The sequence below is a fragment of the Schistocerca gregaria genome, chromosome 1 (genome assembly GCF_023897955.1).
Source record: "Schistocerca gregaria isolate iqSchGreg1 chromosome 1, iqSchGreg1.2, whole genome shotgun sequence".
NCBI lineage: Eukaryota > Metazoa > Arthropoda > Insecta > Orthoptera > Acrididae > Schistocerca > Schistocerca gregaria.
Window position 1 is genome coordinate 44,871,733 of NC_064920.1, and position 144,179 is coordinate 45,015,911.

Consider the following 144,179-nt stretch of genomic DNA (forward strand, 5'->3'; position numbering starts at 1 on the left):
CTATCAAAGTGTTGATGAAACACAGAAATTGCATCGGGATTGAACACAACAGTCACCATCCGCAATTTCCTCCATGGGAGTAATGTCTGAAACAGTCTACGCTTTGATCGTTCCCTGGAAGACCAGTAGCAGTTTCCGATGCACATCTCGTGGCATTCTGTAATTTGTGGACTATCAGAGTGTTGATGAAACACAGAAGCTGCATCGGGATTGAATACAACAATCCCCATGCGCACTTTCCTCCACGGGAGGTATGTCTCAAACAGTCTACGCTTTGATCGTTCCCTGGAAGACCAGTAGTAGTTTCCGATGCACATCTGGTGGTATTCTCTAATCTGTGGACTATCAGAGTGTTGATGAAACACAGAAATTGCATCGGGATTGAATACAACAGTCACCATCCACACTTTCCTCCATGGGAGTAATGTCTAAAACAGTCTACGCTGGGATCGATCCCAGGAAGACCAGTAGCTGTTTCCGATGCACATCTCGTGGCATTCTGTATTCTGTGGAGTATCAGAGTGTTGATGAAGCACAGAAATTGCATCGGGATTGAATACAACAGTCACCATGCGCACTTTCCTCCATGGGAGTAATTCTCAAACAGTCTACGCTTTGATAGTTCCCTGGAAGACCAGTAGTAGTTTCTGATGCTAATCTGGTGGCATTCTGTAATCTGTGGACTATCAGAGTGTTGATGAAACACAGAAATTGCATCGGGAATGAATACAACAGTCAACATGCACACTTTCCTCCACCGGAGGTATGTCTCTAACAGTCTACGCTTTGATCGTTCTATGGAAGACCAGTAGTAGTTTCCGATGCACATCTGGTGTCATTCTGTAATCTGTGGACTATCAGAGTGTTGATGAAACACAGAAATTGCATCGGGATTGAATACTACATTCACCATGGGCACTTTCCTCCATGGGAGTAATGTCTCAAACAGTCTACGCTTTGAACGTTCCCTGGAAGACCATTAGTAGTTTCCGATGCGCATCTGGGGGCATTCTGTAATCTGTGGAGTATCAGAGTGTTGATGAAACACAGAAATTGCATCGGGATTGAATAGAACAGTCACCATGCGCACTTTCCTCCATGGGAGTAACTCTCAAACAGTCTACGCTTTGATCGTTCCCTGGAAGACCAGTAGTAGTTTCCGATGCACATCTGGAGGTATTCTGTAATCTGTAGACTATGAGAGTGTTGATGAAACACAGAATTTGTATCGGGATTGAATACAACAGTCACCATGCGCACTTTCCTCCATGGGAATAATGTATCTAAGAGTTTTCTTTTTGATCGTTCCCTGGAAGACCAGTAGTAGTTTCCCATGCACATCTGGAGGCTTTCTGTAATCTGTGGACTATCAAAGTGTTGATGAAACACAGAAATTGCATCGGGATTGAACACAACAGTCACCATCCGCAATTTCCTCCATGGGAGTAATGTCTGAAACAGTCTACGCTTTGATCGTTCCCTGGAAGACCAGTAGCTGTTTCCGATGCACATCTCGTGGCATTCTGTAATTTGTGGACTATCAGAGTGTTGATGAAACACAGAAAATGCATCGGGATTGAATACAACAGTCACCATGCGCACTTTCCTCCATGGGAGTAATGTCTCTAACAGTCTACGCTTTTATCGTTCCCTGGAAGACCAGTAGTAGTTTCCGATGCACATCTGGAGGCTTTCCGTCATCTGTGGACTATCAGAGTGTTGATGAATCACAGAAATTGCATCGGGATTGAATACAACAGTCACCATGCGCACTTTCCTCCATGGGAGTAATATCTCTAACAGTCTACGCTTTGATCGTTCCCTGGAAGACCAGTAGTAGTTTCCTATGCACATCTGGAGGCTTTCCGTTATCTGTGGACTATCAGAGTGTTGATGAAACACAGAAATAGCATCGGGATTGAATACAACAGTCACCATGCGCACTTTACTTTATGGGAGCAATGTCTCAAACAGTCTACGCTTTCATCGTTCCCTGAAAGACCAGTAGTAGTTTCCAATGCAAATCCGGTGGCATTCTGTATTCTGAGGACAACCAGAGTGTTGATGAAACACAGAAATTTCATCGGGATTGAATACAACAGTCACCATCCGCACTTTCCTCCAAGGGAGTAATGTCTGAACAGTCTACGCTTGGATCGTTCCCAGGGAGACCAGTAGTAGTTTCCGATGCACATCTCGTGGCTTTCTGTAATCTGCGGACTATCAGAGGGTTGATGAAACAAAGAAAATGCATCGGGATTGAATACAAGATTAACCATGCGCACTTTCCTCCATGGGATTAATGTCTCAAGGAGTTTACGCTTTGATCGTACTCTGGAGGTCCAGTAGTAGTTTCCGATGCACATCTGGAGGCATTCTGTAATCTGTGGACTATCAGAGTGTTGATGAAACACAGATATTGCATCGAAATTGAATACAACTGTCACCATGTGCACTTTCTTCCATGGGAGTAATGTCTGAAACAGTCTACGCTTTGATCGTTCCCTGGAAGACCAGTAGTAGTTTCCGATGCACATCTGGAGGCATTCTGTAATCTGTGGACTATCAGAGTGTTGATGAAACACAGAAATTGCATCGGGATTGAATAGAACAGTCACCATGCGCACATTCTTCCATAAAAGTAATGTCTCAAAGAGTCTACCCTTTGATCCTTCCCTGGAAGACCAGTAGTAGTTTCCGATGCACATCTCGTGGCATTCTGTAATCTGTGGACTATCAGAGTGTTGATGAACACAGAAAATGCTTCGGGATTGAATACAACAGTCACCATGCGCACTTCCCTCCATGGGAGTAACTCTGAAACAGTCTACGCTTTGATCGTTCCCTGGAAGACCAGTAGTAGTTTCCGATGCACATCTGGTAGCATTCTGTTATCTGTGGACTATCAGAGTGTTGATGAAACACAGATATTTCATCCGGATTGAATACAACAGTCACCATGCGCACATTCCTCCACGGGAGGTATGTCTCAAACAGTTTACGCTCTGATCGTTCCCTGGAAGACCAGTAGTAGTTTCCGATGCACATCTGGAGGTATTCTGTAATCTGTAGACTATGAGAGTGTTGATGAAACACAGAATTTGCATCGGGATTGAATACAACAGTCACCATGCGCACTTTCCTCCATGGGAGTAACTCTCAAACAATCTACGCTTTGATCGTTCCCTGGAAGACCAGTAGTAGTTTCCAATGCACATCCGGTAGCATTCTGTAATCTGTGGACTATCAGAGTGTTGATGAAACACAGAAATTGCATCGGGATTGAATACAACAGTCACCATGCGCACTTTCCTCCATGGGAGTAATGGCCCAAACAATCTACGCTTTGATCGTTCCCTGGAAGACCAGTTTTAGCTTCCGATTAACATCTGGAGGCATTCTGTAATCTGTGGACAATCAGAGTGTTGATGAAACACAGAAATTGCATCGGGATTGAAGACAACAGCCACCATGCGCACTTTCCACCATGGGAGTTATGTCCCAAACAGTCTACGCTTTGATCGTTCCCTGGAAGACCAGTAGTTGTTTCCGATGCACATCGGGAGGCATTCTGTAATCTGTGGACTATCAGAGTGTTGATGAAACACAGAAATTGCATCGGGATTGAATACTACATTCACCATGCGCACTTTCCTCCATGGGAGTAATGTCTCAAACAGTCTACGCATTGATCGTTCCCTGGAAGACCATTAGTAGTTTCCGATGCACATCTGGAGGCATTCTGTAATCTTTGGAGTATCAGAGTGTTGATGAAACACAGAAATTGCATCGGGATTCAATACAACAGTCACCATGCGCACTATCCTCCATGGGAGTAATTCTCAAACAGTCTACGGTTTGATCGTTCCCTGGAAGACCAGTAGTAGTTTCCGATGCACATCTGGTGGCATTCTGTAATCTGTGGACTATCAGAGTGTTGATGAAACACAGAAACTGCATCGGGATTGAATACAACAATCACCATGCGCACTTTCCTCCTCTGGATGTATGTCTCAAACAGTCTACGCTTTGATCGCTCCCTGGAAGACCAGTAGTAGTTTCCGATGCACATCTGGCGGTATTCTCTAATCTGTGGACTATCAGAGTGTTGATGAAACACAGAAATTGGTTCGGGATTGAATACAACAATCACCATCCACACTTTCCTACATGGGAGTAATGTCTGAAACAGTCTACGCTTGGATCGATCCCAGGAAGACCAGTAGCAGTTTTCGATGCACATCTCGTGGCATTCTGTAATCTGTGGAGTATCAGAGTGTTGATGAAACACAGAAATTGCATCGGGATTGAATACAACAGTCACCATGCGCACTTTCGTCCATGGGAGTAATTCTCAAACAGTCTACGCTATGATCGTTCCCTGGAAGACCAGTAGTAGTTCATTAATACCAGTAGCAGTTTTCGATGCACATCTCGTGGCATTCTGTAATCTGTGGAGTATCAGAGTGTTGATGAAACACAGAAATTGCATCGGGATTGAATACAACAGTCACCATGCGCACTTTCCTCCATGGGAGTAATTCTCAACCAGTGTACGCTTTGATCGTTCCCTGGAAGACCAGTAGTAGTTTCCGATGGTAATCTGGTGGCAATCTGTAATCTGTGGTCTATCAGAGTGTTGATGAAACACAGAAATTGCATCGGGAATGAATACAACAGTCAACATGCACACTTTCCTCCACGGGATGTATGTCTCTAACAGTCTACGCTTTGATCGTTCCCTGGAAGACCAGTAGTAGTTTCCGATGCACATCTGGTGGCATTCTGTAATCTGTGGACTATCAGAGTGTTGATGAAACACAGAAATTGCATCGGGATTGAATACTACATTCACCATGCGCACTTTCCTCCATGGGAGTAATGTCTCAAACAGTCTACGCTTTGATCGTTCCCTGGAAGACCATTAGTAGTTTCCGATGCGCATCTGGAGGCATTCTGTAATCTGTGGAGTATCAGAGTGTTGATGAAACACAGAAATTGCATCGGGATTGAATAGAACAGTAACCATGCGCACTTTCCTCCATGGGAGTAATTCTCAAACAGTCTACGCTTTGATCTTTCCCTGGAAGACCAGTAGTAGTTTCCGATGCACATCTGGTGGCATTCTGTAATCTGTGGACCATCAGAGTGTTGATGAAACACAGAAATTGCATCGGGATTGAATACAACAATCACCATGCGCACTTTCCTCCACGTGAGGTATGTCTCAAACACTCTACGCTCTGATCGTTCCCTGGAAGACCAGTAGTAGTTTCCGATGAACATCTGGAGGTATTCTGTAATCTGTAGACTATGAGAGTGTTGATGAAACACAGAATTTGCATCGGGATTGAATACAACAGTCACCATGCGCACTCTCCTCCATGGGAGTAACTCTCAAACAATCTACGCTTTGATCGTTCCCTGGAAGACCAGTAGTAGTTTCCAATCCACATCTGGTAGCATTCTGTAATCTATGGACTATCAGAGTGTTGATGAAACACAGAAATTGCATCGGGATTCAACACAACAGTAACCATTTGCACTTTCCTCCATGGGAGTAATTCTCAAACAGTCTACGGTTTGATCGTTCCCTGGAAGACCAGTAGTAGTTTCAATTTCACATCTGGAGGCATTCTGTAGTCTGTGGACTATCAGAGTGTTGATGAAACGCAGAAATTGCATCGGGATAGAATGCAACAGTCACCATGCGCACTTTACTCCATTGGAGTAATGTCTCAAACAGTCTACGCTTTGATCGTTCCCTGGAAGACCAGTAGTAGTTTCCGATGCACATCTGGCGGTATTCTCTAATCTGTGGACTATCAGAGTGTTGATGAAACACAGAAATTCGATCGGGATTGAATACAACAGTCACCATCCACACTTTCCTCCATGGGAGTAATGTCTGAAACATTCTACGCTTGTATCGATCCCAGGAAGACCAGTAGCAGTTTTCGATGCACATCTCGTGGCATTCTGTAATCTGTGGAGTATCAGAGTGTTGATGAAACACAGAAATTGCATCGGGAATGAATACAACAGTCACCATGCACACTTTCCTCCATGGGAGTAATTCTCAACCAGTCTACGCTTTGATCGTTCCCTGGAAGACCAGTAGTAGTTTCCGATGGTAATCTGGTGGCATTCTGTAATCTGTGGACTATCAGAGTGTTGATGAAACACAGAAATTGCATCGGGAATGAATACAACAGTCAACATGCGCACTTGCCTCCACGGGAGGTATGTCTCTAACAGTCTAAACTTTGATCGTTCCCTAGAAGACCAGTAGTAGTTTCCGATGCACATCTGGTGGCATTCTGTAATCTGTGGACTATCAGAGTGTTGATGAAACACAGAAATTGCATCGGGATTGAATACTACATTCACCATGCGCACTTTCCTCCATGGGAGTAATGTCTCAAACAGTCTACGTTTTGATCGTTCCCTGGAAGACCATTAGTAGTTTCCGATGCGCATCTGGAGGCATTCTGTAATCTGTGGACTATCAGAGTGTTGATGAAACACAGAAATTGCATCGGGATTGAATACAACAGTAACCATGCGCACTTTCCTCCATGGGAGTAATTCTCAAACAGTCTACGCTTTGATCGTTCCCTGGAAGACCAGTAGTAGTTTCCGATGCACATCTGGTGGCAATCTGTAATCTGTGGACTATCAGAGTGTTGATGAAACACAGAAACTGCATCGGGATTGAATACAACAATCACCATGCGCACTTTCCTCCACGGGAGGTATGTCTCAAACAGTCTACGCTTTGATCATTCCCTGGAAGACCAGTAGTAGTTTCCGATGCACATCTGGTGGTATTCTCTAATCTGTGGACTATCAGAGTGTTGATGAAACACAGAAATTGCATCGGGATTGAATACAACAATCACCATGCGCACTTTCCTCCACGTGAGGTATGTCTCAAAGAGTCTACGCTTTGATCGTTCCCTGGAAGACCAGTAGTAGTTTCCGATGCACATCTGGTGGCATTCTGTAATCTGTGGACTATCAGAGTGTTGATGAAACACAGAAATTGCATCGGGATTCAATACAACAGTCACCATCCGCACTTTCCTCCATGGGAGTAATGTCTGAAACAGTATACGCTTGAATTGTTCCCAGGAAGACCAGTAGCAGTTTACAATGCACATCTCGTGGCATTCTGTAATCTGTGGAGTATCAGAGTGTTGATGAAACACAGAAATTGCATCGGGATTTAATACAACAGTCACCATGCGCACATTCTTCCATGGGAGTAATTCTCAAACAGTCAACGCTTTGATCGTTCCCTGGAAGACCAGTAGTAGTTTCCGTTGCACATCTGGTGGCATTCTGTAATCTGTGGACCATCAGAGTGTTGATGAAACACAGAAATTGCATCGGGATTGAATACAACAATCACCATGCGCACTTTCCTCCACGTGAGGTATGTCTCAAAGAGTCTACGCTTTGATCGTTCCCTGGAAGACCAGTAGTAGTTTCCGATGCACATCTGGTGGCATTCTGTAATCTGTGGACTATCAGAGTGTTGATGAAACACAGAAATTGCATCGGGATTCAATACAACAGTCACCATCCGCACTTTCCTCCATGGGAGTAATGTCTGAAACAGTATACGCTTGAATTGTTCCCAGGAAGACCAGTAGCAGTTTCCGATGCACATCTCGTGGCACTCTGTAATCTGTGGAGTATCAGAGTGTTGATGAAACACAGAAATTGCATCGGGATTGAATACTACAATCACCATGCGCACTTTCCTCCACGTGAGGTATGTCTCAAACAGTCTACGCTCTGATCGTTCCCTGGAAGACCAGTAGTAGTTTCCGATGCACATCTGGAGGTATTCTGTAATCTGTAGACTATGAGAGTGTTGATGAAACACAGAATTTGCATCGGGATTGAATACAACAGCCACCATGCGCACTTTCCTCCATGGGAGTAACTCTCAAACAATCTACGCTTTGATCGTTCCCTGGAAGACCAGTAGTAGTTTCCAATGCACATCTGGTAGCATTCTGTAATCTGTGGACTATCAGAGTGTTGATGAAACACAGAAATTGCATCGGGATTGAATACAACAGTCACCATGCGCACTTTCCTCCATGGGAGTAATGGCCCAAACAGTCTACGATTTGATCGTTCCCTGGAAGACCATTAGTAGTTTCCTATGCACATCTGGAGTCAATCTGTAATCTGTGGAGTATCAGAGTGTTGATGAAACACAGAAATTGCATCGGGATTCAATACAACAGTTACCATGCGCACTTTCCTCCATGGGAGTAATTCTCAAACAGTCTACGGTTTGATCGTTCCCTGGAAGACCAGTAGTAGTTTCCGATGCACATCTGGTGGCATTCTGTAATGTGTGGACTATCAGAGTGTTGATGAAACACAGAAACTGCATCGGGATTGAATACAACAATCACCATGCGCACTTTCCTCCACGGGATGTATGTCTCAAACAGTCTACGCTTTGATCGTTCCCTGGAAGACCAGTAGTAGTTTCTGATGCACATCTGGCGGTATTCTCTAATCTGTGGACTATCAGAGTGTTGATGAAACACAGAAATTGGATCGGGATTGAATACAACAGTCACCATCCACACTTTCCTCCATGGGAGTAATGTCTGAAACAGTCTACGCTTGGATCGATCCCAGGAAGACCAGTAGCAGTTTTCGATGCACATCTCGTGGCATTCTGTAATCTGTGGAGTATCAGAGTGTTGATGAAACACAGAAACTGCATCGGGATTGAATACAACAGTCACCATGCGCACTTTCCTCCATGGGAGTAATTCTCAACCAGTCTACGCGTTGATCGTTCCCTGGAAGACCAGTAGTAGTTTCCGATGGTAATCTGGTGGCATTCTGTAATCTGTGGACTATCAGAGTGTTGATGAAACACAGAAATTGCATCGGGAATGAATACAACAGTCAACATGCACACCTTCCTCCACGGGAGGTATGTCTCTAACAGTCTACGCTTTGATCGTTCCCTGGAAGACCAGTAGTAGTTTCCGATGCACATCTGGTGGCATTCTGTAATCTGTGGACTATCGGAGTGTTGATGAAACACAGAAATTGCATCGGGATTGAATACTACATTCACCATGCGCACTTTCCTCCATGGGAGTAATGTCTCAAACAGTCTACGCTTTGATCGTTCCCTGGAAGACCATTAGTAGTTTCCGATGCGCATCTGGAGGCATTCTGTAATCTGTGGAGTATCAGAGTGTTGATGAAACACAGAAATTGCATCGGGATTGAATACAACAGTAACCATGCGCACTTTCCTCCATGGGAGTAATTCTCAAACAGTCTACACTTTGATCGTTCCCTGGAAGACCAGTAGTAGTTTCCGATGCACATCTGGTGGCAATCTGTAATCTGTGGACTATCAGAGTGTTGATGAGACACGGATACTGCATCGGGATTGAATACAACAATCACCATGCGCACTTTCCTCCACGGGATGTATGTCTCAAACAGTCTACGCTTTGATCGTTCCCTGGAAGACCAGTAGTAGTTTCCGATGCACATCTGGCGGTATTCTCTAATCTGTGGACTATCAGAGTGTTGATGAAACACAGAAATTGCATCGGGATTGAATACAACAGTCACCATCCACACTTTCCTCCATGGGAGTAATGTCTGAAACAGTCTACGCTTGGATCGATCCCAGGAAGACCAGTAGCAGTTTTCGATGCACATCTCGTGGCATTCTGTAATCTGTGGAGTATCAGAGTGTTGATGAAACACAGAAATTGCATCGGGATTGAATACAACAGTCACCATGCGCACTTTCCTCCATGGGAGTAATTCTCAACAAGTCTACGCTTTGATCGTTCCCTGGAAGACCAGTAGTAGTTTCCGATGGTAATCTGGTGGCATTCTGTAATCTGTGGACCATCAGAGTGTTGATGAAACACAGAAATTGCATCGGGATTCAATACAACAATCACCATGCGCACTTACCTCCACGTGAGGTATGTCTCAAATAGTCTACGCTTTGATCGTTCCCTGGAAGACCAGTAGTAGTTTCCGATGCACATCTGGTGGCACTCTGTAATCTGTGGACTATCAGAGTGTTGATGAAACAAAGAAATTGCATCGCGATTCAATACAACAGTCACCATCCGCACTTTATTCCATGGGAGTAATGTCTGAAACAGTATACGCTTGAATTGTTCCCAGGAAGACCAGTAGCAGTTTCCGATGCACATCTCGTGGCACTCTGTAATCTGTGGAGTATCAGAGTGTTGATGAAACACAGAAATTGCATCGGGATTGAATACAACAGTCACCATGCGCACTTTCCTCCATGGGAGTAACTCTCAAACAGTCTACGCTTTGATCGTTCCCTGGAAGACCAGTAGTAGTTTCCGATGCACATCTGGAGGTATTCTGTAATCTGTAGACTATGAGAGTGTTGATGAAACACAGAATTTGGATCGGGATTGAATACAACAGTCACCATGCGCATTTTCCTCCATGGGAATAATGTATCTAACAGTTTTCGCTTTGATCGTTCCCTGGAAGACCAGTAGTATTTTCCGATGCACATCTGGAGGCTTTCTGTAATCTGTGGACTATCAGAGTGTTGATGAAACACAGAAATTGCATCGGGATTGAACACAACAGTCACCATCCGCACTTTCCTCCATGGGAGTAATGTCTGAAACAGTCTACGCATTGATCGTTCCCTGGAAGACCATTAGTAGTTTCCGATGCACATCTGTAGGTATTCTGTAATCTGTAGACTATGAGAGTGTTGATGAAACACAGAATTTGCATCGGGATTGAATACAACAGCCACCATGCGTACTTTCCTCCATGGGAGTAACTCTCAAACAATCTACGCTTTGATCGTTCCCTGGAAGACCAGTAGTAGTTTCCAATGCACATCTGGTAGCATTCTGTAATCTGTGGACTATCAGAGTGTTGATGAAACACAGAAATTGCATCGGGATTGAATACAACAGTCACCATGCGCACTTTCCTCCATGGGAGTAATGGCCCAAACAATCTACGCTTTGATCGTTCCCTGGAAGACCAGTTGTAGCTTCCGTTTAACATCTGGAGGCATTCTGTAATCTGTGGACAATCAGAGTGTTGATGAAACACAGAAATTGCATCGGGATTGAATACAACAGCCACCATGCGCACTCTCCACCATGGGAGTTATGTCCCAAACAGTCTACGCTTTGATCGTTCCCTGGAAGACCAGTAGTTGTTTCCGATGCACATCGGGAGGCATTCTGTAATCTGTGGACTATCAGAGTGTTGATGAAACACAGAAATTGCATCGGGATTGAATACTACATTCACCATGCGCACTTTCCTCCGTGGGAGTAATGTCTCAAACAGTCTACGCATTGATCGTTCCCTGGAAGACCATTAGTAGTTTCCGATGCACATCTGGAGGCAATCTGTAATCTGTGGAGTATCAGAGTGTTGATGAAACACAGAAATTGCATCGGGATTCAATACAACAGTCACCATGCGCACTTTCCTCCATGGGAGTAATTCTCAAACAGTCTACGGTTTGATCGTTCCCTGGAAGACCAGTAGTAGTTTCCGATGCACATCTGGTGGCATTCTGTAATCTGTGGACTATCAGAGTGTTGATGAAACACAGAAACTGCATCGGGATTGAATACAACAATCACCATGCGCACTTTCCTCCACGGGATGTATGTCTCAAACAGTCTACGCTTTGATCGTTCCCTGGAAGACCAGTAGTAGTTTCCGATGCACATCTGGCGGTATTCTCTAATCTGTGGACTATCAGAGTGTTGATGAAACACAGAAATTGCATCGGGATTGAATACAACAGTTACCATCCACACTTTCCTCCATGGGAGTAATGTCTGAAACAGTCTACGCTTGGATCGATCCCAGGAAGACCAGTAGCAGTTTTCGATGCACATCTCGTGGCACTCTGTAATCTGTGGAGTATCAGAGTGTTGATGAAACACAGAAATTGCATCGGGATTGAATACAACAGTCACCATGCGCACTTTCCTCCATGGGAGTAATTCTCAACCAGTCTACGCTTTGATCGTTCCCTGGAAGACCAGTAGTAGTTTCCGATGGTAATCTGGTGGGATTCTGTAATCTGTGGACCATCAGAGTGTTGATGAAACACAGAAATTGCATCGGGATTGAATACAACAATCACCATGCGCACTTACCTCCACGTGAGGTATGTCTCAAATAGTCTACGCTTTGATCGTTCCCTGGAAGACCAGTAGTAGTTTCCGATGCACATCTGGTGGCATTCTGTAATCTGTCGACTATCAGAGTGTTGATGAAACACAGAAATTGCATCGCGATTCAATACAACAGTCACCATCCGCACTTTATTCCATGGGAGTAATGTCTGAAACAGTATACGCTTGAATTGTTCCCAGGAAGACCAGTAGCAGTTTCCGATGCACATCTCGTGGCACTCTGTAATCTGTGGAGTATCAGAGTGTTGATGAAACACAGAATTTGCATCGGGATTGAATACAACAGCCACCATGCGTACTTTCCTCCATGGGAGTAACTCTCAAACAATCTACGCTTTGATCGTTCCCTGGAAGACCAGTAGTAGTTTCCAATGCACATCTGGTAGCATTCTGTAATCTGTGGACTATCAGAGTGTTGATGAAACACAGAAATTGCATCGGGATTGAATACAACAGTCAGCATGCGCACTTTCCTCCATGGGAGTAATGGCCCAAACAATCTACGCTTTGATCGTTCCCTGGAAGACCAGTTGTAGCTTCCGATTAACATCTGGAGGCATTCTGTAATCTGTGGACAATCAGAGTGTTGATGAAACACAGAAATTGCATCGGGATTGAATACAACAGCCACCATGCGCACTCTCCACCATGGGAGTTATGTCCCAAACAGTCTACGCTTTGATCGTTCCCTGGAAGACTAGTAGTTGTTTCCGATGCACATCGGGAGGCATTCTGTAATCTGTGGACTATCAGAGTGTTGATGAAACACAGAAATTGCATCGGGATTGAATACTACATTCACCATGCGCACTTTTCTCCATGGGAGTAATTCTCAAACAGTCTACGGTTTGATCGTTCCCTGGAAGACCAGTAGTAGTTTCCGATGCACATCTGATGGCATTCTGTAATCTGTGGACTATCAGAGTGTTGATGAAACACAGAAATTGCATCGGGATTGAACACAACAGTCACCATCCGCACTTTCCTCCATGGGAGTAATGTCTGAAACAGTCTACACTTTGATCGTTCCCTGGAAGACCAGTAGCAGTTTCCGATGCACATCTCGAGGCATTCTGTAATCTGTGGACTATCAGAGTGTTGATGAAACACAGAAAATGCTTCGGGATTGAATAAAACAGTCACCATGCGTACTTTCCTCCATGGGAGTAATGTCTCTAACAGTCTACGCTTTGATCGTTCCCTGGAAGACCAGTAGTAGTTTCCGATGCACATCTGGAGGTTTTCCGTCATCTGTGGACCATCAGAGTGTTGATGAAACACAGAAATTGCATCGGGAATGAATACAACAGTCACCATGCGCACTTTCCTCCATGGGAGTAATGTCTCTAACAGTCTACGCTTTGATCGTTCCCTGGAAGACCAGTAGTAGTTTCCCATGCACATCTGGAGGCTTTCCGTTATCTGTGGATTATCAGAGTGTTGATGAAACACAGAAATTGCATCGGGATTGAATACAACAGTCAAGATGCGCACTTTACTCTATGGGAGCAATGTCTCAAACAGTCTACGCTTTGATCGTTCCCTGAAAAACCAGTAGTAGTTTCCGATGCAAATCTGGTGGCATTCTGTAATCTGAGGACTACCAGAGTGTTGATGAAACACAGAAATTTCATCGGGATTGAATACAACAGTCACCATCCGCACTTTCCTCCATGGGAGTAATGTCTTAAACAGTCTACGCTTGGATCGTTCCCAGGAAGACCAGTAGTAGTTTCCGATGCACATCTCGTGGCATTCTCTAATCTGCGGACTATCAGAGTGTTGATGAAACACAGAAATTTCATCCGGATTGAATACAACAGTCACCACGCGCACTTTCCTCCATGGGAGTAATTCTCAAACAGTCTACGCTTTGATCGTTCCCTGGAAGACCAGTAGTAGTTTCCGATGCACATCTGGTGGCATTCTGTAATCTGTGGACTATCAGAGTGTTGATGAAACACAGAAAATGCATCGGGATTGAATACTACATTCACCATGCGCACTTTTCTCCATGGGAGTAATTCTCAAACAGTCTACGGTTTGATCGTTCCCTGGAAGACCAGTAGTAGTTTCCGATGCACATCGGGAGGCATTCTGTAATCTGTGGACTATCAGAGTGTTGATGAAACACAGAAATTGCATCGGGATTGAATACTACATTCACCATGCGCACTTTTCTCCATGGGAGTAATTCTCAAACAGTCTACGGTTTGATCGTTCCCTGGAAGACCAGTAGTAGTTTCCGATGCACATCTGATGGCATTCTGTAATCTGTGGACTATCAGAGTGTTGATGAAACACAGAAATTGCATCGGGATTGAACACAACAGTCACCATCCGCACTTTCCTCCATGGGAGTAATGTCTGAAACAGTCTACACTTTGATCGTTCCCTGGAAGACCAGTAGCAGTTTCCGATGCACATCTCGTGGCATTCTGTAATCTGTGGACTATCAGAGTGTTGATGAAACACAGAAAATGCTTCGGGATTGAATAAAACAGTCACCATGCGTACTTTCCTCCATGGGAGTAATGTCTCTAACAGTCTACGCTTTGATCGTTCCCTGGAAGACCAGTAGTAGTTTCCGATGCACATCTGGAGGTTTTCCGTCATCTGTGGACCATCACAGTGTTGATGAAACACAGAAATTGCATCGGGAATGAATACAACAGTCACCATGCGCACTTTCCTCCATGGGAGTAATGTCTCTAACAGTCTACGCTTTGATCGTTCCCTGGAAGACCAGTAGTAGTTTCCCATGCACATCTGGAGGCTTTCCGTTATCTGTGGATTATCAGAGTGTTGATGAAACACAGAAATTGCATCGGGATTGAATACAACAGTCAAGATGCGCACTTTACTCTATGGGAGCAATGTCTCAAACAGTCTACGCTTTGATCGTTCCCTGAAAGACCAGTAGTAGTTTCCGATGCAAATCTGGTGGCATTCTGTAATCTGAGGACTACCAGAGTGTTGATGAAACACAGAAATTTCATCGGGATTGAATACAACAGTCACCATCCGCACTTTCCTCCATGGGAGTAATGTCTGAAACAGTCTACGCTTGGATCGTTCCCAGGAAGACCAGTAGTAGTTTCCGATGCACATCTCGTGGCATTCTCTAATCTGCGGACTATCAGAGTGTTGATGAAACACAGAAATTTCATCCGGATTGAATACAACAGTCACCACGCGCACTTTCCTCCATGGGAGTAATTCTCAAACAGTCTACGCTTTGATCGTTCCCTGGAAGACCAGTAGTAGTTTCCGATGCACATCTGGTGGCATTCTGTAATCTGTGGACTATCAGAGTGTTGATGAAACACAGAAAATGCATCGGGATTGAATACAACAGTCACCATGCGCACTTTCCTCCAAGGGAGGAATGTCTCAAACAGTCTACGTTTTGATCGTTCCCTGGAAGACCAGTAGTAGTTTCCGATGCACATCTGGTGGCATTCTGTAATCTGTGGACTATCAGAGTGTTGATGAAACACAGATATTGCATCGGGATTGAATACAACAGTCACCATCTGCACTTCCCCCATGGGAGTAATGTCTGAAACAGTCTACGCTTGGATCGTTCCCAGGAAGACCAGTAGTAGTTTCCGATGCACATCTCGTGGCATTCTCTAATCTGCGGACTATCAGAGTGTTGATGAAACACAGAAATTTCATCCGGATTGAATACAACAGTCACGACGCGCACTTTCCTCCATGGGAGTAATTCTCAAACAGTCTACGCTTTGATCGTTCCCTGGAAGACCAGTAGTAGTTTCCGATGCACATCTGGTGGCATTCTGTAATCTGTGGACTATCAGAGTGTTGATGAAACACAGAAAATGCATCGGGATTGAATACAACAGTCACCATGCGCACTTTCCTCCAAGGGAGGAATGTCTCAAACAGTCTACGTTTTGATCGTTCCCTGGAAGACCAGTAGTAGTTTCCGATGCACATCTGGTGGCATTCTGTAATCTGTGGACTATCAGAGTGTTGATGAAACACAGATATTGCATCGGGATTGAATACAACAGTCACCATCTGCACTTCCCCCATGGGAGTAATGTCTGAAACAGTCTACGCTTGGATCGTTCCCAGGAAGACCAGTAGTAGTTTCCGATGCACATCTCGTGGCATTCTGTAATCTGTGGACTATCAGAGTGTTGATGAAACACAGAAAATGCATCGGGATTGAATACAACAGTCACCATGCGCACTTCCCTCTATGGGAGTAACTCTCAAACAGTCTACGCTTTGATCGTTCCCTGGAAGACCAGTAGTAGTTTCCGATGCACATCTGGTGGCAATCTGTAATCTGTGGACTGTCAGAGTGTTGATGAAACACAGAAACTGCATCGGGATTGAATACAACAATCACCATGCGCACTTTCCTCCACGGGAGGTATGTCTCAAACAGTCTACGCTTTGATCATTCCCTGGAAGACCAGTAGTAGTTTCCGATGCACATCTGGTGGTATTCTCTAATCTGTGGACTATCAGAGTGTTGATGAAACACAGAAATTGCATTGGGATTGAATACAACAGTCACCATCCGCACTTTCCTCCATGGGAGTAATGTCTGAAACAGTCTACGGTTGGATTGTTCCCAGGAAGACCAGTAGTAGTTTACAATGCACATCTCGTGTCATTCTGTAATCTGTGGAGTATCAGAGTGTTGATGAAACACAGAAATTTCATCCGGATTGAATACAACAGTCACCACGCGCACTTTCCTCCATGGGAGTAATTCTCAAACAGTCTACGCTTTGATCGTTCCCTGGAAGACCAGTAGTAGTTTCCGATGCACATCTGGTGGCATTCTGTAATCTGTGGACTATCAGAGTGTTGATGAAACACAGAAAATGCATCGGGATTGAATACAACAGTCACCATGCGCACTTTCCTCCAAGGGAGGAATGTCTCAAACAGTCTACGTTTTGATCGTTCCCTGGAAGACCAGTAGTAGTTTCCGATGCACATCTGGTGGCATTCTGTAATCTGTGGACTATCAGAGTGTTGATGAAACACAGATATTGCATCGGGATTGAATACAACAGTCACCATCTGCACTTCCCCCATGGGAGTAATGTCTGAAACAGTCTACGCTTGGATCGTTCCCAGGAAGACCAGTAGTAGTTTCCGATGCACATCTCGTGGCATTCTGTAATCTGTGGACTATCAGAGTGTTGATGAAACACAGAAAATGCATCGGGATTGAATACAACAGTCACCATGCGCACTTCCCTCTATGGGAGTAACTCTCAAACAGTCTACGCTTTGATCGTTCCCTGGAAGACCAGTAGTAGTTTCCGATGCACATCTGGTGGCAATCTGTAATCTGTGGACTGTCAGAGTGTTGATGAAACACAGAAACTGCATCGGGATTGAATACAACAATCACCATGCGCACTTTCCTCCACGGGAGGTATGTCTCAAACAGTCTACGCTTTGATCATTCCCTGGAAGACCAGTAGTAGTTTCCGATGCACATCTGGTGGTATTCTCTAATCTGTGGACTATCAGAGTGTTGATGAAACACAGAAATTGCATTGGGATTGAATACAACAGTCACCATCCGCACTTTCCTCCATGGGAGTAATGTCTGAAACAGTCTACGGTTGGATTGTTCCCAGGAAGACCAGTAGTAGTTTACAATGCACATCTCGTGGCATTCTGTAATCTGTGGAGTATCAGAGTGTTGATGAAACACAGAAATTGCATCGGGATTGAATACAACAGTCACCATGCGCACATTCTTCCATGGGAGTAATTCATAACAGGCTACGCTTTGATCGTTCCCTGGAAGACCAGTAGTAGTTTCCGATGCACATCTGGTGGCATTCTGTAATCTGTGGACCATCAGAGTGTTGATGAAACACAGAAATTGCATCGGGATTGAATACAACAATCACCATGCGCACTTTCCTCCACGTGAGGTATGTCTCAAAGAGTCTACGCTTTGATCGTTCCCTGGAAGACCAGTAGTAGTTTCCGATGCACATCTGGTGGCATTCTGTAATCTGTGGACTATCAGAGTGTTGATGAAACACAGAAATTGCATCGGGATTCAATACAACAGTCACCATCCGCACTTTCCTCCATGGGAGTAATGTCTGAAACAGTATACGCTTGAATTGTTCCCAGGAAGACCAGTAGCAGTTTCCGATGCACATCTCGTGGCACTCTGTAATCTGTGGAGTATCAGAGTGTTGATGAAACACAGAAATTGCATCGGGATTGAATACAACAATCACCATGCGCACTTTCCTGCGTGGGAGTAATGTCTCAAACAGTCTACGCATTGATCGTTCCCTGGAAGACCAGTAGTAGTTTCCAATGCACATCTGGTAGCATTCTGTAATCTGTGGACTATCAGAGTGTTGATGAAACACAGAAATTGCATCGGGATTGAATACAACAGTCACCATGCGCACTTTCCTCCATGGGAGTAATGGCCCAAACAATCTACGCTTTGATCGTTCCCTGGAAGACCAGTTGTAGCTTCCGATTAACATCTGGAGGCATTCTGTAATCTGTGGACAATCAGAGTGTTGATGAAACACAGAAATTGCATCGGGATTGAATACAACAGCCACCATGCGCACTCTCCACCATGGGAGTTATGTCCCAAACAGTCTACCCTTTGATCGTTCATTGGAAGACCAGTAGTTGTTTCCGATGCACATCGGGAGGCATTCTGTAATCTGTGGAGTATCAGAGTGTTGATGAAACACAGAAATTGCATCGGGATTGAATACAACAATCACCATGCGCACTTTCCTGCGTGGGAGTAATGTCTCAAACAGTCTACGCATTGATCGTTCCCTGGAAGACCATTAGTAGTTTCCGATGCACATCTGGAGGCAATCTGTAATCTGTGGAGTATCAGAGTGTTGATGAAACACAGAAATTGCATCGGGATTCAATACAACAGTCACCATGCGCACTTTCCTCCATGGGAGTAATTCTCAAACAGTCTACGGTTTGATCGTTCCCTGGAAGACCAGTAGTAGTTTCCGATGCACATCTGGTGGCATTCTGTAATCTGTGGACTATCAGAGTGTTGATGAAACACAGAAACTGCATCGGGATTGAATACAACAATCACCATGCGCACTTTCCTCCACGGGATGTATGTCTCAAACAGTCTACGCTTTGATCGTTCCCTGGAAGACCAGTAGTAGTTTCCGATGCACATCTGGCGGTATTCTCTAATCTGTGGACTATCAGAGTGTTGATGAAACACAGAAATTGGATCGGGATTGAATACAACAGTCACCATCCACACTTTCCTCCATGGGAGTAATGTCTGAAACAGTCTACGCTTGGATCGATCCCAGGAAGACCAGTAGCAGTTTTCGATGCACATCTCGTGGCACTCTGTAATCTGTGGAGTATCAGAGTGTTGATGAAACACAGAAATTGCATCGGGATTGAATACAACAGTCACCATGCGCACTTTCCTCCATGGGAGTAATTCTCAACCAGTCTACGCTTTGATCGTTCCCTGGAAGACCAGTAGTAGTTTCCGATGGTAATCTGGTGGCATTCTGTAATCTGTGGACTATCAGAGTGTTGATGAAACACAGAAATTGCATCGGGAATGAATACAACAGTCAACATGCACACCTTCCTCCATGGGAGGTATGTCTCTAACAGTCTACGCTTTGATCGTTCCCTGGAAGACCAGTAGTAGTTTCCGATGCACATCTGGTGGCATTCTGTAATCTGTGGACTATCGGAGTGTTGATGAAACACAGAAATTGCATCGGGATTGAATACTACATTCACAATGCGCACTTTCCTCCATGGGAGTAATGTCTCAAACAGTCTACGCTTTGATCGTTCCCTGGAAGACCATTAGTAGTTTCCGATGCGCATCTGGAGGCATTCTGTAATCTGTGGACTATCGGAGTGTTGATGAAACACAGAAATTGCATCGGGATTGAATACTACATTCACCATGCGCACTTTCCTCCATGGGAGTAATGTCTCAAACAGTCTACGCTTTGATCGTTCCCTGGAAGACCATTAGTAGTTTCCGATGCGCAATTGGAGGCATTCTGTAATCTGTGGAGTATCAGAGTGTTGATGAAACACAGAAATTGCATCGGGATTGAATACAACAGTAACCATGCGCACTTTCCTCCATGGGAGTAATTCTCAAACAGTCTACGCTTTGATCGTTCCCTGGAAGACCAGTAGTAGTTTCCGATGCACATCTGGTGGCAATCTGTAATCTGTGGACTATCAGAGTGTTGATGAAACACAGAAACTGCATCGGGATTGAATACAACAATCACCATGCGCACTTTCCTCCACGGGATGTATGTATCAAACAGTCTACGCTTTCATCGTTCCCTGGAAGACCAGTAGTAGTTTCCGATGCACATCTGGCGGTATTCTCTAATCTGTGGACTATCAGAGTGTTGATGAAACACAGAAATTTCATCGGGAATGAATACAACAGTCACCATCCACACTTTCCTCAATGGGAGTAATGTCTGAAACAGTCTACGCTTGGATCGATCCCAGGAAGACCAGTAGCAGTTTTCGATGCACATCTCGTGGCATTCTGTAATCTGTGGAGTATCAGAGTGTTGATGAAACACAGAAATTGCATCGGGATTGAATACAACAGTCACCATGCGCACTTTCCTCCATGGGAGTAATTCTCAACCAGTCTACGCTTTGATCGTTCCCTGGAAGACCAGTAGCAGTTTCCCATGGTAATCTGGTGGCATTCTGTAATCTGTGGACCATCAGAGTGTTGATGAAACACAGAAATTGCAACGGGATTGAATACAACAATCACCATGCGCACTTACCTCCACGTGAGGTATGTCTCAAACAGTCTACGCTTTGATCGTTCCCTGGAAGACCAGTAGCAGTTTCCCATGGTAATCTGGTGGCATTCTGTAATCTGTGGAAAATCAGAGTGTTGTTGAAACACAGAAATTGCATCGGGATTCAATACAACAGTCACCATCCGCACTTTCCTCCATGGGAGTAATGTCTGAAACAGTATACGCTTGAATTGTTCCCAGGAAGACCAGTAGCAGTTTCCGATGCACATCTCGTGGCACTCTGTAATCTGTGGAGTATCAGAGTGTTGATGAAACACAGAAATTGCATCGGGATTGAATACAACAGTCACCATGCGCACTTTCCTCCATGGGAGTAACTCTCAAACAGTCTACGCTTTGATCTTTCCCTGGAAGACCAGTAGTAGTTTCCGATGCACATCTGGAGGTATTCTGTAATCTGTAGACTATGAGGGTGTTGATGAAACACAGAATTTGCATCGGGATTGAATACAACAGTCACCATGCGCACTTTCCTCCATGGGAATAATGTATCTATCAGTTTTCGCTTTGATCGTTCCCTGGAAGACCAGTAGTATTTTCCGATGGACATCTGGAGGCTTTCTGTAATCTGTGGACTATCAGAGTGTTGATGAAACACAGAAATTGCATCGGGATTGAACACAACAGTCACCATCCGCACTTTCCTCCATGGGAATAATGTCTGAAACAGTCTACGCTTTGATCGTTCCCTGGAAGACCAGTAGCAGTTTCCGATGCACATCTCGTGGCATTCTGTAATCTGTGGACTATCAGAGTGTTGATGAAACACAGAAACTGCATCGGGATTGAATAAAACAGTCACCATGCGCACTTTCCTCCATGGGAGTAATGTCTCTAACAGTCTACGCTTTGATCGTTCCCTGGAAGACCAGTAGTAGTTCCCGATGCACAACTGGAGGTTTTCCGTCATCTGTGGACTATCAGAGTGTTGATGAAACACAGAAATTGCATCGGGATTGAATACAACAGTCACCATGCGCACTTTCCTCCATGGGAGTAATGTCTCTAACAGTCTACGCTTTGATCGTTCCCTGGAAGACCAGTAGTAGTTTCCCATGCACATCTGGAGGCTTTCCGTTATCTGTGGATTATCAGAGTGTTGATGAAACACAGAAATTGCATCGGGATTGAATACAACAGTCAAGATGCGCACTTTACTTTTAGGGAGCAATGTCTCAAACAGTCTACGCTTTGATCGTTCCCTGAGAGACCAGTAGTAGTTTCCGATGCAAATCTGGTGGCATTCTGTAATCTGAGGACTACCAGAGTGTTGATGAAACACAGAAATTTCATAGGGATTGAATACAACAGTCACCACCCGCACTTTCCTCCATGGGAGTAATGTCTGAAACAGTCTGCGCTTGGATCGTTCCCAGGAAGACCAGTAGTAGTTTCCGATGCACATCTCGTGGCATTCTGTAATCTGCGGACTATCAGAGTGTTGATGAAACACAGAAATTTCATCCGGATTGAATACAACAGTCACCATGCGCACTTTCCTCCACGGGAGGTATGTCTCAAACAGTCTACGTTTTGATCGTTCCCTGGAAGACCAGTAGTAGTTTCCGATGCACATCTGGTGGCATTCTGTAATCTGTGGACTATCAGAGTGTTGATGAAACACAGAAAATGCATCGGGATTGAATACAACAGTCACCATGCGCACTTTCCTCCAAGGGAGGAATGTCTCAAACAGTCTACGTTTTGATCGTTCCCTGGAAGACCAGTAGTAGTTTCCGATGCACATCTGGTGGCATTCTGTAATCTGTGGACTATCAGAGTGTTGATGAAACACAGATATTGCATCGGGATTGAATACAACAGTCACCATCTGCACTTCCCCCATGGGAGTAATGTCTGAAACAGTCTACGCTTGGATCGTTCCCAGGAAGACCAGTAGTAGTTTCCGATGCACATCTCGTGGCATTCTGTAATCTGTGGACTATCAGAGTGTTGATGAAACACAGAAAATGCATCGGGATTGAATACAACAGTCACCATGCGCACTTCCCTCTATGGGAGTAACTCTCAAACAGTCTACGCTTTGATCGTTCCCTGGAAGACCAGTAGTAGTTTCCGATGCACATCTGGTGGCAATCTGTAATCTGTGGACTATCAGAGTGTTGATGAAACACAGAAACTGCATCGGGATTGAATACAACAATCACCATGCGCACTTTCCTCCACGGGAGGTATGTCTCAAACAGTCTACGCTTTGATCATTCCCTGGAAGACCAGTAGTAGTTTCCGATGCACATCTGGTGGTATTCTCTAATCTGTGGACTATCAGAGTGTTGATGAAACACAGAAATTGCATTGGGATTGAATACAACAGTCACCATCCGCACTTTCCTCCATGGGAGTAATGTCTGAAACAGTCTACGGTTGGATTGTTCCCAGGAAGACCAGTAGTAGTTTACAATGCACATCTCGTGGCATTCTGTAATCTGTGGAGTATCAGAGTGTTGATGAAACACAGAAATTACATCGGGATTGAATACAACAGTCACCATGCGCACATTCTTCCATGGGAGTAATTCATAACAGGCTACGCTTTGATCGTTCCCTGGAAGACCAGTAGTAGTTTCCGATGCACATCTGGTGGCATTCTGTAATCTGTGGACCATCAGAGTGTTGTTGAAACACAGAAATTGCGTCGGGATTGAATACAACAATCACCATGCGCACTTTCCTCCACGTGAGGTATGTCTCAAAGAGTCTACGCTTTGATCGTTCCCTGGAAGACCAGTAGTAGTTTCCGATGCACATCTGGTGGCATTCTGTAATCTGTGGACTATCAGAGTGTTGATGAAACACAGAAATTGCATCGGGATTCAATACAACAGTCACCATCCGCACTTTCCTCCATGGGAGTAATGTCTGAAACAGTATACGCTTGAATTGTTCCCAGGAAGACCAGTAGCAGTTTCCGATGCACATCTCGTGGCACTCTGTAATCTGTGGAGTATCAGAGTGTTGATGAAACACAGAAATTGCATCGGGATTGAATACAACAATCACCATGCGCACTTTCCTGCGTGGGAGTAATGTCTCAAACAGTCTACGCATTGATCGTTCCCTGGAAGACCAGTAGTAGTTTCCAATGCACATCTGGTAGCATTCTGTAATCTGTGGACTATCAGGGTGTTGATGAAACACAGAAATTGCATCGGGATTGAATACAACAGTCACCATGCGCACTTTCCTCCATGGGAGTAATGGCCCAAACAATCTACGCTTTGATCGTTCCCTGGAAGACCAGTTGTAGCTTCCGATTAACATCTGGAGGCATTCTGTAATCTGTGGACAATCAGAGTGTTGATGAAACACAGAAATTGCATCGGGATTGAATACAACAGCCACCATGCGCACTCTCCACCATGGGAGTTATGTCCCAAACAGTCTACGCTTTGATCGTTCCCTGGAAGACCAGTAGTTGTTTCCGATGCACATCGGGAGGCATTCTGTAATCTGTGGACTATCAGAGTGTTGATGAAACACAGAAATTGCATCGGGATTGAATACTACATTCACCATGCGCACTTTCCTCCGTGGGAGTAATGTCTCAAACAGTCTACGCATTGATCGTTCCCTGGAAGACCATTAGTAGTTTCCGATGCACATCTGGAGGCAATCTGTAATCTGTGGAATATCAGAGTGTTGATGAAACACAGAAATTGCATCGGGATTCAATACAACAGTCACCATGCGCACTTTCCTCCATGGGAGTAATTCTCAAACAGTCTACGGTTTGATCGTTCCCTGGAAGACCAGTAGTAGTTTCCGATGCACATCTGGCGGTATTCTCTAATCTGTGGACTATCAGAGTGTTGATGAAACACAGAAATTGGATCGGGATTGAATACAACAGTCACCATCCACACATTCCTCCATGGGAGTAATGTCTGAAACAGTCTACGCTTGGATCGATCCCAGGAAGACCAGTAGCAGTTTTCGATGCACATCTCGTGGCACTCTGTAATCTGTGGAGTATCAGAGTGTTGATGAAACACAGAAATTGCATCGGGATTGAATACAACAGTCACCATGCGCACTTTCCTCCATGGGAGTAATTCTCAACCAGTCTACGCTTTGATCGTTCCCTGGAAGACCAGTAGTAGTTTCCGATGCACATCTGGCGGTATTCTCTAATCTGTGGACTATCAGAGTGTTGATGAAACACAGAAATTGGATCGGGATTGAATACAACAGTCACCATCCACACATTCCTCCATGGGAGTAATGTCTGAAACAGTCTACGCTTGGATCGATCCCAGGAAGACCAGCAGCAGTTTTCGATGCACATCTCGTGGCACTCTGTAATCTGTGGAGTATCAGAGTGTTGATGAAACACAGAAATTGCATCGGGATTGAATACAACAGTCACCATGCGCACTTTCCTCCATGGGAGTAATTCTCAACCAGTCTACGCTTTGATCGTTCCCTGGAAGACCAGTAGTAGTTTCCGATGGTAATCTGGTGGCATTCTGTAATCTGTGGACTATCAGAGTGTTGATGAAACACAGAAATTGCATCGGGAATGAATACAACAGTCAACATGCACACCTTCCTCCATGGGAGGTATGTCTCTAACAGTCTACGCTTTGATCGTTCCCTGGAAGACCAGTAGTAGTTTCCGATGCACATCTGGTGGCATTCTGTAATCTGTGGACTATCGGAGTGTTGATGAAACACAGAAATTGCATCGGGATTGAATACTACATTCACAATGCGCACTTTCCTCCATGGGAGTAATGTCTCAAACAGTCTACGCTTTGATCGTTCCCTGGAAGACCATTAGTAGTTTCAGATGCGCATCTGGAGGCATTCTGTAATCTGTGGACTATCGGAGTGTTGATGAAACACAGAAATTGCATCGGGATTGAATACTACATTCACCATGCGCACTTTCCTCCATGGGAGTAATGTCTCAAACAGTCTACGCTTTGATCGTTCCCTGGAAGACCATTAGTAGTTTCCGATGCGCAATTGGAGGCATTCTGTAATCTGTGCAGTATCAGAGTGTTGATGAAACACAGAAATTGCATCGGGATTGAATACAACAGTAACCATGCGCACTTTCCTCCATGGGAGTAATTCTCAAACAGTCTACGCTTTGATCGTTCCCTGGAAGACCAGTAGTAGTTTCCGATGCACATCTGGTGGCAATCTGTAATCTGTGGACTATCAGAGTGTTGATGAAACACAGAAACTGCATCGGGATTGAATACAACAATCACCATGCGCACTTTCCTCCACGGGATGTATGTATCAAACAGTCTACGCTTTCATCGTTCCCTGGAAGACCAGTAGTAGTTTCCGATGCACATCTGGCGGTATTCTCTAATCTGTGGACTATCAGAGTGTTGATGAAACACAGAAATTGCATCGGGATTGAATACAACAGTCACCATCCACACTTTCCTCAATGGGAGTAATGTCTGAAACAGTCTACGCTTGGATCGATCCCAGGAAGACCAGTAGCAGTTTTCGATGCACATCTCGTGGCATTCTGTAATCTGTGGAGTATCGGAGTGTTGATGAAACACAGAAATTGGATCGGGATTGAATACAACAGTAACCATGCGCACTTTCCTCCATGGGAGTAATTCTCAACCAGTCTACGCTTTGATCGTTCCCTGGAAGACCAGTAGCAGTTTCCCATGGTAATCTGGTGGCATTCTGTAATCTGTGGACCATCAGAGTGTTGATGAAACACAGAAATTGCATCGGGATTGAATACAACAATCACCATGCGCACTTACCTCCACGTGAGGTATGTCTCAAACAGTCTACGCTTTGATCGTTCCCTGGAAGACCAGTAGCAGTTTCCCATGGTAATCTGGTGGCATTCTGTAATCTGTGGACCATCAGAGTGTTGTTGAAACACAGAAATTGCATCGGGATTCAATACAACAGTCACCATCCGCACTTTCCTCCATGGGAGTAATGTCTGAAACAGTATACGCTTGAATTGTTCCCAGGAAGACCAGTAGCAGTTTCCGATGCACATCTCGTGGCACTCTGTAATCTGTGGAGTATCAGAGTGTTGATGAAACACAGAAATTGCATAGGGATTGAATACAACAGTCACCATGCGCACTTTCCTCCATGGGAGTAACTCTCAAACAGTCTACGCTTTGATCTTTCCCTGGAAGACCAGTAGTAGTTTCCGATGCACATCTGGAGGTATTCTGTAATCTGTAGACTATGAGGGTGTTGATGAAACACAGAATTTGCATCGGGATTGAATACAACGGTCACCATCCGCACTTTCCTCCATGGGAATAATGTATCTATCAGTTTTCGATTTGATCGTTCCCTGGAAGACCAGTAGTATTTTCCGATGGACATCTGGAGGCTTTCTGTAATCTGTGGACTATCAGAGTGTTGATGAAACACAGAAATTGCATCGGGATTGAACACAACAGTCACCATCCGCACTTTCCTCCATGGGAATAATGTCTGAAACAGTCTACGCTTTGATCGTTCCCGGGAAGACCAGTAGCAGTTTCCGATGCACATCTCGTGGCATTCTGTAATCTGTGGACTATCAGAGTGTTGATGAAACACAGAAAATGCATCGGGATTGAATAAAACAGTCACCATGCGCACTTTCCTCCATGGGAGTAATGTCTCTAACAGTCTACGCTTTGATCGTTCCCTGGAAGACCAGTAGTAGTTCCCGATGCACAACTGGAGGTTTTCCGTCATCTGTGGACTATCAGAGTGTTGATGAAACACAGAAATTGCATCGGGATTGAATACAACAGTCACCATGCGCACTTTCCTCCATGGGAGTAATGTCTCTAACAGTCTACGCTTTGATCGTTCCCTGGAAGACCAGTAGTAGTTTCCCATGCACATCTGGAGGCTTTCCGTTATCTGTGGATTATCAGAGTGTTGATGAAACACAGAAATTGCATCGGGATTGAATACAACAGTCAAGATGCGCACTTTACTTTATGGGAGCAATGTCTCAAACAGTCTACGCTTTGATCGTTCCCTGAGAGACCAGTAGTAGTTTCCGATGCAAATCTGGTGGCATTCTGTAATCTGAGGACTACCAGAGTGTTGATGAAACACAGAAATTTCATAGGGATTGAATACAACAGTCACCACCCGCACTTTCCTCCATGGGAGTAATGTCTGAAACAGTCTGCGCTTGGATCGTTCCCAGGAAGACCAGTAGTAGTTTCCGATGCACATCTCGTGGCATTCTGTAATCTGCGGACTATCAGAGTGTTGATGAAACACAGAAATTTCATCCGGATTGAATACAACAGTCACCATGCGCACTTTCCTCCACGGGAGGTATGTCTCAAACAGTCTACGTTTTGAACGTTCCCTGGAAGACCAGTAGTAGTTTCCGATGCACATCTGGTGGCATTCTGTAATCTGTGGACTATCAGAGTGTTGATGAAACACTGAAATTGCATCGGGATTGAATACAACAGTCACCATCTGCACTTCCCCCATGGGAGTAGTGTCTGAAACAGTCTACGCTTGGATCGTTCCCAGGAAGACCAGTAGTAGTTTCCGATGCACATCTCGTGGCATTCTGTAATCTGTGGACTATCAGAGTGTTGATGAAACACAGAAAATGCATCGGGATTGAATACAACAGTCACCATGCGCACTTCCCTCCATGGGAGTAACTCTCACACAGTCTACGCTTTGATCGTTCCCTGGAAGACCAGTAGTAGTTTCCGATGCATATCTGGAAGTATTCTGTAATCTGTAGACTATGAGAGTGTTGATGAAACACAGAATTTGAATCGGGATTGAATACAACAGTCACCATGCGCACTTTCCTACATTGGAGTAACTCTCAAACAATCTACGCTTTGATCGTTCCCTGGAAGACCAGTAGTAGTTTCCAATGCACATCTGGTAGCATTCTGTAATCTGTAGACTATCAGAGTGTCGATGAAACACAGAAATTTCATCCGGATTGAATACAACAGTCACCATGCGCACTTTCCTCCACGGGAGTAATGTCTCAAACATTCTACGCCTTTGATCGTTCCCTGGAACACCAGTAGTAGTTTGCGATGCACATATGGTGGCATTCTGTAATGCGTAGACTATCAGAGTGTTGATGAAACACAGTAATTGCATCGGGATTGATACAACAGTCACCATGCGCACTTTCCTCCATGGGAGTAATGTCTCTAACAGTCTACGCTTTGATCGTTCCCTGGAAGACCATTAGTATTTTTGGATGCACATCTGGAGGCTTTCTGTAATCTGTGGACTATCAGAGTGTTGATGAAACACAGAAATTCCATCGGGATTGAATACAACAGTCTCCATGCGCAGTTTCCTCCATGGGAGTAATGTCTCAAACAGTCTACGCTTTGATAGTTCCCTGGTTGACCAGTAGTAGGTTCCGATGCACATCTGGATGCTTCCCGAAATCTGTTTACTAAAAGAGTGTTGATGAAACACAGAAATTGCATCGGGATTGAATACAACAGTCACCATGCGCACTTTCCTCCATGGGAGTAATGGCCCAAACATTCTACGCTTTGATCATTCCCTGGAAGACCAGTAGTAGTTTCCGATGCACATCTGGTGGTATTCTCTAATCTGTGGACTATCAGAGTGTTGATGAAACACAGAAATTGCATTGGGATTGAATACAACAGTCACCATCCGCACTTTCCTCCATGGGAGTAATGTCTGAAACAGTCTACGGTTGGATTGTTCCCAGGAAGACCAGTAGCAGTTTACAATGCACATCTCGTGGCATTCTGTAATCTGTAGAGTATAAGAGTGTTGATGAAACACAGAAATTGCATTGGGATTGAATACAACAGTCACCATGCGCACATTCCTCCATGGGAGTAATTCTCAAACAGTCTACGCTTTGATCGTTCCCTGGAAGACCAGTAGTAGTTTCCGATGCACATCTGGTGGCATTCTGTAATCTGTGGACCATCAGAGTGTTGATGAAACACAGAAATTGCATCGGGATTGAATACAACAATCACAATGCGCACTTACCTCCACGTGAGGTATGTCTCAATCAATCTACGCTTTGATCGTTCCCTGGAAGACCAGTAGTAGTTTCCGATGCACATCTGGTGGCATTCTGTAATCTGTGGACTATCAGAGTGTTGATGAAACACAGAAATTGCATCGGGATTCAATACAACAGTCACCATCCGCACTTTCCTCCATGGGAGTAATGTCTGAAACAGTATACGCTTGAATTGTTCCCAGGAAGACCAGTAGCAGTTTCCGATGCACATCTGGTGGCACTCTGTAATCTGTGGAGTATCAGAGTGTTGATGAAACACAGAAATTGCATCGGGATTGAATACAACAATCACCATGCGCACTTTCCTCCACGTGAGGTATGTCTCAAACAGTCTACGCTCTGATCGTTCCCTGGAAGACCAGTAGTAGTTTCCGATGCACATCTGGAGGTATTCTGTAATCTGTAGACTATGAGAGTGTTGATGAAACACAGAATTTGCATCGGGATTGAATACAACAGTCACCATGCGCACTTTCCTCCATGGGAGTAACTCTCAAACAATCTACGCTTTGATCGTTCCCTGGAAGATCAGTAGTAGTTTCCAATGCACATCTGGTAGCATTCTGTAATCTGTGGACTATCAGAGTGTTGATGAAACACAGAATTTGCATCGGGATTGAATACAACAGTCACCATGCGCACTCTCCACCATGGGAGTTATGTCCCAAACAGTCTACGCTTTGATCGTTAACTGGAAGACCAGTAGTTGTTTCCGATGCACATCGGGAGGCATTCTGTAATCTGTGGACTATCAGAGTGTTGATGAAACACAGAAATTGCTTCGGGATTGAATACTACATTCACCATGCGCACTTTCCTCCATGGGAGTAATGTCTCAAACAGTCTACGCTTTGATCGTTCCCTGGAAGACCATTAGTAGTTTCCGATGCACATCTGGAGGCATTCTGTAATCTGTGGAGTATCAGAGTGTTGATGAAACACAGAAATTGCATCGGGATTCAATACAACAGTCACCATGCGCACTTTCCTCCACGGGAGTAATTCTCAAACAGTCTACGGTTTGATCGTTCCCTGGAAGACCAGTAGTAGTTTCCGATGCACATCTGGTGGCATTCTGTAATCTGTGGACTATCAGAGTGTTGATGAAACACAGAAACTGCATCGGGATTGAATACAACAATCACCATGCGCACTTTCCTCCACGGGATGTATGTCTCAAACAGTCTACGCTTTGATCGTTCCCTGGAAGACCAGTAGTAGTTTCCGATGCACATCTGGCGGTATTCTCTGATCTGTGGACTATCAGTGTGTTGATGAAACACAGAAATTGGATCGGGATTGAATACAACAGTCACCATCCACACTTTCCTCCATGGGAGTAATGTCTGAAACAGTCTACGCTTGGATCGATCCCAGGAAGACCAGTAGCAGTTTTCGATGCACATCTCGTGGCATTCTGTAATCTGTGGAGTATCAGAGTGTTGATGAAACACAGAAATTGCATCGGGATTGAAAACTACATTCACCATGCGCACTTTCCTCCATGGGAGTAATTCTCAAACAGTCTACGCTTTGATCGTTCCCTGGAAGACCAGTAGTAGTTTCCGATGCACATCTGGTGGCAATCTGTAATCTGTGGACTATCAGAGTGTTGATGAAACACAGAAACTGCTTCGGGATTGAATACAACAATCACCATGCGCACTTTCCACCACGGGAGGTATGTCTCTAACAGTCTACGCTTTGATCATTCCCTGGAAGACCAGTAGTAGTTTCCGATGCACATCTGGTGGCATTCTGTAAATTGTGGACTATCAGAGTGTTGATGAAACACAGAAATTGCATCGGGATTGAATACTACATTCACCATGCGCACTTTCCTCCATGGGAGTAATGTCTCAAACAGTCTACGCTTTGATCGTTCCCTGGAAGACCATTAGTAGTTTCCGATGTGCATCTGGAGGCATTCTGTAATCTGTGGAGTATCAGAGTGTTGATGAAACACAGAAATTGCATCGGGTTTGAATACAACAGTAACCATGCGCACTTTCCTCCATGGGAGTAATTCTCAAACAGTCTACGCTTTGATCGTTCCCTGGAAGACCAGTAGTAGTTTCCGATGCACATCTGGTGGCAATCTGTAATCTGTGGACTATCAGAGTGTTGATGAAACACAGAAACTGCATCGGGATTGAATACAACAATCACCATGCGCACTTTCCACCACGGGAGGTATGTCTCAAACAGTCTACGCTTTGATCATTCCCTGGAAGACCAGTAGTAGTTTCCGATGCACATCTGGTGGTATTCTCTAATCTGTGGACTATCAGAGTGTTGATGAAACACAGAAATTGCATTGGGATTGAATACAACAGTCACCATCCGCACTTTCCTCCATGGGAGTAATGTCTGAAACAGTCTACGGTTGGATTGTTCCCAGGAGGACCAGTAGCAGTTTACAATGCACATCTCGTAGCATTCTGTAATCTGTGGAGTATCAGAGTGTTGATGAAACACAGAAATTGCATCGGGATTGAATACAACAGTCACTATGCGCACATTCCTCCATGGGAGTAATTCTCAAACAGACTACGCTTTGATCGTTCCCTGGAAGACCAGTAGTAGTTTCCGATGCACATCTGGTGGCATTCTGTAATCTGTGGACCATCAGAGAGTGATGAAACACAGAAATTGCATCGTGATTGAATACAGCAATCACCATGCGCACTTTCCTCCACGTGAGGTATGTCTCAAACAGTCTACGCTTTGATCGTTCCCTGGAAGACCAGTAGCAGTTTCCGATACACATCTCGTGTCACTCTGTAATCAGTGGAGTATCAGAGTGTTGATGAAACACAGAAATTGCATCGGGATTGAATACAACAGTCACCATGCGCACTTTCCTCCATGGGAACAATGTATCTAACAATTTTCGCTTTGATCGTTCTCTGGAAGACCAGTAGTATTTTCCGATGCACATCTGGAGGCTTTCTGTAATCTGTGGACTATCAGAGTATTGATGAAACACAGAAATTGCATCGGGATTGAACACAACAGTCACCATCCGCACTTTCCTCCATGGGAGTAATGTCTGAAACCGTCTACGCTTTGATCGTTTCCTGGAAGACCAGTAGCAGTTTCCGATGCACATCTCGTGGCATTCTGTAGTCTGTGGACTATCAGAGTGTTGATGAAACACAGAAAATGCATCGGGATTGAATACAACAGTCACCATGCGCACTTTCCTCCATGGGAGTAATGTATCTAACAGTCTACGCTTTGATCGTTCCCTGGAAGACCAGTAGTAGTTTCCGATGCACATCTGGAGGTTTTCCGTCATCTGTGGACTATCAGAGTGTTGATGAAACACAGAAATTGCATCGGGATTGAATACAACAGTCACCATGCGCACTTTCCTCCATGGTAGTAATGTCTCTAACATTCTACGCTTTGATCGTTCCCTGGAAGACCAGTAGTAGTTTCCCATGCACATCTGGAGGCTTTCCGTTATCTGTGGATTATCAGAGTGTTGATGAAACACAGAAATAGCATCGGGATTGAATACAACAGTCAAGATGCGCACTTTACTTTATGGGAGCAATGTCTCAAACAGTCTACGCTTTTATCGTTCCCTGAAAGACCAGTAGTAGTTTCCGATGCAAATCTGGTGGCATTCTGTAATCTGAGGACTACCAGAGTGTTGATGAAACACAGAAATTTCATTGGGATTGAATACAACAGTCACCATCCGCATTTTCCTCCATGGGAGTAATGTCTGAAACAGTCTACGCTTGGATCGTTCCCAGGGAGACCAGTAGTAGTTTCCGATGCACATCTCGTGGCATTCTGTAATCTGCGGACTATCAGAGTGTTGATGAAACACAGAAATTTCATCCGGATTGAATACAACAGTCACCATGCGCACTTTTCTCCATGGGAGTAATTCTCAAACAGTCTACGCTTTGATAGTTCCCTGGAAGACCAGTAGTAGTTTCCGATGCACATCTGGTGGCATTCTGTAATCTGTGGACTATCAGAGTGTTGATGAAACACAGAAATTGCATCGGGATTGAATACAACAATCACCATGCGCACTTTCCTCCACGGGAGGTATGTCTTAAACAGTCTACGTTTTGATCGTTCCCTGGAAGACCAGTAGTAGCTTCCGATGCACATCTGGTGGCATTCTGTAATCTCTGGACTATCAGAGTGTTGATGAAACACAGAAATTGCATCGGGATTGAATACAACAGTCACCATCTGCACTTCCCCCATAGGAGTAATGTCTGAAACAGTCTATGCTTGGATCGTTCCCAGGAAGACCAGTAGTAGTTTCCGATGCACATCTCGTGGCATTCTGTAATCTGTGGACTATCAGAGTGTTGATGAAACACAGAATTTACATCGGGATTGAATACAACAGTCACCATCCGCACTCTCCTCCATGGGAGTAATGTCTGAAACAGTCTACGCTTGGATCGTTCCCAGGAAGACCAGTAGCAGTTTCCGATGCACATCTCGTGGCATTCTGTAATCTGTGGAGTATCAGAGTGTTGATGAAACACAGAAAATGCATCGGGATTGAATACAACAGTCACCATGCGCACTTTCCTCCACGGGAGGTATGTCTCAAACAGTCTACGCTTTGATCGATCCCTGGAAGACCAGTAGTAGTTTCCGATGCACATCTGGAAGTATTCTGTAATCTGTAGACTATGAGATTGTTGATGAAACACAGAATTTGAATCGGGATTGAATACAACAGTCACCATGCGCACTTTCCTCCATTGGAGTAACTCTCAAACAATCTACGCTTTGATCGTTCCCTGGAAGACCAGTAGTAGTTTCCAATGCACATCTGGTAGCATTCTGTAATCTGTAGGCTATCAGAGTGTTGATGAAACACAGAAATTTCATCCGGATTGAATACAACAGTCACCATGCGCACTTTACTCCAAGGGAGTAATGTCTCAAACAATCTACGCCTTTGATCGTTCCCTGGAAGACCAGCAGTAGTTTGCGATGCACATATGGTGGCATTCTGTAATGCGTAGACTATCAGAGTGTTGATGAAACACAGTAATTGCATCGGGATTGATACAACAGTCACCATGCGCACTTTCCTCCATGGGATTAATGTCTTTAACAGTCTACGCTTTGATCGTTCCCTGGAAGACCAGTAGTATTTTCCGACGCACATCTGGAGGCTTTCTGTAATCTGTGGACTATCAGAGTGTTGATGAAACACAGAAATTCCATCGGGATTGAATACAACAGTCTCTATGCGCAGTTTCCTCCATGGGAGTAATGTCTCAAACAGTCTACGCTTTGATAGTTCCCTGGATGACCAGTAGTAGTTTCCGATGCACATCTGGATGCTTTCCGAAATCTGTTTACTAAAAGAGTGTTCATGAAACACAGAAATTGCATCGGGATTGAATACAACAGTCACCATGCGCACTTTCCTCCATCGGAGTAATGGCCCAAAGAGTCTACGCTTTGATCGTTCCCTGGAAGACCAGTAGTAGCTTCCGATTAACATCTGGAGGCATTCTGTAATCTGCAGACTATCAGAGTGTTGATGAGACACAGAAATTGCATCGGGATTGAAGACAACAGCCACCATGCGCACTTTCCACCATAGGAGTAATGTCCCAAAGAGTCTACGCTTTGATCGTTCCCTGGAAGACCAGTAGTTCTTTACGATGCACATCGGGAGGCATTCTGTAATCTGTGGACTATCAGAGTGTTGATGAAACACAGAAACTGCATCGGGATTGAATACAACAATCACCATGCGCACTTTCCTCCACGGGAGGTATGTCTCAAACAGACTACGCTTTGATCGTTCCCTGGAAGACCAGAAGTAGTTTCCGATGCACAACTGGTGGTATTCTCTAATCTGTGGACTATCAGAGTGTTGATGAAACACAGAAATTGCATCGGGATTGAATACAACAGTCACCATCAACACTTTCCTCCATGGGAGTAATGTCTCAAACAGTCTACGCTTTGATCGTTCCCTGGAATACCATTAGTAGTTTCCGATGCACATCTGGAGGCATTCTGTAATCTGTGGAGTATCAGAGTGTTGATGAAACACAGAAAATGCATCGGGATTGAATACAACAGTCACCATGCGCACTTTCCTCCATGGGAGTAATTCTCAAACAGTCTACGCTTTGATTGTTCCCTGGAAGACCAGTAGTAGTTTCCGATGCACATCTGGTGGCATTCTGTAATCTGTGGACTATCAGAGTTTTGATGAAACACAGAAACTGCATCGGGATTGAATACAACAACCACCATGCGCACTTTCCTCCACGGTAGGTATGTCTCAAACAGACTACGCTTTGATCGTTCCCTGGAAGACCTGTAGTAGTTTCCGATGCACAACTGGTGGTATTCTCTAATCTGTGGAGTATCAGAGTGTTGATGAAACACAGAAATTGCATCGTGATTGAATACAACATTCACCATGCGCTCTTTCCTACCATGGGAGTAATTTTCACACAGTCTACGCTTTGATCGTTCCCTGGAAGACCAGTAGTAGTGTCCGATGCTAATCTGGTGGCATTCTGTAATCCGTGGACTATCAGAGTGTTGATGAAACACAGAAATTGCATCGGGAATGAATACAACAGTCAACATGCACACTTTCCTCCACGGGAGGTATGTCTCTAACAGTCTACGATTTGATCGTTCCGTGGAAGACCAGTAGTAGTTTCCGATGCATATCTGGTGGCATTCTGTAATCTGTGGACTATCAGAGTGTTGATGAAACACAGAAACTGCATCGGGATTGAATACAACAATCACCATGCGCACTTTCCTCCACGGGAGGTATGTCTCAAACAGTCTACGCTTTGATCATTCCCTGGAAGACCAGTAGTAGTTTCCGATGCACATCTGGTGGTATTCTCTAATCTGTGGACTATCAGACTGTTGATGAATCACAGATATTGCATCGGGATTAAGTACAACAGTCACCATCCGCACTTTCCTCCATGGGAGTAATGTCTGAAACAGTCTACGGTTGGATTGTTCCCAGGAAGACCAGTAGCAGTTTCCGATGCACATCTCGTGGCATTCTCTAATCTGTGGAGTATCAGAGTGTTGATGAAACACAGAAATTACATCGGGATTGAATACAACAGTCACCATACGCACTTTCCTCCATGGGAGTAATTCTCAAACTGTCTACGCTTTGATCGTTGCCTGGAAGACCAGTAGTAGTTTCCGATGCACATCAGGTGGTATTCTGTAATCTGTGGACTATCAGAGTGTTGATGAAACACAGAAATTGCATCGGGATTGAATACAACAATCACCATGCACACTTTCCTCCACGGGAGTTATGTCTCAAACAGTCTACGCTTTGATCGTTCCCTGGAAGACCAGTAGTAGTTTCCGATGAACATCTGGTGGCATTCTGTAATCTGTGGACTATCAGAATGTTGATGAAACACAGAAATTGCATCGGGATTCAATACAACAGTCACCATCCGCACTTTCCTCCATGGGAGTAATGTCTGAAACAGTCTACGCTTGGATTGTTCCCAGGAAGACCAGTAGCAGTTTCCGATGCACATCTCGTGGCATTCTGTAATCTGTGGAGTATCAGAGTGTTGATGAAACACAGAAATTGCATCGGGATTGAATACAACAGTCACCATGCGCACTTTCCTCCATGGGAGTAACTCTCAAACAGTCTACGCTTTGTTCGTTCCGTGGAAGACCAGTAGTAGTTTCCGATGCACATCTGGAGGTATTCTGTAATCTGTAGACTATGAGAGTGTTGATGAAACACAGAATTTGGATCGGGATTGAATACAACAGTCACCATGCGCACTTTCCTCCATGGGAATAATGTATCTAACAGTTTTCGCTTTGATCGTTCCCTGGAAGACCAGTAGTAGTTTCCTATGCACATCTGGAGGCTTTCTGTAATCTGTGGATTATCAGAGTGTTGATGAAACACAGAAATTGCATCGGGATTGAATACAACAGTCAACATGCGCACATTCTTCCACGGGATGTATGTCTCTAACAGTCTAAGCTTTGATCGTTCCCTTGAAGACCAGTAGTTGTTTCCGATGCACATCTGGTGGCATTCTGTAATCTGTGGACTATCAGAGTGTTGATGAAACACAGAAATTGCTTCGGGATTGAACACAACAGTCACCATCCGCACTTTCCTCCATGGGAGTAATGTCTGGAACAGTCTACGCTTTTATCGTTCCCTGGAACACCAGTAGTAGTTTCCGATGCACATCTGGTAGCATTCTGTAATCTGTGGACAATCAGAGTGTTGATGAAACAAAGAAATTTCATCCGGATTGAATACAACAGTCACCATGCGCACATTCCTGCACGGGAGGTATGTCTCAAACAGTCTACGCTTTGATCGTTCCCTGGAAGACCAGTAGTTGTTTCCGATGCACATCTGGAAGTATTCTGTAATCTGTAGACTATGAGAGTGTTGATGAAACACAGAATTTGAATCGGGATTGAATACAAGAGTCACCATGCGCACTTTCCTCCATATGAGTAACTCTCAAACAATCTACGCTTTGATCGTTCCCTGGAAGACCAGTAGTAGTTTCCAATGCACATCTGGTAGCATTCAGTAATCTGTAGACTATCAGAGTGTTAATGAAACACAGAAATTTCATCCGGATTGAATACAACAGTCACCATGCGCACTTTCCTCCACGGGAGTAATGTCTCAAACAATCTACGCCTTTGATCGTTCCCTGGAAGACCAGTAGTAGTTTGCGATGCACAATGGTGGCATTCTGTAATGCGTAGACTATCAGAGTGTTGATGAAACACAGTAATTGCATCGGGATTGATACAACAGTCAAAATGCGCACTTTCCTCCATGGGAGTAATGTCTCTAACAGTCTACGCTTTGATCGTTCCCTGGAAGACCAGTAGTATTTTCCGATGCACATCTGGAGGCTTTCTGTAATCTGTGGACTATCAGAGTGTTGATGAAACACAGAAATTCCATCGGGATTGAATACAACAGTCTCCATGCGCTGTTTCCTCCATGGGAGTAATGTCTCAAACAGTCTACGCTTTGATAGTTCCCTGAATGACCAGTAGTAGTTTCCGATGCACATCTGGATGCTTTCCGAAATCTGTTTACTAAAAGAGTGTTGATGAAACACAGAAATTGCATCGGGATTGAATACAACAGTCACCATGCGCACTTTCCTCCATGGGAGTAATGGCCCAAACAGTCTACGCTTTGATCGTTCCCTGGAAGACCAGTAGTAGCTTCCGATTAACATCTGGAGGCATTCTGTAATCTGCAGACTATCAGAGCGTTGATGAGACACAGAAATTGCATCGGGATTGAAGACAACAACCACCATGCGCACTTTCCACCATAGGAGTAATGTCCCAAAGAGTCTACGCTTTGATCGTTCCCTGGAAGACCAGTAGTTCTTTACGATGCACATCGGGAGGCATTCTGTAATCTGTGGACTATCAGAGGGTTGATGAAAAACAGAAATTGCATCGGGATAGAATACTATATTCACCATGCACACTTTCCTTCATGGGAGTTATGTCTCAAACAGTCTACGCTTTGATCGTTCCCTGGAAGACCATTAGTAGTTTCCGATGCACATCTGGAGGCATTCTGAAATCTGTGGAGTATCAGAGTGTTGATGAAACACAGAAATTGCATCGGGATTGAATACAACAGTCACCATGCGCACTTTCCTCCATGGGAGTAATTCTCAAACAGTCTACGCTTTGATTGTTCCCTGGAAGACCAGTAGTAGTTTCCGATGCACATCTGGTGGCATTCTGTAATCTGCGAACTATCAGAGTGTTGATGAAACACAGAAACTGCATCGGGATTGAATACAACAATCACCATGCGCACTTTCCTCCACGGGAGGTATGTCTCAAACAGACTACGCTTTGATCGTTCCCTGGAAGACCAGTAGTAGTTTCCGATGCACAACTGGTGGTATTCTCTAATCTGTGGACTATCAGAGTTTTGATGAAACACAGAAATTGCATCGGGATTGAATACAACAGTCACCATCAACACTTTCCTCCATGGGAGTAATGTCTGAAACAGTCTACGCTTGGATCGATCCCAGGAAGACCAGTAGCAGTTTCCGATGCACATCTCGTGGCATTCTGTAATCTGTGGAGTATCAGAGTGTTGATGAAACACAGAAATTGCATCGGGATTGAATACAACAGTCACCATGCGCATTTTCCTCCATGGGAGTAACTCTCAAACAGTCTACGCTTTGATCGTTCCGTGGAAGACCAGTAGTAGTTTCCGATGCACATCTGGAGGTATTCTGTAATCTGTAGACTATGAGAGTGTTGATGAAACACAGAATTTGGATCGGGATTGAATACAACAGTCACCATGCGCACATTCCTCCATGGGAATAATGTATCTAACAGTTTTCGCTTTGATCGTTCCCTGGAAGACCATTAGTAGTTTCCGATGCACATCTGGAGGCTTTCTGTAATCTGTGGATTATCAGAGTGTTGATGAAACACAGAAATTGCATCGGGATTGAATACAACAGTCAACATGCGCACATTCCTCCACGGGATGTATGTCTCTAACAGTCTATGTTTTGATCGTTCCCTTGAAGACCAGTAGTTGTTTCCGATGCACATCTGGTGGCATTCTGTAATCTGTGGACTATCAGAGTGTTGATGAAACACAGAAACTGCATCGGGATTGAACACAACAGTCACCATCCGCACTTTCCTCCATGGGAGTAATGTCTGAAACAGTCTACGCTTTTATCGTTCCCTGGAACACCAGTAGTAGTTTCCGATGCACATCTGGTAGCATTCTGTAATCTGTGGACTATCAGAGTGTTGATGAATCAAAGAAATTTCATCCGGATTGAATACAACAGTCACCATGCGCACATTCCTGCACGGGAGGTATGTCTCAAACAGTCTACGCTTTGATCGTTCCCTGGAAGACCAGTAGTAGTTTCCGATGCACATCTGGAAGTATTCTGTAATCTGTAGACTATGAGAGTGTTGATGAAACACAGAATTTGAATCGGGATTGAATACAAGAGTCACCATGCGCACTTTCCTCCATATGAGTAACTCTCAAACAATCTACGCTTTGATCGTTCCCTGGAAGACCAGTAGTAGTTTCCAATGCACATCTGGTAGCATTCAGTAATCTGTAGACTATCAGAGTGTTGATGAAACACAGAAATTTTATCCGGATTGAATACAACAGTCACCATGCGCACTTTCCTCCACGGGAGTAATGTCTCAAACAATCTACGCCTTTGATCGTTCCCTGGAAGACCAGTAGTAGTTTGCGATGCACATATGGTGGCATTCTGTAATGCGTAGACTATCAGAGTGTTGATGAAACACAGTAATTGCATCGGGATTGATACAACAGTCACCATGCGCACTTTTCTCCATGGGAGTAATGTCTCTAACAGTCTACGCTTTGATCGTTCCCTGGAAGACCAGTAGTATTTTCCGATGCACGTCTGGAGGCTTTCTGTAATCTGTGGACTATCAGAGTGTTGATGAAACACAGAAATTCCATCGGGATTGAATACAACCGTCTCCATGCGCAGTTTCCTCCATGGGAGTAATGTCTCAAACAGTCTACGCTTTGATAGTTCCCTGAATGACCAGTAGTAGTTTCCGATGCACATCTGGATGCTTTCCGAAATCTGTTTACTAAAAGAGTGTTGATGAAACACAGAAATTGCATCGGGATTGAACACAACAGTCACCATGCGCACTTGCCTCCATGGGAGTAATGGCCCAAACAGTCTACGCTTTGATCGTTCCCTGGAAGACCAGTAGTAGCTTCCGATTAACATCTGGAGGCATTCTGTAATCTGCAGACTATCAGAGTGTTGATGAGACACAGAAATTGCATCGGGATTGAAGACAACAACCACCATGCGCACTTTCCACCATAGGAGTAATGTCCCAAAGAGTCTACGCTTTGATAGTTCCCTGGAAGACCAGTAGTTCTTTACGATGCACATCGGGAGGCATTCTGTAATCTGTGGACTATCAGAGGGTTGATGAAAAACAGAAATTGCATCGGGATTGAATACTATATTCACCATGCACACTTTCCTCCATGGGAGTTATGTCTCAAACAGTCTACGCTTTGATCGTTCCCTGGAAGACCATTAGTAGTTTCAGATGCACATCTGGAGGCATTCTGTAATCTGTGGAGTATCAGAGTGTTGATGAAACACAGAAATTGCATCGGGATTGAATACAACAGTCACCATGCGCACTTTCCTCCATGGGAGTAATTCTCAAACAGTCTACGCTTTGATTGTTCCCTGGAAGACCAGTAGTAGTTTCCGATGCACATCTGGCGGCATTCTGTAATCTGCGGACTATCAGAGTGTTGATGAAACACAGAAACTGCATCGGGATTGAATACAACAATCACCATGCGCACTTTCCTCCACGGGAGGTATGTCTCAAACAGACTACGCTTTGATCGTTCCCTGGAAGACCAGTAGTAGTTTCCGATGCACAACTGGTGGTATTCTCTAATCTGTGGACTATCAGAGTGTTGATGAAACACAGAAATTGCATCGGGATTGAATACAACAGTCACCATCAACACTTTCCTCCATGGGAGTAATGTCTGAAACAGTCTACGCTTGGATCGATCCCAGGAAGACCAGTAGCAGTTTCCGATGCACATCTCGTGGCATTCTGTAATCTGTGGAGTATCAGAGTGTTGATGAAACACAGAAATTGCATCGGGATTGAATACAACAGTCACCATGCGCACTTTCCTCCATGGGAGTAATTCTCACACAGTCTACGCTTTGATCGTTCCCTGGAAGGCCAGTAGTAGTTTCCGATGCTAATCTGGTGGCATTCTGTAATCTGTGGACTATCAGAGTGTTGATGAAACACAGAAATTGCATCGGGAATGAATACAACAGTCAACATGCACACTTTCCTCCACAGGAGGTATGTCTCTAACAGTCTACGCTTTGATCGCTCCCTGGAAGACCAGTAGTAGTTTCCGATGCACATCTGGTGGCATTTTGTAATCTGTGGACTATCAGGGCGTTGATGAAACACAGAAATTGCATCAGGATTGAATACTACATTCACCATGCGCACTTTCTTCCATGGGAGTAATGTCTCAAACATTCTACGCTTTGATCGTTCCCTGGATGACCATTAGTACTTTCCGATGCGCATCTGGAGGCATTCTGTAATCTGTGGAGTATCAGAGTGTTGATGAAACACAGAAATTGCATCGGGATTGAATACAACAGTCAACATGCGCAATTTCCTCCATGGGAGTAATTCTCAAACAGTCTACGCTTTGATCGTTCCGTGGACGACCAGTATTAGTTTCCGATGCACATCTGGAGGCATTCTGTAACCTGTGGAGTATCAGAGTGTTGATGAAACACAGAAATTGCATCGGGATTGAATACAACAGTCACCATGCGCACTTTCCTCCATGGGAGTAATTCTCAAACAGTCTACGCTTTGATTGTTCCCTGGAAGACCAGTAGTAGTTTCCGATGCACATCTGGTGGCATTCTGTAATCTGTGGACTATCAGAGTGTTGATGAAACACAGAAACTGCATCGGGATTGAATACAAAAATCACCATGCGCACTTTCCTCCACGGGAGGTATGTCTCAAACAGACTACGCTTTGATCGTTCCCTGGAAGACCAGTAGTAGTTTCCGATGCACAACTGGTGGTATTCTCTAATCTGTGGAGTATCAGAGTGTTGATGAAACACAGAAATTACATCGGGATTGAATACAACAGTCACCATGCGCTCTTTCCTACCATGGGAGTAATTTTCACACAGTGTACGCTTTGATCGTACCCTGGAAGACCAGTAGTAGTTTCCGATGCTAATCTGGTGGCATTCTGTAATCTGTGGACTATCAGAGTGTTGATGAAACACAGAAACTGCATCGGGATTGAATACAACAATCACCATGCGCACTTTCCTCCACGGGAGGTATGTCTCAAACAGACTACGCCTTGATCGCTCCCTGGAAGACAAGTAGTAGTTTCAGATGCACATCTGGTGGCATTCTGTAATCTGTGGACTATCAGAGCGTTGATGAAACACAGAAATTGCATCGGGATTGAATACTACATTCACCATGCGCACTTTCTTCCATGGGAGTAATGTCTCAAACAGTCTACGTTTTGATCGTTCCCTGGAAGACCATTAGTACTTTCCGATGCGCACCTGGAGGCATTCTGTAATCTGTGGAGTATCAGAGTGTTGATGAAACACAGAAATTGCATCGGGATTGAATACAACAGTCACCATGCGCACTTTCCTCCATGGGAGTAATTCTCAAACAGTCTACGCTTTGATCGTTCCGTGGAAGACCAGTAGTAGTTTCCGATGCACATCTGGTGGCATTCTGTAATCTGTGGACTATCAGAGTGTTGATGAAACACAGAAACTGCATCGGGATTGAATACAACAATCACCATGCGCACTTTCCTCCATGGGAGGTATGTCTCAAACAGTCTACGCTTTGATCATTCCCTGGAAGACCAGTAGTAGTTTCCGATGCACATCTGGTGGTATTCTCTAATCTGTGGACTATCAGACTGTTGATAAAACACAGAAATTGCATCGGGATTGAATACAACAGTCATCATCCGCACTTTCCTCCATGGGAGTAATGTCTGAAACAGTCTACGGTTGGATTGTTCCCAGGAAGACCAGTAGCAGTTTCCGATGCACATCTCGTGGCATTCTCTAATATGTGGAGTATCAGAGTGTTGATGAAACACAGAAATTGCATCGGGATTGAATACAACAGTCACCATACGCACTTTCCTCCATGGGAGTAACTCTCAAACAGTGTACGCTTTGATCGTTCCGTGGAAGACCAGTAGTAGTTTCCGATGCACATCTGGAGGTATTCTGTAATCTGTAGACTATGAGAGTGTTGATGAAACACAGAATTTGCATCGGGATTGAATACAACAGTCACCATGCGCACGTTCCTCCATGGGAATAATGTATCTAACAGTTTTCGCTTTGATCGTTCCCTGGAAGACCAGTAGTAGTTTCCGATGCACATCTGGAGGCTTTCTGTAATCTGTGGACTATCAGAGTGTTGATGAAACACAGAAATTGCATCGGGATTGAATACAACAGTCAACATGCGCACATTCCTCCACGGGATGTATGTCTTTAACAGTCTATGCTTTGATCGTACCCTTGAAGACCAGTAGTAGTTTCCGATGCACATCTGGTGGCATTCTGTAATCTGTGGACTATCAGAGTGTTGATGAAACACAGAAATTGCATCGGGATTGAAAACAACAGTCACCATCCGCACTTTCCTCCATGGGAGTAATGTCTGAAACAGTCTACGCTTTTATCGTTCCCTGGAACACCAGTAGCAGTTTCCGATGCACATCTCGTGGCATTCTGTAATCTGTGGACTATCAGAGTGTTGATGAAACACGGAAAATGCATCGGGATTGAATACAACAGTCACCATGCGCACTTTCCTCCATGGGAGAAATGTCTCAAAGAGTTTACGCTTTGATCGTAACCTGGTAGACCAGTAGTAGTTTAATATGCACATCTGGAGGCATTCTGTAATCTGTGGACTATTAGAGTGTTGATGAAACACAGAAATTGCATCGGGATTGAATACAACAGTCACCATGCGTACATTCATCCATAAAAGTAATGTCTCAAAGAGTCTACGCTTTGATCGTTAGCTGGAAGACCAGTAGTAGTTTCCGATGCACATCTTGATTCATTCTGTAATATGTGGACTATCAGAGTGTTGATGAAACACAGAAATTGCATCGGGATTGATTACAACAGTCACCATGCGCACTTTCCTCCACAGGAGGTATGTCTCAAACAGTCTACGCTTTGATCATTCCCTGGAAGACCAGTAGTAGTTCCCGATGCACATCTGGTGGTATTCTCTAATCTGTGGACTATCAGACTGTTGATGAAACACAGAAATTGCATCGGGATTGAATATAACAGTCACCATCCGCACTTTCCTCCATGGGAGTAATGTCTGAAACAGTCTACGGTTGGATTGTTCCCAGGAAGACCAGTAGTAGTTTCCGATGCACATCTTGATTCATTCTGTAATATGTGGACTATCAGAGTGTTGATGAAACACAGAAATTGCATCGGGATTGATTACAACAGTCAACATGCGCACTTTTCTCCACGGGAGGTATGTCTCAAACAGTCTACGCTTTGATCATTCCCTGGAAGACCAGTAGTAGTTTCCGATGCACATCTGGTGGTATTCTCTAATCTGTGGACTATCAGACTGTTGATGAAACACAGAAATTGCATCGGGATTGAATACAACAGTCACCATACGCACTTTCCTCCATGAGAGTAATTCTCAAACTGTCTACGCTTTGATCGTAGCCTGGAAGACCAGTACTAGTTTCCGATGCACATCTGGTGGTATTCTGTAATCTGTGGACTATCAGAGTGTTGATGAAACACAGAAATTGCATCGGGATTGAATACAACAATCACCATGCGCACTTTCCTCCACGGGAGGTATGTCTCAAACAGTCTACGCTTTGATCGTTCCCTGGAAGACCAGTAGTAGTTTCCGATGCACATCTGGTGGCATTCTGTAATCTGTGGACTATCAGAGTGTTAATGAAACACAGAAATTGCATCGGGATTCATTACAACAGTCACCATCAGCACTTTCCTCCATGGGAGTAATGTCTGTAACAGTCTACGCTTGGATTGATCCTAGGAAGAACAGTAGCAGTTTCCGATGCACATCTCGTGGCATTCTGTAATCTGTGGAGTATCAGAGGGTTGATGAAACACAGAAATTGCATCGGGATTGAATACAACAGTCACCATGCGCACTTTCCTCCATGGGAGTAACTCTCAAACAGTCTACGCTTTGATCGTTCCGTGGAAGACCAGTAGTAGTTTCCGATGCACATCTGGAAGTTTCTGTAATCTGTAGACTATGAGAGTGTTGATGAAACACAGAATTTGGATCGGGATTGAATACAACAGTCACCATGCGCACTTTCCTCCATGGGAATAATGTATCTAACAGTCTACGCTTTGATCAATCATTGAAAGACCAGTAGTAGTTTCGGATGCACATCTGGAGGCTTTCCGTTATCTGTGGACTATCAGAGTGTTGATGAAACACAGAAATAGCATCGGGATTGAATACAACAGTCACCATGCGCACTTTACTTTATGGGAGCAATGTCTCAAACAGTCTACGCTTTGATCGTACCCTGAAAGACCAGTAGTAGTTTCCGATGCAAATCTGATGGCATTCTGTAATCTGAGAACTACCAGAGTGTTGATGAAACACAGAAATTTCATCGGGATTGAATACAACATTCACCATGCGCACTTTCCTCTTTGGGATTAATGTCTCAAGGAGTTTACGCTTTGATCGTACTCTGGAAGTCCAGTAGTAGTTTCCGATGCACATCTGGAGGCATTCCGTAATCTGTGGACTATCAGATTGTTGATGAAACACAGAAATTGCATCGAAATTGAATACAACAGTCACCATGTGCACTTTCTTCCATAAAAGTAATGTCTCAAAGAGTCTACGCTTTGATCGTTCCCTGGAAGACCAGTAGTAGTTTCCGATGCACATCTGGTAGCATTCTGTAATCTGTGTACTATCAGAGTGTTGATGAAACACAGAAATTGCATCGGGATTGAATAAACAGTCGCCATCCGCACTTACCTCCATGGGAGTAATTCTCAAACAGTCTACGCTTTGATCGTTGCCTGGAAGACCAGTAGTAGTTACCGATGAATATCTGGATGCATTCTGTAATCTGTGGACTATCAGAGTGTTGATGAAACACAGAAATTGCATCGGGATCGAACACAACAGTCACCATCCGCACTTTCCTCCATGGGAGTAATGTCTCAAATATTCTACGCTTTGATTGTTAGCTGGAAGACCAGTAGTAGTTTCCGATGCACATCTTGAAACATTCTGTAATATGTGGACTATCAGAGTGTTGATGAAACACAGAAATTGCTTCGGGATTGAATACAACAGCCACCATGCGCACTTTACTCCACAGGAGTAATGTCTCAAACTATCTACGCTTTTGATCGTTCCCTGGAAGACCAGTACTTGTTTCCGATGCACATCTGGTGGCATTCTGTAATGTGTAGACTATCAGAGTGTTGATGAAACACAGTAATTGCATCGGGATTGAATACAACAGTCACCATGCCCACTTTCCTCCATGGGAGTAATGTCTCTAACAGTCTACGCTTTGATCGTTCCCTGGAAGACCAGTAGTAGTTTCCGATGAACATTTGGGGGCCATGTGTAATCTGTGGACTATCAGAGGGTTGATGAAACACAGAAACTGCATCGGGATTGAATACAACAGTCACCATGCGCACTTACCTCCATGGGAGTAATGTCCCAAACAGTCTATGATTTGATCGTTCCCTGGAAGACCAGTAGTAGTTTCCGATGAACATCTGGGGGCATTGTGAAATCTGTGGACTATGAGAGGGTTGATGAAAGACACAAACTGCATCGGGATTGAATACAACAACCACCATGCGCACTTTACTCCATGGGAGTAATGTCAGTAACAGTCTACGCTTTGATCGTTCCCTGGAAGACCAGTAGTAGCTTCCGATGCACATCTGGAGGCTTTCCGTTATCTGTGGACTATCAGAGTGTTGATGAAACACAGAAATAGCATCGGGATTGAATACAACTGTCACCATGCGCACTTTCCTTTATGGGAGTAATGTCTCAAACAGTCTACGCTTTGATTGTTCCCTGAAAGACCAGTAGTAGTTTCCGATGCGAATCTGGGGGCATTCTGTAATCTGTGGACTACCAGAGTGTTGATGAAACACAGAAATTGCATCGGGATTGAATACAACAGTCACCATACGCACTTTCCTCCATGGGAGTAACTCTCAAACAGTGTACGCTTTGATCGTTCCGTGGAAGACCAGTAGTAGTTTCCGATGCACATCTGGAGGTATTCTGTAATCTGTAGACTATGAGAGTGTTGATGAAACACAGAATTTGCATCGGGATTGAATACAACAGTCACCATGCGCACGTTCCTCCATGGGAATAATGTATCTAACAGTTTTCGCTTTGATCGTTCCCTGGAAGACCAGTAGTAGTTTCCGATGCACATCTGGAGGCTTTCTGTAATCTGTGGACTATCAGAGTGTTGATGAAACACAGAAATTGCATCGGGATTGAATACAACAGTCAACATGCGCACATTCCTCCACGGGATGTATGTCTTTAACAGTCTATGCTTTGATCGTACCCTTGAAGACCAGTAGTAGTTTCCGATGCACATCTGGTGGCATTCTGTAATCTGTGGACTATCAGAGTGTTGATGAAACACAGAAATTGCATCGGGATTGAAAACAACAGTCACCATCCGCACTTTCCTCCATGGGAGTAATGTCTGAAACAGTCTACGCTTTTATCGTTCCCTGGAACACCAGTAGCAGTTTCCGATGCACATCTCGTGGCATTCTGTAATCTGTGGACTATCAGAGTGTTGATGAAACACGGAAAATGCATCGGGATTGAATACAACAGTCACCATGCGCACTTTCCTCCATGGGAGAAATGTCTCAAAGAGTTTACGCTTTGATCGTAACCTGGTAGACCAGTAGTAGTTTAATATGCACATCTGGAGGCATTCTGTAATCTGTGGACTATTAGAGTGTTGATGAAACACAGAAATTGCATCGGGATTGAATACAACAGTCACCATGCGTACATTCATCCATAAAAGTAATGTCTCAAAGAGTCTACGCTTTGATCGTTAGCTGGAAGACCAGTAGTAGTTTCCGATGCACATCTTGATTCATTCTGTAATATGTGGACTATCAGAGTGTTGATGAAACACAGAAATTGCATCGGGATTGATTACAACAGTCACCATGCGCACTTTCCTCCACAGGAGGTATGTCTCAAACAGTCTACGCTTTGATCATTCCCTGGAAGACCAGTAGTAGTTCCCGATGCACATCTGGTGGTATTCTCTAATCTGTGGACTATCAGACTGTTGATGAAACACAGAAATTGCATCGGGATTGAATATAACAGTCACCATCCGCACTTTCCTCCATGGGAGTAATGTCTGAAACAGTCTACGGTTGGATTGTTCCCAGGAAGACCAGTAGTAGTTTCCGATGCACATCTTGATTCATTCTGTAATATGTGGACTATCAGAGTGTTGATGAAACACAGAAATTGCATCGGGATTGATTACAACAGTCAACATGCGCACTTTTCTCCACGGGAGGTATGTCTCAAACAGTCTACGCTTTGATCATTCCCTGGAAGACCAGTAGTAGTTTCCGATGCACATCTGGTGGTATTCTCTAATCTGTGGACTATCAGACTGTTGATGAAACACAGAAATTGCATCGGGATTGAATACAACAGTCACCATACGCACTTTCCTCCATGAGAGTAATTCTCAAACTGTCTACGCTTTGATCGTAGCCTGGAAGACCAGTACTAGTTTCCGATGCACATCTGGTGGTATTCTGTAATCTGTGGACTATCAGAGTGTTGATGAAACACAGAAATTGCATCGGGATTGAATACAACAATCACCATGCGCACTTTCCTCCACGGGAGGTATGTCTCAAACAGTCTACGCTTTGATCGTTCCCTGGAAGACCAGTAGTAGTTTCCGATGCACATCTGGTGGCATTCTGTAATCTGTGGACTATCAGAGTGTTAATGAAACACAGAAATTGCATCGGGATTCATTACAACAGTCACCATCAGCACTTTCCTCCATGGGAGTAATGTCTGTAACAGTCTACGCTTGGATTGATCCTAGGAAGAACAGTAGCAGTTTCCGATGCACATCTCGTGGCATTCTGTAATCTGTGGAGTATCAGAGGGTTGATGAAACACAGAAATTGCATCGGGATTGAATACAACAGTCACCATGCGCACTTTCCTCCATGGGAGTAACTCTCAAACAGTCTACGCTTTGATCGTTCCGTGGAAGACCAGTAGTAGTTTCCGATGCACATCTGGAAGTTTCTGTAATCTGTAGACTATGAGAGTGTTGATGAAACACAGAATTTGGATCGGGATTGAATACAACAGTCACCATGCGCACTTTCCTCCATGGGAATAATGTATCTAACAGTCTACGCTTTGATCAATCATTGAAAGACCAGTAGTAGTTTCGGATGCACATCTGGAGGCTTTCCGTTATCTGTGGACTATCAGAGTGTTGATGAAACACAGAAATAGCATCGGGATTGAATACAACAGTCACCATGCGCACTTTACTTTATGGGAGCAATGTCTCAAACAGTCTACGCTTTGATCGTACCCTGAAAGACCAGTAGTAGTTTCCGATGCAAATCTGATGGCATTCTGTAATCTGAGAACTACCAGAGTGTTGATGAAACACAGAAATTTCATCGGGATTGAATACAACATTCACCATGCGCACTTTCCTCTTTGGGATTAATGTCTCAAGGAGTTTACGCTTTGATCGTACTCTGGAAGTCCAGTAGTAGTTTCCGATGCACATCTGGAGGCATTCCGTAATCTGTGGACTATCAGATTGTTGATGAAACACAGAAATTGCATCGAAATTGAATACAACAGTCACCATGTGCACTTTCTTCCATAAAAGTAATGTCTCAAAGAGTCTACGCTTTGATCGTTCCCTGGAAGACCAGTAGTAGTTTCCGATGCACATCTGGTAGCATTCTGTAATCTGTGTACTATCAGAGTGTTGATGAAACACAGAAATTGCATCGGGATTGAATAAACAGTCGCCATCCGCACTTACCTCCATGGGAGTAATTCTCAAACAGTCTACGCTTTGATCGTTGCCTGGAAGACCAGTAGTAGTTACCGATGAATATCTGGATGCATTCTGTAATCTGTGGACTATCAGAGTGTTGATGAAACACAGAAATTGCATCGGGATCGAACACAACAGTCACCATCCGCACTTTCCTCCATGGGAGTAATGTCTCAAATATTCTACGCTTTGATTGTTAGCTGGAAGACCAGTAGTAGTTTCCGATGCACATCTTGAAACATTCTGTAATATGTGGACTATCAGAGTGTTGATGAAACACAGAAATTGCTTCGGGATTGAATACAACAGCCACCATGCGCACTTTACTCCACAGGAGTAATGTCTCAAACTATCTACGCTTTTGATCGTTCCCTGGAAGACCAGTACTTGTTTCCGATGCACATCTGGTGGCATTCTGTAATGTGTAGACTATCAGAGTGTTGATGAAACACAGTAATTGCATCGGGATTGAATACAACAGTCACCATGCCCACTTTCCTCCATGGGAGTAATGTCTCTAACAGTCTACGCTTTGATCGTTCCCTGGAAGACCAGTAGTAGTTTCCGATGAACATTTGGGGGCCATGTGTAATCTGTGGACTATCAGAGGGTTGATGAAACACAGAAACTGCATCGGGATTGAATACAACAGTCACCATGCGCACTTACCTCCATGGGAGTAATGTCCCAAACAGTCTATGATTTGATCGTTCCCTGGAAGACCAGTAGTAGTTTCCGATGAACATCTGGGGGCATTGTGAAATCTGTGGACTATGAGAGGGTTGATGAAAGACACAAACTGCATCGGGATTGAATACAACAACCACCATGCGCACTTTACTCCATGGGAGTAATGTCAGTAACAGTCTACGCTTTGATCGTTCCCTGGAAGACCAGTAGTAGCTTCCGATGCACATCTGGAGGCTTTCCGTTATCTGTGGACTATCAGAGTGTTGATGAAACACAGAAATAGCATCGGGATTGAATACAACTGTCACCATGCGCACTTTCCTTTATGGGAGTAATGTCTCAAACAGTCTACGCTTTGATTGTTCCCTGAAAGACCAGTAGTAGTTTCCGATGCGAATCTGGGGGCATTCTGTAATCTGTGGACTACCAGAGTGTTGATGAAACACAGAAATTGCATCGGGATTGAATACAACAGTCACCATCCGCTCTTTCCTCCATGGGAGTAATGTCTGAAACAGTCTACGCTTGGATCGTTCCCAGGAAGACCAGTAGTAGTTTCCGATGCACATCTGAAGGCATTCTGTTATCTGTGGAGTATCAGAGTGTTGATGAAACACAGAAACTTCATCGGGATTGAATACAACAGTCACCATCCGCACTTTCCTCAATGGGAGTAATGTCTCAAACAGTCTACGCTTTGATCGTTCCCTGAAAGACCAGTAGTTGTTTCCGATGCACATCTGGAGGCATTCTGTAATCTGTGGACTATCAGAGTGTTGATGAAACACAGAAACTGCATCGGGATTGAATACAACAATCACCATGCGCACTTTCCTCCATGGGAGGTATGTCTCAAACAGTCTACGCTATGATCATTCCCTGGAAGACCAGTAGTAGTTTCCGATGCACATCTGGTGGTATTCTCTAATCTGTAAACTATCAGACTGTTGATAAAACACAGAAATTGCATCGGGATTGAATACAACAGTCACCATCCGCACTTTCCTCCATGGGAGTAATGTCTGAAACAGTCTACGCTTGGATTGTTCCCAGGAAGACCAGTAGCAGTTTCCGATGCACATCTCGTGGCATTCTCTAATATGTGGAGTATCAGAGTGTTGATGAAACACAGAAATTGCATCGGGATTGAATACAACAGTCACCATACGCACTTTCCTCCATGGGAGTAACTCTCAAACAGTCTACGCTTTGATCGTTCCGTGGAAGACCAGTAGTAGTTTCCGATGCACATCTGGAGGTATTCTGTAATCTGTAGACTATGAGAGTGTTGATGAAACACAGAATTTGCATCGGGATTGAATACAACAGTCACCATGCGCACTTTCCTCCATGGGAATAATGTATCTAACAGTTTTCGCTTTGATCGTTCCCTGGAAGACCAGTAGTAGTTTCCGATGCACATCTGGAGGCTTTCTGTAATCTGTGGACTATCAGAGTGTTGATGAAACACAGAAATTGCATCGGGATTGAATACAACAGTCAACATGCGCACATTCCTCCACGGGATGTATGTCTCTAACAGTCTATGCTTTGATCGTACCCTTGAAGACCAGTAGTAGTTTCCGATGCACATCTGGTGGCATTCTGTAATCTGTGGACTATCAGAGTGTTGATGAAACACAGAAATTGCATCGGGATTTAAAACAACAGTCACCATCCGCACTTTCCTCCATGGGAGTAATGTCTGAAACAGTCTACGCTTTTATCGTTCCCTGGAACACCAGTAGCAGTTTCCGATGCACATCTCGTGGCATTCTGTAATCTGTGGACTATCAGAGTGTTGATGAAACACGGAAAATGCATCGGGATTGAATACAACAATCACCATGCGCACTTTCCTCCACGGGAGGTATGTCTCAAACAGACTACGCCTTGATCGCTCCCTGGAAGACAAGTAGTAGTTTCAGATGCACATCTGGTGGCATTCTGTAATCTGTGGACTATCAGAGCGTTGATGAAACACAGAAATTGCATCGGGATTGAATACTACATTCACCATGCGCACTTTCTTCCATGGGAGTAATGTCTCAAACAGTCTACGTTTTGATCGTTCCCTGGAAGACCATTAGTACTTTCCGATGCGCACCTGGAGGCATTCTGTAATCTGTGGAGTATCAGAGTGTTGATGAAACACAGAAATTGCATCGGGATTGAATACAACAGTCACCATGCGCACTTTCCTCCATGGGAGTAATTCTCAAACAGTCTACGCTTTGATCGTTCCGTGGAAGACCAGTAGTAGTTTCCGATGCACATCTGGTGGCATTCTGTAATCTGTGGACTATCAGAGTGTTGATGAAACACAGAAACTGCATCGGGATTGAATACAACAATCACCATGCGCACTTTCCTCCATGGGAGGTATGTCTCAAACAGTCTACGCTTTGATCATTCCCTGGAAGACCAGTAGTAGTTTCCGATGCACATCTGGTGGTATTCTCTAATCTGTGGACTATCAGACTGTTGATAAAACACAGAAATTGCATCGGGATTGAATACAACAGTCACCATCCGCACTTTCCTCCATGGGAGTAATGTCTGAAACAGTCTACGGTTTGATTGTTCCCAGGAAGACCAGTAGCAGTTTCCGATGCACATCTCGTGGCATTCTCTAATATGTGGAGTATCAGAGTGTTGATGAAACACAGAAATTGCATCGGGATTGAATACAACAGTCACCATACGCACTTTCCTCCATGGGAGTAACTCTCAAACAGTCTACGCTTTGATCGTTCCGTGGAAGACCAGTAGTAGTTTCCGATGCACATCTGGAGGTATTCTGTAATCTGTAGACTATGAGAGTGTTGATGAAACACAGAATTTGCATCGGGATTGAATACAACAGTCACCATGCGCACGTTCCTCCATGGGAATAATGTATCTAACAGTTTTCGCTTTGATCGTTCCCTGGAAGACCAGTAGTAGTTTCCGATGCACATCTGGAGGCTTTCTGTAATCTGTGGACTATCAGAGTGTTGATGAAACACAGAAATTGCATCGGGATTGAATACAACAGTCAACATGCGCACATTCCTCCACGGGATGTATGTCTTTAACAGTCTATGCTTTGATCGTACCCTTGAATACCAGTAGTAGTTTCCGATGCACATCTGGTGGCATTCTGTAATCTGTGGACTATCAGAGTGTTGATGAAACATAGAAATTGCATCGGGATTGAAAACAACAGTCACCATCCGCACTTTCCTCCATGGGAGTAATGTCTGAAACAGTCTACGCTTTTATCGTTCCCTGGAACACCAGTAGCAGTTTCCGATGCACATCTCGTGGCATTCTGTAATCTGTGGACTATCAGAGTGTTGATGAAACACGGAAAATGCATCGGGATTGAATACAACAGTCACCATGCGCACTTTCCTCCATGGGAGAAATGTCTCAAAGAGTTTACGCTTTGATCGTAACCTGGTAGACCAGTAGTAGTTTAATATGCACATCTGGAGGCATTCTGTAATCTGTGGACTATTAGAGTGTTGATGAAACACAGAAATTGCATCGGGATTGAATACAACAGTCACCATGCGTACATTCATCCATAAAAGTAATGTCTCAAAGAGTCTACGCTTTGATCGTTAGCTGGAAGACCAGTAGTAGTTTCCGATGCACATCTTGATTCATTCTGTAATATGTGGACTATCAGAGTGTTGATGAAACACAGAAATTGCATCGGGATTGATTACAACAGTCACCATGCGCACTTTCCCCCACAGGAGGTATGTCTCAAACAGTCTACGCTTTGATCATTCCCTGGAAGACCAGTAGTAGTTTCCGATGCACATCTGGTGGTATTCTCTAATCTGTGGACTATCAGACTGTTGATGAAACACAGAAATTGCATCGGGATTGAATACAACAGTCACCATCCGCACTTTATTCCATGGGAGTAATGTCTGAAACAGTCTACGGTTGGATTGTTCCCAGGAAGACCAGTAGTAGTTTCCGATGCACATCTCGTGGCATTCTGTAATCTGTGGAGTATCAGAGTGTTGATGAAACACAGAAATTGCATCGGGATTGATTACAACAGTCACCATGCGCACTTTCCTCCACGGGAGGTATGTCTCAAACAGTCTACGCTTTGATCATTCCCTGGAAGACCAGTAGTAGTTTCCGATGCACATCTGGTGGTATTCTCTAATCTGTGGACTATCAGACTGTTGATGAAACACAGAAATTGCATCGGGATTGAATACAACAGTCACCATACGCACTTTCCTCCATGAGAGTAATTCTCAAACTGTCTACGCTTTGATCGTAGCCTGGAAGACCAGTACTAGTTTCCGATGCACATCTGGTGGTATTCTGTAATCTGTGGACTATCAGAGTGTTGATGAAACACAGAAATTGCATCGGGATTGAATACAACAATCACCATGCGCACTTTCCTCCACGGGAGGTATGTCTCAAACAGTCTACGCTTTGATCGTTCCCTGGAAGACCAGTAGTAGTTTCCGATGCACATCTGGTGGCATTCTGTAATCTGTGGACTATCAGAGTGTTGATGAAACACAGAAATTGCATCGGGATTCATTACAACAGTCACCATCAGCACTTTCCTCCATGGGAGTGATGTCTGTAACAGTCTACGCTTGGATTGTTCCTAGGAAGACCAGTAGCAGTTTCCGATGCACATCTCGTGGCATTCTGTAATCTGTGGAGTATCAGAGTGTTGATGAAACACAGAAATTGCATCGGGATTGAATACAACAGTCACCATGCGCACTTTCCTCCATGGGAGTAACTCTCAAACAGTCTACGCTTTGATCGTTCCGTGGAAGACCAGTAGTAGTTTCCGATGCACATCTGGAAGTTTCTGTAATCTGTAGACTATGAGAGTGTTGAAGAAACACAGAATTTGCATCGGGATTGAATACAACAGTCACCATGCGCACTTTCCTCCATGGGAATAATGTATCTAACAGTCTACGCTTTGATCAATCATTGGAAGACCAGTAGTAGTTTCGGATGCACATCTGGAGGCTTTCCGTTATCTGTGGACTATCAGAGTGTTGATGAAACACCGAAATAGCATCGGGATTGAATACAACTGTCACCATGCGCACTTTACTTTATGGGAGCAATGTCTCAAACAGTCTACGCTTTGATCGTTCCCTGAAAGACCAGTAGTAGTTTCCGATGCAAATCTGATGGCATTCTGTAATCTGAGAACTACCAGAGTGTTGATGAAACACAGAAATTTCATCGGGATTGAATACATCAACCACCATCCGCACTTTCCTCCATGGGAGTAATGTCTGAGACAGTCTACGCTTGGATCGTTCCCAGGAAGACCAGTAGTAGTTTCCGATGCACATCTCGTGGCAATCTGTAATCTGTGGACTATCAGAGTGTTGATGAAACACAGAAAATGCATCGGGATTGAATACAACATTCACCATGCGCACTTTCCTCTTTGGGATTAATGTCTCAAGGAGTTTACGCTTTGATCGTACTCTGGAAGTCCAGTAGTAGTTTCCGATGCACATCTGGAGGCATTCCGTAATCTGTGGACTATCAGATTGTTGATGAAACACAGAAATTGCATCGAAATTGAATACAACAGTCACCATGTGCACTTTCTTCCATAAAAGTAATGTCTCCAAGAGTCTACGCTTTGATCGTTCCCTGGAAGACCAGTAGTAGTTTCCGATGCACATCTGGTAGCATTCTGTAATCTGTGTACTATCAGAGTGTTGATGAAACACAGAAATTGCATCGGGATTGAATAAACAGTCGCCATCCGCACTTACCTCCATGGGAGTAATTCTCAAACAGTCTACGCTTTGATCGTTGCCTGGAAGACCAGTAGTAGTTACCGATGAATATCTGGATGCATTCTGTAATCTGTGGACTATCAGAGTGTTGATGAAACACAGAAATTGCATCGGGATCGAACACAACAGTCACCATCCGCACTTTCCTCCATGGGAGTAATGTCTCAAATATTCTACGCTTTGATTGTTAGCTGGAAGACCAGTAGTAGTTTCCGATGCACATCTTGAAACGTTCTGTAATATGTGGACTATCAGAGTGTTGATGAAACACAGAAATTGCTTCGGGATTGAATACAACAGCCACCATGCGCACTTTACTCCACAGGAGTAATGTCTCAAACTATCTACGCTTTTGATCGTTCCCTGGAAGACCAGTACTTGTTTCCGATGCACATCTGGTGGCATTCTGTAATGTGTAGACTATCAGAGTGTTGATGAAACACAGTAATTGCATCGGGATTGAATACAACAGTCACCATGCCCACTTTCCTCCATGGGAGTAATGTCTCTAACAGTCTACGCTTTGATCGTTCCCTGGAAGACCAGTAGTAGTTTCCGATGAACATTTGGGGGCATTGTGTAATCTGTGGACTATCAGAGGGTTGATGAAACACAGAAACTGCATCGGGATTGAATACAACAGTCACCATGCGCACTTACCTCCATGGGAGTAATGTCCCAAACAGTCTATGATTTGATCGTTCCCTGGAAGACCAGTAGTAGTTTCCGATGAACATCTGGGGGCATTGTGAAATCTGTGGACTATGAGAGGGTTGATGAAAGACACAAACTGCATCGGGATTGAATACAACAATCACCATGCGCACTTTACTCCATGGGAGTAATGTCAGTAACAGTCTACGCTTTGATCGTTCCCTGGAAGACCAGTAGTAGCTTCCGATGCACATCTGGAGGCTTTCCGTTATCTGTGGACTATCAGAGTGTTGATGAAACACAGAAATAGCATCGGGATTGAATGCAACAGTCACCATGCGCACTTTCCTTTATGGGAGTAATGTCTCAAACAGTCTACGCTTTGATTGTTCCCTGAAAGACCGGTAGGAGTTTCCGATGCGAATCTGGGGACATTCTGTAATCTGTGGACTACCAGAGTGTTGATGAAACACAGAAATTGCATCGCGATTGAATACAACAGACACCATCCGCTCTTTCCTCCATGGGAGTAATGTCTGAAACAGTCTACGCTTGGATCGTTCCCAGGAAGACCAGTAGTAGTTTCCGATGCACATCTGAAGGCATTCTGTAATCTGTGGAGTATCAGAGTGTTGATGAAACACAGAAACTTCATCGGGATTGAATACAACAGTCACCATCCGCACTTTCCTCAATGAGAGTAATGTCTCAAACAGTCTACGCTTTGATCGTTCCCTGAAAGACCAGTAGTTGTTTCCGATGCACATCTGGAGGCATTCTGTAATCTGTGGACTATCAGAGTGTTGATGAAACACAGAAACTGCATCGGGATTGAATACAACAATCACCATGCGCACTTTCCTCCATGGGAGGTATGTCTCAAACAGTCTACGCTTTGATCATTCCCTGGAAGACCAGTAGTAGTTTCCGATGCACATCTGGTGGTATTCTCTAATCTGTAAACTATCAGACTGTTGATAAAACACAGAAATTGCATCGGGATTGAATACAACAGTCACCATCCGCACTTTCCTCCATGGGAGTAATGTCTGAAACAGTCTACGCTTGGATTGTTCCCAGGAAGACCAGTAGCAGTTTCCGATGCACATCTCGTGGCATTCTCTAATATGTGGAGTATCAGAGTGTTGATGAAACACAGAAATTGCATCGGGATTGAATACAACAGTCACCATACGCATTTTCCTCCATGGGAGTATCTCTCAAACAGTCTACGCTTTGATCGTTCCGTGGAAGATCAGTAGTAGTTTCCGATGCACATCTGGAGGTATTCTGTAATCTGTAGACTATGAGAGTGTTGATGAAACACAGAATTTGCATCGGGATTGAATACAACAGTCACCATGCGCACTTTCCTCCATGGGAATAATGTATCTAACAGTTTTCGCTTTGATCGTTCCCTGGAAGACCAGTAGTAGTTTCCGATGCACATCTGGAGGCTTTCTGTAATCTGTGGACTATCAGAGTGTTGATGAAACACAGAAATTGCATCGGGATTGAATACAACAGTCAACATGCGCACATTCCTCCACGGGATGTATTTCTCTAACAGTCTATGCTTTGATCGTACCCTTGAAGACCAGTAGTAGTTTCCGATGCACATCTGGTGGCATTCTGTAATCTGTGGACTATCAGAGTGTTGATGAAACACAGAAATTGCATCGGGATTGAAAACAACAGTCACCATCCGCACTTTCCTCCATGGGAGTAATGTCTGAAACAGTCTACGCTTTTATCGTTCCCTGGAACACCAGTAGCAGTTTCCGATGCACATCTCGTGGCATTCTGTAATCTGTGGACTATCAGAGTGTTGATGAAACACGGAAAATGCATCGGGATTGAATACAACAGTCACCATGCGCACTTTCCTCCATGGGAGAAATGTCTCAAAGAGTTTACGCTTTGATCGTAACCTGGTAGACCAGTAATAGTTTAATATGCACATCTGGAGGCATTCTGTAATCTGTGGACTATTAGAGTGTTGATGAAACACAGAAATTGCATCGGGATTGAATACAACAGTCACCATGCGTACATTCATCCATAAAAGTAATGTCTCAAAGAGTCTACGCTTTGATCGTTAGCTGGAAGACCAGTAGTAGTTTCCGATGCACATCTTGATTCATTCTGTAATATGTGGACTATCAGAGTGTTGATGAAACACAGAAATTGCATCGGGATTGATTACAACAGTCACCAGGCGCACTTTCCTCCACGGGAGGTATGTCTCAAACAGTCTACGCTTTGATCATTCCCTGGAAGACCAGTAGTAGTTTCCGATGCACATCTGGTGGTATTCTCTAATCTGTGGCCTATCAGACTGTTGATGAAACACAGAAATTGCATCGGGATTGAATACAACAGTCACCATACGCACTTTCCTCCATGAGAGTAATTCTCAAACTGTCTACGCTTTGATCGTAGCCTGGAAGACCAGTATTGTTTCCGATGCACATCTGGTGGTATTCTGTAATCTGTGGACTATCAGAGTGTTGATGAAACACAGAAATTGCATCGGGATTGAATACAACAATCACCATGCGCACTTTCCTCCACGGGAGGTATGTCTCAAACAGTCTACGCTTTGATCGTTCCCTGGAAGACCAGTAGTAGTTTCCGATGCACATCTGGTGGCATTCTGTAATCTGTGGACTATCAGAGTGTTGATGAAACACAGAAATTGCATCAAAATTCAATACAACAGTCACCATCAGCACTTTCCTCCATGGGAGTAATGTCTGTAACAGTCTACGCTTGGATTGTTCCCAGGAAGACCAGTAGCAGTTTCCGATGCACATCTCGTGGCATTCTGTAATCTGTGGAGTATCAGAGTGTTGATGAAACACAGAAATTGCATCGGGGTTGAATACAACAGTCACCATGCGCACTTTACTTTATGGGAGCAATGTCTCAAACAGTCTACGCTTTGATAGTTCCCTGAAAGACCAGTAGTAGTTTCCGATGCAAATCTGATGGCATTCTGTAATCTGAGAACTACCAGAGTGTTGATGAAACACAGAAATTTCATCGGGATTGAATACATCAACCACCATCCGCACTTTCTCCATGGGAGTAATGTCTGAGACAGTCTACGCTTGGATCGTTCCCAGGAAGACCAGTAGTAGTTTCCGATGCACATCTCGTGGCAATCTGTAATCTGTGGACTATCAGAGTGTTGATGAAACACAGAAAATGCATCGGGATGGAATACAACATTCACCATGCGCACTTTCCTCTTTGGGATTAATGTCTCAAGGAGTTTACGCTTTGATCGTACTCTGGAAGTCCAGTAGTAGTTTCCGATGCACATCTGGAGGCATTCCGTAATCTTTGGACTATCAGATTGTTGATGAAACACAGAAATTGCATCGAAATTGAATACAACAGTCACCATGTGCACTTTCTTCCATAAAAGTAATGTCTCAAAGAGTCTACGCTTTGATCGTTCCCTGGAAGACCAGTAGTAGTTTCCGATGCACATCTGGTAGCATTCTGTAATCTGTGTACTATCAGAGTGTTGATGAAACACAGAAATTGCATCGGGATTGAATAAACAGTCGCCATCCGCACTTACCTCCATGGGAGTAATTCTCAAACAGTCTACGCTTTGATCGTTGCCTGGAAGACCAGTAGTAGTTACCGATGAATATCTGGATGCATTCTGTAATCTGTGGACTATCAGAGTGTTGATGAAACACAGAAATTGCATCGGGATCGAACACAACAGTCACCATCCGCACTTTCCTCCATGGGAGTAATGTCTCAAACATTCTACGCTTTGATTGTTAGCTGGAAGACCAGTAGTAGTTTCCGATGCACATCTTGAAACATTCTGTAATATGTGGACTATCAGAGTGTTGATGAAACACAGAAATTGCATCGGGATTGAATACAACAGCCACCATGCGCACCTTACTCCACAGGAGTAATGTCTCAAACTATCTACACTTTTGATCGTTCCCTGGAAGACCAGTACTTGTTTCCGATGCACATCTGGTGGCATTCTGTAATGTGTAGACTATCAGAGTGTTGATGAAACACAGTAATTGCATCGGGATTGAATACAACAGTCACCATGCCCACTTTCCTCCATGGGAGTAATGTCTCTAACAGTCTACGCTTTGATCGTTCCCTGGAAGACCAGTAGTAGTTTCCGATGAACATCTGGCGGCATTGTGAAATCTGTGGACTATCAGAGGGTTGATGAAACACAGAAACTGCATCGGGATTGAATACAACAGTCACCATGCGCACTTACCTCCATGGGAGTAATGTCCCAAACAGTCTATGATTTCATCGTTCCCTGGAAGACCAGTAGTAGTTTCCGATGAACATCTGGGGGCATTGTGAAATCTGTGGACTATGAGAGGGTTGATGAAAGACACAAACTGCATCGGGATTGAATACAACAATCACCATGCGCACTTTACTCCATGGGAGTAATGTCAGTAACAGTCTACGCTTTGATCGTTCCCTGGAAGACCTGTAGTAGCTTCCGATGCACATCTGGAGGCTTTCCGTTATCTGTGGACTATCAGAGTGTTGATGAAACACAGAAATAGCATCGGGATTGAATACAACAGTCACCATGCGCACTTTCCTTTATGGGAGTAATGTCTCAAACAGTCTACGCTTTGATTGTTCCCTGAAAGACCAGTAGTAGTTTCCGATGCGAATCTGGTGGCATTCTGTAATCTGTGGACTACCAGAGTGTTGATGAAACACAGAAATTGCATCGGGATTGAATACAACAGTCACCATCCGCTCTTTCCTCCATGGGAGTAATGTCTGAAACAGTCTACGCTTGGATCGTTCCCAGGAAGACCAGTATTAGTTTCCGATGCACATCTGGAGGCATTCTGTTATCTGTGGAGTATCAGAGTGTTGATGAAACACAGAAACTTCATCGGGATTGAATACAACAGTCACCATCCGCACTTTCCTCAATGGGAGTAATGTCTCAAACAGTCTACGCTTTGATCGTTCCCTGAAAGACCAGTAGTTGTTTCCGATGCACATCTGGAGGCATTCTGTAATCTGTGGACTATCAGAGTGTTGATGAAACACAGAAATTGCATCGGGATTGAACACAACAGTCACCTTCTGCAGTTGCCTCCATGGGAGTAATGTCTGAAACAGTCTAAGCTTTGATCGTTCCCTGGAAGACCAGTAGCAGTTTCCCTAGCACATCTCGTGGCATTCTGTAATCTGTGGACTATCAGAGTGTTGATGAAACACAGAAAATGCATCGGGATTGAATACAACAGTTACCATGCGCACTTTTTTCCATGACAGTGTTGTCTGAAACAGTCTACACTTTGATCGTTCCCTGGAAGACCAGTAGTTGTTTCCGATGCACATCTGGAGGCATTCTGTAATCTGTGGACTATCAGAGTGTTGATGAATCACAGAAATTCCATCGGGAATGAATAGAACAGTCACCATGCGCACTTTCCTCCATGGGAGTAATGTCTCAAACAGTCTACGCTTTGATCGTTCCCTGGAAGACCAGTTGTAGTTTCCGATGCACATCTGGAGGCATTCTGTAATCTGTGGACTATCAGAGTGCTGACGAAACACAGAAATTGCATCGAAATCGAATACAACAGTCACCATGCGCACTTTTTTCCATGACAGTGTTGTCTGAAACAGTCTACACTTTGATCGTTCCCTGGAAGACCAGTAGTAGTTTCCGATGCACATCTGGAGGCATTCTGTAATCTGTGGACTATCAGAGTGTTGATGAAACACAGAAATTGCATCGGGATTGAACACAACAGTCACCTTCCGCACTTGCCTCCATGGGAGTAATTTCTGAAACAGTCTAAGCTTTGATCGTTCCCTGGAAGACCAGTAGCAGTTTCCGTAGCACATCTCGTGGCATTCTGTAATCTGTGGACTATCAGAGTGTTGATGAAACACAGAAAATGCATCGGGATTGAATACAACAGTTACCATGCGCACTTTCCTCCATGGGAGAAATGTCTCAAAGAGTTTACGCTTTGATCGTTCCCTGGAAGACCAGTAGTAGTTTAGGATGCACATCTGGAGGCATTCTGTAATCTGTGGACTATTAGAGTGTTGATGAAACACAGAAATTGCAATTAGATTGAATACTACAGTCACCATGCGCACTTTTCTCCATGGGAGTAATGTCTCAAACAGTCTACGCTTTGATCGTTGCCTGGAAGACCAGTAGTAGTTTCCGATGAATATCTGGATGCATTATGTAATCTGTGGCCTATCAGAGTGTTGATGAAACACAGAAATTGCATCGGGATCGAACACAACAGTCACCATCCGCACTTTCCTCCATGGGAGTAATGTCTCAAATATTCTACGTTTTGATTGTTAGCTGGAAGACCAGTAGTAGTTTCCGATGCACATCTTGAAACATTCTGTAATATGTGGACTATCAGAGTGTTGATGAAACACAGAAATTGCATCGGGATTGAATACAACAGCCACCATGCGCACTTTACCCCACAGGAGTAATGTCTCCAACTATCTACGCTTTTGATCGTTCCCTGGAAGACCAGTACTTGTTTCCGATGCACATCTGGTGGCATTCTGTAATGTGTAGACTATCAGAGTGTTGATGAAACACAGTAATTGCATCGGGATTGAATACAACAGTCACCATGCCCACTTTCCTCCATGGGAGTAATGTCTCTAACAGTCTACGCTTTGATCGTTCCCTGGAAGACCAGTAGTAGTTTCCGATGAACATCTGGGGGCATTGTGAAATCTGTGGACTATCAGAGGGTTGATGAAACACAGAAACTGCATCGGGATTGAATACAACAGTCACCATGCGCACTTACCTAAATGGGAGTAATGTCCCAAACAGCCTATGATTTCATCGTTCCCTGGAAGACCAGTAGCAGTTTCCGATGAACATCTGGGGGCATTGTGAAATCTGTGGACTATGAGAGGGTTGATGAAAGACACAAACTGCATCGGGATTGAATACAACAATCACCATGCGCACTTTACTCCATGGGAGTAATGTCAGTAACAGTCTACGCTTTGATCGTTCCCTGGAAGACCAGTAGTAGCTTCCGATGCACATCTGGAGGCTTTCCGGTATCTGTGGACTATCAGAGTGTTGATGAAACGCAGAAATAGCATCGGGATTGAATACAACAGTCACCATGCGCACTCTCCTTTATGGGAGTAATGTCTCAAACATTCTACGCTTTGATCGTTCCCTGAAAGACCAGTAGTAGTTTCCGATGCGAATCTGGTGGCATTCTGTAATCTGTGGACTACCAGAGTGTTGATGAAACACAGAAATTGCATCGGGATTGAATACAACAGTCACCATCCGCTCTTTCCTCCATGGGAGTAATGTCTGAAACAGTCTACGCTTGGATCGTTCCCAGGAAGCCCAGTAGTAGTTTCCGATGCACATCTGGAGGCATTCTGTAATCTGTGGAGTATCAGAGTGTTGATGAAACACAGAAACTTCATCGGGATTGAATACAACAGTCACCATCCGCACTTTCCTCAATGGGAGTAATGTCTCAAACAGTCTACGCTTTGATCGTTCCCTGAAAGACCAGTAGTTGTTTCCGATGCACATCTGGAGGCATTCTGTAATCTGTGGACTATCGGAGTGTTGATGAAACACAGAAATTCCATCGGGAATGAATAGAACAGTCACCATGCGCACTTTCCTCCATGGGAGTAATGTCTCAAACAGTCTACGCTTTGATCGTTCCCTGGAAGACCAGTAGTAGTTTCCGATGCACATCTGGAGGCATTCTGTAATCTGTGGACTATCAGAGTGCTGACGAAACACAGAAATTGCATCGAAATCGAATACAACAGTCACCATGCGCACTTTTTTCCATGACAGTGTTGTCTGAAACAGTCTACACTTTGATCGTTCCCTGGAAGACCAGTAGTTGTTTCCGATGCACATCTGGAGGCATTCTGTAATCTGTGGGCTATCAGAGTGTTGATGAATCACAGAAATTCCATCGGGAATGAATAGAACAGTCACCATGCGCACTTTCCTCCATGGGAGTAATGTCTCAAACAGTCTACGCTTTGATCGTTCCCTGGAAGACCAGTAGTAGTTTCCGATGCACATCTGGAGGCATTCTGTAATCTGTGGACTATCAGAGTGCTGACGAAACACAGAAATTGCATCGAAATCGAATACAACAGTCACCATGCGCACTTTTTTCCATGACAGTGTTGTCTGAAACAGTCTACACTTTGATCGTTCCCTGGAAGACCAGTAGTTGTTTCCGATGCACATCTGGAGGCATTCTGTAATCTGTGGGCTATCAGAGTGTTGATGAATCACAGAAATTCCATCGGGAATGAATAGAACAGTCACCATGCGCACTTTCCTCCATGGGAGTAATGTCTCAAACAGTCTACGCTATGATCATTCCCTGGAAGACCAGTAGTAGTTTCCGATGCACATCTGGTGGTATTCTCTAATCTGTAAACTATCAGACTGTTGATAAAACACAGAAATTGCATTGGGATTGAATACAACAGTCACCATCCGCACTTTCCTCCATGGGAGTAATGTCTGAAACAGTCTACGGTTGGATTGTTCCCAGGAAGACCAGTAGTAGTTTACAATGCACATCTCGTGGCATTCTGTAATCTGTGGAGTATCAGAGTGTTGATGAAACACAGAAATTGCATCGGGATTGAACACAACAGTCACCTTCCGCACTTGCCTCCATGGGAGTAATGTCTGAAACAGTCTAAGCTTTGATCGTTCCCTGGAAGACCAGTAGCAGTTTCCGTAGCACATCTCGTGGCATTCTGTAATCTGTGGACTATCAGAGTGTTGATGAAACACAGAAAATGCATCGGGATTGAATACAACAGTTACCATGCGCACTTTCCTCCATGGGAGAAATGTCTCAAAGAGTTTACGCTTTGATCGTTGCCTGGAAGACCAGTAGTAGTTTAGGATGCACATCTGGAGGCATTCTGTAATCTGTGGACTATTAGAGTGTTGATGAAACACAGAAATTGCAATTGGATTGAATACTACAGTCACCATGCGCACTTTTCTCCATGGGAGTAATGTCTCAAACAGTCTACGCTTTGATCGTTAGCTGGAAGACCAGTAGTAGTTTCCGATGGAGAGCTTGAAACATTCTGTAATATGTGGACTATCAAAGTGTTGATGAAACACAGAAATTGCATCGGGATTGAATACAACAGTCACCACGCGCACTTTACTCCACGGGAGTAATGTCTCAAACTATCTACGATTTGATCGTTCCCTGGAAGACCAGTAGTAGTTTCCGATGAACATCTGGAGGCATTCTGAAATCTGTGGACTATCAGAGGGTTGATGAAACACAGAAACTGCATCGGGATAGAATACAACAGTCACCATGCGCACTTTCCTCCATGGGAGTAATGTCATTAACAGTCTACACTTTGATAGTTCCCTGGAAGACCAGTAGTAGTTTCCGATGCACATCTGGAGGCTTTCCGTTATCTGTGGACTATCAGAGTGTTGATGAAACACAGAAATAGCATCGGGATTGAATACAACAGTCACTATGCGCATTTTTCTTTATGGTAGTAATGTCTCAAACAGTCAACGCCTTGATCGTTCCCTGAAAGACCAGTAGTAGTTTCCGATGCACGTCTGGTGGCATTCTGTAATCTGTGGACTACCAGAGTGTTGATGAAACACAGAAATTGCATCGGGATTGAATACAACAGTCACCATCCGCACTTTCCTCCATGGGAGTAATGTCTGAAACAGTCTACGCTTGGATCGTTCCCTAGAAGACCAGTAGCAGTTTCCGATGCACATCTCGTGGCATTCTGTAATCTGTGGACTATCAGAGTGTTGATGAAACACAGAAAATGCATCGGGATTGAATACAACAGTCACCATGCGCACTTGCCTCCATGGGAGAAATGTCTCAAAGAGTTTACGCTTTGATCGTTCCCTCGAAGACCAGTAGTAGTTTAGGATGCACATCTGGAGGCATTCTGTAATCTGCGGACTATTAGAGTGTTGATGAAACACAGCAATTGCATCGGGAGTGAATACAACAGTCACCATGCGCACTTTACTCCACGGGAGTAATGTCTCAAATTATCTACGCTTTTGATCGTTCCCTGGAAGACCAGTACTTGTTTCCGATGCACATCTGGTGGCATTCTGTAATGTGTAGACTATCAGAGTGTTGATAAAACAGAGTAATTGCATCGGGGTTGAATACAATTGTCACCATGCGCACTTTCCTCCCTGGGAGTAATGTCGCTAACAGTCTACGCTTTGATCGTTCCCTGGAAGACCAGTAGTGGTTTCCGATGCACATCTGGAGGCTTTCCGTTATCTGTGGACTATCAGAGTGTTGATGAAACACAGAAATTGCATCGGGATTGAATACAACAGTCACCATTCGCACTTTCCTCCATGGGAGTAATGTCCCAAACAGTCTATGCTTTGATCGTTCCCTGGAAGACCAGTAGAAGATTCCGATGAACATCTGGAGACATTCTGAAATCTGTGAACTATCAGAGGGTTGATGAAACACAGAAACTGCTTCGGGATTGAATACAACAGTCACCATGCGCACTTTCTTCCATGCGAGTAATGTCTGAAACAGTCTACGTTTTGATCGTTCCCTGGAAGACCAGTAGTAGTTTCCGATGCACATCTGGAGGCATTCTGTAATCTGTGGACAATCAGAGTGTTGATGAAACACAGAAATTGCATCGAAATTTATTACAACAGTCACCATGCGCACTTTCTTCCATGGGAGTAATGTCTCAAAGAGTCTACGATTTGATCGTTCCCTGGAAGACCAGTAGTAGTTTCCGATGCACATCTGGAGGCATTCTGTAATCTGTGGACTATCAGAGTGCTGACGAAACACAGAAATTGCATCGAAATCGAATACAACAGTCACCATGCGCACTTTTTTCCATGACATTGTTGTCTGAAACAGTCTACACTTTGATCGTTCCCTGGAAGACCAGTAGTAGTTTCCGATGCACATCTGGTGGCATTCTGTAATCTGTGGACTATCAGAGTGTTGATGAAACACAGAAATTGCATCGGGATTGAACACAACAGTCACCTTCCGCACTTGCCTCCATGGGAGAAATGTCTCAAAGAGTTTACGCTTTTATCGTTCCCTCGAAGACCAGTAGTAGTTTATAATGCATATCTGGAGGCATTCTGTAATCTGCGGACTATTAGAGTGTTGATGAAACACAGCAATTGCATCGGGATTGAATACACCAGTCACCATGCGCACTCTCCTCCATGGGAGTAATGTCTCTAACAGTCTACGATTTGATCGTTCCCTGGAAGACCAGTAGTAGTTTCCGATGCACATCTGGAGGCTTTCCGTCATTTGTGGACTATCAGAGTGTTGATGAAACACAGAAATTGCATCGGAATTGAATACAACAGTCACCATGCGCACTTTCCTCCATGGGAGTAATGTCCCAAACAGTCTATGCTTTGATCGTTCCTTGGAAGACCAGTAGTAGTTTCCGATGAACATCTGGAGGCATTCTGAAATCTGTGGACTATCAGAGGGTTGATGAAACACAGAAACTGCATCGGGAAAGAATACAACAGTCACCATGCGCACTTTCCTCCATGGGAGTAATGTCATTAACAGTCTACACTTCGATAGTTCCCTGGAAGACCAGAAGTAGTTTCCGATGCACATCTGGAGGCATTCTGTATTCTGTGGACTATCATAGTGTTGATGAATCACAGAAATTGCATCGGGATTGAAAACAACAGTCACCATGCGCACTTTCCTCCATGGGAGTAGTGTCTCAAACAGTGTACGCTTTGATCGCTCCCTGGAAGACCAGTAGTACTTTTCGATGCACATCTCGTGGCATTCTGTAATCTGTGGAGTATCAGAGTGTTGATGAAACACAGAAATTGCATCGGGATTGAATACAACAGTCACCATGCGCACTTTCCTCCATGGGAGTAATTCTCAACCAGTCTACGCTTTGATCGTTCCCTGGAAGACCAGTAGTAGTTTCCGATGGTATTCTGGTGGCATTCTGTAATCTGTGGACTACCAGAGTGTTGATGAAACACAGAGATTGAATCGGGATTGAATACAACAGTCACCATCCGCACTTTCCTTCATGGGAGTAATGTCTGAAACAGTCTACGCTTGGATCGTTCCCTAGAAGACCAGTAGCAGTTTCCGATGCACATCTCGTGGCATTCTGTAATCTGTGGACTATCAGAGTGTTGATGAAACACAGAAAATGCATCGGGATTGAATACAACAGTCACCATGCGCATTTTCCTCCATTTGAGAAATGTCTCAAAGAGTTTACGCTTTGATCGTTCCCTCGAAGACCAGTAGTAGTTTAGGATGCATATCTGGAGGCATTCTGTAATCTGCGGACTATTAGAGTGTTGATGAAACACAGCAATTGCATCGGGATTGAATACAACAGTCACCATGCGCTCATTCATCCATAAAAGTAATGTCTCAAAGAGTCTACGCTTTGATCGTTCCCTGGAAGACCAGTAGTAGTTTCCGATGAACATCTGGATGCATTCTGTAATCTGTGGACTATCAGAGTGTTGATGAAACACAGAGATTTCAATTGGATTGAATACTACAGTCACCATGCGCACTTTCCTCCATGGGAGTAATGTCTCAAACAGTCTACGCTTTGATCGTTAGCTGGAAGACCAGTAGTAGATTCCGATGCACATCTTGAAACATTCTGTAATATGTGAACAATCAGAGTGTTGATGAAACACAGAAATTGCATCGGGATTGAATACAACAGTCACCATGCGCAGTTTACTCCACAGGAGTAATGTCTCAAACTATCTACGCTTTTGATCGTTCCCTGGAAGACCAGTACTTGTTTCCGATGCACATCTGGTGGCATTCTGTAATGTGTAGACTATCAGAGTGTTGATGAAACAGAGTAATTGCATCGGGGTTGAATACAATTGTCACCATGCGCACTTTCCTCCATGGGAGTAATGTCGCTAACAGTCTACGCTTTGATCGTTCCCTGGAAGACCAGTAGTGGTTTCCGATGCACATCTGGAGGCTTTCCGTCATCTGTGGACTATCAGAGTGTTGATGAAACACAGAAATTGCATCGGGATTGAATACAACAGTCACCATGCGCACTTTCCTCCATGGGAGTAATGTCCCAAACAGTCTATGCTTTGATCGTTCCCTGGAAGACCAGCAGTAGTTTCCGATGAACATCTGGAGACATTCTGAAATCTGTGGACTATCAGAGGGTTGATGAAACAGAGAAACTGCTTCGGGATTGAATACAACAGTCACCAAGCGCACTTTCTTCCATGCGAGTAATGTCTGAAACAGTCTACGTTTTGATCGTTCCCTGGAAGACCAGTAGTAGTTTCCGATGCACATCTGGAGTCATTCTGTAATCTGTGTAGTGTTAGAGTGTTGATGAAACACAGAAACTTCATCGGGATTGAATACAACAGTCACCATCCGCACTTTCCTCAATGGGAGTAATGTCTCAAACAGTCTACGCTTTGATCGTTCCCTGAAAGACCAGTAGTAGTTTCCGATGCACATCTGGAGGCATTCTGTAATCTGTGGACTATCAGAGTGTTGATGAAACACAGAAATTCCATCGGGATTGAATAGAACAGTCACCATGCGCACTTTCCTCCATGGGAGTAATGTCTCAAACAGTCAACGCTTTGATCGTTCCCTGAAAGACCAGTAGTAGTTTCCGATGCACATCTGGTGGCATTCTGTAATCTGTGGAGTACCTGAGTGTTGATGAAACACAGAAATTGCATCGGGATTAAATACAACAGTCACCATCCGCACTTTCCTCCATGGGAGTAATGTGTGAAACAGTCTACGCTTTGATCGTTCCCTGGAAGACCAGTAGCAGTTTCCGATGCACATCTAGTGGCATTCTGCAATCTGTAGACTATCAGAGTGTTGATGAAACACAGAAAATGCATCGGGATTGAATACAACAGTCACCATGCGCACTTTCCTCCATGGGAGAAACGTCTCAAAGAGTTTACGCTTTGATCGTTCCCTCGAAAACCAGTAGTAGTTTAGGATGCACATCTGGAGGCATTCTGTAATCTGTGGACAATTAGAGTGTTGATGAAACACAGAAATTGCATCAGGATTGAATACAACAGTCACCATGCGCACATTCATCCATAAAAGTAATGTCTCAAAGAGTCTACGATTTGATCGTTCCCTGGAAGACCAGTAGTAGTTTCCGATGAACATCTGGATGCATTCTGTAATCTGTGGACTATCAGAGTGTTGATGAAACACAGAAATTGCAATTGGATTGAATATTACAGTCATCATGCGCACTTTCCTCCATGGGAGTAATGTCTCAAACAGTCTACGCTTTGATCGTTAGCTGGAAGACCAGTAGTAGTTTACGATGCACATCTTGAAACATTCTGTAATATGTGGACTATCAGAGTGTTGATGAAACACAGAAATTGCATCGGGATTGAATACAACGGTCACCATGCGCAGTTTACTCCACAGGAGTAATGTCTCAAACTATCTACGCTTTTGATCGTTCCCTGGAAGACCAGTACTTGTTTCCGATGCACATCTGGTGGCATTCTGTAATGTGTAGACTATCAGAGTGTTGATGAAACAGAGTAATTGCATCGGGGTTGAATACAATTGTCACCATGCGCACTTTCCTCCATGGGAGTAATGTCGCTAACAGTCTACGCTTTGATCGTTCCCTGGAAGACCAGTAGTGGTTTCCGATGCACATCTGGAGGCTTTCCGTCATCTGTGGACTATCAGAGTGTTGATGAAACACAGAAATTGCATCGGGATTGAATACAACAGTCACCATGCGCACTTTCCTCCATGGGAGTAATGTCCCAAACAGTCTATGCTTTGATCGTTCCCTGGAAGACCAGCAGTAGTTTCCGATGAACATCTGGAGACATTCTGAAATCTGTGGACTATCAGAGGGTTGATGAAACAGAGAAACTGCTTCGGGATTGAATACAACAGTCACCATGCGCACTTTCTTCCATGCGAGTAATGTCTGAAACAGTCTACGTTTTGATCGTTCCCTGGAAGACCAGTAGTAGTTTCCGATGCACATCTGGAGTCATTCTGTAATCTGTGTAGTGTTAGAGTGTTGATGAAACACAGAAACTTCATCGGGATTGAATACAACAGTCACCATCCGCACTTTCCTCAATGGGAGTAATGTCTCAAACAGTCTACGCTTTGATCGTTCCCTGAAAGACCAGTAGTAGTTTCCGATGCACATCTGGAGGCATTCTGTAATCTGTGGACTATCAGAGTGTTGATGAAACACAGAAATTCCATCGGGATTGAATAGAACAGTCACCATGCGCACTTTCCTCCATGGGAGTAATGTCTCAAACAGTCAACGCTTTGATCGTTCCCTGAAAGACCAGTAGTAGTTTCCGATGCACATCTGGTGGCATTCTGTAATCTGTGGAGTACCTGAGTGTTGATGAAACACAGAAATTGCATCGGGATTAAATACAACAGTCACCATCCGCACATTCCTCCATGGGAGTAATGTGTGAAACAGTCTACGCTTTGATCGTTCCCTGGAAGACCAGTAGCAGTTTCCGATGCACATCTAGTGGCATTCTGTAATCTGTAGACTATCAGAGGGTTGATGAAACACAGGAACTGCATCGGGATTTAATACAACACTCACCATTCGCACTTTCTGCCATGGGAGTAATGTCTGAAACAGTCTACGCTTTGATCGTTCCCTGGAAGACCAGTAGTAGTTTCCGATGCACATCTGGAGGCATTCTGTAATCTGTGGACTATCAGAGTGTTGATAAAACCCAGAAATTGCATCGAAATTGAATACAACAGTCACTATGCGCACTTTCTTCCACGGGAGTAATGTCTGAAACAGTCTACGCTTGGATCGTTCCCAGGAAGACCAGTAGTAGTTTCCGATGCACATCTCGTGGCATTCTGTAATCTGTGGACTATCAGAGTGTTGATGAAACACAGAAAATGCATCGGGATTGAATACAACAGTCACCATGCGCACTTTCCTTCATGGAAGCAATGGCTCAAACAGTCTACGCTTTGATCGTTCCCTAGAAGTCCAGTAGTAGTTTCTGATGCACATCTGGAGGGACTCTGTAATCTGTGGACTATCAGAGTGTTGATGAAACACAGAAATTGCATCGAAATTGAATACAACAGTCACCATGCGCACTTTCTTCCATGGGAGTAATGTCTGAAACAGTCTACGATTTGATCGTTCCCTGAAAGACCAGTAGTAGTTTCCGATGCACATCTGGAGGCATTCTGTAATCTGTGGACTATCAGAGTGTTGATGAAACACAGAAATTCCATCGGGATTGAATAGAACAGTCACCATGCGCAATTTCCTCCATGGGAGTAATGTCTCAAACAGTCAACCCTTTGATCGTTCCCTGAAAGACCAGTAGTAGTTTCCGATGCACATCTGGTGGCATTCTGTAATCTGTGGAGTACCTGAGTGTTGATGAAACACAGAAATTGCATCGGTATTAAATACAACAGTCACCATCCGCACTTTCCTCCATGGGAGTAATGTGTGAAACAGTCTACGCTTTGATCGTTCCCTGGAAGACCAGTAGCAGTTTCCGATGCACATCTAGTGGCATTCTGTAATCTGTAGACTATCAGAGTGTTGATGAAGCACAGAAAATGCATCGGGATTGAATACAACAGTCACCATGCGCACTTTCCTCCATGGGAGAAATGTCTCAAACAGTTTACGCTTTGATCGTTCCCTCGAAAACCAGTAGTAGTTTAGGATGCACATCTGGAGGCATTCTGTAATCTGTGGACAATTAGAGTGTTGATGAAACACAGAAATTGCATCAGGATTGAATACAACAGTCACCATGCGCACATTCATCCATAAAAGTAATGTCTCAAAGAGTCTACGCTTTGATCGTTCCCTGGAAGACCAGTAGTAGTTTCCGATGAACATCTGGATGCATTCTGTAATCTGTGGACTATCAGAGTGTTGATGAAACACAGAAATTGCAATTGGATTGAATATTACAGTCATCATGCGCACTTTCCTCCATGGGAGTAATGTCTCAAACAGTCTACGCTTTGATCGTTAGCTGGAAGACCAGTAGTAGTTTACGATGCACATCTTGAAACATTCTGTAATATGTGGACTATCAGAGTGTTGATGAAACACAGAAATTGCATCGGGATTGAATACAACAGTCACCATGCGTACTTTACTCCACGGGAGTAATGTCTCAAACTATCTACGCTTTTGATCGTTCCCTGGAAGACCAGTACCTGTTTCCGATGCACATCTGGTGGCATTCTGTAATGTGTAGAATATCAGAGTGTTGATGAAACACAGTAATTGCATCGGGATTGAATACAACAGTTACCATGCGCACTTTCCTCCATGGGAGTATGGTCTCTAACAGTCTACGCTTTGATCGTTCCCTGGAAGACCAGTAGTAGTTTCCGATGCACATCTGGAGGCTTTCCGTCATCTGTGGACTATCAGAGTGTTGATGAAACACAGAAATTGCATCGGGATTGAATACAACAGTCACCATGCGCACTTTCCTCCATGGGAGTAATGTCCCAGACAGTCTATGCTTCGATCGTTCCCTGGAAGACCAGTAGTAGTTTCCGATGAACATCTGGAGGCATTCTGAAATCTGTGGACTAACAGAGGGTTGATGAAACACAGGAACTGCATCGGGATTTAATACAACACTCACCATTCGCACTTTCTTCCATGGGAGTAATGTCTGAAACAGTCTACGCTTTGATCGTTCCCTGGAAGACCAGTAGTAGTTTCCGATGCACATCTGGAGGCATTCTGTAATCTGTGGACTATCAGAGTGTTGATAAAACCCAGAAATTGCATCGAAATTGAATACAACAGTCACTATGCGCACTTTCTTCCACGGGAGTAATGTCTGAAACAGTCTACGCTTGGATCGTTCCCAGGAAGACCAGTAGTAGTTTCCGATGCACATCTCGTGGCATTCTGTAATCTGTGGACTATCAGAGTGTTGATGAAACACAGAAAATGCATCGGGATTGAATACAACAGTCACCATGCGCACTTTCCTTCATGGAAGCAATGGCTCAAACAGTCTACGCTTTGATCGTTCCCTAGAAGTCCAGTAGTAGTTTCTGATGCACATCTGGAGGCACTCTGTAATCTGTGGACTATCAGAGTGTTGATGAAACACAGAAATTGCATCGAAATTGAATACAACAGTCACCATGCGCACTTTCTTCCATGGGAGTAATGTCTGAAACAGTCTACGATTTGATCGTTCCCTGGAAGACCAGTTGTAGTTTCCGATGCACATCTGGAGGCTTTCCGAAATCTGTGGACTATCAGAGTGTTGATGAAACACAGAAATTGCATCGAAATTGAATACAACAGTCACCATGCGCACTTTCTTCCACAGGAGTAATGTCTGAAACAGTCTACGCTTGGATCGTTCCCAGGAAGACCTGTAGTAGTTTCCGATGCACATCTCGTGGCATTCTGTAATCTGTGGACTATCAGAGTGTTGATGAAACACATAAAATGCATCGGGATTGAATACAACAGTCACCATGCACACTTTTCTCCATGGCAGTAATGTTTCAAAGAGTTTACGATTTGATCGTTCCCTGGAAGACCAGTAGCAGTTTCCGATGCACATCTGGAGGCATTCTGTAATCTGTGGACTATCAGAGGGTTGATGAAACAGAGAAACTGCTTCGGGATTGAATACAACAGTCACCATGCGCACTTTCTTCCATGCGAGTAATGTCTGAAACAGTCTACGTTTTGATCGTTCCCTGGAAGACCAGTAGTAGTTTCCGATGCACATCTGGAGTCATTCTGTAATCTGTGTAGTGTTAGAGTGTTGATGAAACACAGAAACTTCATCGGGATTGAATACAACAGTCACCATCCGCACTTTCCTCAATGGGAGTAATGTCTCAAACAGTCTACGCTTTGATCGTTCCCTGAAAGACCAGTAGTAGTTTCCGATGCACATCTGGAGGCATTCTGTAATCTGTGGACTATCAGAGTGTTGATGAAACACAGAAATTCCATCGGGATTGAATAGAACAGTCACCATGCGCACTTTCCTCCATGGGAGTAATGTCTCAAACAGTCAACGCTTTGATCGTTCCCTGAAAGACCAGTAGTAGTTTCCGATGCACATCTGGTGGCATTCTGTAATCTGTGGAGTACCTGAGTGTTGATGAAACACAGAAATTGCATCGGGATTAAATACAACAGTCACCATCCGCACATTCCTCCATGGGAGTAATGTGTGAAACAGTCTACGCTTTGATCGTTCCCTGGAAGACCAGTAGCAGTTTCCGATGCACATCTAGTGGCATTCTGTAATCTGTAGACTATCAGAGGGTTGATGAAACACAGGAACTGCATCGGGATTTAATACAACACTCACCATTCGCACTTTCTGCCATGGGAGTAAGGTCTGAAACAGTCTACGCTTTGATCGTTCCCTGGAAGACCAGTAGTAGTTTCCGATGCACATCTGGAGGCATTCTGTAATCTGTGGACTATCAGAGTGTTGATAAAACCCAGAAATTGCATCGAAATTGAATACAACAGTCACTATGCGCACTTTCTTCCACGGGAGTAATGTCTGAAACAGTCTACGCTTGGATCGTTCCCAGGAAGACCAGTAGTAGTTTCCGATGCACATCTCGTGGCATTCTGTAATCTGTGGACTATCAGAGTGTTGATGAAACACAGAAAATGCATCGGGATTGAATACAACAGTCACCATGCGCACTTTCCTTCATGGAAGCAATGGCTCAAACAGTCTACGCTTTGATCGTTCCCTAGAAGTCCAGTAGTAGTTTCTGATGCACATCTGGAGGCACTCTGTAATCTGTGGACTATCAGAGTGTTGATGAAACACAGAAATTGCATCGAAATTGAATACAACAGTCACCATGCGCACTTTCTTCCATGGGAGTAATGTCTGAAACAGTCTACGATTTGATCGTTCCCTGAAAGACCAGTAGTAGTTTCCGATGCACATCTGGAGGCATTCTGTAATCTGTGGACTATCAGAGTGTTGATGAAACACAGAAATTCCATCGGGATTGAATAGAACAGTCACCATGCGCACTTTCCTCCATGGGAGTAATGTCTCAAACAGTCAACCCTTTGATCGTTCCCTGAAAGACCAGTAGTAGTTTCCGATGCACATCTGGTGGCATTCTGTAATCTGTGGAGTACCTGAGTGTTGATGAAACACAGAAATTGCATCGGTATTAAATACAACAGTCACCATCCGCACTTTCCTCCATGGGAGTAATGTGTGAAACAGTCTACGCTTTGATCGTTCCCTGGAAGACCAGTAGCAGTTTCCGATGCACATCTAGTGGCATTCTGTAATCTGTAGACTATCAGAGTGTTGATGAAGCACAGAAAATGCATCGGGATTGAATACAACAGTCACCATACGCACTTTCCTCCATGGGAGAAATGTCTCAAACAGTTTACGCTTTGATCGTTCCCTCGAAAACCAGTAGTAGTTTAGGATGCACATCTGGAGGCATTCTGTAATCTGTGGACAATTAGAGTGTTGATGAAACACAGAAATTGCATCAGGATTGAATACAACAGTCACCATGCGCACATTCATCCATAAAAGTAATGTCTCAAAGAGTCTACGCTTTGATCGTTCCCTGGAAGACCAGTAGTAGTTTCCGATGAACATCTGGATGCATTCTGTAATCTGTGGACTATCAGAGTGTTGATGAAACACAGAAATTGCAATTGGATTGAATATTACAGTCATCATGCGCACTTTCCTCCATGGGAGTAATGTCTAAAACAGTCTACGCTTTGATCGTTAGCTGGAAGACCAGTAGTAGTTTACGATGCACATCTTGAAACATTCTGTAATATGTGGACTATCAGAGTGTTGATGAAACACAGAAATTGCATCGGGATTGAATACAACAGTCACCATGCGTACTTTACTCCACGGGAGTAATGTCTCAAACTATCTACGCTTTTGATCGTTCCCTGGAAGACCAGTACCTGTTTCCGATGCACATCTGGTGGCATTCTGTAATGTGTAGAATATCAGAGTGTTGATGAAACACAGTAATTGCATCGGGATTGAATACAACAGTTACCATGCGCACTTTCCTCCATGGGAGTATGGTCTCTAACAGTCTACGCTTTGATCGTTCCCTGGAAGACCAGTAGTAGTTTCCGATGCACATCTGGAGGCTTTCCGTCATCTGTGGACTATCAGAGTGTTGATGAAACACAGAAATTGCATCGGGATTGAATACAACAGTCACCATGCGCACTTTCCTCCATGGGAGTAATGTCCCAAACAGTCTATGCTTCGATCGTTCCCAGGAAGACCAGTAGTAGTTTCCGATGAACATCTGGAGGCATTCTGAAATCTGTGGACTAACAGAGGGTTGATGAAACACAGGAACTGCATCGGGATTTAATACAACACTCACCATTCGCACTTTCTTCCATGGGAGTAATGTCTGAAACAGTCTACGCTTTGATCGTTCCCTGGAAGACCAGTAGTAGTTTCCGATGCACATCTGGAGGCATTCTGTAATCTGTGGACTATCAGAGTGTTGATAAAACCCAGAAATTGCATCGAAATTGAATACAACAGTCACTATGCGCACTTTCTTCCACGGGAGTAATGTCTGAAACAGTCTACGCTTGGATCGTTCCCAGGAAGACCAGTAGTAGTTTCCGATGCACATCTCGTGGCATTCTGTAATCTGTGGACTATCAGAGTGTTGATGAAACACAGAAAATGCATCGGGATTGAATACAACAGTCACCATGCGCACTTTCCTTCATGGAAGCAATGGCTCAAACAGTCTACGCTTTGATCGTTCCCTAGAAGTCCAGTAGTAGTTTCTGATGCACATCTGGAGGCACTCTGTAATCTGTGGACTATCAGAGTGTTGATGAAACACAGAAATTGCATCGAAATTGAATACAACAGTCACCATGCGCACTTTCTTCCATGGGAGTAATGTCTGAAACAGTCTACGATTTGATCGTTCCCTGGAAGACCAGTTGTAGTTTCCGATGCACATCTGGAGGCTTTCCGAAATCAGTGGACTATCAGAGTGTTGATGAAACACAGAAATTGCATCGAAATTGAATACAACAGTCACCATGCGCACTTTCTTCCACAGGAGTAATGTCTGAAACAGTCTACGCTTGGATCGTTCCCAGGAAGACCTGTAGTAGTTTCCGATGCACATCTCGTGGCATTCTGTAATCTGTGGACTATCAGAGTGTTGATGAAACACAGAAAATGCATCGGGATTGAATACAACAGTCACCATGCACACTTTTCTCCATGGCAGTAATGTTTCAAAGAGTTTACGATTTGATCGTTCCCTGGAAGACCAGTAGCAGTTTCCGATGCACATCTGGAGGCATTCTGTAATCTGTGGACTATCAGTGTGTTGATGAAACACAGAAATTGCATCGGGATTGAATACAACAGTCACCATGAGCACATTCCTTCATAAAAGTAGTATCTCAAACAGTCTACGCTTTGATCGTTCCCTGGAAGACCAGTAGTAGTTTCCGATGCACATCTGGAGGCATTCTGTAATCTGTGGACTATCAGAGGGTTGATGAAACACAGAAATTGCATCGGTATTGAATACAACAGTTACCATGCGCACTTTCCTCCATGGGAGTAATGTCTCTAACAGTCCACGGTTTGATCGTTCCCTGGAAGACCAGTAGTAGTTTCCGATGCACATCTGGAGGCATTCTGTAACCTGTGGACTATCAGAGTGTTGATGAAACACAGAAATTGCATCGGGATTGAATACAACAGTCACCATGCGCACTTTTCTCCATGGCAGTAATGTTTCAAAGAGTTTACGCTTTGATCGTTCCCTGGAAGACCAGTAGCAGTTTCCGATGCACATCTGGTGGCATTCTGTAATCTGTGGAGTATCAGAGTGTTTATGAAACACAGAAATTGCATCGGTATTGAATACAACAGTTACCATGCGCACTTTCCTCCATGGGAGAAATGTCTCAAACAGTTTCCGATTTGATCGTTCCCTGGAAGACCAGTAGTAGTTTCAATTTCACATCTGGAGGCATTCTGTAGTCTGTGGACTATCAGAGTGTTGATGAAACACAGAAATTGCATCGGGATAGAATACAACAGTCACCATGCGCACATTCCTCCATGGGAGTAATGTCCCAAACAGTCTACGCTTTGATCGTTCCCTGGAAGACCAGTAGTAGTTTCCGATTAACATTTGGAGGCATTCTGTAATCTGTGGACTATCAGAGTGTTGATGAAACACAGAAATTGCATCGGGATTGAATACAACAGTCACCATGCGCACTTTTCTCCATGGCAGTAATGTGTCAAAGAGTTTACGCTTTGACCGTTCCCTGGAAGACCAGTAGCAGTTTCCGATGCAAATCTGGAGGCATTCTGTAATCTGTGGACTATCGAGGATTTGATGAAACACAGAAATTGCATCGGTATTGAATACAACAGTCACCATGAGTACATTCCTTCATAAAAGTAATGTTTCAAACAGTCTACGCTTTGATCGTACCCTGGAAGACCAGTAGTAGTTTCCGATGCACATCTGGAGGCATTCTGTAATCTTTGGACTATCAGAGTGTTGATGAAACACAGAAATTGCATCGGTATTGAATACAACAGTCACCATGCGCACTTTCCTCCATGGGAGTAATGTCTCAAACAGTCTACGCTTTGATCGTTCCCTGGAAGACCAGTAGTAGTTTCCCATGCACATCTGGAGGCATTCTGTAATCTGTGGAGTATCAGAGAGTTGATGAAACACAGAAATTGCATCGGGATTGAACACAACAGTTACCACGCGCACTTTCCTCCATGGGGGTAATGCCTCTAACAGGCAACGCTTTGATCGTTCCCTGGAAGACCAGTTGTAGTTTCCGATGCACATCTGGAGGCATTCTGTTTTCTGTGGACTATCAGAATGTTGATGAAACACAGAAATTGCATCGGGATTGAATACAACAGTCACCCTGCGCACTTTCCTCCATGGGAGTAATGTCCCAAACAGTCTACGCTTTGATCGTTCCCTGGAAGACCAGTAGCAGTTTCCGATTAACATCTGGAGGCATTCTGTAATCTGTGGAGTATCAGAGTGTTGATGAAACACAGAATTTGCATGGGGATTGAATACAACAGTATCCATGCGCACTTTCCTCCATGGGAGAAATGTCTCAAACAATCTACGCTTTGATCGTTCCCTGGAAGACGACTAGTAGTTTCAATTTCACATCTGGGGGCATTCTGTAGTCTGTGGACTATCAGAGTGATGATGAAACACAGAAATTGCATCGGGATTGAATAGAACAGTCACCATGCGCACTTTATACATGGGAGTAATGTCTCTAACAGTCTAGGCATTGATTGATCCCTGGAAGACCAGTAGTAGTTTCCGATTAACATTTGGAGGCATTCTGTAATCTGTGGACTATCAGAGTGTTGATGAAACACAGAAATTGCATCGGGATTGAATACAACAGTCACCATGCGTACTTTTCTCCATGGCAGTAATGTGTCAAAGAGTTTACGCTTTGACCGTTCCCTGGAAGACCAGTAGCAGTTTCCGATGCACATCTGGAGGCATTCTGTAATCTGTGGACTATCAGTGTGTTGATGAAACACAGAAATTGCATCGGTATTGAATACAACAGTCACCATGAGCACAACCCTTCATAAAAGTAACGTCTCAAACAGTCTACGCTTTGATCGTACCCTGGAAGACCATTAGTAGTTTCCGATGCACATCTGGAGGCATTCTGTAATCTGTGGACTATCAGAGTGTTGATGAAACACAGAAATTGCATCGGTATTGAATACAACAGTCACCATCCGCACTTTCCTCCATGGGAGTAATGTCTCAAACAGTCTACGCTTTGATCGTTCCCTGGAAGACCAGTAGTAGTTTCCCATGCACATCTGGAGGCATTCTGTAATCTGTGGAGTATCAGAGAGTTGATGAAACACAGAAATTGCATCGGGATTGAATACAACAGTTACCATGCGCACTTTCCTCCATGGGAGTATTGTCTCTAACAGTCTACGCTTTGATCGTTCCCTGGAAGACCAGTAGTAGTTTCCGATGCACATGTGGAGGCTTTCTGTAATCTGTGGACTATCAGACTGTTGAAGAAACACAGAAATTTCATCGGGATTGAATACAACAGTTACCATGCGCACTTTCCTCCGAGGGAGTAATGTCTCAAAGAGTTTACGGTTTGATCGTTCCCTGAAAGACCAGTAGTAGGCTCCGATGCACATCTGGAGGCATTCTGTAATCTGTGGACTATCAGAGTGTTGATGAAACACAGAAATTACATCGGGATTGAATACAACAGTCACCATGCGCACTTTCCTCCATGGGAGTAATGTCCCAAATAGTCTACGCTTTGATCGTTTCCTGGAAAACCAGTAGCAGTTTCCGATTAACATCTGGAGGCATTCTGTAATCTGTGACTATCAGAGTGTTGATGAAACACAGAAATTGCATCGGGATTGAATACAACAGTCACCATGCGTACTTTCCTCCATGGGAGTAATGTCTCAAACAGTCTACGCTTTGATCGTTCCCTGGAAGACCAGTAGTAGTTTCAATTTCACATCTGGAGGCATTCTGTAGTCTGTGGACTATCAGAGTGTTGATGAAACACAGAAATTGCATGGGGATTCAATACAACTGTCACCATGCGCACTTTACTCCATGGGAGTAATGTCTCTAACAGTCTACGCTTTGATCGATCCCTGGAAGACCAGTAGTAGTTTCCGATGCACATCTGGAGGCTTTCCGTAATCTGTGGACTATGAGAGTGCTGATGAAACACAGAAATTGCATCGGGATTGAATACAACAGGCACCATGCGCACTTTTCTCCATGGCAGTAATGTTTCAAAGAGTTTACGCTTTGATCGTTCCCTGGAAGACCAGTAGCAGTTTCCGATGCACATCTGGAGGCATTCTGTAATCTGTGGACTATCAGAGTGTTGATGAAACACAGAAATTGCATCGGTATTGAATAAAACAGTCACCATGAGCACATTCCTTCATGAAAGTAATGTCTCAAACAGTCTACGCTTTGATCGTTCCCTGGAAGACCAGTAGTAGTTCCCGATGCACATCTGGAGGCATTCTGTAATCTGTGGACTATCAGAGTGTTGATGAAACACAGAAATTGCATCGGTATTGAATACAACAATCACCATCCGCACTTTCCTCCATGGGAGTAATGTCTCAAACAGTCTACGCTTTGATCGTTCCCTGGAAGACCAGTAGTAGTTTCCCATGCACATCTGGAGGCATTCTGTAATCTGTGGAGTATCAGAGAGTTGATGAAACACAGAAATTGCATCGGGATTGAATACAACAGTCACCATGCGCACTTTCCTCCATGGGAGTAATGTCTCAAACAGTCTACGCTTTGATCGTTCCCTGGAAGACAAGTAGTAGTTTCCCATGCACATCTGGAGGCATTCTGTAATCTGTGGACTATCAGAGTGTTGATGAAACACAGAAATTGCATCGGTATTGAATACAACAATCACCATCCGCACTTTCCTCCATGGGAGTAATGTCTCTAACAGTCTACGCTTTGATCGATCCCTGGAAGACCAGTAGTAGTTTCCGATGCACATCTGGAGGCTTTCCGTAATCTGTGGACTATCAGAGTGCTGATGAAACACAGAAATTGCATCGGGATTGAATACAACAGTCACCATGCGCACTTTCCTCCATGGGAGTAATGTCCCAAACAGTCTACGCTTTGATCGTTCGGTGGAAGACCAGTAGTAGTTTCCGATTAATATCTGGAGGCATTCTGTAATCTGTGGACTATCAGAGTGTTGATGAAACACAGAAATTGCATCGGGATTGAATACAACAGGCACCATGCGCACTTTTCTCCATGGCAGTAATGTTTCAAAGAGTTTACGCTTTGATCGTTCCCTGGAAGACCAGTAGCAGTTTCCGATGCACATCTGGAGGCATTCTGTAATCTGTGGACTATCAGAGTGTTGATGAAACACAGAAATTGCATCGGTATTGAATAAAACAGTCACCATGCGCACTTTCCTCCATGGGAGTAATGTCCCAAACAGTCTACGCTTTGATCGTTCGGTGGAAGACCAGTAGTAGTTTCCGATTAACATCTGGAGGCATTCTGTAATCTGTGGACTATCAGAGTGTTGATGAAACACAGAAATTGCATCGGGATTGAATACAACAGGCACCATGCGCACTTTTCTCCATGGCAGTAATGTTTCAAAGAGTTTACGCTTTGATCGTTCCCTGGAAGACCAGTAGCAGTTTCCGATGCACATCTGGAGGCATTCTGTAATCTGTGGACTATCAGTGTGTTGATGAAACACAGAAATTGCATCGGTATTGAATAAAACAGTCACCATGAGCACATTCCTTCATGAAAGTAATGTCTCAAACAGTCTACGCTTTGATCGTTCCCTGGAAGACCAGTAGTAGTTCCCGATGCACATCTGGAGGCATTCTGTAATCTGTGGACTATCAGAGTGTTGATGAAACACAGAAATTGCATCGGTATTGAATACAACAATCACCATCCGCACTTTCCTCCATGGGAGTAATGTCTCAAACAGTCTACGCTTTGATCGTTCCCTGGAAGACCAGTAGTAGTTTCCGATGCACATCTGGAGGCATTCTGTAATCTGTGGAGTATCAGAGAGTTGATGAAACACAGAAATTGCATCGGGATTGAATACAACAGTTACCATGCGCACTTTCCTCCATGGGAGGATTGTCTCTAACAGTCTACGCTTTGATTGTTCCCTGGAAGACCAGTAGTAGTTTCCGATGCACATGTGGAGGCTTTCTGTAATCTGTGGACTATCAGACTGTTGAAGAAACACAGAAATTTCATCGGGATTGAATACAACAGTTACCATGCGCACTTTCCTCCGAGGGAGTAATGTCTCAAAGAGTTTACGGTTTAATCGTTCCCTGAAAGACCAGTAGTAGGCTCCGATGCACATCTGGAGGCATTCTGTAATCTGTGGACTATCAGAGTGTTGATGAAACACAGAAATTACATCGGGATTGAATACAACAGTCACCATGCGCACTTTCCTCCATTGGAGTAATGTCCCAAATAGTCTACGCTTTGATCGTTTCCTGGAAAACCAGTAGCAGTTTCCGATTAACATCTGGAGGCATTCTGTAATCTGTGACTATCAGAGTGTTGATGAAACACAGAAATTGCATCGGGATTGAATACAACAGTCACCATGCGTACTTTCCTCCATGGGAGTAATGTCTCAAACAGTCTACGCTTTGATCGTTCCCTGGAAGACCAGTAGTAGTTTCAATTTCACATCTGGAGGCATTCTGTAGTCTGTGGACTATCAGAGTGTTGATGAAACACAGAAATTGCATGGGGATTCAATACAACTGTCACCATGCGCACTTTACTCCATGGGAGTAATGTCTCTAACAGTCTACGCTTTGATCGATCCCTGGATGACCAGTAGTAGTTTCCGATGCACATCTGGAGGCTTTCCGTAATCTGTGGACTATCAGAGTGCTGATGAAACACAGAAATTGCATCGGGATTGAATACAACAGTCACCATGCGCACTTAGCTCCATGGGAGTAATGTCCCAAACAGTCTACGCTTTGATCGTTCGCGGGAAGACCAGTAGTAGTTTCCGATTGACATCTGGAGGCATTCTGTAATCTGTGGACTATCAGAGTGTTGATGAAACACAGAAATTGCATCGGGATTGAATACAACAGGCACCATGCGCACTTTTCTCCATGGCAGTAATGTTTCAAAGAGTTTACGCTTTGATCGTTCCCTGGAAGACCAGTAGCAGTTTCCGATGCACATCTGGAGGCATTCTGTAATCTGTGGACTATCAGTGTGTTGATGAAACACAGAAATTGCATCGGTATTGAATAAAACAGTCACCATGAGCACATTCCTTCATGAAAGGAATGTCTCAAACAGTCTACGCTTTGATCGTTCCCTGGAAGACCAGTAGTAGTTCCCGATACACATCTGGAGGCATTCTGTTATCTGTGGACTATCAGAGTGTTGATGAAACACAGAAATTGCATCGGGATTGTATACAACAGTCACCATGCGCAATTTCCTCCATGGGAGTAATGTCTCAAACAGTCTACGATTTGATCGTTCCCTGGAAGACCAGTAGTAGTTTCCGATGCACATCTGGAGGTATTCTGTAATCTGTAGACTATGAGAGTGTTGATGAAACACAGAATTTGCATCGGGATTGAATACGACAGTCACCATGCGCACTTTCCTCCATGGGAATAATGTATCTAACAGTTTTCGCTTTGATCGTTCCCTGGAAGACCAGTAGTATTGTCCGATGCACATCTGGAGGCTTCTGTAATCTGTGGACTATCAGAGTGTTGATGAAACACAGAAATTGCATCGGGATTGAACACAACAGTCACCATCTGCACTTTCCTCCATGGGAGTAATGTCTGAAACAGTCTACGCTTTGATCGTTCCCTGGAAGACCGGTAGCAGTTTCCGATGCACATCTCGTGGCATTCTGTAATCTGTGGACTATCAGAGTGTTGATGAAACACAGAAATTGCATCGGGATAGAATACAACAGTCACCATGCGCACTTTACTCCATGGGAGTAATGTCTCTAACAGTCTACGCTTTGATCGATCCCTGGAAGACCAGTAGTAGTTTCCGATGCACATCTGGAGGCTTTCCGTAATCTGTGGACTATCAGAGTGTTGATGAAACATTGAAATTGCATCGGGATTGAGTACAACAGTCACCATGCGCACTTTCCTCCATGGGAGTAATGTCCCAAACAGTCTACGCTTTAATCGTTGCCTGGAAGACCAGTAGTAGTTTTCGATTAACATTTGGAGGCATTCTGAAATCTGTGGACTATCAGAGTGTTGATGAAACACAGAAATTGCATCGGGATTGAATACAACAGTCACCATGCGCACTTTTCTCCATGGCAGTAATGTGTCAAAGAGTTTACGCTTTGACCGTTCCCTGGAAGACCAGTAGCAGTTCCCGTTGCACATCTGGAGGCATTCTGTAATCTGTGGACTATCAGAGTGTTGATGAAACACAGAAATTGCATCGGGATTGAATACAACAGTCACCATGCACACTTTTCTCCATGGCAGTAATGTTTCAAAGAGTTTACGCTTTGATCGTTCCCTGGAAGACCAGTAGCAGTTTCCGATGCACATCTGGAGGCATTCTGTAATCTGTGGACTATCAGTGTGTTGATGAAACACAGAAATTGCATCGGTATTGAATACAACAGTCACCATGAGCACATTCCTTCATAAAAGTAATATCTCAAACAGTCTACGCTTTGATCGTTCCCTGGAAGACCAGTAGTAGTTTCCGATGCACATGTGGTAGCATTCTGTAATCTGTGGACTATCAGAGTGTTGATGAAACACAGAACTTTCAACCGGATTAAATACAACAGTCACCATGCGCACATTCCTCCATGGGAGTAATGTCTCAAACAGTCTACTCTTTGATCGTTCCCTGGAAGACCAGTAGTAGTTTCCCATGCACATCTGGAGGCATTCTGTAATCTGTGGAGTATCAGAGTGTTGATGAAACACAGAAATTGCATCGGGATTGAATACAACAGTTACCATGCGCACTTTCCTCCATGGGAGTAATGCCTCTAACAGGCTACGCATTGATCGTTCCCTGGAAGACCAGTAGTAGTTTCCGATGCACATCTGGAGGCTTTCTGTAATCTGTGGACTATCAGAGTGTTGATGAAGCACAGAAATTGCATCGGGATTGAATACAACAGTCACCATGCGCACATTCCTTCATAAAAGTAGTATCTCAAACAGTCTACGCTTTGATCGTTCCCTGGAAGACCAGTAGTAGTTTCCGATGCACATCTGGAGGCATTCTGTAATCTGTGGACTATCAGAGTGTTGATGAAACACAGAAATTGCATCGGGATTGAATACAACAGTCACCATGCGCACTTTTCTCCATGGCAGTAATGTGTCAAAGAGTTTACGCTTTGACCGTTCCCTGGAAGACCAGTAGCAGTTTCCGATGCACATCTGGAGGCATTCTGTAATCTGTGGACTATCAGTGTGTTGATGAAACACAGAAATTGCATCGGTATTGAATACAACAGTCACCATGAGCACATTCCTTCATAAAAGTAACGTCTCAAACAGTCTACGCTTTGATCGTACCTTGGAAGACCAGTAGTAGTTTCCGATGCACATCTGGAGGCATTCTGTAATCTGTGGACTATCAGAGTGTTGATGAAACACAGAAATTGCATCGGTATTGAATACAACAGTCACCATCCGCACTTTCCTCCATGGGAGTAATGTCTCAAACAGTCTACGCTTTGATCGTTCAGTGGAAGACCAGTAGTAGTTTCCCATGCACATCTGGAGGCATTCTGTAATCTGTGGAGTATCAGAGAGTTGATGAAACACAGAAATTGCATCGGGATTGAATACAACAGTTACCATGCGCACTTTCCTCCATGGGAGTATTGTCTCTAACAGTCTACGCTTTGATCGTTCCCTGGAAGACCAGTAGTTGTTTCCAATGCACATGTGGAGGCTTTCTGTAATCTGTGGACTATCAGACTGTTGAAGAAACACAGAAATTTCATCGGGATTGAATACAACAGTTACCATGCGCACTTTCCTCCGAGGGAGTAATGTCTCAAAGAGTTTACGGTTTGATCGTTCCCTGAAAGACCAGTAGTAGGCTCCGATGCACATCTGGAGGCATTCTGTAATCTGTGGACTATCAGAGTGTTGATGAAACACAGAAATTAAATCGGGATTGAATACAACAGTCACCATGCGCACTTTCCTCCATGGGAGTAATGTCCCAAATAGTCTACGCTTTGATCGTTTCCTGGAAAACCAGTAGCAGTTTCCGATTAACATCTGGAGGCATTCTGTAATCTGTGACTATCAGAGTGTTGATGAAACACAGAAATTGCATCGGGATTGAATACAACAGTCACCATGCGTACTTTCCTCCATGGGAGTAATGTCTCAAACAGTCTACGCTTTGATCGTTCCCTGGAAGACCAGTAGTAGTTTCAATTTCACATCTGGAGGCATTCTGTAGTCTGTGGACTATCAGAGTGTTGATGAAACACAGAAATTGCATGGGGATTCAATACAACTGTCACCATGCGCACTTTACTCCATGGGAGTAATGTCTCTAACAGTCTACGCTTTGATCGATCCCTGGAAGACCAGTAGTAGTTTCCGATGCACATCTGGAGGCTTTCCGTAATCTGTGGACTATCAGAGTGCTGATGAAACACAGAAATTGCATCGGGATTGAATACAACAGTCACCATGCGCACTTTCCTCCATGGGAGTAATGTCCCAAACAGTCTACGCTTTGATCGTTCGCTGGAAGACCAGTAGTAGTTTCCGATTAACATCTGGAGGCATTCTGTAATCTGTGGACTATCAGAGTGTTGATGAAACACAGAAATTGCATCGGGATTGAATACAACAGGCACCAAGCGCACTTTTCTCCATGGCAGTAATGTTTCAAAGAGTTTACGCTTTGATCGTTCCCTGGAAGACCAGTAGCAGTTTCTGATGCACATCTGGAGGCATTCTGTAATCTGTTGACTATCAGTGTGTTGATGAAACACAGAAATTGCATCGGTATTGAATAAAACAGTCACCATGAGCACATTCCTTCATGAAAGGAATGTCTCAAACAGTCTACGCTTTGATCGTTCCCTGGAAGACCAGTAGTAGTTCCCGATGCACATCTGGAGGCATTCTGTTATCTGTGGACTATCAGAGTGTTGATGAAACACAGAAATTGCATCGGGATTGAATACAACAGTCACCATGCGCAATTTCCTCCATGGGATTAATGTCTCAAACAGTCTACGATTTGATCGTTCCCTGGAAGACCAGTAGTAGTTTCCGATGCACATCTGGAGGTATTCTGTAATCTGTAGACTATGAGAGTGTTGATGAAACACAGAATTTGCATCGGGATTGAATACGACAGTCACCATGCGCACTTTCCTCCATGGGAATAATGTATCTAACAGTTTTCGCTTTGATCGTTCCCTGGAAGACCAGTAGTATTGTCCGATGCACATCTGGAGGCTTCTGTAATCTGTGGACTATCAGAGTGTTGATGAAACACAGAAATTGCATCGGGATTGAACACAACAGTCACCATCTGCACTTTCCTCCATGGGAGTAATGTCTGAAACAGTCTACGCTTTGATCGTTCCCTGGAAGACCGGTAGCAGTTTCCGATGCACATCTCGTGGCATTCTGTAATCTGTGGACTATCAGAGTGTTGATGATACACAGAAATTGCATCGGGATAGAATACAACAGTCACCATGCGCACTTTACTCCATGGGAGTAATGTCTCTAACAGTCTACGCTTTGATCGATCCCTGGAAGACCAGTAGTAGTTTCCGATGCACATCTGGAGGCTTTCCGTAATCTGTGGACTATCAGAGTGTTGATGAAACATTGAAATTGCATCGGGATTGAGTACAACAGTCACCATGCGCACTTTCCTCCATGGGAGTAATGTCCCAAACAGTCTACGCTTTGATCGTTGCCTGGAAGACCAGTAGTAGTTTTCGATTAACATTTGGAGGCATTCTGAAATCTGTGGACTATCAGAGTGTTGATGAAACACAGAAATTGCATCGGGATGGAATACAACAGTCACCATGCGCACTTTTCTCCATGGCAGTAATGTGTCAAAGAGTTTACGCTTTGACCGTTCCCTGGAAGACCAGTAGCAGTTCCCGTTGCACATCTGGAGGCATTCTGTAATCTGTGGACTATCAGAGTGTTGATGAAACACAGAAATTGCATCGGGATTGAATACAACAGTCACCATGCACACTTTTCTCCATGGCAGTAATGTTTCCAAAGAGTTTACGCTTTGATCGTTCCCTGGAAGACCAGTAGCAGTTTCCGATGCACATCTGGAGGCATTCTGTAATCTGTGGATTATCAGTGTGTTGATGAAACACAGAAATTGCATCGGTATTGAATACAACAGTCACCATGAGCACATTCCTTCATAAAAGTAATATCTCAAACAGTCTACGCTTTGATCGTTCCCTGGGAGACCAGTAGTAGTTTCCGATGCACATGTGGTAGCATTCTGTAATCTGTGGACTATCAGAGTGTTGATGAAACACAGAACTTTCAACCGGATTAAATACAACAGTCACCATGCGCACATTCCTCCATGGGTGTAATGTCTCAAACAGTCTACTCTTTGATCGTTCCCTGGAAGACCAGTAGTAGTTTCCCATGCACATCTGGAGGCATTCTGTAATCTGTGGAGTATCAGAGTGTTGATGAAACACAGAAATTGCATCGGGATTGAATACAACAGTTACCATGCGCACTTTCCTCCATGGGAGTAATGCCTCTAACAGGCTACGCATTGATCGTTCCCTGGAAGACCAGTAGTAGTTTCCGATGCACATCTGGAGGCTTTCTGTAATCTGTGGACTATCAGAGTGTTGATGAAGCGCAGAAATTGCATCGGGATTGAATACAACAGTCACCATGCGCACATTCCTACATAAAAGTAATATCTCAAACAGTCTACGTTTTGATCGCTCCCTTGAAGACCAGTAGTAGTTTCCGATGCACAACTGGAGGCATTCTGTAATCTGTGGACTATCAGAGTGTTGATGAAACACAGTAATTGCATCGGGATTGAATACAACAGTCACCATACTCACTTTCCTCCATGGGAGTAAAGTCTCTAACAGTCTACGCTTTGATCGTTCCCTGGAAGACAAGTAGTAGTTTCCGATGTACATCTGGAGGCATTCTGTAATCTGTGGACTATCAGAGTGTTGATGAAACACAGAAATTGCATCGGGATTGAATACAACAGTCACCATGCGCACTTTTCTCCATGGCAGTAATGTTTCAAAGAGTTTACGCTTTGATCGTTCCCTGGAAGACCGGTAGCAGTTTCCAATGCACATCTGGAGGCATTCTGTAATCTGTATACTATCAGTGTGTTGATGAAACACACAAATTGCATCGGTATTGCATACAACTGTCACCATGCGCACTTTCCTCCATGGGAGTAATGTCTCAAACAGTCTACGTTTTGATCGTTCCCTGGAAGACCAGTAGTAGTTTCCCATGCACATCTGGAGGCATTCTGTAATCTGTGGAGTATCAGAGTGTTGATGAAACACAGAAATTGCATCGGGATTGAATACAACAGTCACCATGCGAACTTTTCTCCATGGCAGTAATGTGTCAAAGAGTTTACGCTTTGACCGTTCCCAGGAAGACCAGTTGCAGTTTCCGATGCACATCTGGAGGCATTCTGTAATCTGTGGACTATCAGTGTGTTGATGAAACACAGAAATTGCATCGGTATTGAATACAACAGTCACCATGAGCACATTCCTTCATAAAAGTAATGTTTCCAACAGTCTACGCTTTGATCGTACCCTGGAAGACCAGTAGTAGTTTCCGATGCACATCTGGAGGCATTCTGTAATCTGTGGACTATCAGAGTGTTGATGAAACACAGAAATTGCATCGGTATTGAATACAACAGTCACCATGCGCACTTTCCTCCATGGGAGTAATGTCTCAAACAGTCTACGCTTTGATCGTTCACTGGAAGACCAGTAGTAGTTTCCCATGCACATCTGGAGGCATTCTGTAATCTGTGGAGTATCAGAGAGTTGATGAAACACAGAAATTGCATCGGGATTGACGACAACAGTTACCATGCGCACTTTCCACCATGGGAGTAATGTCTCTAACAGTCTACGCTTTGATCGTTCCCTGGAAGACCAGTAGTAGTTTCCGATGCATATCTGGAGGCTTTCTGTAATCTGTGGACTATCAGAGTGTTGATGAAACACAGAAATTTCATCGGGATTGAATACAACAGTTACCATGCGCACTTTCCTCCGAGGGAGTAATGTCTCAAAGAGTTTACGCTTTGATCGTTCCCTGAAAGACCAGTAGTAGGCTCCGATTCACATCTGGAGGCATTCTGTAATCTGTGGACTATCACGGTGTTGATGAAACACAGAAATTGCATCGGGATTGAATACAACAGTCACCATGCGCACTTTCCTCCATGGGAGTAATATCCCAAACAGTCTACGCTTTGATCGTTCCCTGGAAAACCAGTAGCAGTTTCCGATTAACATCTGGAGGCATTTTGTAAACTGTGGACTATCAGAGTGTTGATGAAACACAGAAATTGCATCGCGATTGAATACAACAGTCTCCATGCGCACTTTCCTCCATGGGAGTAATGTCTCAAACAGTCTACGCTTTGATCGTTCCCTGGAAGACCAGTAGTAGTTTCAATTTCACATCTGGAGGCATTCTGTAATCTGTGGACTATCAGAGTGTTGATGAAACACAGAAATTGCATCGGGATTGAATACAACAGTCACCATGCGCACTTTCCTCAATGGGAGTAATGTCTCAAACAGTCTACGATTTGATCGTTCCCTGGAAGACCAGTACTAGTTTCCGATGCACATCTGGAGGCATTCTGTAATCTGTGGAGTATCAGAGTGTTGGTGAAACACAGATATTGCATAGGGATTGAATACAACAGTTACCATGCGCACTTTCCTCCATGGGAGTAATGTCTCAAACAGTCTACGATTTGATTGTTCCCTGGAAGACCAGTAGTAGTTTCCGATGCACATCTGAAGGTATTCTGTAATCTGTAGACTATGAGAGTGTTGATGAAACACAGAATTTGCATCGGGATTGAATACAACAGTCACCATGCGCACTTTCCTCCATGGGAATAATGTATCTAACAGTTTTCGCTTTGATCGTTCCCTGGAAGACCAGTAGTATTGTCCGATGCACATCTGGAGGCTTTCTGTAATCTGTGGACTATCAGAGTGTTGATGAAACACAGAAATTGCATCGGGATTGAACACAACAGTCACCATCTGCACTTTCCTCCATGGGAGTAATGTCTGAAACAGTCTACGCTTTGATCGTTCCCTGGAAGACCGGTAGCAGTTTCCGATGCACATCTCGTGGCATTCTGTAATCTGTGGACTATCAGAGTGTTGATGAAACACAGAAATTGCATCGGGATAGAATACAACAGTCACCATGCGCACTTTACTCCATGGGAGTAATGTCTCTAACAGTCTACGCTTTGATCGATCCCTGGAAGAACAGTAGTAGTTTCCGATGCACATCTGGAGGCTTTCCGTAATCTGTGGACTATCAGAGTGTTGATGAAACATTGAAATTGCATCGGGATTGAGTACAACAGTCACCATGCGCACTTTCCTCCATGGGAGTAATGTCCCAAACAGTCTACGCTTTGATCGTTGCCTGGAAGACCAGTAGTAGTTTCCGATTAACATTTGGAGGCATTCTGAAATCTGTGGACTATCAGAGTGTTGATGAAACACAGAAATTGCATCGGGATTGAATACAACAGTCACCATGCGCACTTTTCTTCATGGCAGTAATGTGTCAAAGAGTTTACGCTTTGACCGTTCCCTGGAAGACCAGTAGCAGTTCCCGTTGCACATCTGGAGGCATTCTGTAATCTGTGGACTATCAGAGTGTTGATGAAACACAGAAATTGCATCGGGATTGAATACAACAGTCACCATGCACACTTTTCTCCATGGCAGTAATGTTTCAAAGAGTTTACGCTTTGATCGTTCCCTGGAAGACCAGTAGCAGTTTCCGATGCACATCTGGAGGCATTCTGTAATCTGTGGACTATCAGTGTGTTGATGAAACACAGAAATTGCATCGGTATTGAATACAACAGTCACCATGAGCACATTCCTTCATAAAAGTAATATCTCAAACAGTCTACGCTTTGATCGTTCCCTGGAAGACCAGTAGTAGTTTCCGATGCACATGTGGTAGCATTCTGTAATCTGTGGACTATCAGAGTGTTGACGAAACCCAGAACTTTCAACCGGATTAAATACAACAGTCACCATGCGCACATTCCTCCTTGGGAGTAATGTCTCAAACAGTCTACTCTTTGATCGTTCCCTGGAAGACCAGTAGTAGTTTCCCATGCACATCTGGAGGCATTCTGTAATCTGTGGAGTATCAGAGTGTTGATGAAACACAGAAATTGCATCGGGATTGAATACAACAGTTACCATGCGCACTTTCCTCCATGGGAGTAATGCCTCTAACAGGCTACGCATTGATCGTTCCCTGAAAGACCAGTAGTAGTTTCCGATGCACATCTGGAGGCTTTCTGTAATCTGTGGACTATCAGAGTGTTGATGAAGCACAGAAATTGCATCGGGATTGAATACAACAGTCACCATGCGCACATTCCTACATAAAAGTAATATCTCAAACAGTCTACGTTTTGATCGCTCCCTTGAAGACCAGTAGTAGTTTCCGATGCACATCTTAAGGCATTCTGTAATCTGTGGACTATCAGAGTGTTGATGAAACACAGTAATTGCATCGGGATTGAATACAACAGTCACCATACTCACTTTCCTCCATGGGAGTAAAGTCTCTAACAGTCTACGCTTTGATCGTTCCCTGGAAGACAAGTAGTAGTTTCCGATGTACATCTGGAGGCATTTTGTAAACTGTGGACTATCAGAGTGTTGATGAAACACAGAAATTGCATCGCGATTGAATACAACAGTCTCCATGCGCACTTTCCTCCATGGGAGTAATGTCTCAAACAGTCTACGCTTTGATCGTTCCCTGGAAGACCAGTAGTAGTTTCAATTTCACATCTGGAGGCATTCTGTAATCTGTGGACTATCAGAGTGTTGATGAAACACAGAAATTGCATCGGGATTGAATACAACAGTCACCATGCGCACTTTCCTCAATGGGAGTAATGTCTCAAACAGTCTACGATTTGATCGTTCCCTGGAAGACCAGTACTAGTTTCCGATGCACATCTGGAGGCATTCTGTAATCTGTGGAGTATCAGAGTGTTGGTGAAACACAGATATTGCATAGGGATTGAATACAACAGTTACCATGCGCACTTTCCTCCATGGGAGTAATGTCTCAAACAGTCTACGATTTGATCGTTCCCTGGAAGACCAGTAGTAGTTTCCGATGCACATCTGAAGGTATTCTGTAATCTGTAGACTATGAGAGTGTTGATGAAACACAGAATTTGCATCGGGATTGAATACAACAGTCACCATGCGCACTTTCCTCCATGGGAATAATGTATCTAACAGTTTTCGCTTTGATCGTTCCCTGGAAGACCAGTAGTATTGTCCAATGCACATCTGGAGGCTTTCTGTAATCTGTGGACTATCAGAGTGTTGATGAAACACAGAAATTGCATCGGGATTGAACACAACAGTCACCATCTGCACTTTCCTCCATGGGAGTAATGTCTGAAACAGTCTACGCTTTGATCGTTCCCTGGAAGACCGGTAGCAGTTTCCGATGCACATCTCGTGGCATTCTGTAATCTGTGGACTATCAGAGTGTTGATGAAACACAGAAATTGCATCGGGATAGAATACAACAGTCACCATGCGCACTTTACTCCATGGGAGTAATGTCTCTAACAGTCTACGCTTTGATCGATCCCTGGAAGAACAGTAGTAGTTTCCGATGCACATCTGGAGGCTTTCCGTAATCTGTGGACTATCAGAGTGTTGATGAAACATTGAAATTGCATCGGGATTGAGTACAACAGTCACCATGCGCACTTTCCTCCATGGGAGTAATGTCCCAAACAGTCTACGCTTTGATCGTTGCCTGGAAGACCAGTAGTAGTTTCCGATTAACATTTGGAGGCATTCTGAAATCTGTGGACTAACAGAGTGTTGATGAAACACAGAAATTGCATCGGGATTGAATACAACAGTCACCATGCGCACTTTTCTTCATGGCAGTAATGTGTCAAAGAGTTTACGCTTTGACCGTTCCCTGGAAGACCAGTAGCAGTTCCCGTTGCACATCTGGAGGCATTCTGTAATCTGTGGACTATCAGAGTGTTGATGAAACACAGAAATTGCATCGGGATTGAATACAACAGTCACCATGCACACTTTTCTCCATGGCAGTAATGTTTCAAAGAGTTTACGCTTTGATCGTTCCCTGGAAGACCAGTAGCAGTTTCCGATGCACATCTGGAGGCATTCTGTAATCTGTGGACTATCAGTGTGTTGATGAAACACAGAAATTGCATCGGTATTGAATACAACAGTCACCATGAGCACATTCCTTCATAAAAGTAATATCTCAAACAGTCTACGCTTTGATCGTTCCCTGGAAGACCAGTAGTAGTTTCCGATGCACATGTGGTAGCATTCTGTAATCTGTGGACTATCAGAGTGTTGACGAAACCCAGAACTTTCAACCGGATTAAATACAACAGTCACCATGCGCACATTCCTCCATGGGAGTAATGTCTCAAACAGTCTACTCTTTGATCGTTCCCTGGAAGACCAGTAGTAGTTTCCCATGCACATCTGGAGGCATTCTGTAATCTGTGGAGTATCAGAGTGTTGATGAAACACAGAAATTGCATCGGGATTGAATACAACAGTTACCATGCGCACTTTCCTCCATGGGAGTAATGCCTCTAACAGGCTACGCATTGATCGTTCCCTGAAAGACCAGTAGTAGTTTCCGATGCACATCTGGAGGCTTTCTGTAATCTGTGGACTATCAGAGTGTTGATGAAGCACAGAAATTGCATCGGGATTGAATACAACAGTCACCATGCGCACATTCCTACATAAAAGTAATATCTCAAACAGTCTACGTTTTGATCGCTCCCTTGAAGACCAGTAGTAGTTTCCGATGCACATCTTAAGGCATTCTGTAATCTGTGGACTATCAGAGTGTTGATGAAACACAGTAATTGCATCGGGATTGAATACAACAGTCACCATACTCACTTTCCTCCATGGGAGTAAAGTCTCTAACAGTCTACGCTTTGATCGTTCCCTGGAAGACAAGTAGTAGTTTCCGATGTACATCTGGAGGCATTCTGTAATCTGTGGACTATCAGAGTGTTGATGAAACACAGAAATTGCATCGGTATTGAATGCAACAGTCACCATGCGCACTTTCCTCCATGGGAGTAATGTCTCTAACAGTCTACGCTTTGATCGTTCCCTGGAAGACCAGTAGTAGTTTCCGATGCACATCTGGAGGTATTCTGTAATCTGTGGACTATCAGAGTGTTGATGAAACACAGAAATTGCATCGGGATTGAATACAACAGTCACCATGCGCACTTTTCTCCATGGCAGTAATGTTTCAAAGAGTTTACGCTTTGATCGTTCCCTGGAAGACCGGTAGCAGTTTCCAAAGCAAATCTGGAGGCATTCTGTAATCTGTATACTATCAGTGTGTTGATGAAACACACAAATTGCATCGGTATTGCATACAACAGTCACCATGCGCACTTTCCTCCATGGGAATAATGTCTCAAACAGTCTACGTTTTGATCGTTCCCTGGAAGACCAGTAGTAGTTTCCCATGCACATCTGGAGGCATTCTGTAATCTGTGGAGTATCAGACTGTTGATGAAACACAGAAATTGCATTGGGATTGAATACAACAGTCACCATGCGCACTTTTCTCCATGGCAGTAATGTGTCAAAGAGTTTACGCTTTGACCGTTCCCTGGAAGACCAGTAGCAGTTTCCGATGCACATCTGGAGGCATTCTGTAATCTGTGGACTATCAGTGTGTTGATGAAACACAGAAATTGCATCGGTATTGAATACAACAGTCACCATGAGCACATTCCTTCATAAAAGTAATGTCTCAAACAGTCTACGCTTTGATCGTACCCTGGAAGACCAGTAGTAGTTTCCGATGCACATCTGGAGGCATTCTGTTATCTGTGGACTATTAGAGTGTTGATGAAACACAGAAATTGCATCGGGATTGAATACAACAGTCACCATGCGAACTTTCCTCCATTGGAGTAATGTCTCAAAGAGTTTACGCTTTGATCGTTCCTTTGAAGACCAGTAGTAGTTTCCGATGCGCATCTGGAGTCATTCTGTAATCTGTGGACTATCAGAGTGTTGATGAAACACAGAAATTGCATCGGGATTGAATACAACAGTCACCATGCGCACTTTCCTCCACGGGAGTAATGTCTCAAAGAGTCTACGCTTTGATCGTTCCCCGGAAGACCAGTAGTAGTTTCCGATGCACATCTGGTGGCATTCTGTAATCTGTGGACTATCAGAGTGTTGATGAAACACAGAAATTGAATCGGAATTGAATACAACAGTCACCATGCGCACATTCCTCCACGGGAGTAATGTCTCAATCAGTCTACGCATTGATCGTTCCCTGGAGGACCAGTAGTAGTTTCCGATGCACATCTGGTGGCATTCTGTAATCTGTGGCGTATCAGAGTGTTGATTAAACACAGAAATTGCATCGGGATTGAATACAACAGTCACCATGCGCACTTTCCTCCATGGAAGTAATGTCTCTAACAGTCTACGCTTTGATCGTTCCCTGGAAGACCACTAGTAGTTTCCGATGCATATCTGGAGGCTTTCCGTAATTTGTGGACTATCAGAGTGTTGCTGAAACACAGAAATTGCATCGGGATTGAATACAACTGTCACCATGCGCACTTTCGTCCATATGAGTAATGTCTCAAACAGTCTACGCTTTGATCGTTCCCTGGAAGACCAGTAGTGGTTTCCAATGCACATCTGGAGGCATTCTGTAATCTGTGGACTGTCAGAGTGTTGATGAAACACAGAAATTGCATCGGGATTGAATACAACAGTCACCATGCTCACTTCCCTTCATGGGAGTAATGTCTCAAACAGTCTACGCTTTGATCGTTCCCTGGAAGACCGACCAGTAGTAGTTTCCGATGCACATCTGGTGTCATTCTGTAATCTGTGGACCATCAGTGTGTTGATGAAACACAGAAATTGCATCGGGATTAAATACAACAGTCACCATCCGCACTTTCCTCCATGGGAGCAATGTCTCAAACAGTCTACGCTTTGATCGTTCCCTGGAAGACCAGTAGTAGTTTCCGATGTACATCTGGATGCTTTCTGTAATCTGTGGACTATCAGAGTGTTGATGAAACACAGAAATTGCCGCGGGATGAATACAAAAGTCTCCATGCGCAGTTTCCTCCATGGTAGTAATGTCTCAAACAGTCTACGCTTTGATCGTTCCCTGGAAGACCAGTAGTACTTTCCGCTGCACACCTGGAGGCTTTCCGCAAACTGTGGTCTATCAGAGTGTTGATGAAGCACAGTAATTGCATCGGGATTGAATACAACAGTCACAATGCGCACTTTCCTCCATGGTAGAAATGTCTCAAACAGTCTACTATTTGATCGTTCCCTGGAAGACCAGTAGTAGTTTCCGATGCACATCTGGAGGCATTCTGTAATCTGTTGTCTATCAGAGTGTTGATGAAACACAGAAACTGCATCGGGATTGAATACAACAGTCACCATGCGCACATTCCTCCATGGGAGTAATGTCTCAAACAGTCTACGCTTTGATCGTTCTCTGGAAGACCAGTAGTAGTTTCCGAAGCACATCTGGTGGCATTCTGTAATCTCTGGCGTATCAGAGTGTTGATGAAACACAGAAATTGCATCGGTATTGAATACAACAGTCACCATGCGCACTTTCCTCCATGGAAGTAATGTCCCTAACAGTCTACGCTTTGATCGTTCCCTGGAAGACCAGTAGTAGTTTCCGATGCATATCTGGAGGCTTTCCGTAATTTGTGGACTATCAGAGTGTTGATGAAACACAGAAATTGCATCGGGATTGAATACAACTGTCACCATGCGCACTTTCGTCCATGGGAGTAATGTCTCAAACAGTCTACGCTTCGATCGTTCCCTTTTAAGACCAGTAGTGGTTTCCGATGCACATCTGGAGGCATTCTGTAATCTGTGGACTATCAGAGTGTTGATGAAACACAGAAATTGCATCGGGATTGAATACAACAGTCATCATGCTCACTTCCCTTCATGGGAGTCATGTCTCAAACAGTCTACGCTTTAATCGTTCCCTGAAAGACCAGTAGTAGTTTCCGATGCACATCTGGTGTCATTCTGTAATCTGTGGACTATCAGAGTGTTGATGAAACACAGAAATTGCATCGGGATTGAATACAACAGTCACCATGCGAACTTTCCTCCATGGGAGTAATTCTCAAACAGTCTACGCTTTGATCGTTCCCTGGAAGACCAGTAGTAGTTTCCGATGCACATCTGGTGGCATTCTGTAATCTGTGGACTATCAGGGTGTTGATGAAACACAGAAATTGCATCGGGATTGAATACAACAGTCACCATGCGCATTTTCCTCCATGGGAGTAATGTCTCAAACAGTCTACGCTTTGATCGTGCCCTGGAAGACCAGCAGCGGTTTCCGATGAACATCTGGAGGCATTCTGTAATCTGTGGCCTATCAGAGTGTTGATGAAACACAGAAATTGCATCGGGATTGAATACAACAGTCACCATGCGCACTTTCCTCAACGGGAGTAATGTCTCAAACAGTCTACGATTTGATCGTTCCCTGGTAGACCAGTAGTAGTTTCCGATGTACATCTGGATGCTTTCTGTAATCTGTGGACTATCAGAGTGTTGATGAAACACAGAAATTGCCTCGGGGTGAATACAACAGTCTCCATGCGCAGTTTCCTCCATGGTAGTAATGTCTCAAACAGTCAACGACTTGATCGTTCCCTGGAAGACCAGTAGTAGTTTCCGATGCACATCTGGTGGCATTCTGTAATCTGTAGACTATCAGAGAGTTGATGAAACAAAGATATTGCATCGGGAATAAATACAACAGTCACCAAGCTCACTTTCCTCCATGGGAGTAATGTCTCAAACAGCCTACGCTTTGATCGTCCCCTGGAAGACCAGTAGTAGTTTCCGATGCACATCTGGATGCTTTCTGTAATCTGTGGACTATCAGAGTCTTGATGAAACACAGAAAATGCATCGGGATTGAATACAACAGTCGCCATCCGCACTTTTCTCCATGGGAGTAATGTCTCAAAGAGTTTACGGTTTGATCGTTCCCTGGAAAACCAGTACCAGTTTCCGATGCACATCTGGTGTCATTCTGTAATCTGTGGACTATCAGAGTGTTGATGAAACACAGAAAATGCATCGGGATTGAATATAACAGTCACCATGCGCACTTTCCTCCATGGGAGTAGTTCTCAAACAGTCTACGCTTTGATCGTTCCCTGCAAGACCAGTAGTAGTTTCCGATGCACATCTGGTGGCATTCTGTAATCTGTGGACTATCAGAGTGTTGATGAAACACAGAAATTGCATCGGGATTGAATACAACAGTCACCATGCGCATTTTCCTCCATGGGAGTAATGTCTCAAACAGTCTACGCTTTGATCGTGCCCTGGAAGACCAGCAGCGGTTTCCGATGAACATCTGGAGGCATTCTGTAATCTGTGGCCTATCAGAGTGTTGATGAAACACAGAAATTGCATCGGGATTGAATACAACAGTCACCATGCGCACTTTCCTCAACGGGAGTAATGTCTCAAACAGTCTACGATTTGATCGTTCCCTGGTAGACCAGTAGTAGTTTCCGATGTACATCTGGATGCTTTCTGTAATCTGTGGACTATCAGAGTGTTGATGAAACACAGAAATTGCCTCGGGGTGAATACAACAGTCTCCATGCGCAGTTTCCTCCATGGTAGTAATGTCTCAAACAGTCAACGCCTTGATCGTTCCCTGGAAGACCAGTAGTAGTTTCCGATGCACATCTGGTGGCATTCTGTAATCTGTAGACTATCAGAGAGTTGATGAAACAAAGATATTGCATCGGGAATAAATACAACAGTCACCAAGCTCACTTTCCTCCATGGGAGTAATGTCTCAAACAGCCTACGCTTTGATCGTCCCCTGGAAGACCAGTAGTAGTTTCCGATGCACATCTGGATGCTTTCTGTAATCTGTGGACTATCAGAGTCTTGATGAAACACAGAAAATGCATCGGGATTGAATACAACAGTCGCCATCCGCACTTTTCTCCATGGGAGTAATGTCTCAAAGAGTTTACGGTTTGATCGTTCCCTGGAAAACCAGTACCAGTTTCCGATGCACATCTGGAGGCATTCTGTAATCTGTGGACTATCAGAGTGTTGATGAAACACAGAAAATGCATCGGGATTGAATATAACAGTCACCATGCGCACTTTCCTCCATGGGAGTAGTTCTCAAACAGTCTACGCTTTGATCGTTCCCTGCAAGACCAGTAGTAGTTTCCGATGCACATCTGGATTCCTTCAGTAATCTGTGGCCCTTCAAAGTATGGATTGCAACACAGAAATTGCTTTGCGATTGAATACAACAGTCACCATGCGCACTTTCCTCCATGGGAGTAATGTCTCAAACAGTCTATGCTTTGATCGTTCCCTGGAAGACCAGTAGTAGTTACCGATGCACATCTGGAGGTATTCTGTAATCTGTGGACTATCATAATGGTGATGAAACACAGATATTGCATCGGGATTGAATACAACAGTCACCATCAGCACTTTCCTCCATGGGAGTAATGTCTCTAACAGTCTACGCTTTGATCATAACCTGGAAAACCAGTAGTAGTTAACGATGCACATCTGGAGGCATTCTGTAATCTGTGGACTATCAGAGTGTTGGTGAAACACAGAAATTGCATCGGGATTGAATACAACAGTCACCATGCGCACTTTCCTCCATAAAAGTAATGTCTGAAACAGTCTACGCTTTTGATCGTTCCAAGGAAGACCAGTAGTAGTTTCCGACACACATCTCCAAGCTTTCTGTCATCTGTGGACTATCAGAGTGTTGATGAAACACTGAAAATGCATCGGGATTGAATATAACAGTCACCATGCGCACTTTCCTCCATGGGATTAGTTCTCAAACAGTCTACGCTTTGATCGATCAATGCAAGACCAGTAGTAGTTTCCGATGCTCATCTGGATTCCTTCTGAAATCTGTGGACCTTCAAAGTGTTGATTTAAACACAGAATTTGCCTCAGGATTGAATACAACAGTCACCATGCGCACTTTCCTCCATGGGAGTAATGTCTCAAACAGTCTATGCTTTGATCGTTACCTGGAAGACCAGTAGTAGTTACCGATAAACATCTGGAGGCATTATGTAATCTGTGGACTATCAGAGTGTTGATGAAACACAGAAATTGTATCGGGATTGAATACAACAGTCACCATTCGCACTTGACTCCATGGGAGAAATGTCTCAAACAGTCTACGCTTTGATCATAACCTGGAAGACCAGTAGTAGTTACCGATGCACATCTTTAGGCATTCTGTAATCTGTGGACTATCAGAGTGTTGATGAAACACGGAAATTGCATCGGGATTCAATACATGAGTCACCATGCGCACTTTCCTCCTTTGGAGTAATGTCTCTAACAGTCTACGCTTTCATCATTCGCTGGAAGACCAGTAGTAGTTTCCGATGCACATCTGGTGCCATTCTGTAATCTGTGGACTATCAGACTATTCATGAAACACAGAAATTGCATCGGGATTGATTACAACAGTCACCATGCACACTTTCCTCCACGGGAGGTACGTCTCAAACAGTCTACGATTTGATCGTTCCCTGGAAGACCAGTAGTAGTTTCCGATGCACATCTGGTGGCATTCTGTAATCTGTGGACTATCAGAATGTTGATGAAACACAGAAATTGCATCTAGATTGAATACAACAGTCACCATCCGCACTTTCCTCCATGGGAGTAATGTCTGAAACAGTCTACGCTTTGATCGTTCCCTGGAAGACCAGTAGCAGTTTCCAATGCACATCTGGTGGTATTCTGTAATCTGTGGTCTATCAGAGTGTTGATGAAACACAGAAATTGAATCGGAATTTAATACAACAGTCACCATGCGCACTTTCCTCCATTTGAGTAATGTCTCAAACAGTCTAGGCTTTGATCGTTCCCTGGAAGACCAGTAGTAGTTTCCGATGCACATCAGGTGGCAATCTGTAATCTCTGGAGTATCAGAGTGTTGATGAAACACAGAAATTGCATCGGGATTGAATACAACAGTCAAGATGCGCACTTTCCTCCATGGAAGTAATGTCTCTAACAGTCTACGCTTTGATCGTTCCCTGGAATACCAGTAGTAGTTTCCGATGCATATCTGGAGGCTTTCCGTAATTTGTGGACTATCAGAGTGTTGATGAAACACAGAAATTGCATCGGGATTGAATACAACTGTCACCATGCGCACTTTCGTCCATGGGAGTAATGTCTCAAACAGTCTACGCTTTAATCGTTCTCTGGAAGACCAGTAGTGGTTTCCGATGCACATCTGGAGGGATTCTGTAATCTGTGGACTATCAGAGTGTTGATGAAACACAGAAATTGCATCGGGATTGAATACAACAGTCACCATGCGAACTTTCCTCCATGTTAGTAATTATCAAACAGTCTTCGCTTTGATCGTTCCCTGGAAGACCAGTAGTAGTTTCCGATGTACATCTGGTGGCATTCTGTAATCTCTGGACTATCAGAGTGTTGATGAAACACAGAAATAGCCTCGGGATGAATACAACAGCCTCCATGCGCAGTTTCCTCCATGGTAGTAATGTCTCAAACAGTCTACGCTTTGATCGTTCCCTGGAAGACCAGTAGTAGTTTCCGATGCACATCTGGTGGCATTCTGTGATCTGTACACTATCAGAGAGTTGATGAAACAAAGATATTGCATCGGGATTGAATACAACAGTCACCAAGCTCACTTTCCTCCATGGGAGAAATGTCTCAAAGGAGCCTACGCTTTGATCGTTCCCTGGAAGACCAGTGGTAGTTTCCGATGCACATCTGGATGCTTTCTGTAATCTGTGGACTATCAGAGTGTTGATGAAACACAGAAATTGCATCGGGATTGAATACAACAGTCACCATGCGCACTTTCCTCAACGGGAGTAATATCTCAAGCAGTCTACGATTTGATCGTTCCCTGGAAGACCAGTAGTAGTTTTAGATGTACATCTGGATGCTTTCTGTAATCTGTGGTCTATCAGAGTGTTGGTGAAACACAGAAATTGCATCGGGATTGAATACAACAGTCACCATGCGCACTTTCCTCCATAAAAGTAATGTCTCAAACAGTCTACGCTTTGATCGTTCCCTGGAAGACCAGTAGTAGTTTCCGATGCACATCTGGTGGCATTCTGTAATGTGTGGAGTATCAGAGTGTTGATGAAACTAAGAAATTTCTTCGGGATTGAATACAACAGTCACCATGCGCACTTTCCTCCATGGGAGTAACCCTAAAACAGTCTATGATTTAATCGTTCCCTGGAAGACCAGTAGTAGTTTCCGATGCACATCTGGCGGCAAACTGTAATCTGTGGACTATCAGAGTGTTGATGAAACACAGAAAATGCATCGGGATTGAATATAAAAGTCACCATGCGCACTTTCCTCCATGGGAGTAGTACTCAAACAGTCTACGCTTTAATCGTTCCCTGGAAGACCAGTAGTAGTTTCCGATGCACATCTGGTGGCATTCTATAATCTGTGGACTATCAGAGTGTTGGTGAAACACAGAAATTGCATCGGGATTGAATACAACAGTCACCATGCGCACTTTCCTCCACAAAAGTAATGTCTCAAACAGTCTACGCTTTGATCGTTCCCTGGAAGACCAGTAGTAGTTTCCGATGCACATCTGGTGGCATTCTGTAATCTGTGGACTATCAGAGTGTTGATGAAACACAGAAATTGTATCGGGATTGAATTCAGCAGTCACCATCCGCACTTTCCTCCTTTGGAGTAATGTCTCTAACAGTCTACGCTTTGATCATTCGCTGGAAGACCAGTAGTAGTTTCCGATGCACATCTGGTGCCATTCTGTAATCTGTGGACTATCAGACTATTCATGAAACACAGAAATTGCATCGGGATTGAATACAACAGTCACCATCCGCACTTTCCTCCATGGGAGTAATGTCTGAAACAGTCTACGCTTTTGATCGTTCCCTGGAAGACCAGTAGTAGGTTCCTATGCACATCTGGAAGCTTTCTGTAATCTGTGGACTATCAGAGTGTTGATGAAACACTGAAAATTCATCGGGATTGAATATAACAGTCACCATGCGCATTTTCCTCCATGGGAGTAATATCTCAAACAGTCTACGCTTTGATCGTTCCCTGGAAGACCAGCAGTGGTTTCCGATGAACATCTGGAGGCATTCTGTAATCTGTGGCCTATCAGAATGTTGATGAAACACAGAAATTGCATCGGGATTGAATACAACAGTCACCATGCGCACTTTCCTCAACGGGAGTAATGTCTCAAACAGTCTACGATTTGATCGTTCCCTGGTAGACCAGTAGTAGTTTCCGATGTACATCTGGATGCTTTCTGTAATCTTTGGACTATCAGAGTGTTGATGAAACACAGAAATTGCCTCGGGGTGAATACAACAGTCTCCATGCGCAGTTTCCCCCATGGTAGTAATGTCTCAAACAGTCAACGCCTTGATCGTTCCCTTTAAGACCAGTAGTAGTTTCCGATGCACATCTGGTGGCATTCTGTAATCTGTAGACTATCAGAGAGTTGATGAAACAAAGATATTGCATCGGGATTAAATACAACAGTCACCAAGCTCACTTTCCTCCATGGGAGTAATGTCTCAAACAGCCTACGCTTTGATCGTTCCCTGGAAGACCAGTAGTAGTTTCCGATGCACATCTGGATGCTTTCTGTAATCTGTGGACTATCAGAGTCTTGATGAAACACAGAAAATGCATCGGGATTGAATACAACAGTCACCATCCGCACTTTCCTCAATGGGAGTAATGTCTCAAAGAGTTTACGGTTTGATCGTTCCCTGGAAGACCAGTACCAGTTTCCGATGACATCTGGAGGCATTCTGTAATCTGTGGACTATCAGAGTGTTGATGAAACACAGAAAATGCATCGGGATTGAATATAACAGTCACCATGCGCACTTTCCTCCATGGGAGTAGTTCTCAAACAGTCTACGCTTTGATCGTTCCCTGCAAGACCAGTAGTAGTTTCCGATGCACATCTGGATTCCTTCTGTAATCTGTGGCCCTTCAAAGTGTGGATTGCAACACAGAAATTGCTTTGCGATTGAATACAACAGTCACCATGCGCACTTTCCTCCATGGGAGTAATGTCTCAAACAGTCTATGCTTTGATCGTTCCCTGGAAGACCAGTAGTAGTTACCGATGCACATCCGGAGGTATTCTGTAATCTGTGGACTATCATAATGATGATGAAACACAGATATTGCATCGGGATTGAATACAACAGTCACCATCAGCACTTTCCTCCATGGGAGTAATGTCTCTAACAGTCTATGCTTTCATCATAACCTGGAAAACCAGTAGTAGTTAACGATGAACATCTGGAGGCATTCTGTAATCTGTGGACTATCAGAGTGTTGGTGAAACACAGAAATTGCATCGGGATTGAATACAACAGTCACCATGCGCACTTTCCTCCATAAAAGTAATGTCTGAAACAGTCTACCTTTTTGATCGTTCCAAGGAAGACCAGTAGTAGTTTCCGATGCACATCTCCAAGCTTTCTGTAATCTGTGGACTATTAGAGTGTTGATGAAACACTGAAAATGCATCGGGATTGAATATAACAGTCACCATGCGCACTTTCCACCATGGGATTAGTTCTCAAACAGTCTACGCTTTGATCGATCCCTGCAAGACCAGTAGTAGTTTCCGATGCACATCTGGATTCCTTCTGTAATCTGTGGACCTTCAAAGTGTGGATTTAAACACAGAATTTGCCTCAGGATTGAATACAACAGTCACCATGCGCACTTTCCTCAATGGGAGTAATGTCTCAAAGAGTCTATGCTTTGATCGTTACCTGGAAGACCAGTAGTAGTTACCGATAAACATCTGGAGGCATTATGTAATCTGTGGACTATCAGAGTGTTGATGAAACACAGAAATTGTATCGGGATTGAATACAACAGTCACCATCCGCACTTTCCTCCATGGGAGAAATGTCTCAAACAGTCTACGCTTTGATCATAACCTGGATGACCAGTAGTAGTTACCGATGCACATCTTTAGGCATTCTGTAATCTGTGGACTATCAGAGTGTTGATGAAACACGGAAATTGCATCGGGATTCAATACATGAGTCACCATGCGCACTTTCCTCCTTTGGAGTAATGTCTCTAACAGTATACGCTTTGATCATTCGCTGGAAGACCAGTAGTAGTTTCCGATGCACATCTGGTGCCATTCTGTAATCTGTGGACTATCAGACTATTCATGAAACACAGAAATTGCATCGGGATTGATTACAACAGTCACCATGCACACTTTCCTCCACGGGAGGTACGTCTCAAACAGTCTACGATTTGATCGTTCCCTGGAAGGCCAGTAGTAGTTTCCGATGCACATCTGGTGGCATTCTGTAATCTGTGGACTATCAGAATGTTGATGAAACACAGAAATTGCATCTAGATTGAATACAACAGTCACCATCCGCACTTTCCTCCATGGGAGTAATGTCTGAAACAGTCTACGCTTTGATCGTTCCCTGGAAGACCAGTAGCTGTTTCCAATGCACATCTGGTGGTATTCTGTAATCTGTGGTCTATCAGAGTGTTGATGAAACACAGAAATTGAATCGGAATTTAATACAACAGTCACCATGCGCACTTTCCTCCATGGGAGTAATGTCTCAAACAGTCTAGGCTTTGATCGTTCCCTGGAAGACCAGTAGTAGTTTCCGATGCACATCTGGTGGCAATCTGTAATCTCTGGAGTATCAGACTGTTGATGAAACACAGAAATTGCATCGGGATTGAATACAACAGTCACCATGCGCACTTTCCTCCATGGAAGTAATGTCTCTAACAGTCTACGCTTTGATCGTTCCCTGGAATACCAGTAGTAGTTTCCGATGCATATCTGGAGGCTTTCCGTAATTTGTGGACTATCAGAGTGTTGATGAAACACAGAAATTGCATCGGGATTGAATACAACTGTCACCATGCGCACTTTCGTCCATGGGAGTAATGTCTCAAACAGTCTACGCTTTAATCGTTCCCTGGAAGACCAGTAGTGGTTTCCGATGCACATCTGGAGGCATTCTGTAATCTGTGGACTATCAGAGTGTTGATGAAACACAGAAATTGCATCGGGATTGAATACAACATTCACCATGCGAACTTTCCTCCATGGGAGTAATTCTCAAAGAGTCTTCGCTTTGATCGTTCCCTGGAAGACCAGTAGTAGTTTCCGATGCACATCTGGTGGCATTCTGTAATCTGTGGACTATCAGAGTGTTGATGAAACACAAAAATTGCATCGGGATTGAATACAACAGTCACCATCCGCACTTTCCTCCATGGGAGTAATGTCTCAAACAGTCTACGCTTTGATCGTTCCCTGGAAGACCAGCAGTGGTTTCCGATGAACATCTGGAGGCATTCTGTAATCTGTGGCCTATCAGAGTGTTGATGAAACACAGAAATTGCATCGGGATTGCATACAACAGTCACTATGCGCACTTTCCTCAACGGGAGTAATGTCTCAAACAGTCTACGATTTGATCGTTCCCTGGAAGACCAGTAGTAGTTTCCGATGTATATCTGGATGCTTTCTGTAATCTGTGGACTATCAGAGTCTTGATGAAACACAGAAATAGCCTCGGGATGAATACAACAGTCTCCATGCGCAGTTTCCTCCATGGTAGTAATGTCTCAAACAGTCTACGCTTTGATCGTTCCCTGGAAGACCAGTAGTAGTTTCCGATGCACATCTGGTGGCATTCTGTGATCTGTACACTATCAGAGAGTTGATGAAACAAAGATATTGCATCGGGATTGAATACAACAGTCACTAAGCTCACTTTCCTCAATGGGAGTAATGTCTCAAAGGAGCCTACGCTTTGATCGTTCCCTGGAAGACCAGTAGTAGTTTCCGATGCACATCTGGATGCTTTCTGTAATCTGTGGACTATCAGAGTGTTGATGAAACACAGAAATTGCATCGGGATTGAATACAACAGTCACCATGCGCACTTTCCTCAACGGGAGTAATATCTCAAACAGTCTACGATTTGATCGTTCCCTGGAAGACCAGTAGTAGTTTTCGATGTACATCTGAATGCTTTCTGTAATCTGTGATCTATCAGAGTGTTGGTGAAACACAGAAATTGCATCGGGATTGAATACAACAGTCACCATGCGCACTTTCCTCCATAAAAGTAATGTCTCAAACAGTCTACGCTTTGATCGTTCCCTGGAAGACCAGTAGTAGTTTCCGATGCACATCTGGTGGCATTCTGTAATGTGTGGAGTATCAGAGTGTTGATGAAACTAAGAAATTTCTTCGGGATTGAATACAACAGTCACCATGCGCACTTTCCTCCATGGGAGTAACCCTGAAACAGTCTATGATTTAATCGTTCCCTGGAAGACCAGTAGTAGTTTCCGATGCACATCTGGCAGCATTCTGTAATCTGTGGACTATCAGAGTGTTGATGAAACACAGAAAATGCATCGGGATTGAATATAACAGTCACCATGCGCACTTTCCTCCATTGGAGTAGTACTCAAACAGTCTACGCTTTAATCGTTCCCTGGAAGACCAGTAGTGGTTTCCGATGCACATCTGGAGGCATTCTGTAATCTGTGGACTATCTGAGTGTTGATGAAACCCGGAATTTGCATCGGGATTGAATACAACAGTCACCATGCGAATTTTCCTCCATGGGAGTATTTCTCAAACAGTCTTCGCTTTGATCGTTCCCTGGAAGACCAGTAGTAGTTTCCGATGCACATCTGGTGGCATTCTGTAATCTGTGGACTATCAGAGTGTTGGTGAAACACAGAAATTGCATCGGGATTGAATACAACAGTCACCATGCGCACTTTCCTCCATAAAAGTAATGTCTCAAACAGTCTACGCTTTGATCGTTCCCTGGAAGACCAGTAGTAGTTTCCGATGCACATCTGGTGGCATTCTGTAATCTGTGGACTATCAGAGTGTTGATGAAACACAGAAATTGTATCGGGATTGAATTCAACAGTCACCATCCGCACTTTCCTCCTTTGGAGTAATGTCTCTAACAGTCTACGCTTTGATCATTCGCTGGAAGACCAGTAGTAGTTTCCGATGCACATCTGGTGCCATTCTGTAATCTGTGGACTATCAGACTATTCATGAAACACAGAAATTGCATCGGGATTGAATACAACAGTCACCATCCGCACTTTCCTCCATGGGAGTAATGTCTGAAACAGTCTACGCTTTTGATCGTTCCCTGGAAGACCAGTAGTAGGTTCCTATGCACATCTGGAAGCTTTCTGTAATCTGTGGACTATCAGAGTGTTGATGAAACACTGAAAATGCATCGGGATTGAATATAACAGTCAACATGCGCACTTTCCTCCATGGGATTAGTTCTCAAATAATCTACGCTTTGATCGATCCCTGCAAGAAAGTAGTAGTTTCCGATGCACATCTGGATTCCTTCTGTAATCTGTGGACCTTCAAAGTGTGGATTGAAACACAGAATTTGCCTCAGGATTGAATACAACAGTCACCATGCGCACTTTCCTCCATGGAAGTAATGTCTCATACAGTCTATGCTTTGATCGTTACCTGGAAGACCAGTAGTAGTTACCGATGAACATCTGGAGGCATTATGTAATCTGTGGACTATCAGAGTGTTGATGAAACACAGAAATTGTATCTGGATTGAATACAACAGTCACCATCCGCACTTTCCTCCATGGGAGAAATGTCTCTAACAGTCTACGCTTTGATCATAACCTGGAAGACCAGTAGTAGTTACCGATGCACATCTATAGGCATTCTGTAATCTGTGGACTATCAGAGTGTTGATGAAACACAGAAATTGCATCGGGATTGAATACATCAGACACCATGCGCACTTTCCTCCTTTGGAGTAATGTCTCTAACAGTCTACGATTTGATCATTCGCTGGAAGACCAGTAGTAGTTTCCGATGCACATCTGGTGCCATTCTGTAATCTGTGGACTATCAGACTATTCATGAAACACAGAAATTGCATCGGGATTGATTACAACAGTCACCATGCACACTTTCCTCCACGGGAGGTATGTCCCAAACAGTCTACGATTTGATCGTTCCCTGGAAGACCAGTAGTAGTTTCCGATGCTCATCTGGTGGTATTCTGTAATCTCTGGACTATCAGAATGTTGATGAAACACAGAAATTGCATCTAGATTGAATACAACAGTCACCATCCGCACTTTCCTCCATGCGAGTAATGTCTCAAACAGTCTAGGATTTGATCGTTCCCTGGAAGACCAGTAGTAGTTTCCGATGCACATCTGGTGGCATTCTGTAGTCTGTGGACTATCAGAGTGTTGATGAAACACAGAAATTGCATCGGGAATGAATACAACAGTCACCATGCGCACTTTCCTCCATGGGAGTAATGTCTCAAACAGTCTACGCTTTGATCGGTCCCTGGAAGACCAGTAGTAGTTTCCGATGCACATCTGGTGGCATTCTGTAATCTGTGGAGTATCAGAGTGTTGATTAAACACAGAAATTGTATCGGGATTGAATACAACAGACACCATGCACACTTTCCTCCACGGGAGGTATGTCTCAAACAGTCTACGCTTTGATCGTTCCCTGGAAGACCAGTAGTAGTTTCCGATGCACATCTGGTGGCATTCTGTAACCTGTGGAATATCAGTGTTGCTTAAACACGGAAATTGCATCGAGATTGAATACAACAGTTACCATGCGCACCTTCCTCCACGGGAGATATGTCTCAAACAGTCTACGCTTTGATCGTTCCCTGGAAGACCAGTAGTAGTTTCCCATGCACGTCTTGTGGCATTCTGTAATCTGTGGAATATCAGAGTGTTGATGTAACACAGAAATTGCATCGGGATTGAATACAACAGTCACCATGCGCACTTTCCTTGATGGGAATATTGTCTCATACAGTCTACGCTTTGATCGTTCCCAGGAAGACCAGTAGTAGTTTCCGATGCACATCTGAAGGCATTCTGTAATCTGTGGACTATCAGAGTGTTGATGAAACACAGAAATTACATCGGGATTGTATACAACAGTCACCATGCGCACTTCTTTCCATTGGAGTAATGTCTCAAAGAGTTTACGCTTTGATCGTTCCCTTGAAGACCAGTAGTAGTTTCCGATGCACATCTGGAGTCATTCTGTAATCTGTGGACTATCAGAGTGTTGATGAAACACAGAAATTTCATCTGGATTGAATACAACAGTCACCATGCGCACTTTCCTCCATGGGAGTAATGTCTCTAAGAGTCTACGCTTTGATCGTTCCCTGGAATACCTGTAGTAGTTTCCGATGCACATCTGGAGGCATTCTGTAATCTGTGGACTATCAGAGTGTAGATGAAACACAGAAATGGCATCGGGATTGAATACAACAGTCACCATGCCCACTTTCTTCCGTGGGAGTAATGTCTCAAACAGTCTACGATTTGACCGTTCCCTGGAAGACCAGTAGTAGTTTCCGATGCACATCTGGAGGCATTCTGTAATCTGTTGAGTATCAGAGTGTTGATGAAACACCGAAATTGCATCGGGATTGAAGACAACAGTCACCATGCGAAGTTTCCTGAATGGGAGTAATTCTCAAACAGTCTCCACTTTGATCTTTCCCTGGAAGATCAGTAGTAGTTTCCGATTCACATCTGGTTTCATTCTGTAATCTGTGGACTATCAGAGTGTTGGTGAAACACAGAAAATGCATCGGGATTGAATACAACAGTCACCATGCGCACTTTCCTCAACGGGAGTAATGTCTCAAACAGTCTACGCTTTGATCGTTCCCTGGAAGACCAGTACTAGTTTCCGATGAACATCTGTAGGCATTCTGTAATCTGTGGACTTTCTGAGTGTTGATGAAATACAGAAACTGCATCGGGATTGAATACAACAGTCACCATGCGCACTTTGCTCCATGTGAGTAATGTCTCTAAGAGTCTACGCTTTGATCGTTCCCTGGAAGACCAGTAGTAGTTTCCCATGCACGTCTTGTGGCATTCTGTAATCTGTGGAATATCAGAGTGTTGATGTAACACAGAAATTGCATCGGGATTGAATACAACAGTCACCATGCGCACTTTCCTTGATGGGAATATTGTCTCATACAGTCTACGCTTTGATCGTTCCCAGGAAGACCAGTAGTAGTTTCCGATGCACATCTGAAGGCATTCTGTAATCTGTGGACTATCAGAGTGTTGATGAAACACAGAAATTACATCGGGATTGAATACAACAGTCACCATGCGCACTTTGCTCCACGGGAGTAATGTCTCTGACAGTCTACGCTTTGATCGTTCCTGGAAGACCGGTAGTAGTTTCCGATGCACGTCTGGTTGGATTCTGTTATCTGTGGAATATCAGAGTGTTGATGAAACACAGAAATTGCCTCGGGATTGAATACAATAGTCACCATGAGCACTTTCCTTCATGGGAATAATGTCTCAAACAGTCTACGCTTTGATCGTTCCCAGGAAGACTAGTAGTAGTTCCGATACACATCTGAAGGCATTCTGTAATCTGTGGACTATCAGAGTGTTGATGAAACACAGAAATTGCATCGGGACTGAATACAACCGTCACCATGCGCACTTCCCTCATGGGAGTAATGTCTCAAAGAGTTTACGCTTTGATCGTCCCCGGAAGACCAGTAGTAGTTTCCGATGCACATCTGGAACATTCTGTAATCTGTGGAGCATCACAGTGTTGATGAAACACAGAAATTGCATCGGGATTGAATACAACAGTCACCATGCAAACTTTCCTCCATGGGAGTAATTCTCAAACAGACTATGCTTTGATCGTTCCCTGGAGGACCAGTAGTAGTTTCCGATGCACGTCTGGTTGCATTCTGTAATCTGTGGACTATCCGAGTGTTGGTGAAACACAGAAATTGCATCGGGATTGAATACAACAGTCACCATTGGCACTTCCGTCCATGGGAGTAATGTCTCAAAGAGTCTATGCTTTGATCGTTCCCTGGAAGACCAGTAGTAGTTACCGATGCACATCTGGAGGCATTCTGTAACCTGTGGACTATCAGAGTGTTGATGAAACACAGAAATTGCATCGAGATTGAATACAACAGTTACAATGCGCACCTTCCTCCACGAGAGATATGTCTCAAACAGTCTATGTTTTGATCGTTCCCTGGAAGACCAGTAGTAGTTTCCGATGCACGTCTGGTGGCATTCTGTAATCTGTGGACTATCAGAGTGTTGATGAAACACAGAATTTGCATCGGGATTGAATACAACAGTCAACATGCGCACTTTCCTTCATGGTAATATTGTCTCAAACAGTCTACGCTTTGATCGTTCCCAGGAAGACCAGTAGTAGTTTCCGATGCACATCTGAAGGCATTCTGTAATCTGTGGACTATCAGAGTGTTGATGAAACACAGAAATTACATCGGGATTGTATACAACAGTCACCATGCGCACTTCTTTCCATTGGAGTAATGTCTCAAAGAGTTTACGCTTTGATCGTTCCCTTGAAGACCAGTAGTAGTTTCCGATGCACATCTGGAGTCATTCTGTAATCTGTGGTCTATCAGAGTGTTGATGAAACACAGAAATTGCATCGGGATTGAATACAACAGTCACCATGCGCACTTTCCTCCATGGGAGTAATGTCTCTAAGAGTCTACGCTTTGATCGTTCCCTGGAATACCTGTAGTAGTTTCCGATGCACATCTGGAGGCATTCTGTAATCTGTGGACTATCAGAGTGTTGATGAAACACAGAAATGGCATCGGGATTGAATACAACAGTCACCATGCCCACTTTCTTCCATGGGAGTAATGTCTCAAACAGTCTCCGCTTTGATCTTTCCCTGGAAGATCAGTAGTAGGTTCCGATGCACATCTGGTGGCATTCTGTAATCTGTGGACTATCAGAGTGTTGATGAAACACAGAAAATGCATCGGGATTGAATACAACAGTCACCATGCGCACTTTCCTCAACGGGAGTAATGTCTCAAACAGTCTACGCTTTGATCGTTCCCTGGAAGACCAGTACTAGTTTCCGATGAACATCTGGAGGCATTCTGTAATCTGTGGACTATCTGAGTGTTGATGTAACACAGAAACTGCATCGGGATTGAATACAACAGTCACCATGAGCACTTTCCTCCATGTGAGTAATGTCTCTAACAGTCTACGCTTTGATCGTTCCCTGGAAGACCAGTAGTAGTTTCCAATGCACATCTGGAGGCATTCTGTAATCTGTGGACTATCAGACTGTTGGTGAAACACTTAAATTGCATCGGGATTGAATACAACACTCCCCATGCGCACTTCCTCCATGGGAATAATGTCTCAAAGAGTTTATGCTTTGATCGATACCTGGAAGACCAGTAGTAGTTCCCGATGCACATCTGGTGTCATTCTGTAATCTGTGGAATATCAGAGTGTTGATTAACCACAGAAATTGCATCGGGATTGAATACAACAGTCACCATGCAAACATTCCTCCATTGGAGTAATTCTCAAACAGTCTATGCTTTGATCGTTCCCAGGAAGACCAGTAGTAGTTTCCGATGCACATCTGAAGGCATTCTGTAATCTGTGGACTATCAGAGTGTTGATGAAACACAGAAATTGCATCGGGATTGAATACAACCGTCACCATGCGCACTTCCCTCCATAGGAGTAATGTCTCAAAGAGTTTACGCTTTGATCGTCCCCGGAAGACCAGTAGTAGTTTCCGATGCACATCTGGAGGCATTCTGTAATCTCTGGAGCATCAGAGTGTTGATGAAACACAGAAATTGCATCGGGATTGAATACAACAGTCACCATGCAAACTTTCCTCCATTGGAGTAATTCTCAAACAGTCTATGCTTTGATCGTTCCCTGGAAGACCAGTAGTAGTTTCCGATGCACATCTGGTTGCATTCTGTAATCTGTGGACTATCTGAGTGTTGGTGAAACACAGAAATTGCATCGGGATTGAATACAACAGTCACCATTCGCACTTCCGTCCATGGGAGTAATGTCTCAAAGAGTCTATGCTTTGATCGTTCCCTGGAAGACCAGTAGTAGTTACCGATGCACATCTGGAGGCATTCTGTAACCTGTGGACTATCAGAGTGTTGTTGAAACACAGAAATTGCATCGAGATTGAATACAACAGTTACCATGCGCACCTTCCTCCACGAGAGGTATGTCTCAAACAGTCTATGGTTTGATCGTTCCCTGGAAGACCAGTAGTAGTTTCCGATGCACGTCTAGTGGCATTCTGTAATCTGTGGACTATCAGAGTGTTGATGAAACACAGAAATTGCATCGGGATTGAATACAACAGTTACCATGCGCAATTTGCTTCATGGGAATATTGTCTCAAGCAGTCTACGCTTTGATCGTTCCCAGGAAGACCAGTAGTAGTTTCCCATGCACGTCTTGTGGCATTCTGTAATCTGTGGAATATCAGAGTGTTGATGTAACACAGAAATTGCATCGGGATTGAATACAACAGTCACCATGCGCACTTTCCTTGATGGGAATATTGTCTCATACAGTCTACGCTTTGATCGTTCCCAGGAAGACCAGTAGTAGTTTCCGATGCACATCTGAAGGCATTCTGTAATCTGTGGACTATCAGAGTGTTGATGAAACACAGAAATTACATCGGGATTGAATACAACAGTCACCATGCGCACTTTGCTCCACGGGAGTAATGTCTCTGACAGTCTACGCTTTGATCGTTCCTGGAAGACCGGTAGTAGTTTCCGATGCACGTCTGGTTGGATTCTGTTATCTGTGGAATATCAGAGTGTTGATGAAACACAGAAATTGCCTCGGGATTGAATACAATAGTCACCATGAGCACTTTCCTTCATGGGAATAATGTCTCAAACAGTCTACGCTTTGATCGTTCCCAGGAAGACTAGTAGTAGTTCCGATACACATCTGAAGGCATTCTGTAATCTGTGGACTATCAGAGTGTTGATGAAACACAGAAATTGCATCGGGACTGAATACAACCGTCACCATGCGCACTTCCCTCATGGGAGTAATGTCTCAAAGAGTTTACGCTTTGATCGTCCCCGGAAGACCAGTAGTAGTTTCCGATGCACATCTGGAACATTCTGTAATCTGTGGAGCATCACAGTGTTGATGAAACACAGAAATTGCATCGGGATTGAATACAACAGTCACCATGCAAACTTTCCTCCATGGGAGTAATTCTCAAACAGACTATGCTTTGATCGTTCCCTGGAGGACCAGTAGTAGTTTCCGATGCACGTCTGGTTGCATTCTGTAATCTGTGGACTATCCGAGTGTTGGTGAAACACAGAAATTGCATCGGGATTGAATACAACAGTCACCATTCGCACTTCCGTCCATGGGAGTAATGTCTCAAAGAGTCTATGCTTTGATCGTTCCCTGGAAGACCAGTAGTAGTTACCGATGCACATCTGGAGGCATTCTGTAACCTGTGGACTATCAGAGTGTTGATGAAACACAGAAATTGCATCGAGATTGAATACAACAGTTACAATGCGCACCTTCCTCCACGAGAGATATGTCTCAAACAGTCTATGTTTTGATCGTTCCCTGGAAGACCAGTAGTAGTTTCCGATGCACGTCTGGTGGCATTCTGTAATCTGTGGACTATCAGAGTGTTGATGAAACACAGAATTTGCATCGGGATTGAATACAACAGTCAACATGCGCACTTTCCTTCATGGTAATATTGTCTCAAACAGTCTACGCTTTGATCGTTCCCAGGAAGACCAGTAGTAGTTTCCGATGCACATCTGAAGGCATTCTGTAATCTGTGGACTATCAGAGTGTTGATGAAACACAGAAATTACATCGGGATTGTATACAACAGTCACCATGCGCACTTCTTTCCATTGGAGTAATGTCTCAAAGAGTTTACGCTTTGATCGTTCCCTTGAAGACCAGTAGTAGTTTCCGATGCACATCTGGAGTCATTCTGTAATCTGTGGTCTATCAGAGTGTTGATGAAACACAGAAATTGCATCGGGATTGAATACAACAGTCACCATGCGCACTTTCCTCCATGGGAGTAATGTCTCTAAGAGTCTACGCTTTGATCGTTCCCTGGAATACCTGTAGTAGTTTCCGATGCACATCTGGAGGCATTCTGTAATCTGTGGACTATCAGAGTGTTGATGAAACACAGAAATGGCATCGGGATTGAATACAACAGTCACCATGCCCACTTTCTTCCATGGGAGTAATGTCTCAAACAGTCTCCGCTTTGATCTTTCCCTGGAAGATCAGTAGTAGGTTCCGATGCACATCTGGTGGCATTCTGTAATCTGTGGACTATCAGAGTGTTGATGAAACACAGAAAATGCATCGGGATTGAATACAACAGTCACCATGCGCACTTTCCTCAACGGGAGTAATGTCTCAAACAGTCTACGCTTTGATCGTTCCCTGGAAGACCAGTACTAGTTTCCGATGAACATCTGGAGGCATTCTGTAATCTGTGGACTATCTGAGTGTTGATGTAACACAGAAACTGCATCGGGATTGAATACAACAGTCACCATGAGCACTTTCCTCCATGTGAGTAATGTCTCTAACAGTCTACGCTTTGATCGTTCCCTGGAAGACCAGTAGTAGTTTCCAATGCACATCTGGAGGCATTCTGTAATCTGTGGACTATCAGACTGTTGGTGAAACACTTAAATTGCATCGGGATTGAATACAACATTCCCCATGCGCACTTCCTCCATGGGAATAATGTCTCAAAGAGTTTATGCTTTGATCGATACCTGGAAGACCAGTAGTAGTTCCCGATGCACATCTGGTGTCATTCTGTAATCTGTGGAATATCAGAGTGTTGATTAACCACAGAAATTGCATCGGGATTGAATACAACAGTCACCATGCAAACATTCCTCCATTGGAGTAATTCTCAAACAGTCTATGCTTTGATCGTTCCCAGGAAGACCAGTAGTAGTTTCCGATGCACATCTGAAGGCATTCTGTAATCTGTGGACTATCAGAGTGTTGATGAAACACAGAAATTGCATCGGGATTGAATACAACCGTCACCATGCGCACTTCCCTCCATAGGAGTAATGTCTCAAAGAGTTTACGCTTTGATCGTCCCCGGAAGACCAGTAGTAGTTTCCGATGCACATCTGGAGGCATTCTGTAATCTCTGGAGCATCAGAGTGTTGATGAAACACAGAAATTGCATCGGGATTGAATACAACAGTCACCATGCAAACTTTCCTCCATTGGAGTAATTCTCAAACAGTCTATGCTTTGATCGTTCCCTGGAAGACCAGTAGTAGTTTCCGATGCACATCTGGTTGCATTCTGTAATCTGTGGACTATCTGAGTGTTGGTGAAACACAGAAATTGCATCGGGATTGAATACAACAGTCACCATTCGCACTTCCGTCCATGGGAGTAATGTCTCAAAGAGTCTATGCTTTGATCGTTCCCTGGAAGACCAGTAGTAGTTACCGATGCACATCTGGAGGCATTCTGTAACCTGTGGACTATCAGAGTGTTGTTGAAACACAGAAATTGCATCGAGATTGAATACAACAGTTACCATGCGCACCTTCCTCCACGAGAGGTATGTCTCAAACAGTCTATGGTTTGATCGTTCCCTGGAAGACCAGTAGTAGTTTCCGATGCACGTCTAGTGGCATTCTGTAATCTGTGGACTATCAGAGTGTTGATGAAACACAGAAATTGCATCGGGATTGAATACAACAGTTACCATGCGCAATTTGCTTCATGGGAATATTGTCTCAAGCAGTCTACGCTTTGATCGTTCCCAGGAAGACCAGTAGTTTTTTCCGATGCACATCTGAAGGCATTCTGTAATCTGTGGACTATCAGAGTGTTGATCAAACACAGAAATTACATCGGGATTGTATACAACAGTCACAATGCGCACTTCCCTCCATTGGAGTAATGTCTCAAAGAGTTTACGCTTTGATCGTTCCCTGGAAGACCAGTAGTAGTTTCCGATGCACATCTGGAGTCATTCTGTAATCTGTGGACAATCAGATTGTTGATGAATCACAGAAATTGCATAGGGATTGAATACAACTGTCACCATGCGCACTTTCCTCCATGGGTGTAATGTCTCTAAGAATCTACGCTTTGATAGTTCCCTGGAATATCTGTAGTAGTTTCCGATGCACATCTGGAGGCATTCTGTAATCTGTGCACTATCAGAGTGTTGATGAAACACAGATATTGCATCGGGATTAAATAGAACAGTCACCATGCCCACTTTCTTAAATACGAGTAATGTCTCAAACAGTCTACGATTTGATCGTTCCCTGGAAGACCAGTAGTAGTTTCCGATGCACATCTGGAGGCATTCTGTAATCTGTGCAGTATCAGAGTGTTGATGAAACACAGAAATTGCATCGGGATTGAATACAACAGTCACCATGCGAACTTTCCTCCATGGGAGTAATTCTCAAACAGTCTCCGCTTTGATCTTTACCTGGATGATCAGTAGTAGTTTCCTATGCACATCTGGTGGCAATCTGTAATCTGTGGACTATCAGAGTGTTGATGAAACACAGAAAATGCATCGGGATTGAATACAACAGTCACCATGCGCACTTTCCTCCACGGGAGTAATGTCTCAAACAGTCTACGATTCGATCGTTCCCTGGAAGACCAGTACTAGTTTCCGATGAACATATGGAGGCATTCTGTAATCTGTGGACTATCTGAGTGTTGATGAAACACAGAAATTGCATCGGGATTGAATACAACAGTCACCATGCGCATATTCCTCCATGGGAGTAATGTCTCTAACAGTCGACGCTTTGATCGTTCCCTGGAAGACCAGTAGTAGTTTCCGATGCACATCTGGAGGCATTCTGTAATCTGTGGACTATCAGAGTGTTGGTGAAACACTTAAATTGCATCGGGATTGAATACAACATTCACCATGCGCACTTTCCTCCATGGGAATAATGTCTCAAAGAGTTTATGCTTTGATCGTTCCCTGGAAGACCAGTAGTAGTTCCCGATGCACATCTGATGTCATTCTGTAATCTGTGGAATATCAGAGTGTTGATTAAACACAGAAATTGCATCGGGATTCAATACATGAGTCACCATGCGCACTTTCCTCCACAGGAGTAATGTCTCAAAGAGTCTACGCTTTGATCGTTCCTGGAAGGCCGGGAGTTTTTTCCGTTGCACGTCTGGTTGGATTCTGTAATCTGTGGACTATCAGAGTGTTGATGAAACACAGAAATTGCCTCGGGATTGAATACAATAGTCACCATGAGCACTTTCCTTCATGGGAATAAAGTCTCAAACAGTCTACGCTTTGATCGTTCCCAGGAAGACCAGTAGTAGTTTCCGATGCACATCTGAAGGCGTTCTGTAATCTGTGGACTGTCAGAGTGTTGATGAAACACAGAAACTGCATCGGGATTGAATACAACAGTCACCATGCCCACTTCCCTCCATGGGAGTAATGTCTCAAAGAGTTTGCGCTTTGATCGTCCCCGGAAGACCAGTAGTAGTTTCCGATGCTCATATGGTGCCATTCAGTAATCTGTGGTCTATCAGAGTGTTGATGAAACACAGAAATTGAATCGGAATTGAATACAACAGTCACCATGCGCACTTTCCCCCATGGGAGTAATGTCTCAAACAGTCTACGCTTTGATCGTTCCCTGGAAGACCAGTAGTAGTTTCCGATCCACATCTGAAGGCACTCTGAAATCTGTGGACTATCAGAGTGTTGATGAAACACAGAAATTGCATCGGGATTGAATACAACAGTCACCATGCGCACTTCCCTCCATGGGAGTAATGTCTCAAAGAGTTTACGATTTGATCGTTCCCTGGAAGACCAGTAATAGTTTCCGATGCACATATGGAGTCATTCTGTAATCTGTGGACTATCAGAGTGTTGATGAAACACAGAAATTGCATCGGGATTGAATACAACAGTCACCATGCGCACTTTCCTCCATGGGAGTAATGTCTCTAACAGTCTACGCTTTGATCGTTCTCTGGAAGACCAGTAGTACTTCCCGATGCACATCTGGAGGCTTTCCGTAAACTGTGGACTATCAGAGTGGTGATGAAGCACAGAAATTGCATCGGGATTGAATACAACAGTCACCATGCGCACTTTCCTCCACAGGAGTAATGGCTCAAACAGTCTACGCTTTGATCGTTCCTGGAAGACCGGTAGTAGTTTCCGTTGCACGTCTGGTTGGATTCTGTAATCTGTGGACTATCAGAGTGTTGATGAAACACAGAAATTGCATCGGGCTTGAATACAACAGTCACCATGAGCACATTCCTTCATGGGAATAATGTCTCATACAGTCTACGCTTTGATCGTTTCCAGGAAGACCAGTAGTAGTTTCCAATGCACATCTGAAGGCATTCTGTAATCTGTGGACTATCAGAGTGTTGATGAAACACAGAAATTGCATCGGGATTGAATACAACCGTCACCATGCGCACTTCCCTCCATAGGAGTAATGTCTCAAAGAGTTCACGCTTTGATCGTCCCCGGAAGACCAGTAGTAGTTTCCGATGCACATCTGGAGGCATTCTGTAATCTGTGGAGCATCAGAGTGTTGATGAAACACAGAAATTGCATCTGGATTGAATACAACAGTCACCATGCAAACTTTCCTCCATGGGAGTAATTCTCAAACAGTCTATGCTTTGATCGTTCCCTGGAAGACCAGTAGTAGTTTCCGATGCACATCTGGTTGCATTCTGTAATCTGTGGACTATCCGAGTGTTGGTGAAACACAGAAATTGCATCGGGATTGAATACAACAGACACCATTCGCACTTCCGTCCATGGGAGTAATGTCTCAAAGAGTCTATGCTTTGATCGTTCCCTGGAAGACCAGTAGTAGTTACCGATGCACATCTGGAGGCATTCTGTAACCTGTGGACTATTAGAGTGTTGATAAAACACAGAAATTGCATCGAGATTGAATACAACAGTTACCATGCGCACCTTCCTCCACGAGAGGTATGTCTCAAACAGTCTATGGTTTGATCGTTCCCTGGAAGACCAGTAGTAGTTTCCGATGCACATCTGGTGGCATTCTGTAATCTGTGGACTATCAGAGTGTTGATGAAACACAGAAATTGCATCGGGATTGAATACAACAGGTACCATGCGCAATTTGCTTCATGGGAATATTGTCTCAAACAGTCTACGCTTTGATCGTTCCCAGGAAGACCAGTAGTTTTTTCCAATGCACATCTGAAGGCATTCTGTAATCTGTGGACTATCAGAGTGTTGATGAAACACAGTAATTACATCGGGATTGTATACAACAGTCACCATGCGCACTTCCCTCCATTGGAGTAATGTCTCAAAGAGTTTACGCTTTGATCGTTCCCTGGAAGACCAGTAGTAGTTTCCGATGCACATCTGGAGTCATTCTGTAATCTGTGGACAATCAGATTGTTGATGAAACACAGAAATTGCATAGGGATTGAATACAACTGTCACCATGCGCACTTTCCTCCATGGGAGTAATGTCTCTAAGAATCTACGCTTTGATCGTTCCCTGGAATACCTGTAGTAGTATCCGATGTACATCTGGAGGCATTCTGTAATCTGGGCACTATCAGAGTGTTGATGAAACACAGATATTGCATCGGGATTGAATAGAACAGTCACCATGCCCACTTTCTTAAATGGGAGTAATGTCTCAAACAGTCTACGATTTGATCGTTCCCTGGAAGACCAGTAGTAGTTTCCGATGCACATCTGGAGGCATTCTGTAATCTGTGGAGTATCAGAGTGTTGATGAAACACAGAAATTGCATCGGGATTGAATACAACAGTCACCATGCGAACTTTCCTCCATGGGAGTAATTCTCAAACAGTCTCCGCTTTGATCTTTACCTGGAAGATCAGTAGTAGTTTCCTATGCACATCTGGTGGCATTCTGTAATCTTTGGACTATCAGAGTGTTGATGAAACACAGAAAATGCATCGGGATTGAATACAACATCACCATGCGCACTTTCCTCCACGGGAGTAATGTCTCAAACAGTCTACGCTTCGATCGTTCCCTGGAAGACCAGTACTAGTTTCCGATGAACATATGGAGGCATTCTGTAATCTGTGGACTATCAGAGTGTTGATGAAACACAGAAATTGCATCGGGATTGAATACAACAGGTACCATGCGCAATTTGCTTCATGGGAATATTGTCTCAAACAGTCTACGCTTTGATCGTTCCCAGGAAGACCAGTAGTTTTTTCCAATGCACATCTGAAGGCATTCTGTAATCTGTGGACTATCAGAGTGTTGATGAAACACAGTAATTACATCGGGATTGTATACAACAGTCACCATGCGCACTTCCCTCCATTGGAGTAATGTCTCAAAGAGTTTACGCTTTGATCGTTCCCTGGAAGACCAGTAGTAGTTTCCGATGCACATCTGGAGTCATTCTGTAATCTGTGGACAATCAGATTGTTGATGAAACACAGAAATTGCATAGGGATTGAATACAACTGTCACCATGCGCACTTTCCTCCATGGGAGTAATGTCTCTAAGAATCTACGCTTTGATCGTTCCCTGGAATACCTGTAGTAGTATCCGATGCTCATCTGGAGGCATTCTGTAATCTGGGCACTATCAGAGTGTTGATGAAACACAGATATTGCATCGGGATTGAATAGAACAGTCACCATGCCCACTTTCTTAAATGGGAGTAATGTCTCAAACAGTCTACGATTTGATCGTTCCCTGGAAGACCAGTAGTAGTTTCCGATGCACATCTGGAGGCATTCTGTAATCTGTGGAGTATCAGAGTGTTGATGAAACACAGAAATTGCATCGGGATTGAATACAACAGTCACCATGCGAACTTTCCTCCATGGGAGTAATTCTCAAACAGTCTCCGCTTTGATCTTTACCTGGAAGATCAGTAGTAGTTTCCTATGCACATCTGGTGGCATTCTGTAATCTTTGGACTATCAGAGTGTTGATGAAACACAGAAAATGCATCGGGATTGAATACAACAGTCACCATGCGCACTTTCCTCCACGGGAGTAATGTCTCAAACAGTCTACGCTTCGATCGTTCCCTGGAAGACCAGTACTAGTTTCCGATGAACATATGGAGGCATTCTGTAATCTGTGGACTATCTGAGTCTTGATGAAACACAGAAATTGCATCGGGATTGAATACAACAGTCACCATGCGCATATTCCTCCATGGGAGTAATGTCTCTAACAGTCTACGCTTTGATCGTTCCCTGGAAGACCAGTAGTAGTTTCCGATGCACATCTGGAGGCATTCTGTAATCTGTGGACTATCAGAATGTTGGTGAAACACTTAAATTGCATCGGGATTGAATACAACATTCACCATGCGCACTTTCCTCCATGGGAATAATGTCTCAAAGAGTTTATGCTTTGATCGTTCCCTGGAAGACCAGTAGTAGTTCCCGATGCACATCTGATGTCATTCTGTAATCTGTGGAATATCAGAGTGTTGAATTAACACAGAAATTGCATCGGGATTGAATACAAGAGTCACCATGGGCACTTTGCTCCACAGGAGTAATGTCTCAAAGAGTCTACGCTTTGATCGTTACTGGAAGGCCGGGAGTAGTTTCCGTTGCACGTCTGGTTGGATTCTGTAATCTTTGGACTATCAGAGTGTTGATGAAACACAGAAATTGCCTCGGGATTGAATACAATAGTCACCATGAGCACTTTCCTTCATGGGAATAAAGTCTCAAACAGTCTACGCTTTGATCGTTCCCAGGAAGACCAGTAGTAGTTTCCGATGCACATCTGAAGGCGTTCTGTAATCTGTGGACTATCAGAGTGTTGATGAAACACAGAAACTGCTTCGGGATTGAATACAACAGTCACCATGCGCACTTCCCTCCATGGGAGTAATGTCTCAAAGAGTTTGCGCTTTGATCGTCCCCGGAAGACCAGTAGTAGTTTCCGATGCTCATATGGTGCCATTCGGTAATCTGTGGTCTATCAGAGTGTTGATGAAACACAGAAATTGAATCGGAATTGAATACAACAGTCACCATGCGCACTTTCCCCCATGGGATTAATGTCTCAAACAGTCTACGCTTTGATCGTTCCCTGGAAGACCAGTAGTAGTTTCCGATCCACATCTGAAGGCACTCTGTAATCTGTGGACTATCAGAGTGTTTATGAAACACAGAAATTGCATCGGGATTGAATACAACAGTCACCATGCGCACTTCCCTCCATGGGGGTAATGTCTCAAAGAGTTTACGATTTGATCGTTCCCTGGAAGACCAGTAATAGTTTCCGATGCACATCTGGAGTCATTCTGTAATCTGTGGACTATCAGAGTGTTGATGAAACACAGAAATTGCATCGGGATTGAATACAACAGTCACCATGCGCACTTTCCTCCATGGGAGTAATGTCTCTAACACTCTACGCTTTGATCGTTCTCTGGAAGACCAGTAGTACTTCCCGATGTACATCTGGAGGCTTTCCGTAAACTGTGGACTATCAGAGTGGTGATGAAGCACAGAAATTGCATCGGGATTGAATACAACAGTCACCATGCGCAATTCCTACATTGGAGTAATGTCTCAAACAGTCTACTCTTTGATTGTTCCCTGGAAGACCAGTAGTACTTCCCGATGCACATCTGGAGGCTTTTCGTAAACTGTGGACTATCAGAGTGTTGATGAAACACAGAAATTGCATCGAGATTGAATACAACAGTTACCATGCGCACCTTCCTCCACGGGAGGTATGTCTCAAACAGTCTACTCTTTGATCGTTCCCAGGAAGACCAGTAGTAGTTTCCGATGCACGAATGGTGGCATTCTGTAATCTGTGGACTATCAGAGTGTTGATGAAACACAGAAATTGCATCGGGATTGAATACAACAGTCACCATGCGCACTTTCCTCCATGGGAGTAATGTCTCAAACAGTCTACTCTTTGATCGTTCCCTGGAAGACCAGAAGTAGTTTCCGATGCACATCTGGAGGCATTCTGTAATCTGTTGACTATCAGAGTGGTGATGAAACACAGAAATTGCATCGGGATTGAATACAACAGTCACCATGCGCACTTCCCTCCATCGGAGTAATGTCTCAAACAGTCTATGCTTTGATCGTTCCCTGGAAGACCAGTAGTAGTTTGTGATGCACATCTGGAGGCATTCTGTAATATGTTGACTATCAGATTGTTGATGAAACACAGAAATTGCATCGGGATTGAATACAAGTGTCACCATGCGCACTTTCGTCGATGGGAGTAATGTCTCAAACATTGTACGTTTGATCCTACCCTGGAAGACCAGTAGTGGTTACCGATGCACATGTGGAGGCATTCTGTAAGATGTGGACTATCAGAGTGTTGATGAAACACAGAAATTGCATCGGGATTGAATACAACAGTCACCATGCTCACTTTCCTTCATGTGAGTAATGTCTAAAACACTCTACGCTTTGAACGTTCCCTGGAAGACCAGTAGTAGTTTCCGGTGCACATCTGGGGGCATTCTGTAATCTGTGGAATATCAGAGTGTTGATGAAACACAGAAATTGCCTCAAGATTGAATACAACAGTCACCATGCGCACTTTCTTCAATGGGAGTAATGTCTCAAACAGTCTATGATTCGATCGTTCCCTGGAAGACCAGTTATAGTTTTCGATGCACATCTGGAGGAATTCTGTAATCTGTGGACTATCAGAGTGTTGATGAAACACAGAAATTGCATCGGGATTGAATACAACAGTCACCATGCGCACTTTCCTCCATTTGAGTAATGTCTCAAACAGTCTACTCTTTGATCGTTCCCTGGAAGACCAGAAGTAGTTTCCGATGCACATCTGGAGGCATTCTGTAATCTGTGGACTATCAGAGTGGTGATGAAACACAGAAATTGCATCGGGATTGAATACAACAGTCACCATGCGCACTTCCCTCCATGGGAGTAATGTCTCAAACAGTCTATGCTTTGATCGTTCCCTGGAAGACCAGTAGTAGTTTGTGATGCACATCTGGAGGTATTCTGTAATATGTTGACTATCAGATTGTTGATGAAACACAGAAATTGCATCGGGATTGAATACAAGTGTCACCATGCGCACTTTCGTCGATGGGAGTAATGTCTCAAACTTTGTACGTTTGATCCTTCCCTGGAAGACCAGTAGTGGTTACCGATGCACATGTGGAGGCATTCTGTAATCTGTGAACTATCAGAGTGTTGATGAAACACAGAAATTGCATCGGGATTGAATACAACAGTCACCATGCTCACTTTCCTTCATGTGAGTAATGTCTAAAACACTCTACGCTTTGAACGTTCCCTGGAAGACCAGTAGTAGTTTCCGGTGCACATCTGGAGGCATTCTGTAATCTGTGGACTATCGGAGTGTTGATGAAACACAGAAATTGCATCAAGATTGAATACAACAGTCACCATGCGCACTTTCTTCAATGGGATTAATGTCTCAAACAGTCTATGATTCGATCGTTTCCTGGAAGACCAGTTATAGTTTTCGATGCACATCTGGAGGAATTCTGTAATCTGTAGACTATCAGAGTGTTGATGAAACACAGATATTGCATAGGGATTGAATACAACAGTCACCATGAGCACTTTCCTCCATGGGAGTAATGTCTCAAATACTCTACGTTTTGATCGTTCCGTGGAAGACCAGTACTAGCTTCCGATGCACATCTGGATGCTTTCTGTAATCTGTGGACTATCAGAGAGTTGATAAAAAACACAGAAATTGCATCGGGATTGAATACAACATTCTCCATGCGCACTTTCCTCCATGACAGTAATGTCTCAAACAGTCTACGCTTTGATCGTTCCCAGGAAGATCAGTAGTAGTTTGGGATGCGCATCTGGATGCTTTCTGTAATCTGTGGACTATCCGAGTGTTGATGAAACACAGAAATTGCATCGGGATTGAATACAACAGTCTCCATGCGCTGTTTCCTGTATGAGAGTAATGTCTCAAACAGTCTACGCTTTGATCGTTCCCTGGAAGACAAGTAGTAGTTTCCGATGCATATCTGGTGGCATTCTGTAATCTGTGGACTATCAGAGTGTTGATGAAACACAGAAATTGCATCGGGATTGAATACAACAGTCACCATGCGCACTTTCCTCCTTGGGAGTAATGTCTCTGATAGTCTACGCTTTGATCGTTCCCTGGAAGACCAGTAGTATTTCCCGATGCACATCTGGAGGCTTTCCGTAAACTGTGGACTATCAGAGTGGTGATGAAGCACAGAAATTGCATCGGGAATGAATACAACAGGCACCATGCGCACTTTCCTCCATGGGAGTAATGTCTCAAACAGTCTACTCTTTCATCGTTCCCTGGAAGACCAGTAGTAGTTTCCGATGCACATCTGGAGGCATTCTGTAATCTGTTGTCTATCAGAGTGTTGATGAAACACAGAAATTGCATCGGGATTGAATACAACAGTCACCATGCGCAATTTGCTTCATGGGAATATTGTCTCAAACTGTCTACGCTTTGATCGTTCCCAGGAAGACCAGTAGCAGTTTCCGATGCACATCTGAAGGCATTCTGTAATCTGTGGACTATCAGAGTGTTGATGAAACACAGTAATTACATCGGGATTGTATACAACAGTCACCATGCGCACTTCCCTCCATTGGAGTAATGTCTCAAAGAGTTTACGCTTTGATCGTTCCCTTGAAGACCAGTACTAGTTTCCGATGAACATATGGAGGCATTCTGTAATCTGTGGACTATCAGAGTGTTGATGAAACACAGAAAATGCATCGGGATTGAATACAACAGTCACCATGCGCACTTTCCTCCACGGGAGTAATGTCTCAAAGAGTCTACGCTTTGATCGTTCCCTGGAAGACCAGTACTAGTTTCCGATGAACATATGGAGGCATTCTGTAATCTGTGGACTATCTGAGTGTTGATGAAACACAGAAATTGCATCGGGATTGAATACAACAGTCACCATGCGCACTTTCCTCAATGGGAGTAATGTCTCTAACAGTCTACGCTTCGATCGTTCCCTGGAAGACCAGTAGTAGTTTCCGATGCACATCTGGAGGCATTCTGTAATCTGTGAACTATCAGAGTGTTGGTGAAACACTTCAATTGCATCCGGATTGAATACAACATTCACCATGCGCAATTGCCTCGATGGGAATAATGTCTCAAAGAATTTATGCTTTGATCGTTTCGTGGAATACCTGTAGTAGTTTCCGATGCACATCTGGAGGCATTCTGTAATCTGTGGACTATCAGAGAGTTGATGAAACACAGAAATTTCATCGGGATTGAATACAACATTCTCCATGCGCAGTTTCCTCCGTGACAGTAATGTCTCAAACAGTCTACGCTTTGATCGTTCCCTGGAAGACCAGTAGTAGTTTCGGATGCGCATCTGGATGCTTTCTGTAATCTGTGGAGTATCCGAGTGTTGATGAAACACAGAAATTGCATCGGGATTGAATACAACAGTCTCCATGCGCTGTTTCCTGTATGAGAGTAATGTCTCAAACAGTCTACTCTTTGATCGTTCCCTGGAAGACCAGAAGTAGTTTCCGATGCACATCTGGAGGCATTCTGTAATCTGTTCACTATCAGAGTGATGATGAAACACAGAAATTGCATCGGGATTGAATACAACAGTCACCATGCGCACTTCCCTCCATGGGAGTACTGTCTCAAACAGTCTACGCTTTGATCGTTCCCTGGAAGACCAGTAGTGGTTTCCGATGCACATATGGTGCCATTCGGTAATCTGTGGTCTATCAGAGTGTTGATGAAACACAGAAATTGAATCGGAATTGAATACAACAGTCACCATGCGCACTTTCTTCCATGGGAGTAATGTCTCTAACAGTCTACGCTTTGATCGTTCCCTGGAAGACCAGTAGTACTTCCCGAAGCACATCTGGAGGCTTTCCGTAAACTGTGGACTATCAGAGTGGTGATGAAACACAGAAATTGCATCGGGATTGAATACAACTGTCACCATGCGCACTTTCGTCGATGGTAGTAATGTCTCAAACATTGTACGTTTGATCCTTCCCTGGAAGACCAGTAGTGGTTACCGATGCACATGTGGAGTCATTCTGTAATCTGTTGACTATCAGAGTTTTGATGAAACACAGAAATTGCATCGGGATTGAATACAACAGTCACCATGCGCACTTTCCTCCATGGGACTAATGTCTCAAACAGTCTACGCTTTGATCGTTCCCTGGAAGACCAGTAGTAGTTTCCGATCCACATCTGAAGGCACTCTGTAATCTGTGGACTATCAGAGTGTTGATGAAACACAGAAATTGCATCGGAATTGAATACAAGAGTCACCATGCGCACTTCCCTCCATGGGAGTAATGTCTCAAAGAGTTTACGCTTTGATCGTTCGCTGGAAGATCAGTAGTAGTTTACGATGCACATCTGGAGGCTTTCCGTAAACTGTGGACTATCAGAGTGGTGATGAAGCACAGAAATTGCATCGGGATTGAATACAACAGTCACCATGCGCACTTTCCTCCATGGGAGTAATGTCTCAAACAGTCCACTCTTTGATCGTTCCCTGGAAGACCAGTAGTAGTTTCCGATGCACATCTGGAGGCATTCTGTAATCTGTTGACTATCAGAGTGGTGATGAAACACAGAAATTGCATCGGGATTGAATACAGCAGTCACCATGCGCACTTCCCTCCATGGGAGTAATGTCTCAAACAGTCTACGCTTTGATCGTTCCCTGGAAGACCAGTAGTAGTTTGTGATGCACATCTGGAGGCATTCTGTAATATGTTGACTATCAGATTGTTGATGAAACACAGAAATTTCATCGGGATTGAATACAACTGTCACCATGCGCACTTTCGTCGATGGTAGTAATGTCTCAAACATTGTACGTTTGATCCTTCCCTGGAAGACCAGTAGTGGTTACCGATGCACATGTGGAGGCATTCTGTAATCTGTTGACTATCAGAGTGTTGATGAAACACAGAAATTGCATCGGGATTGAATACAACTGTCACCATGCTCACTTTCCTTCATGGGAGTAATGTCTAAAACACTCTACGCTTTGAACGTTCCCTGGAAGACCAGTAGTAGTTTCCGGTGCACATCTGGAGGCATTCTGTAATCTGTGGACTATCAGAGTGTGGAAGAAACACAGAAATTGCATCGGGATTGTATACAACTGTCACCATGCGCACTTTCGTCGATGGTAGTAATGTCTCAAACATTGTACGTTTGATCCTTCCCTGGAAGACCAGTAGTGGTTACCGATGCACATGTGGATGCATTCTGTAATCTGTTGACTATCAGAGTGTTGATGAAACACAGAAATTGCATCGGGATTGAATACAACAGTCTCCATGCGCTGTTTCCTGTATGAGAGTAATGTCTAAAACACTCTACGCTTTGAACGTTCCCTGGAAGACCAGTAGTAGTTTCCGGTGCACATCTGGAGGCATTCTGTAATCTGTGGACTATCAGAGTGTTGATGAAACACAGAAATTGCATCAAGATTGAATACAACAGCCACCATGCGCACTTTCTTCAATGGGAGTAATGTCTCAAACAGTCTACGATTCGATCGTTCCCTGGAAGACCAGTAGTAGTTTTCGATGCACATCTGGAGGAATTCTGTAATCTGTAGACTATCAGAGTGTTGATGAAACAAAGATATTGCATCGGGATTGAATACAACAGTCACCATGAGCACTTTCCTCCATGGGAGTAATGTCTCAAATACTCTACGTTTTGCTCGTTCCCTGGAAGACCAGTACTAGCTTCCAATGCACATCTGGATGCTTTCTGTAATCTGTGGACTATCAGAGAGTTGATGAAACACAGAAATTGCATCGGGATTGAATACAACATTCTCCATGCGCAGTTTCCTCCGTGACAGTAATGTCTCAAACAGTCTACGCTTTGATCGTTCCCTGGAAGACCAGTAGTAGTTTCGGATGCGCATCTGGATGCTTTCTGTAATCTGTGGACTATCCGAGTGTTGATGAAACACAGAAATTGCATCGGGATTGAATACAACAGTCTCCATGCGCTGTTTCCTGTATGAGAGTAATGTCTCAAACAGTCTACGCTTTGATCGTTCCCTGTAAGACCAGTAGTAGTTTCCGATGCACATCTGGTGGCATTCTGTAATCTGTAGACTATCAGAGTGTTGATGAAACAAAGATATTGCATCGGGATTGAATACAAAAGTCAACATGCGCACTTTCCTCCATGTGAGTAATGTCACTAACAGCCTACGCTTTGATCGTTCCGTGGAAGACAAGTAGTAGTTTCCGATGCACATCTGGTGGCATTCTGTAATCTGTGGACTATCAGAGTGTTGATGAAACACAGAAATTGCATCGGGATTGAATACAACAGTCACCATGCGCACTTTCCTCAATGGGAGTAATGTCTCTGATAGTCTACGCTTTGATCGTTCACTGAAACACCAGTAGTATTTCCCGATGCACATCTGGAGGCTTTCCGTAAACTGTGGACTATCAGAGTGGTGATGAAGCACAGAAATTGCATCGGGAATGAATACAACAGTCACCATGCGCACTTTCCTCCATGGGAGTAATGTCTCAAACAGTCTACTCTTTGACGTGCCCTGGAAGACCAGTAGTAGTTTCCGATGCACATCTGGAGGCATTCTGTAATCTGTGAACTATCAGAGTGTTGGTGAAACACTTCAATTGCATCGGGATTGAATACAACATTCACCATGCGCAATTGCCTCGATGGGAATAATGTCTCAAAGAATTTATGCTTTGATCGTTTCGTGGAATACCTGTAGTAGTTTCCGATGCACATCTGGAGGCAATCTGTAATCTGTGGACTATCAGAGAGTTGATGAAACACAGAAATTTCATCGGGATTGAATACAACATTCTCCATGCGCAGTTTCCTCCATGACAGTAATGTCTCAAACAGTCTACGCTTTGATCGTTCCCTGGAAGACCAGTAGTAGTTTCGGATGCGCATCTGGATGCTTTCTGTAATCTGTGGAGTATCCGAGTGTTGATGAAACACAGAAATTGCATCGGGATTGAATACAACAGTCTCCATGCGCTGTTTCCTGTATGAGAGTAATGTCTCAAACAGTCTACTCTTTGATCGTTCCCTGGAAGACCAGAAGTAGTTTCCGATGCACATCTGGAGGCATTCTGTAATCTTTTGACTATCAGAGTGATGATGAAACACAGAAATTGCATCGGGATTGAATACAACAGTCACCATGCGCACTTCCCTCCATGGGAGTACTGTCTCAAACAGTCTACGCTTTGATCGTTCCCTGGAAGACCAGTAGTGGTTTCCGATGCACATATGGTGCCATTCGGTAATCTGTGGTCTATCAGAGTGTTGATGAAACACAGAAATTGAATCGGAATTGAATACAACAGTCACCATGCGCACTTTCCTCCATGGGAGTAATGTCTCTAACAGTCTACGCTTTGATCGTTCCCTGGAAGACCAGTAGTACTTCCCGAAGCACATCTGGAGGCTTTCCGTAAACTGTGGACTATCAGAGTGGTGATGAAACACAGAAATTGCATCGGGATTGAATACAACTGTCACCATGCGCACTTTCGTCGATGGTAATAATGTCTCAAACATTGTACGTTTGATCCTTCCCTGGAAGACCAGTAGTGGTTACCGATGCACATGTGGAGTCATTCTGTAATCTGTTGACTATCAGAGTTTTGATGAAACACAGAAATTGCATCGGGATTGAATACAACAGTCACCATGCGCACTTTCCTCCATGGGACTAATGTCTCAAACAGTCTACGCTTTGATCGTTCCCTGGAAGACCAGTAGTAGTTTCCGATCCACATCTGAAGGCACTCTGTAATCTGTGGACTATCAGAGTGTTGATGAAACACAGAAATTGCATCGGAATTGAATACAAGAGTCACCATGCGCACTTCCCTCCATGGGAGTAATGTCTCAAAGAGTTTACGCTTTGATCGTTCGCTGGAAGATCAGTAGTAGTTTCCGATGCACATCTGGAGGCATTCTGTAATCTGTGGACTATCAGAGTGTTGATGAAACACAGAAATTGCATCGTAATTGAATACAGCAGTCACCATGCGCACTTCCCTCCATGGGAGTAATGTCTCAAACAGTCTACGCTTTGATCGTTCCCTGGAAGACCAGTAGTAGTTTGTGATGCACATCTGGAGGCATTCTGTAATATGTTGACTATCAGATTCTTGATGAAACACAGAAATTGCATCGGGATTGAATACAACTGTCACCATGCGCACTTTCGTCGATGGTAGTAATGTCTCAAACATTGTACGTTTGATCCTTCCCTGGAAGACCAGTAGTGGTTACCGATGCACATGTGGAGGCATTCTGTAATCTGTTGACTATCAGAGTGTTGATGAAACACAGAAATTGCATTGGGATTGAATACAACAGTCACCATGCTCACTTTCCTTCATGGGAGTAATGTGTAAAACACTCTACGCTTTGAACGTTCCCTGGAAGACCAGTAGTAGTTTCCGGTGCACATCTGGAGGCATTCTGTAATCTGTGGACTATCAGAGTGTGGAAGAAACACAGAAATTGCATCGGGATTGTATACAACAGTCACCATGCGCACTTTCCTCCATGGGAGTAATGTCTCTAACAGTCTACGCTTTGATGGTTCCCTGGAAGACCAGTAGTACTTCCCGAAGCACATCTGGAGGCTTTCCGTAAACTGTGGACTATCAGAGTGGTGATGAAACACAGAAATTGCATCGGGATTGAATACAACTGTCACCATGCGCACTTTCGTCGATGGTAGTAATGTCTCAAACATTGTACGTTTGATCCTTCCCTGGAAGACCAGTAGTGGTTACCGATGCACATGTGGAGGCATTCTGTAATCTGTTGACTATCAGAGTGTTGATGAAACACAGAAATTGCATCGGGATTGAATACAACAGTCACCATGCTCACTTTCCTTCATGGGAGTAATGTCTAAAACACTCTACGCTTTGAACGTTCCCTGGAAGACCAGTAGTAGTTTCCGGTGCACATCTGGAGGCATTCTGTAATCTGTGGACTATCAGAGTGTTGATGAAACACAGAAATTGCATCAAGATTGAATACAACAGTCACCATGCGCACTTTCTTCAATGGGAGTAATGTCTCAAACAGTCTACGATTCGATCGTTCCCTGGAAGACCAGTAGTAGTTTTCGATGCACATCTGGAGGAATTCTGTAATCTGTAGACTATCAGAGTGTTGATGAAACAAAGATATTGCATCGGGATTGAATACAACAGTCACCATGAGCACTTTCCTCCATGGGAGTAATGTCTCAAATACTCTACGTTTTGCTCGTTCCCTGGAAGACCAGTACTAGCTTCCAATGCACATCTGGATGCTTTCTGTAATCTGTGGACTATCAGAGAGTTGATGAAACACAGAAATTGCATCGGGATTGAATACAACATTCTCCATGCGCAGTTTCCTCCGTGACAGTAATATCTCAAACAGTCTACGCTTTGATCGTTCCCTGGAAGACCAGTAGTAGTTTCGGATGCGCATCTGGATGCTTTCTGTAATCTGTGGACTATCCGAGTGTTGATGAAACACAGAAATTGCATCGGGATTGAATACAACAGTCTCCATTCGCACTTTCCTCCATGTGAGTAATGTCTCTAACAGCCTACGCTTTGATCGTTCCCTGTAAGACCAGTAGTAGTTTCCGATGCACATCTGGTGGCATTCTGTAATCTGTAGACTATCAGAGTGTTGATGAAACAAAGATATTGCATCGGGATTGAATACAACAGTCACCATGCGCACTTTCCTCCATGTGAGTAATGTCTCTAACAGCCTACGCTTTGATCGTTCCCTGGAAGACAAGTAGTAGTTTCCGATGCACATCTGGTGGCATTCTGTAATCTGTGGACTATCAGAGTGTTGATGAAACACAGAAATTGCATCGGGATTGAATACAACAGTCACCATGCGCACTTTCCTCAATGGGAGTAATGTCTCTGATAGTATACGCTTTGATCGTTCCCTGAAACACCAGTAGTATTTCCCGATGCACATCTGGAGGCTTTACGTAAACTGTGGACTATCAGAGTGGTGATGAAGCACAGAAATTGCATCGGGAATGAATACAACAGTCACCATGCGCACTTTCCTCCATGGGAGTAATGTCTCAAACAGTCTACTATTTGATCGTTCCCTGGAAGACCAGTAGTAGTTTCCGATGCACATCTGGAGGCATTCTGTAATCTGTTGTCTATCAGAGTGTTGATGAAACACAGAAATTGCATCGGGATTGAATACAACAGTCACCATGCGCACTTCCCTCCATGGGAGTAATGTCTCAAACAGTCTACGCTTTGATCGTTCCCTGGAAGACCAGTAGTGGTTTCCGATGCACATATGGTGCCATTCGGTAATCTGTGGTCTATCAGAGTGTTGATGAAACACAGAAATTGAATCGGAATTGAATACAACAGTCACCATTCGCACTTTCCTCCATGGGAGTAATGTCTCAAACAGTCTACGCTTTGATCGTTCCCTGGAAGACCAGTAGTAGTTTCCGATCCACATCTGAAGGCACTCTGTAATCTGTGGACTATCAGAGTGTTGATGAAACACAGAAATTGCATCGGGATTGAATACAAGAGTCACCATGCGCACTCCCCTCCATGGGAGTAATGTCTCAAAGAGTTTACGCTTTGCTCGTTCGCTGGAAGATCAGTAGTAGTTTCCGATGCACATCTGGAGGCATTCTGTAATCTGTGGACTATCAGAGTGTTGATGAAACACAGAATTGCATCTGGATTGAATACAACAGTCACCATGCGCACTTTCCTCCATGGGAGTAATGTCTCTAACAGGCTACGCTTTGATCGTTCCCTGGAAGACCAGTAGTACTTCCCGATGCACATCTGGAGGCTTTCCGTAAACTGTGGACTATCAGATATGTGATGAAGCACAGATATTGCATCGGGATTGAATACAACAGTCACCATGCGCACTTTCCTCCATGGGAGTAGTGTCTCAAACAGTCTACTCTTTGATCGTTCCCTGGAAGACCAGTAGTAGTTTCCGATGCACATCTGGAGGCATTCTGTAATCTGTTGACTATCAGAGTGGTGATGAAACACAGAAATTGCATCGGGATTGAATACAACAGTCACCATGCGCACTTCCCTCCATGGGAGTAATGTCTCAAACAGTCTACGTTTTGATCGTTCCCTGGAACACCAGTAGTAGTTTGTGATGCACATCTGGAGGCATTCTGTAATATTTTGACTATCAGATTGTTGATGAAACACAGAAATTGCATCGGGATTGAATACAACTGTCACCATGCGCACTTTCGTCGATGGTAGTAATGTCTCAAACATTGTACGTTTGATCCTTCCCTGGAAGACCAGTAGTGGTTACCGATGCACATGTGGAGGCATTCTGTAATCTGTTGACTATCAGAGTGTTGATGAAACACAGAAATTGCATCGTGATTGAATACAACAGTCACCATTTTCACTTTCCTTCATGGGAGTAATGTCTAAAACACTATATGCTTTGAACGTTCCCTGGAAGACCTGTAGTAGTTTCCGGTGCACATCTGGAGGCATTCTGTAATCTGTGGACTATCAGAGTGTTGATGAAACACAGAAATTGCATCAAGATTGAATACAACAGTCACCATGAGCACTTTCTTCAATGGGAGTAATATCTCAAACAGTCTACGATTCGATCGTTCCCTGGAAGACTAGTAGTAGTTTTCGATGCACATCTGGAGGAATTCTGTAATCTGTAGACTATCAGAGTGTTGATGAAACAAAGATATTGCATCGGGATTGAATACAACAGTCACCATGAGCACTTTCCTCCATGGGAGTAATGTCTCAAATACTCTACGTTTTGATCGTTCCCTGGAAGACCAGTACTAGCTTCCGATGGACATCTGGATGCTTTCTGTAATCTGTGGACTATCAGACAGTTGATGAAACACAGAAATTGCATCGGGATTGAATACAACATTCTCCATGCGCAGTTTCCTCCGTGACAGTAATGTCTCAAACAGTCTACGCTTTGATCGTTCCCTGGAAGACCAGTAGTAGTTTCGGATGCGCATCTGGATGCTTTCTGTAATCTGTGGACTATCCGAGTGTTGATGAAACACAGAAATTGCATCGGGATTGAATAAAACAGTCTCCATGCGCTGTTTCCTGTATGAGAGTAATGTCTCAGACAGTCTACGCTTTGATCGTTCCCTGGAAGACCAGTAGTAGCTTCCGATGCACATCTGGTGGCATTCTGTAATCTGTAGACTATCAGAGTGTTGATGAAACAAAGATATTGCATCGGGATTGAATACAACAGTCACCATGCGCACTTTCCTTCATGTGAGTAATGTCTTTAACAGCCTACGCTTTGATCGTTCCCTGGAAGACAAGTAGTAGTTTCCGATGCACATCTGGAGGCATTCTGTAATCTGTGGACTATCAGAGTGTTGATAAAACACAGAAATTGCATCGGGATTGAATACAACACTCACCATGCGCAATTTGCTTCATGGGAATATTGTCTCAAACTGTCTACGCTTTGATCGTTCCCTGGAAGACCAGTAGCAGTTTCCGATGCACATCTGGAGTCATTCTGTAATCTGTGGACTATCAGATTGTTGATGAAACACAGAAATTGCAAAGGGATTGAATACAACAGTCACCATGCGCACTTTCCTCCATGGGAGTAATGTCTCTAAGAGTCTACGCTTTGATCGTTTCCTGGAATACCTGTAGTAGTTTCCGATGCACATCTGGAGGCATTC